At 38.4% G+C, this 144179-nt stretch overlaps 1 protein-coding gene, 1 long non-coding RNA gene and 1 other non-coding gene across 5 annotated transcripts; 2 read left to right on the top strand and 1 right to left on the bottom strand.

Annotated features, from left to right (window-relative positions):
• Positions 1 to 34227: 34227 nt before the first annotated feature.
• On the bottom strand, positions 34228 to 139211 carry GDA (guanine deaminase). 3 transcript variants are annotated; one of them, XM_077148430.1, is made up of 14 exons: positions 139008 to 139211; positions 81821 to 81909; positions 73496 to 73667; positions 63679 to 63766; positions 62175 to 62280; positions 57970 to 57997; positions 55552 to 55659; positions 51936 to 52043; positions 50143 to 50240; positions 47293 to 47360; positions 43434 to 43580; positions 40310 to 40440; positions 39181 to 39208; positions 34228 to 38154 (listed from the first exon to the last, which is right to left on the bottom strand). In XM_077148430.1, exons 1-14 carry the CDS (start codon positions 139128 to 139130, stop codon positions 38084 to 38086), a joined length of 1365 nt encoding a protein of 454 aa, XP_077004545.1. In that variant the 5' UTR covers positions 139131 to 139211; the 3' UTR covers positions 34228 to 38083. The 3 variants fall into 3 exon arrangements, with proteins under 3 accessions (XP_077004545.1, XP_077004547.1, XP_077004546.1); XM_077148432.1 differs by lacking the exon at positions 139008 to 139211 and adding an exon at positions 91377 to 91435; XM_077148431.1 differs by lacking the exons at positions 34228 to 38154; positions 39181 to 39208; positions 40310 to 40440 and adding an exon at positions 41930 to 42371.
• LOC143673640 (uncharacterized) lies at positions 38537 to 47838 on the top strand. The gene is made up of 3 exons (XR_013170496.1): positions 38537 to 38838; positions 44448 to 44493; positions 47327 to 47838. It is a non-coding gene; the product is annotated as an uncharacterized LOC143673640 (long non-coding RNA).
• Positions 131473 to 131543, top strand: TRNAG-ACC (transfer RNA glycine (anticodon ACC)). Its single transcript has one exon. It is a non-coding gene; the product is annotated as a tRNA-Gly (tRNA).
• Positions 139212 to 144179: the final 4968 nt, after the last annotated feature.

Here is a 144179-nt window from a genome sequence, read left to right as displayed (position 1 = left end):
AGTGATCATGTGTGACTTCCAAGGCTAGATCATAAAATGCATTGGTCTTGGCATTTCTCTCTTGGATCACCTGCTCTAGGGGAAGCCAGGTGCCATGCTGTGAGGACACTCAAGCAGCCCCGTGGAGCAGCTCATGTGGAGAGGACCTGAGGCCTACCAGGAGCCAGCACTAACTTGCCAGCCATATGAGTGAGTCACCTTGGAGGATCCTCCAGCCCCAGACAAGTCTTTAAATGACCTTGGCTCCAACTAGCTGCATCCTTAAGAGAGACCTCAAGCCAAGACTGCCCTGCCAAGCCACTCACATGGAAATTGTGAAAGGGATACATGATGATCATTGTTTTAAGCCTCTAAATCATGGTGTCATTTGTTCCACAGCAATAGATGAATGATACCGAGGGCCCTATAAATTTGCCCAAGGTACACGGCAAATAATTGGCACAGCTAGGATTTGAACCCAGATTTACGTGACCTCCAAAATCACATACTTAACCATTTGCTACACACTCTCTCAGTTAGCAAACATTGCTTTCCATGTGCCATATCCTATGCCAGGCAAAATAGTATGGTGGATGAGAATAACTTTATCCTAATCTGTTAGGGCAAAGTCTCATTAAGATATCATGCATTGTGGTAGACATCTGTAGGATCCTGTGTGACACACCTGGGCCTACGTCTGTTTTTCAGTGGCAGCTGTGGTAGACAGTACTCTGCAAAACCAGACTCCCTTTACCCTCGGGGTTCCATTTCAAGCACACACCTCAGTGTTTTCTTATTTCTGCCCTGAGCTTTCTCTCTGCTGCTGGGCATTCCTCAACCAGTGGAGGAAAGGAGCCGGTAGATAAATGCTTTAGCTACTTTCCTTCATATGGACAATTCTGCTTCTCAGTGTTCCTAGCGGAACTGAGCCCCCCTGCCCACAGCAGTAGCTTTAATAACACACTCTTAGAATGGGCTTTTTTTCCCTTCCCTTTCTCATTCTCCCTGCTTCCTCACTCCTATTTCCTGGGATCACCTCCCAAATAAATAACCTACACCCAAGCTCTTTTCTCAGGCTCTCCTTTGAGGAAGAACCCAAACTAACACACTTATAATGAGTTTGGCTTTTTCTTTTTTACAGATTCAGACGTTCTATAAAAGGCTTATTAAGCAAGTAGTTTAAATTTAGAGAAACATTTTCCTTTGCTCCCATAGAAGGTCTTTTTTTTTCTTCTTTTGTTTGTTAGCGATTTTCATCCCTGAGGCTTTCTCACTTACAGAGCTGACCTTGAAATCTTGATGGTGACCAAATTTCCCACAAAACTTCAAGGGCAGCTGCCCTGCCAACTAGGCTCTTGGCCAGTGTGGCCTCTCCAACCTGCCTGGAGCAAATTTTGACCAGAAACCAGAGCTAATCACACTTTTTTAAAGAAAGATTTCTAAAGAAATATTCAAGCCATTTCTTGGCTCTTTTCTTGGACCACTATAATACTTCCTTTGACTTTTAGCCAAGTCACTAACACTCTCTCAGTATGCCAGGTTCAGTGTCTGTAAAATATTATTGAATATTAAGATTTCCATTGGAAACTTTAGAAAATCATATTAAGATATCCTCCTTGCCCATACTATTTAAAAGTCACATTGCATTGAATAAGGGGAAGGCAGATACTTTCCAACAGGCTGTCTCTCAAGAATGTATTTACTAAGTTGACTTGAAATCAGTTGTTTGTAATACAGAACATATTTTCCTTTAGAAACAAGTGTTTCTAATTGTTGATGAATTCATCCCTGTGGGTCCGAGACTTTCCCAGTTTTAGCACCAAGAACTTCGCATCCCCAAACCCCTTCAATCCTGGCAAATCGAGGCAGTTGGTCACCCTAATTATTTCTAAAGATTTTGTCCCCAGATTTGTTCACAGAAGCCTGTTTAACTCTTGAGAGAGCTGAAGTTTAGTCCCAGATAATAGATGGATAAGTCTATTTCCTGGGCACATGCATCCAAATTTCTAGTCGAGGAAACCAAGAACACATTTGGCCCCTTCTGCAGCCTTGATGGTGGGAATAAGGACTTTGTACTGCAAGTAGCCTTCTTCTGCCTCTCCTCGCCCAACTCTTGTTCTTCCTTCTTCGAATTCCAGTGATGAGTGCCTCACCTGGCCTGGAGAGAGAGCGCCAACCAACGTGGAAGGAGGGTAGGTGAAGCTAGAGCTCATGGTGGCAGGGGCTTGAGCCGGAAGTACTTTGGTGGAATAATGGAAAAGACATGGGCAGGAAGAAGGAACTGAGAAGGACATTCGATGTGAGGACCAAAAATGTTCTGGGGGGTGAGAACAATTAGAATAGGACATGTAAGTCAGAACCTGCCTGCACCATAGAGATAATATTGTAAACAGATTTTAAATTTTATTCACACTGTCCCCACATCCACCACCCTCTCACCCTTTTCACTTTTATTTTTTTTACAAGTATCAGTAGAATGTGGCACCCCAGCTCTCACTTTGGAAGCTCAGGATGAACCCTCCTTCTTCAGGCCCATGGCAGGCAGGTTCAAGCTGGCCAATCAGATGCCCAGTGACCAAAGGGGAAGGATGGTTACGAATCACACACCAGTGGTGTTCTGTGTGGGTGATGGCAGCCGGTGGTACCAGTGGTGTTCAGCATTGATGTGTCTGGGTGTGGTTTCAGCAGAGCCCTGAGCAGACTGTTCCTGTAGCCTGATCAGATTGTGGTTCAGCCAGTCAGATTCCACACTGGATTGTGCTTCATTTCCAGGGTTGATTCTCTAGCCTCCATGATGATTAAAAAAAAAAAAAAACCCTTAAAGTAGCCTAGGTCTGGGTCAGTTTCTATTTTTTTTTGCAACAAACAATCCTGACGAATATAAATTTCATAGCCTATCACTGACCCAGAATTTGTAAATTTCTATGTCACCAGGCAAACCCAAATATGGCCCAGAAGTCTTAAAACATAGGCTAGACTGATGAATATTTTTTCTCCCTTTAACCCAAATTCTTTCCAAAGTTTATCAATCTTAGAAATTTAATGATCAACTTCCATTACAATAAGTAAAAATATATTTATCGAATTCTTCTCTTGATGGGCAGAAAAAGCAAACATGAATTAGCAAATGTGAAAACATTTTTATTGACCCAAAGATACAGGAATTTTAGAAAAACAAAATCATTGGCATTGGTTTCAATTATGGTCACAGCAAGATGCCTTGAAATTCATGTAACTGTATTGAGTGGCTCTGTTAATGACTTTTCAGACATGTACAGATCTAGTTGCACACTGTAAAATTTGCAGAGACAAATCAATTTAATATGCTTTATTTACTTTCTGGGCTTGCATTGTGTTATATCTCAATTGAATAAAACATTCAGATGTGCTTTAATGTGCATTTTTCCCCAGCATCCTTTCCAATTCTGCCTCATTCCCATCATTATTTAGTATTGCAATTTTATTGGTCATTTCTTAGATAGGAGGGAATTAGCTGAATGACAAGATGACTGATTTGGCTCAATGGGTGATAATAAATCACAGCCAATCTAGGCAATGAATATCAAACATTTTAACTGTCGCCTACTTAGAAAGGGCCACAATTAATCCTAAGTGCTTCTCATTTCCAGAAGAACATAATATCAAAGACATTTTGAAGTGTCACAACATTCCCTCTACTCTTAATTTGGTATGAGTGGAGTATTATGTATATGTCAATTTAGTAATAGGATTTGGATGATTTGTGTATGTTCTCTAAAATGAATAAATCATATATGCTCATGAAAACAAAGATCTACAGAAATAAAGTATCAATATCAAACCAAAGAAAGGTCTTGTGATTTGGGATTAGTTTGAGCCCCAACTCACAGGATAGTCACTGCAGCCAACTAGCAGTTCAAACAATGAAGAAATATGTACGGTGCAATTCAATAATCTCCTTGTCTGCCCCTATAGTTCCCCTTCCTTTAGGTAAGCAAATGTTAACAGCTTGTTATATACATATCCTTCCATACACTTTTATATCCTTAAAAACACATGCATATGAATGTATATGTACATTGTATAATACATGTATAAATTATACATTGTATAATACAATGTATATATGTATGATACATATATATGGAGAGAAATTGTCTGAATATTCATTTTTACAAAAAACGGGGTCACTCTAGTATCAGTCTGGGTCCATTCTGGAGACAGAAGTCACATGATAATTTAAGTAGGGAGAGTTTAACACCAAAAATCATTAAGCTATGATAGGAGAGTAACTATAAAGATGGAAAAAGGCTACCGTAAGACTGAGGAAGAGTTCCCAAGGAAGACAAACTTGGAGGGGAACACAGGCCTCACTGAAGAAGGTGTGGTAATGGTCCACTGGATGGGGCAGAAGTTTCCCCATGTGCCCCAGGCAGAGCTGGTCCACGGTTTCCAGGTGAATAGGAAGCAACCCTCCTGGGGTACCGGACAGGGCACCCAGGGAATCAGGACACCCTTGCGGTATGAGGCCTGGAGTGCATGGAGTCTGTGTTGGGAGGGTCATGGGAAGCAAACCTCCTAGGTGCAGGCCATCAAAGGTTGCTCGGTGGCCAGACAGAGGGAGTTGGGGTACTGCTCCTGGTGTTATTGGGACTTTTGGAGTGAAAAAAAAGTCCAAAATGCAGTGACTTGAACAACATTTTCTTCAACAGCAACCATTTTCTTCTCTCTCTAGGTTAATGCAGCTTGGCAGAGCACTTCTACTACATCTAATGCCAATTGGGGCCACTGTCCTCTGGAGGCTCCCCTGGCCTGGAATCTTCAAGATGGTTCACTTGCATATATGGCACCTTGCAGAGATGACCTAAAAGCTGGGCTCATTTGGGAGCCTGGAAAACCTGGGCCTCACGCTTTCTCTCTGTCCACACAATCTTAGGTCTTCTTTGTCTCCATGTGCCATCTTTATGTGATCACCCAGTGGTCTCTTTGTTCTCTCCAGCCAGGCTTCTTGAATGGTGGCTTAGGGCTCCCCAAAACACAAAAGCAGAAGTTGCTGGGTTGTCTTAAGGCTTAGGCCCAGAAACAGTACAGTCTAAGTTTTGCAGGGTTCCATTGGTTAGCGTCGGTCACAGGCCCAGCCCAGGTTCACTGTGCAAGTAGACTACACAAAAGTATGAAGACAGAGGGCATTGTTCACTGGGGGGCAGCCTTCCAGAGACTAGCACGGCCATCTGGTTTTTTTTTTTTTTTCCTCTGTAAAATGGAATTAATATTGCCTGGCTCACACTCACCACCATTTTCAAGATGTTGTTAGTGACAAGATTATTAAAAAGACTAAATGAGGCCTGGGAAAACACCTAATGACCTGCCTGCTATGGATGAAGAGGAAGCAGGCTCTTCAAACTTGAAGGTGGTTCAAACCTGGCATGCACGTGGCAGTCTGGATCCAAAGATGGCAGCAGGTTGAAGTGATGGATGACTCCAGTAACATGAATTATTGTTTTAATCAGAGAACTGGTAAGTTTACAGAAAAATCATGCAGAAAATACAGAATTCCCATATACCTTCCTTATTATTGACACCAAGGAACATGAAATTAATAGAAGTAGAGGAAATGTACAACAGCTAGGTCTAAATATCCTAATGAAAAAGTTCAAGATGATAAGAGACGTGACTTAAAATAGCATTGTGTAAAAAAAAAAATTGTGTAAAATAATGAATGGTTTCAGTAGATAATAAAGCTCAATATGAGTATTTTAATGCAACTTTGAGATATATTCACACATCATACACTCCATCCAATGTATACCATCAGTGGCTCCCAGTATCATCATATAGTTGTGCAGTCATCACCACAATCAATTTTAGAACATTTTCATTAATCCAAAAATAATAAGAAGAAAAATAAATTAAAATATAAAACAAACCCCAAAATATCCCATACCCCTTACCCCCTCTATTGCTGACCCCTAGTATTGATGTGCTACATTCGTTACTGTTGATAAGAGAATATTAATATATTACAGTTATAGTTCACAGTTTGCAATAGGTACATTTTCTCCCAAATACCCCTCTATTATTAACTCTTTGTCATAGAGTTATGCATTTGTTCTAGGTCTTAGGATAACATTTTTTATATTTAAACTGTTAATCACAGTCATCATCCACCAGAGGATTTACTGTGTTATACACGCCCATGTTTTTACCTCTGGCTTTCATTCTGGTGATATATATGACACTAACCTATCCCAATGCAACCACATTCACTCACAGTTCAGCATTATTAATTACACTCACAAAAATATGTTACCGTCATCTCTAGTCATTTCAGAACGTTCAAGTTCAGTCTATTCGAACAGTCTGCACATATTAACCAACTGTTCCCCATTCTCTAGCCTCATTCTATCCCCTGGTGTTCTAGTTTGCTAGCTGCCAGAATGAAGGCACCAGAAGCAGAGTGGCTTTTAAAAAGGGAAATTTAATAAGTTGCTAGTTTACAGTTCTAAGACCGAGAAAATGTCCCAGTTACAACAAGTCTATAGAAATGTCCAATCAAAGGCATCCAGAGAAAGATACCTTGGTTCAAGAAGATCGATGAGACTCAGGGTTTCTCTTTCAAGTGAGAAGGCACATGGCAAACACAGTCACAGTTTCTCTCTCATCTGGAAAGGCACATGGTGAACACAGGTTTCCTCTCTCATCTGGAAGGGCACATGGCAGACACGGCATTATCTGCTAGCTTCTTCTCCTGGCTTCCTGTTTCATGAAGCTCCCTGGGAGGCATTTTCCTTCTTCATTTCCAAAGGTCGCTGGTTTGTGGACTCTGCTTCATGGTGCTGCAACATTCTCTGCTCTCTCTGAATCTCCTATTCTCCAAAATGTTTCCTCTTTTATAGGACTCCAGAAACTTATCAAGACCCACCCAAATGAGTGGAGACATGTTGTCACCTAATCCAGTTTAACAACCACTCTTGATTATATCACGCCTCCAGGGAAATGATCTGATTACGTTTTCAAACACACAGTATTGACTAGGGATTATTCTACCTTTATGAAATGGGATTTTGATTAAAGCATGGCTTTTCTAGGGGGCATACATCCTTTCAAACCAGCACACCTGGTAACCTAAATTCTAGCTCCATGTCTATGAGTTCATATTAGTGAAAATGTACCATATTTGTCCTTTTGTGTCTGACTTATTTCACTCACCAGAATGTCTTCAAGGTTTATCCATTCAGGATGCTTCAGAACTTAATTCCTCTTTCCTGCTGAAGAATATTCCATCATATGTATAGACCACATTTGCTTTATCCATTCATCTGTTGATGGACACTAGGGTTGTTTCAATCTTTTGGTAATTGTGTATAATGCCATCAATGTGCATGTGTCTGTTCATGTTCCTTACCAGACTTTGGAGTGTATACCAGGTAGCAGAGTTGCCAGATCATAAGATAACTCTAAACTTAGCTTTTTGAGAAGCTGCTAGGCTGTCTTCCACAGTGACGGTACCATTCTACATTCCCATCAGCAATGAATAAGTGTTCCTAATTCTCCACATCCTCTCCAGCACTTTAGTTTCCTTTTTAATAGCAGCCATTCTAGTAAGTCTGAAAGTCATCTCTGTGGTTTTGATTTGCACTTTACCTAATAGCGAGTGAAGCTGAACATCTTTTCATGTGCTTTCACTCTTTGAAAAAATGTCTATTTATGTCTTTACCCTTTTTTTTTTTTTGGCATGGGAAGGCACTGGGAATCGAACCTGGGTCTCTGGAATGGCAGGTGAGAACTCTTTGCCTTCTGAGCCACCATGACCTGCCCTTTACCCATTTTTTAACTGGGCTATTCACCTTTTTATTGCTGAGTTGTAGGATTTCTTTATGTATTATAGATATCAAACCCTTATCAGATTTGTGGTTTCCAAATATTTTCTCTCATTGAGTCATTTGCCTTTTCACCCTTTTGGCAAAGTCCTTTGAAGCACTGAAATATTCAGTTTTAAGGAATTCCCATCTATTTTTTTCTTTTATGGCTTGTGCTTTCATTGTAAGGTCTAGGAAACTATCTCCCATCACTAGATATTGAAGATGTTTCTGTATATTTTCTTTCAGGAGTTTTGTAGTACTGGTTCTTATATTTAGGTCTTTGAACCATTTTGAATCAATTTTTAATATAGGGTGGAGAATAGGGGTCCTCTTTTATTCTTTTGGATATGGATATCCAGTTCTCCCAACACCATTTATTGAAGAGGTTGTTCTGTCCCAGTTAGGACAGATTTGGGAGCCTTGTCAAAAATCAATTGACTATATCAGTGCAGTACCCTTAAGAAACATGAGAGAATTCACACTGAGGAAAAACCATAAGTCTTCAATTGATGTGGGAGATCTTTCATTACATGTCAAAAACGTAGGTGACACAAGAAAACTCATACTGAACAGAAACCATTTCTCTGATATCTAGGTGGAAAAACTTTAGACACTATTCTGCCATTAGACAACATAATAGAACTCATTAAATATGTTGTGCATATGGGGAAGCCTTTAGCCACAATTCTCATTTTTAACCAAAATGAAAGAACTTAGAGAGGAGTGTAATTCTCTGTCAATGTAATCAATGTGTAAAGGCTTTATTTAAAATCTGTCCTTAAACAACAGGATTGTTGTCTGTAATTACCTATAATAGATTTCAGCTGAGCTCCAGCCTTCATGTGCACAAGCATACCCCATAATAGCTATGATGGTTATGTCTGGTGTCAAATTTGCCACGTGATGATGCCTGTTGTCATGTCAGTCAGGTAATGACCTGATCATTGCTGCAAGGATATTTTGTAGCTGGTTGATAAACCAGAAGGTTGCTGTAGTTCATCATCAGTCAATTGATTACATCTGTGGCTGATAACATCCGTGATCAATGTAGGTGTGCCTCCACTAACAAGATAATCTAACAAGATTAACAAGATAAACTAACAAGATCAGTTGAAGATTTTAAGGAAGAAGGGAGACTGTTTCACTGCTTCTTCATCCAGCAAGCATCTCTTCTGGAATTCATCAAGACCCTTCATGAGAGTTGCCAGCTTCACAAAATGCCCTGTGGACTTTGGACTTTTCCTTCCCATGGTTTCATGAACCCCCTCATAAATCTCATATTTGCAAATATTTCCTGCTTGTTCTGTTTCTCTAGAGAATCCTAACTAACACAGGTTGCTACCAAGAGTGAGGTGGTTCTTGAGAAACAATCTTAAAAATGGGTTTTCGCAATAGGGTTTCTACTGATTCAACTCAGAGGTTCTTATGGCTTTGTTTCCAGTAATCAAGATGACACTGATAGTCCACTGGAGATAAGCAAACTATCAGCATTAGATTCTTCAAATTGTATGTTTATATGAGGTAAGACTCTAGGTGAAAGTGTTTTTGACATCTTTACAGAGTTTTGTGGGATTAGAAGATATAATCATGTTGGCTGGTTGTTAGTTACACTGGATACAATTATGAGGGAAAGGGATGAACTGAAGGCTTCAGATTTGCAGCTTAAGCTTCATATCAATGATGTAAAAGTTTCCATGTTTGCCCTGAAAGAAAATCTTATTTCCTGTGGTTGCAGACTTGAGAGCTCTGAAAAACACAGACTCATTGTGCGTATTGCAAATTTAAAATGTTAAATAAACTCTGAATCTTGTTGTGTCTGCTGTTAAAAAAAAAATCAATTGTCTATAGATCTGAGGGTCTATTTCTGAACTCTATTTCAATTCCTTTGATCACTGTATCTATCTTTATGCTAATACCATGCTATTTTGACCACTCTGACTTTATGATATGCTTTAATAACCAGAAGCATAAGACCTCCCACTTCATTCTTCTTTTTCAAGATGTTTTTGGCTATTAGAGGCCCCTTGCTCTTCCAAATATATTTGATAATTAGCTTTTCCATTTCTGCAAAGTAGGCTGTTGGAATTTTGATTGGTATTGCATTGAATTTGTAGATCAATTTGAGTAGAATTGACATCTTAATGACATTTAGCCTGCCAATCCATGAACATGTGATATCTTTCCACTTATTTAGGTCTTCTTTGATTTCTTTTAGCAATGCTTTATAGTTGTCTGTATACAGGCCCTTTACATCTTAGTTAAGTTTATCCTAGTGTGTTGGTTTGAAAGGATATATGCCCCATAAGAAAAGCCATGTTTTAATATAAATCCCATTTCATAAAGGTAGAATAATCTCTATTCAATACTGTATGCTTGAAACTGTAATGAGATCATCTCCCTGGATGATGTGATTTAGTCAAAAGTGGTTGCTAAACTGGATTAAGGGACAACATGTCTCCACCCATTTGGGTGGGTCTTGATTTGGTTACTGGAGCTCTATAAAAGAGGAAACATTTTGGAGAAAGAGATTCAGAGAGAGCAGAGAATGCTGCAGCATCACGAAGCAGAGAGTCCACCAGCCAGGGACTTTTGGTGATAAAGAAGGAAAACACCTCCCGGGGAGCTTCATGAAACCAGAAGCCAGGAGAGAAAGCTAGCAGATGACGCCATGTTCGCCATGTGCCCTTCCAGCTGAGAGAGAAACCCTGACTGTGTTCGCCATGTGCCTTCTCACTTGAGAGAGAAACCCTGAACTTCATCAGCCTTCTTGAATCAAGTATCTTTCTCTGGATGCCTGTGACTGGACATTTCTATAGACTTGTAGTTTGATAAATTTTCTTTTTAAAAGCCATTCCGTTTCTGGTATATTGCATTCCAGCAGCTAGAAAACTAGAACACCTAGATATTTAATTATTTTAGTTGCTATTGTGAATAGAATTCAATATGAATTCTAATGCCATGTGGTCAAACACCAAAAAGGGAACAAAGCCTTCAAGGGGAGATATGCTGAACCTGAAAAAGAATTTCTGAGAACTCCAAAATATCAGTGGGATATTAATAGGTGTCTTACGGAGGGAAAAAAAGGCTAGATGATATTCTGTGGTTGAATAACTTTGGAGATAGTGGGTATTTTGAATGTACTATACTAGAATGTACTATACCAGAAATGAAATGGATTTTAAAAAGGGACTGTGTTAATTCATAAGTTTACAGTTTTAAGGCCTAAAAATTGTCCAAATTAAGGCATCCAGGGAAAGGTACCTTAACTCAAGAAAGGCCAATTGGTCCATGTTCTAGTTTAATAGCTGCTGGAATGCAATATACCAGAAACAGAATGGCTTTTAAAGGGGGAATTTATTAAATTGCAAGTTTACAATTCTAAGGCTGTGAAAAGGTTCCAATTAAAATAGGTCTATAAAGATGTCCAAATTAAGGTACCAACAAGAGGTTACCTTCCCTCATGAAAAGCCAATGAAGTTCAGGGTTTCTCTCTCAACTGGAAAGTCACATGGTAAACATGGCAACATCTGCTAGCTTTCTCTCCAAGCTTCTTGTTTCATAAAGCTCCCACAGGGGTGTTTTCCTTCTTCATTTCCAAGGTCTCTTGCTGCATGGGCTCTTGTAGTTCTCAGCTCTTGTACTCATTCCAAAATATTTCCTCTTTTAAAGGATCCAATAAACTAATCAAGACCCACCTGGAATGGGTGGAGTCACATCTCCCTCTAATGAAAGGTTAATACCCACAATTGGGTGGAGATAATTTAATCAAGTTTCCAACCTGCAGTGCAAATGGGGATTAAAAGAAACAGCTGCCTCCACAAGATGGATCAGAATTAAAGCATTGCTTTTCTAGGGCACATAATTCTTTTAAACCAGCACAGTCCAGAATATCTCTGTCAGCTGAGAAGGCATGTAGCTGGTGTCTGTGGTCTTTTGGCTTCTGGTTTCAAACAGCTTCCCTGGGGGTGTTTTCTTTCTGCATCTCCAAACGTCTGGGTCTCCTGTTGGCTCTGAGGATTTTTGCAAAATGGTTCCCTCTAAAAGGACTCCAGTAAGCAACCCTACCTTGAATGGGTGGAGATACATCTCCATGGAAATCACCTAATCAAAAGGACCCACCCACAATTGGGTGGATCACATATCCACAGAAACAATCTAATCAAAGGTTTGCACTCTACAGTATTGAAGCAGGATTAAAAGGCATGGTTCTTTGGAGTACACAACATTTTCAAACCAGCACAGTGAGTAAAACAAAACTAGACAAGTTTCTCTGCTGAAGAATTTCTCACTAACAGTAATATGCTAATATAAATAGTGAATCATCAAGAGAACGAAGGATATCTGGAAAGGATGCAATACTTCCCAAATTTATTTGGCCATGAAAACTTTCTTTTTTTCATAAAGCATCTCCCAGGGCCTGTGTTCTGGGGAACACACTTTAAGATATGGTCATGTCAAATTAAGAAGTTGATATTTGCCCCTTCTCTTCACTACCCTAAAGATTTATCTTCAATTTGCGGAACTATATTTAAAGGGGGTAAGGTACTATCTGGATAATATCCAGGAATTGAGAAAGTCTCAATGATGAAAAACAATGTGATATGAAGAAATGGAGATGTTTCATCTGGAAAAATAAATGCTTCAGTGGGACATAATAACTATTTTCAGACATATGACGACTGTCACATGCAAGACAGAGTAGACTTGATCTTGTAAGGGGTACCAATGGGGTGGGGGTGGGAGGCCACAAGGAGAACAATTTTGACTTCTAAATAGAAAGGATTTTCCACCTTGGTGGTCCAAGAATGGAAAGGCTCTTAGGACATAGCATGGAGCTCCCCGTCACTCCTGGGGCTTAAAGGAGGTTGGATATTCATTGTTGGAGATAATGAAGAAAGGATTCAAGCATCAGCCAGCTGGCTAGATGCTCTTTAAAGGGCCGATTGACACCTTTAGGCTTGTGACTCTTACTTCATGGCCCCATTACAGCACCATCTTCACAATTTTATTTCATTTGGGTATCTAATCCTGGCTGAGTGGGTGATCCGTGTAGACTGATAGCTAGTTTATGTCAGTGTTGTTGAATTTCATGTTTTGTGAGTTTGTAACTGTGTTATATTCTTACTTCTTAGGCTAATTTTAATATGCCCACAGAAATCAATCATTTTACCGTATTTCCATAAGTCAGATTCCTTCCTGATTGGTAAATCTTTGCCTTGCATTTTCTAAGAACAGAGGTGACTCAAGAAAACCATCTGAATGTCATAATTTTGTTTTTTTTTTTCCTTATGAAATTGTCTTCCCTAAGGGCAAAAAGTAAATAACAATTTGTTTTGCATTGAGAATATAATTTTCTTTATGGCTGATCTACTACAGGGTCTGGTTTACACCTAAGAAATCAAAGTCAGTTTCTTGTTGTGAATATACTTGTGCAACAGTTAGCATCCAAAGATATGGCTACCATAATTGTTCATCATCATCATCCTCATCATCCCCATCATCATGTAACCACACATTCAGAAAATGCATTTAAAGAATTTATCTGCTAGTAAAACTGCTGTAGGTATTCTGTAGTTCTTGGGGATCCATGGCCTAAGACAGCATATCCCCTTCTTGAGAAACCTTAGATCCATGAGACTAATTCCCTAGACTACAGTTTGCAAAACTCTCTATTACAAGGTAACATCATAGAAACAAAAAATAAATAAATTAAAAATAAAAATAAAAGGTAACATCACTTGGTACCAAGACACTCTTAAATACAAATGGCCAATATTTTAAAACCTCAACTTCTGAGTGAGATGTTTATTTGGTGCAAAATCTATATTTTGGGTAGTTCATTTCCTAATTTAACTTTTATAGTAAATTTAGTTGAACACCATAAGTACATGGAATCTTGAATAGGGCATGAAATTTTGTTGGCTTGCCCAGGTTAGTGTGATGCCCTAATAAATCCCAGAGTGATCTGGGCAATGAATAAAGAAGTTTGTGCAAAGTCCTCTCTGGGGAATGGGGAGAAAGGAGGAAATACTCAACCTCCCCATTTGGAGAATTTCTGATACTCTCCAAGCAGTGAGGACAACCAAATCAATAAGCCGGAGCCCTCGATCTTGGGATTCGCCCCTATGAAACTTAATCCTGCAGAGGATAGGCTGAGCCTACTTAAAATTATGCCTAAAAGTCACCCCCAGAGAACCTCTTTTGTCACTCAGATGTGGCCTCACTGTCTAAGCCAACTCAGCGTGTGAACTCACAGCCTTCCCTCCTACGTGGGACACGACACCTAGGGCTGTAAACCTCCCTGGCAACGTGGGACAGAAAGCCTGGGATAAACCAGGACCCAGCATCAAGAGACTGCAAAAGCCTTCTTGACCAAAAGGGGGAAGAGAGAAATGAGAAAAAATAAAGTTTAAAGTTTCAGTGGCTGTGAAATTTCAAACAGAGTCTAGAGGTTATCCTGGAGGTTATTCTTATGCATTATATAGATATCCCTTTTTGGTTTATGTTGTATTGGAGTGGCTGGAGGAAAGTACCTGAAACTGTTCAGCTGTGTCTAGTAGTCTGGATTCTTGAAGACGATTATATAAAGATGTAGCATTTATAATGTGACTGTGTGATTGTGAGAACTTTGTATCTGATGCTCCTTGTATCCAGGGTATGGACCGATGAGTAAAAAATAGGGATATAAATAAATAAATAACAGGGGAAAAAAGGGTAAAATAAGTTAGGTAGATTAAAATACTAGTGGTCAATGAGAGGGAGGGGTGAGGAGTATGGTATGAATGAGTTTTTCTTGTTTCTTTTTATTTCTTTTTCTGGAGTGATGCAAATGTTCTTAAAAAATGACAATGGTGATGAATGCACAACTATGATGAGATTGTGAGCCACTGGTTATACACCATGTATAGAAAGTATGTGCGTGAACATTTTTCTCAATAAGATACATTTTTTTAAAAAAGGAACTCAGTTATAGTAAAACATGGGAAACTCTAGAGGAAAATGACTGTTTTTTTCAACAAATAAACTGTAAGGGGGAAAAGGGGAAAGAAAAAAAAAGAAATTTAAAAAATATATACAAATGGCCAACTGGCCCCTGAAATTGCTTGAAAGAACTCAATTATAAAAACGCTTATCCACATGACCCAGATTATGAGTACATGAAGTTTTTTATATTATCATGTAACAAAAAGATAAAATTTTAAAATTATTATTGAAAGCTAGAAAGAAGATCCTTAAGAATACATCTAGGTGATTTGAAAAACCCTGATTTATTATAACACCACCACAAGGACATTATCTACTGAACTATACCTACAACTGATTGTTCTGTTTTGCCAGACTTTGTCAAAATAAATTGTAGACTTTGTGGGCATAAATAAAATTGATGATTTGATTAGAATCAAGTTAGTATGACCTGTCAATTCTGTCAAAGCTACTGGATGAGTTAGGCACGTTTACAGCCTTTGACCATGATGAAACACACTGGAACTGAGTATCTGACAAATCAACTGGTGCTTTCTCACTAGTAAAGTTAATGAACATACATAGATCTCAGTATCTTCATCTGTGAAATGAAAATGATAATAGCCTCTTCCCATTAGGTTTTTTAAAAATTAAATTAGTTGATTCCATAAATCTCTGGAAAGTAATTTGTCAAGTTTTCTTAAAAAGGAAAACTGGGTGCAATATTGGGGCAGCTCCTGCTTACCCCTAATATTAACCATCTCTTGCTTTCTCTCAGCTTTCCTCCTGAATTAAAAGTTCTTTTAGGCTGAAGATGCCCCCTTCTTTTTCGGAACCTTGGTATTTTCCCTGATAGGAAAAAAATAGGTCCAGTTTCCTGCTAGATATTTGGAATTTTCTTGTGGTGCTTGAGGGTTTATCAAAATCTATTCTGTTGGGTGTCAAAATAAAATTAATTTAGCCGCTTGTCTTTCTCTGCCCTTTTCACCGGAGCCTGCTGTTCAAGCATCGGCCACTAGGTGACGCACTGGTTAAACATTAGCTCCACGTCGCTGGCCTGCCTGCAATCTCACATTGTACGGGAAAAATGCCAATTTTGTATCTTGTACCCAAGGTCAATCTCATTCCCTTAGAAATAACTGCGTTTATTCTAGAAATTGATTCACATGGAGCTATATGTGTTTTCATGCTGATAAATAATTATCTAATTGTCTATGTTGTCCGATCACGAATTTGGGGGGAGTGCAAGCGAAGCTTGGACAACCACTTGTTGGCAGAGAAGAGTTGGAAACAGGATTCCACTTTATTTGTAAATACTTTTGTATGTATTGTCAGGGACATTCTCTTACATAATCAGAGCACAACTATCAATACACAAGGGATTGGCAAATAACCTTTTTGCCAAACCCTGCAAGCCCTCTGGTTATGTAGGACCTGTTATTTAAGAAGTTTTGTTTTTTTGTTTTTGCATTTTTAAATGGTTGGAAAAGTGGAAAGAAGATTATTTCATGACGTGTGAGAATTATATGAAATTCAAATAGGAGTGCCCATAATACAGTTCGTTAAGTACAAGGCCACACTCATTTGCCTACAACTGTCGGTGCTGCTTTTGTACTGCAAAGGCAGAGTTGAGTGGTTGTAAGGTGCTGTCATTGCCTGGCCCACAAAGCCTAAAATATTTACAGAGAAAGTTTGCAGACCCCTTGATCTAATCTACAATCTTTATTCAAATTGACCTACTATTGTCCTTTATTTGGCCAGATCATATGCTACACTTAGTTGTCAAGACGCTTTAGTCACCTTTAAAGTAGAGCTGTTCCTTGATCTTTCTTTGTCATTCATGACAAGTACAGACACTTTTAAAGCTTGCTGGTTAGTGATCTAGTTAAATGACTTCCTTTAGTAGAATGACTTCCCAAACCTTCAGTTTGGGTTTGTCTGATTATAACTAGATACAAGTTACGTGGTTTTGGTAGGAATACCACAGAAGTGATGCTGGGGCCTCAGGAAGCATGTGACGCTAGTTTGTCACTTGACTGGTGATAATTTCAATCACTTGATTAAGGTGGTGTGGTAGTTAGATTCAGCTGTCAACTTGGCCAGGTGAAGGTGCCTAGTTCTGTTGCTGTGAACATGAGTAGGTGGCATGTGAACCTCATCTGATGCTGATTACATCTGCAGTCAGCTAGGAGGCGTGCCTGCTGCAATGAATGATGTTTGATTTAATTGGCTGGTGCTTAAATGAGAGAGCGCAACTTAGCACAGCCCAAGCAGCTCGGCAAACCTAATCTCAGCACTCGCAGCTCAGCCCAAGCCTTTGAGATGCAGAAAGGAATCACCCTGGGGAAAGTTGTTGGAACCCAGAAACCTGGAGAGAAGGCCAGCAGAGACCACCCTGAGCCTTCCCACGTAAGAAAGAACCTCAAATGAAAGTTAGCTGCCTTTCCTCTGAAGAACTAACAAAATAAATCCCGTTTTATTAAAAGTCAATCCATCTCTGGTGTGCTGCATTCCAGCAGCTAGCAAGCTAGAACAGGTGGTGTCTGTCAGTCTTCTTCAATGTAAAGTTACTATTTTTTTTTCCTTTTTAATTAATAAGTATCTTTTGGGGAAATAAGAGCCCATAATTTTAACTGTATCATCTTCAAGAGATTTATTGTACTGTACGAGTAAACAAACCCTAAGAGGCAGTTGCATATGTTGCTCTAGTTTGATGAAATTTATGCTCAATAAAATTAACTTAGCTTTAGTTCCAGTCTCAGGGGTAGAAGCTGGATAAGAAGAAAACTTTATGCAATGATTAGAGGCAACATCTATTTACCATTATTATTATCACCTTGTAAATTTGAGGAAAAGCATTCTGGAATGGGGGTTGGTTTATGTCCCAAGACATGGAAATTTACAGTGAAATACATTTCTCTCCCACCCCTCTCCAGAGGCAACCAGTTACCTTAGAACAGTTTTCCAAACTGTGTCTTTTTTAAAAGCTATTTTTTTAATTAACAAAGTTGAATATGTACTTGGTTTTTTTTTAAAAAAAAAATCAACAAAATAGGATACACAATGAAAAATAAGTCCCTCTCTAGAAATTTCTTTTGGTAATTTCCACTCATTTATCAGTGTTTTTACACATTCATGTTGTACCTGAAAGATGCCAATTTTAAATCTTGTGCTATAAGGCAAATTTCATTCACTTTGAAGCAAGTGCCATTCTAGCATGTGATTCACTTGGAAGCTTACTCGTTTTCCCACAAAGTGAAGGGCACCTTAACCAGGCTTTGGTACCTTGCTTTTTATTTTAGCTATTTTGGAGATTGGTCCATCTCAGCACACCTCCATTTACATTGTTATGTGGACTGCGCTTCCTTTGCTGTAGTGTTTAAGGGCAGACTCTGAAGCTGACCTGCCAGGGCTTAGATTTCAGTTCTGCCATCTATTAATTGTTAGTCCTTGGCTTCGTTACTTAATTTTTTGGGCCTTCGGTTTCCTCCTCTATGAAGTTAAGATGCGAATAGCCCATTTCCATTAGGTTTGTGAGAAGATTCAATGCGTTGATTCAACAAAACACTGAGGAAAAATGTGTGGCATATAATAAGCCATCACACGCAACATAGGCTATTGTTATTTTCTCAATCTTAGTTTTACTTTTCACTTTTTTATAATAAATTTTTCTAAAAATAAGCACAGATAAACTCAGTACCAAATTCAAATGGTACAAGTTCAAAAGAGTGTATCGTGATGATTGTATCATGATATAGCTTTCACAATGCGATTGTGTGATTGTGAAAACCTTGTGTCTTATTCTCCTTTTATCTACCTTGTTGACAGACGAGTAGAACATATGGAATAAAAATAAATAATAGGGGGAACAAATGTTAAAATAAATTTAGTTTGCAATGCTAGTGATCAATGAAAGGGAGGGGTAAGGGATATGGTATGTAAAAAATTTTTTTTCTGTTTTTGTTTTATTTTTCTGTTGTCTTTTTATTTCTTTTTCTGAATTGATGCAAGTGTTCTGGGAAATGATCATGATGATGAATATGCAACTATGTGATGATATTGTGAATCGCTGAGTGTATGTGTTGGGAATGTTTGTGTTTTTTTCATGTAACTTTTTTTAATTAATAAAAAATCAAAAAAAAAAAAAGACTGTATCGTGGAATGTAAGAGTCCCTCCCACTCCCTTCCAAGGAGAGCGCGTTTGAACATTTAAGCACCTGTACAGCTCCAAGGTATTTAACATTGACGGACTTATGAGGTGGTTTCTAACAGCTACAGTTACAAAAAATATTCTTGTATTTGTGTAGAGGATGGGTTCCTAGAAGTTGAACTATTGGGTCAAAGGACATGGATAGCTTATTTTAGATAGTTGCAATCAAATTTCTCTTCTTACAGATTGCACCAATTCACAATCTCACTAGCTACAGGTCAAGATGCTTTTTTCTTTTGTATATAATATTAATATTTAAGGGGGGTGACAAACTGATGGGTAAAAATGGTAGCTCACTATAATTATATTTAAATGTCTCTCATTATTATTAAGATGAGCATTATTTCCTATAAAATATCACTTGCATTTTCCCTTCTGTGCATATTCTTTGCCCGTTTTTTCCTTTTCTTTTTCTTTTTTATTTATTAAACATAACCACATACAAACACAAACATTCTTACCATATGATCAGCTTTGCCCGTTTTTAAAGAACAACTGGTAATTCTCTTATGATTTATAGGTTGAGAGATTAAAACAATCACTCTTTATCTGTATTATGAGCTGCAAGTATTTTCTCCCATGTTGTCAATTGTCCTTTAAGCATTTTTAAAAATTGCATAGTGAAATTTATCAGTCCTTTCTTTTATGCTGATGAGTATATGTTTTGCCTTCCTCATGTGAGAGTAAAGTAATTCTTCCCTCTTTTCTTCTAATATCTTTAAGGTTTCATATTTTATACTGAAAGCTTTGAATGAACTAGATTTATTTTTATGAAAGGTATGGATTTATGAGTCTAGCTTTTTTCTTGACAGAAGTTAGTTCAATTGTCCCAAATCTATTTACCATTTCTTTTTAATGGTTAAATGGAATTGTATTATTTAGCCATACAATACTGTATTTGCCAGTCCCCTATTGTGGGACATCTAGGTTATTTCCCCTTTTAATTTTATTTTTACTTTGCTATTTGAAATATGCTTTAGTATACAGAAGCACGTTTCTAATTACAATGATGAATCTTGATCTAAAATATTCCATGAGGATTCTCCAATGATTTATTCATGCTCTCAAATCTTACAAAAATAAAAGAAAAAGTCGTCATACTTTATCTTCTGCCTTGGGACTGATAAGAATTGAGCGGTTCCACAAAGGCCACAAAATGTGGTAGACAGGGCGGGCAACGATGGCTCAGTGGCAGGGTTCTCACCTGCCATGCCGGAGACCCGGGTTCGATTCCTGGTGCCCGCCCATGCAGAAAAAATACTGTGGTAGGCAACTGCTGAATATAGGGACAACAGGGTTGTTCATTTGCTCAGGGAAATGTTAATACGTTGGAAAGTCTTTGCTTCCTAAATCATACCTTTCTTCAGGTTGGGACTTTCCATCTCCAAGAATGCTTTGTAAAAATGTTAATGTCTTTGGGTAGGTATGACACTAAGGACTCAGCAATGGAACTTCAAATGGGACACCAATGGGATCGGTGTGACATGAAATCTTCCAATGTGATTAGCTAATGGGGAGTGAAGGGGATAAAAGAATATTTGAGGAGCTAATGAGGACAAAGTGCAAAAAAAAAAAAAAAAAAAGTCTAGACTGTGGGCTCCCACTGCAGGGAGAATCTTCTCTGTTCAAATTGTCTTTGGATAATAGAACAAGAATTCCCTTTCAGGTTTTAGATCCAGACCAGAAAGGTAGGGTGTGTGGGGAACTGTGCCATACAATCAAGGACCACAGAGCCTGGGTACACAAGTCACTTGCCCCATTCTGTGCCTCCTCTTATAAACTGTAAGAGGTATTTAGCCACAATTGGTATATAGCTGAGAGGCAGGCAGGAGGTGCCAGCTATTTAGATGCAGAGGATTATTTCAAAGGTATTAGGTAAAACATAAAGAACACCAAAAGGGTAGTCAGACCAACTCTTGTCCTGTGGCAAGAGAGGCTTGTTTCACCTCAACACGGGAGAGTTTTAACTCTAACTTGTGTTTCTGCAATGAGAGAGGATACCATCCCCCACCCCCTTAGAGATCAACAGCGCTTTTTTATCATGGAATAGCTGCCCGAGAGGGAATAACAATGACTTTACTTCCATTTTAATGGCAGGTTGGTGAGGAATCACCAATGACTGGCCTGTGTGGAGGAGAGAGGGAGAAGAAGGACCGAGATGTTGGGCCTTGTAAGAGGTCTGTGTTGGGGTCTGAGTGGATTTAGGGCAGCGAGAAAATAGTAGAAAAGGGGAAATTTTAATGAGAGCTACCAAAAAAAGGAGTTCTCTATTCTGCCTTTGGCTCATGCTCCTGGACCGAATTAATGTTATCTACATAACATGAATCTCTAAGATGGTAATCACATCTGTATTTCTTACATGAAATTCTTGTGGAGTATCTCTCCCAACTGGGGCTCTACGGAACACAGTTTGGGAAACTGTAGAAGTCAGTGGCTTCACTTCTTCACATCCCAATCACTTATCAATCCGTTTCAATCTGGTTTCTGACTCGCACCTGAAAGTAAGATCATTTATCCTAAAATCAACAATTTTCATTGAGCATCCACTTTGTGCCAGGTTCTGTGCACAAAGGTGAACAAAGCAGATCATTCTCTCTTCTCAGAGATTGCATTGTGTGGGACTCACACTGGTTACCAGATGTTTCTACCCAGTGACGCCAACAGTCTCTTTGTGGTCCTAACTCTCCTTGAACCCCTGGAAGCCTTTGATATAATCAACTACTCTTTGACTGAGAGAAATCCCTTGGATTTCTTTTTTTAAAGCATTAATTTTATTTTAAAAATTACAAACATTCTATACATATCAGGCAACAACTCCCCTCATGCCCTTTCCTCCATTACTCGGTAACTTCTAATCTATATATAAATTTGCTGCTTCTAGATATTTCATAGACATGAAATCATACAGTATCTGCCCTATGTGCCTTGCTTATTTCACTGAACATAATGTTTTCAAGTTCACCAATGTTGTAGCATGTATCAGAACTTCATTTCTTCTTATGGCAGAATAGTACTCCATTGTTTATATATACCACATTTTGTTTATCCATTCTTCTGTTCATGGATATTTGGGTTGTTTCCACCTTTTGGCTATTGTGAATAATGCTGCTGTGAACATCAGTGTAAATGTATCTGTTTGAGTTCCTATTTTCAATTTCTTTGGGTATGTTCTAGTTTGCTAGCTGCTGGAAGGCAACACAGCAGAGACAGATTAGCCTTTAATAAAAGGGGATTTATTTCATTAGTTCTTCAGAGGAAAGGCAGCTAACTTTCAACTGAGTTTCTCTTACATGGGAAGGCACGAGGCAATCTCTGCTGGCCTTCTCTCCAGGCCTCTGGATTCCAACAACTTTCCCCAGGGTGATTTCTTTCTGTATCTCCAAAGGCCTGGGCTGAGCTGTGAGTGCTGAGATGAGGTATGCCGAGCTGCTTGGGCTGTGCTAGATTGAGCTCTCTCATTTAAGCACCAGCCAATTAAATCAAATATCATTCATTAGAGCAGGCACACCTCTTAGCTGACTGCAGATGTAATGAGCAACAGATGAGGTTCACGTACCATTGGCTCATGTCCACAGCAACAGAACTAGGTACCTTCATCTGGCCAAGTTGACAACTGAATCTAACTACCACAGAGTATATACCTAGAAGCAGAATTGCTGGGTCATATGGTAATTCTATATTAAGCCTTTTGAGGAATCACAGTACAGCTTTCCACAGTGGGTGCACCATTTTACATTCCCATTTCCTTGGATTTTAAACACAATGCCCCTGACTGTTCTTTCAATCTGGTTTTGGGATACCTACTTCTCTGTCCACACCAAGGTTAATTTTGGATTTGCTCCTCATGCTGTTCCTGGGTGGTGGCCTTCACTCACCTGGCTGGGACTGATTAGGCCTCTTGCTTCGACCCCATGTACTAAATAGCTTAATGACCCCTCAAATTCCCTCAATCTTGCCCTCTCTCCCCTATCCCCCACCTGCTCCCCACTCCCTCCTTCCTGGTTTCCCTATCTACATATTCTCCTGAGTTAGAAACACCAGTCCTATCAACTCCAGCCTCTCCCTGCATATATGCTAAGCCACCTGCCCACCTTGGAAATGTTCCTCCTGTATGATGCTTTCGCCCAACATCCAGTCCCTTTGTGTAATCCATTTCAGACCTTCACCTCTAGCTAGAGTGTTGGGATAATTCCCCTTTCCAATTTACCCTCCCTGCTGCCCCCATCTCACCCACCCTCCCTGCTCTTACTGTGATTTTTTTTTCAGTATATCATTTCCTTGATTAGAGTACTATCGTACCAGGATGGAATCCACATTCTTGAAGATGGAAGGAAGGATTTTCAGTCTAATCCCCTCATACACTGGGGACAATCTTCCTTCTCCACAAACCTGATATTTAGGTCACTTATGAATTTCATAATATTCCACCACAAAGGTCAAATTCTTTCTGATGACATGCAGTTATCATGCTGAATTTTCCTCTTTGAATACCTTTTTGAGAATCTTCACCTGAAAATTACATTTCCATTCTTCCATTTCCAGGAACCAAATTCAAGTGTCACTGTCTCTGTAAAACATTCACCACCACCTTTTGTCCTCTGTCCTTCCCTCCCACCCTTTACTTAACACACCCCTACATCTCCTTCTAAGAACGCTTATTTCTCTATACGTCTGTCATGACTTTAATATGCTGGCGTGTCCACAATTCTTCCTCCCTTACCACCCCAGATTGTGAGTTCCTCAAAGAGATAAAAGTTTTTAACTTCGAAAACTTGCACTTGCCTGGTGTCTAGTGTATACTTGAAATGTAGGTTAAATGGATATTATTTAAAGTTTGCCAACCTCATGACCAGTAAATTAAATATTTAATAGACCATTATTTTCTGCTTCCTGCACATATAGATTTGTATCTTGAAAACAAATGCATCTAATTTTTTTAAATTATTATTATTATTATTATTTTGGCATGGGCAGGCTCTGGGAATCGAACCTGGGTCTTCGGCATAGAAGGCAAGAGTTCTGCCACTGAGCCACCATTGCCCCACCCCACCCCCGCATCTAATTTTAATTATTGAATTTTACCAAGGCATGAAAAGCTTAAGAGAACAGGCAAGGACAATTCAGGGCAACCTGATTGGTTAATTGCAATTTCTTTTGAATTCAATTATGCCATGTTAAATGGTATACAGTGCCCCAAATGACATTAAATGAACATTTTATATACATTCACGCTGAATTTTCTTCATTAATCTGAGCGGTAACTTTATAGGGTAAAGGAAGATTTTGTTCGTCTCTACGTAATGAGTTTTCTTCTATAAATTATGTTAACTAATCCACCCACAAGTGACGGTACAATTGCCCTGAAAGACATACAAATATATATTACTGAGCTTAAAAAATAAACAACCTCAACTCCATAAGCTGCTCTTTTACACCCACACTATAGAGTAAGTACCTTGAGGTTTTAAGTGAATACACAGCACGCCACTACACTGCGCCAGGACGTGTGTGATGTGGGAGGGTTTATTGTGGTTTATGTGCATTAGTTCAAAATACACAATTTGCCAAGCCCAACTCATCCTTCATCACTTGGATGGGAAGGAAGTGTCCATGAATTGAAAGAAGTACGTGCACTGCTTTTCCTGAGCCCCTTAATTATATCCTTCAGAATAACAAAAACCTCTCAAGCTGCATCTGTTTACTTGCTTCAGTTGAGGTTTTCAAGGAGCTTTACAAGCACAAAACCATCCATGCGTTTGTTCCCAAATTCAGGCACGGATGGGACCAGCGTTGGCAGAAGGCAAAACACATCAAAACAAAAAAAACAAAGCTTTTTAAGGACTCTCAAGTGCTCCAGGAAAGAAGATTTATAAATCAAAAAATAAAAACAAAAGAAACCCCTCCTTGGGATATTTATTTTTTTATTTGTGGCTTTATTTGACAACAGTAAGAGAAAAGTCTGAGTTAGAGACTGTTCAGAATTAAAAGGGCAGAAATTCAACTTCTCTGTTTCCAAGCAAGAGTCAGAGACTCTCAGGTCATCTGACAAAATGATCATCTTTTAGGGCCTTTATTTTTTCTCATCTTAGATTTTACCGCTTAAGACTTCAGGTTCTCTTTTTACAGATGAGGGAAGTGAATGCTTGCTTACCCACTAGAGGGCAGGGCAGAATCTACGAAATTTGGAAAAGCCTAAGTGGCTTGTGAAATTCCATGTGATTTTGGTCATATTTTCTTTATCCTGTTTTACATTGGGGGGAAAAGGTTAATTTTGTTTCTAGATACCACTGAAGAATTTCCCAACAAAGTTACTGCTGTAGAAAATTCTTATAGCTCCCTTTCAAAACACTTCTCACCCCGAAATACAGATTCAACTGCTAGAGAAGCCCGCCCCACCCCAAAATCCAAGACGTAGGACAAATTCAGTATAATTTGACATTAGTGGTATAGGTTAGGGGAAGGTTTGTGGTTAAAGAATGGAATGGTCTGAATCAGAGAAAAAAATTGCACTTTTAAATTAAATGCAGTTTTATCAACTTAAAGATAGAGAATACTTCCCTTATTCTATTTTAAAACACGACTGAAAAATAACAATAATGCCACTGTCAGTGGCAGCTACTCCTGTGTCCTCTTCCTTTAATGGAATGGACTTTTCATGGAGTTTTTTCTTTTAAATGTATCTCCCTATATGTTTGTATTTCTATATCTATATATATACACACACAAACGGAGGCAGATGTGTGATATATGCATCATAGGGGATTTTGTTCACAATGTTTTTTTCTGTTTTGTTTTGTTTTGTTTGGGGGGGGGGGGAGTACATGGGCCAGGAATCAAACCCAGGTCTCCCCCATGGCAAGCAAGAAATTTACCACTGAATTACTCTTCATGCGGTTTTAAAACACATTACCACAGCCCTGTCTTGCTATTGGCAGGTATTTATGTTAAGCTCAAATCTTATTTTATTTCAATTCTGAACTGTGCACCATACAATAATTTGCACATCTATTAATTACCCATTAAGGAACACTGTGCTCACTCACAATGTGCAAGCTAGACACCCATTATTGTAAATTTATGCACATGAAATTTATTTTCTGGATATTTTGGCTAAGTTGCTATTTAGGAGAAAATAAAAGTGCTTATTAAATTTCTCTGAACATTGAAGGTGAATTTGTAGATCAAATCTATGATTCTTTCATTTTCAAGCTATAAATAAAAAACAATGAATAACATAATGTGAAAAAAGGCAGATGAAGTCCTTACAGAATGTTTTTATATACTGGGGGATCTATAACTTCACTTGATTAGACTCTAATAAATAAACTGATTTAAATACATTTTAAGCATTTGGGTATATACCTTTATACATTTTAAATATTTTTATTTCTGTTCAGTCTGTGTTCATTTTTTAAATAATAGCTACCAGACTTCTGGTAAGATGGTAAAATAGGAGAGGCTGAGTATACCCCGGGTCCAGGCAACAAGAGAAGAGACTGAAAAATGACTGCAACAGCAGTTTCAGGCTGTCAGTGATGAGAGATGGTTTTCATGTCTACCTAGGGAGACCCTGAACGAACAAGTAGAGATATTGGGATGGAGAGAATGGGCTGAGTGAGCTCCACCATGATTCCAGCCTACCCCCGCAGCTGGAGAGGGAATTTTTCTTTAGAGATCCGTAAGCCTGGGGGAGCTTGGAAGCTAACAGACTTGGAAGCTGACATACAAAGGCCAATTAGCCAGAGTACAGTGTTTGCTTTCCACCCCTGAGAGAGGCTGATGCTGGAACCTGGTTTCTTTTGGCAGAGACTATGGAGCCTACCCCTGCAGGAGGGAGAAATGCAGGGTGCTGTGGACTCAACAACCAGCCAGGGAGAGGGAATTGTTTTGGGTCCCAATATCACTCCCATCCCCTCCAGGGGGACCTCTGGAGACCTCAGGTGTAGGTGGCCAGAGAGGCGAGGCAGAGAAAGCCAGGTGAACTGTGTAGCATGATCATCCACTAGAAATTTCCGGATTGGCTGTGGGCAGGGGAAGCTGAAATACCCAGTCCCACAGCCCAAGATCATCCCAAGTGAGAGTTTGGGGGCCACCAAAACCATCGGGCACACAGGTGGTGGGCCCTGGCTGGAATTACATTGGGCTTCTAATTCATTTAGCCAGCTGCTGGAGTCAGGGACAGGTGGGTCTGAGGGAAAGCAGTGCCCTGCTGGGAAGAATCCTAAAGTGCAGTTTGGCAAATTACCTATCTGGCTAGCTCTTAACAGAGCTTTAAGGAGAATTACAGTCCCCACGTGAGACCCAGGATTTGGTTTGGGGGGGAAGGACTGACAAACCAACTCCAAACAGGGACTTTCAATGCAAACCTAAGTATAAAACCATAGATGCATGGAGGAAATTAAATTGCGAAATAACCTTATTAAGACATTTAGATGGCCCATGTGCAACAGAAAATCATAAAGCACATTAAGACCTGGCAGATATGGCCCAATCAAATGAGAAAATTAAATCACTGTAAGGGATACAGAATTTGGAACAACTAATCAAGGATGTTCATAGCAATATAAAAGATATAAAGAAGACATTGGAAGAGCATAAAGAAGAATTTGAAAGAATAAGCAGAAAAATAGCAGATCTTACAGAGATGAAAGATACTGTAGATCCAACTAAAAGTGTATTAGAGACACACAGCAGATTTGAAGAGGTGGAAGAAAGAATAAGAGAATTCTTCCCAACGCTTATTAAAGACATACATATGCAAATAAAAGAAGCCCAACAAAACCCAAATAGAATAAAACAGAATAGAATAAATTCAAATAAGCCTACTTCAAGACACATACCGATCAGAATGTCTAATATTGAAGAGAAGCAAAAAGTCATGAAAGCAGCAAGGGAAAAGTGATTCACTACATGTAAGGGAAACCACATAAAATTGAGCTCAGACCACTCAACAGCCACCACAGAGGCAAGAAGGAAGAAGGCAGTGGTATGATATATTTAAGATTCTAAATGAGAATGATTTCCAGTCAAGAATTCTTTATCCTGCCAAGCTGTCCTCCAAACTTTAGGGAGAGATTAAAATCTTCACTGACAAAGAAGGGCTAAGAGAATTTGCTAATAATAGACCTGCTCTACAAGAAATATTAAAGGGAGTTTTGTCAACTGATAAAAAAAAAAGACAGGAGAGGGGAGTCTGGAGGAGAGTACAGGACTGAGGAGTAAGAGTAAGGGTGACTTAAAGGATTATAAGAGAGAAAGGGAAAAGAATACATAGATCTGATAAATAAACACTAAAGTATAAGATGGTAGATTCAGGAAGTGCCTTTACAGTAATAACTCTGAATGTTAATGGACTAAAGTCACCAATTAAAAGACACAGATTGTCAGAATGGATTTAAAAATATGATCCATCAATATGCTGCTTCCAAAAATTTCATCTTAGACCTATGGCTATAAATAGCTTGTAAGTGAAAAGATGGAAAAAGACGTTCTATGCAAACTCGAAACAAAAGAAAGCAGGGGTAGCTATATTAATAACCGATAAAATAAACTCTAAGTGTAAAGATGTCATAAGAATCAAGGAAGGTCACTATATATTAATAAAAGGGACAATTCACCAAGAAGAAATAACAATCAAATGTTTATGCTCCCAATCAAGGAGCTCCAAAGTACATGAGACAAATGCTGGCTGAATTCAAGGGAGCAACTGATATTTCAACAACAATATTGGGAGATTTTAATACACCACTCTCCTCTATTGATAGAACAATCAGACAGAGGATCAATTAGGAAATAAGGAATTTAAACAATGTGATTATGAACTAGACCTAATTGATATCTATAGATCATTACACCCTAAAAATACCAGGATACACGTCTTCTCTAGTACTCATGAAACATTCTCCAGGATAAATTATATGCTGAGACACAAATCAGGTCTTTATAAATTTAATACTATTGAAAGTATTCAAAACACTTCCTCTGATCACAGTGGAATTAAGTTGGAAACTAACAATCACCAAAGAACCAGAACTTTCACAAATACATGGAGATTAAAAACACACTTTGAAGCAATTGGTGGGTCACAGAAGAAATTGATAGAGGAACTGGTAATATCTGGAGACAAATGAAAATAAAAATACAACATATCAGAACTTGTGGGATGTTGCAAAGGCAGTGCTGAGAGGGAAATTTATCACCCTAAATGCCTACATTAAAAAAGAACAATGAGGGCAGGCCACAGTGGCTCAGCAGGCAGAGTTCTCATCTGCCATGCTGGAGACAGGGATTCAATTTCCAGTGCCTGCCCATGCAAAAAAAAAAAGAAGAAGAAGAAGAATGAGCAAAAATAAAGGTGGGTGAACTAGAGAAAGAACAGCAAACTAACCCCCAAAGTAAATGGAAGAGGAGAAATAACATTAATATAAGCAGAAATAAATGAACTGGAGAGCAGAAAAACAATAGAAAGTGTCAACAAAAATAAAAGTTGTTTATTTGAGAGAACTAATAAAATTAATGGACACACACTCCCCCCCAGCTAGATTGTCAAGGGAAAAAAAAGAGAGGGTGCAAATAAACAAAATTAGAAATGAGAAGAGAGTTGTTACTATGGATCCTAAGAAATTTTAAAAATCATAAGAAGATACTATGAACAACTGTACACCACAAACTAGACTACTTAGATGAAACGGACAAATTTCTAGAAACATGAATTACCAACAGTGTCTTGAGAAGAAATTGAAGATCTTTAAAAACCAATTACAAGTGAAGAGATTCAATTAGCTTCAAAAATCTTCCTACAAAGAAAAGTCCAGGGGCAGACAGCTTCACAGGGAAATTTTATCAACATTCCAAAAAGAATTAACCCAATCCTGCTCAAATTTTTTCAAAAAGTTGAGGAAAAATGATCATTACCTAACTCATTTTATGAAGCTAATATCATTTTAATGCCAAAACCAGTAGAGATGTTACAAAAAAGGAAACCTACAGACCAATTTCCCTAATGAACATATGTTCTAGTTTGCTAGCTGCCAGAATGCAACACACCAGAGATGAATTGGCTTTTAATAAAAGGGGATTTATTTTGTTGGTTCTTCAGAGGAAAGGCAGCTAACTTTCCACTGAGGTTCTTTCTTACGTGGAAGGCACAGGATGGTCTCTGCTGGTCTTCTCTCCAGGCCCCTGGGTTCCAACAACTTTCCCCGGGGTGATTTCTTTCTCCATCTCCAAGGGCCTGGGCTGAGCTGCAAGTGCTGAGATGAGGAATGCCAAGTTGCTAGGCTATGCTATGTTGCGATCTCTCATTTAAGCACCAGCCAATTAAGTCAAACGTCACTCATTGCAGCAGACACGCCTCCTAGCCGACTGCAGATGTAATTGGCAACAGATGATTCACGTACCGTTGGCTTATGTCCGCAGCAACAAGATTAGGTATGCTCACCTGGCCAAGTTGACAACTGAATCTAACTAACACAACATAGATGCAAAAATTCTCAATAAAATTCTAGCAAATTGAATCCAATGATATATTAAAAGGATTATACTTCACAGCCAAGTGGGATTTATACCAGGAATGTAAGGGTGGTTCAAAACAAGAAAATAAATGAATGTAATAGAGCATATTAATAAATTCAATGGGAAAAATCATATGATCATATGGATTGATGCTGAAAAAGCATTTGATAAAATTCAACATCCTTTTCTAAAAATACTATAAAAAGTAGGAATTGTAGGAAACTCCCTCAATGTCATAAAGGGCATATGTGAAAAAACCCATAGCCAGCATCATTCTCAATGATGAGAGATTGAAAGCTTTCCCCTTAAGATCGGGAACAAGACAAGGGTGGTCACTGTCACCACTATTATTCAATTTTGTACTAGAAGTCCTGGTTAGAGTGATTAAGGCAGGAAAAATAAATAAAACGTGTCCAAATAGGCAAGGAAGAAATAAAACTTTCATTATTCATAGCTAACATGGTCTTATACTTGGAAAATCCTGAGAAATTCAAAACAATGCTACTAGAATTAATAAACAAATTTAATACAGTGACAGGATACAAGATTAATGTACAAAAATCATAAATGTTTCTAAATACAAATAATGACCTAAATATGGAGACAATTAAGGGAAAAATTCCATTCAAAATAGCCACTAAAAGAATCAAGTATCAAGGAATAAGCTTAAGCAGGGAAGTAAAGGACCTGTATACAGAAAACTACAAAATGTTGTTTAAAAAAAAGTAAACATTAAAAGATGGAAAGATATTCTGGCTCATGGATAGGAAGGATGAATGTTGTTAAAATGTCAATCCTACCTAAATTGATCTATGGATTCAATGCAATACCAATAAAAATTCCAACAACCTATTTTGAAGACTTGGAGAAGTTAGTTTTCAAATTCATTTGGATGGGGAAAAACCTTCAAATAGCTAAAGGCATTCTAAAAAAGAGCTAAGCAGGAGGATTAACACTTCCCAACTTGAAAGCTTACTACAAAGTCACAGTCATCAAAACAGCATGATATTGGCACAAAGATAGAAGTACAAATCAATGAAACTAAATCAAGAGTGTGGAGACTGACCACCAAATTTGTGGTCAATTGATCTTAGACAAGCCTCCTAAATCTACTGAATTGGGACAGAATAATCTTTTCAATAAATAGGCTTGAGAAAACTTGATATCAATAGTCAAAATAATGAAAGAGGACCTGTATCTTACACCTTATATAAAAAATTAACTCAAAATGGATCAAAGGCTTAAATATAAGAGCCAGTATTGTGAAATCCTGGAAGAAAACATACGGAAACATCTTCACGATCTAGTAATAAGAGGTCATTTCTTGAACTTTACACCCAAAGCACAAGCAATGAAAGAAAAAAAAATAAATGGAGTTCTTCAGAATCAAAAGTTTTTGTGTCTCAAAGGATTTTGTCAAAAATGTGAAGAAGTAGCCAAGTCATTGGGTAAAAATATTTGGAAACCATACATCAGAAAAAGGTTTGCTATCCTAGGTACATAAAGAAATTATACAACTCAACAACGAAAGAATAAATGACCCAATTATAAAATGGGCAAAAGATATGAATAGACATTTTTTTGAAGAGTAAATACAAATGGCTAAAAAGCACATGAAGAGTGGCTCATCTTCTTTAGCTATAAGGGAAATGCAAACTAAAACTGCAATGAGATACCACTTCATACCTGTAAGAATGGCTGCTATTAAACAAACAGGAAACTACAAATGTTGGCAACCATGTGGAGAAGTTGGAAAACTTATTCACTGCTGGTGGTATATATAATGGTACGGTCCCTGTGGAAGACATTTTGACGGTTCCTCAGAAAACTAAACATCAAGTTGCCCTATGGCCCAGCAATACCACTACTCAGTCGATACCCAGAAGAGCTGAAAGAAGTAACATGAACAGACATTTTAACACCGATGCTCATAGTGATAACTATTCACAATCGCTAAAAGATGGATGTAATTCAAGTGCCCATCAACAGACGAGTGGATAAACAAAATGTGGGATATACATATGATGGAATATTATGCAGCAACAAGATGAAGTGAGGTCCTGAGGCACATGACAACAGGGATGAACCTTGAGGAGGACATAATCCTCAGCAAAATAAGTCAGACACAAACGGAAACTGTATGATCTTGATATTATGACTCTGGTAAAGATGGCAATGTCAAGGCACAGAGAAGCCAAATGAGTTGCTCTAATAGGTGAAGAGGTGATCAGTTCCTAGACAGAAAGACAATGCAATTTCCTCTGATATTCTGTTCTAGTAGGATCTGGATGAAGATTTAGGGGACAGATGGGGAATGTGCTCTCCTGCACACATACCTTCCCTCCTCCTCCCTTCTCTCCCTCGTCCCTTCTCCTTTCCTCTGGGTTTCTATCTCTCTTTCTCTATCTTTCTTCCCTTTTTCCTTCCCCAAAAATAAAATAAAAGAATAGCTCACACAGTGAACACTCACTGTGTCTCAACTGCTATCTTAAGTATGGTCTGTGTATTATTTTACTTACTCCTCCTGCTCTTGTTACCTGCATATCACAGAAGAAGAAACTGAGGGTTGGAGATTTAAAGTAACTTGTCTGCCACCACCCAATCAATCATTGGCCAAACCTGGACCTAAATATAGCTCAAAAGACTTTGGAGCACTATTTCCAAACTGCAGGTCATGACCCACTAGAGGTGTGGTAGTTAGATTCGGTTGTCAGCTTGGCCAGGTGAAGGCACCTAGTTCTGTTGCTGTGGACATGAGCCAAGGGTATATGAACCTCATCTGTTGCTGATTTTTATCCACAGTCGGCTAGGAGGTGTGCCTGCTGCAATGAATGACGTTTGACTTAATCGGCTGGTGCTTACATGAGAGAGCGCAATGTAGCACAGCCCAAGCACTCGGCACACCTCATCTCAGCACTTGCAGCTCAGCCCAGGCCTTCGGAGATGCAGAAGGGAATCACCCCAGGGAAAGTTGTTGGAACCCAGAGGCCTGGAGAGAAGGTTAGCAGAGACCATTCTGTGCCTTCCCACGTAAGAACCTCAGTGGAAAGTTAGCTGCCTTTCCTCTGAAGAACTAACAAAATAAATCCCCTTTTATTAAAAACCAATCTGTCTCTGGTGTGTTGCATTCCAGCAGCTAGCAAACTAGAACAAGAGGTTTGTGAAATCAATCTGGGAAATCATCATCAGCATAAAACAAGAGAATAAAATAAAAATGGGATGGAATAGAATAAGATAGCACAGAAAATATCCTAGGACATTACAAGTAAGAGTATAATTTTATGAAACTTCTGTTTTAAACACATTTGCACACAGGTATGTGTAAACTGATTTATGATGTTATAAAATGCACTTCTCACTGTGAGTTATGGTTTTAGAAAATGAAATATATTGCCCTACAGCTTGAACACTTAACCATTATAGTACCTCCCACCTTTTTTCTTTTTAAAACCCCAGTTATACAAAATCCAAGTGGATTAATTTTTATTTATCCTGAATGAAACTATAGCAACCTGATTTGACAAAGCTCAGCTCTGTAGTTTGATTTTTAAAAGCTGCATACCATAGGATGGAAGATACATGTTGCTGCACAGCAACTTATTCTTTTCTGCCTTTAAAAATTCATGTTAAAAGAAGAAAAAAAATCCTTCTTGTATCAGAAGGAACTCAGGACAAAATTGAACACGTACCACTCACAACAAAATATAATGTAAACACGAAGTCTCATTTATTTTTGTCTGAAGCACAAAGGAGCTCACTTAGCACAAGAATGATAAGCAAATCAACACAAATATTGAGAAAAATTTCCCCACAAATACATACATATATATTCTTAAGAGCTGCGATCAGGAGTTTAACAACAAGGAAAGGTGGTTTTCTCTAAAGAATGCCTTCTGACAGGTTTTTGGGTGGGAAATGGACAGGCACATTGCTGCCACATAACACATGAGCTAAGAATAACATTTCTTACTCAGCTTGTTTAAACCTTGTGAACCGTAAAAGCCACCTTACTATGTACATTTAATTTCATCATTGGCTTGTGTGACTTTTGCATTTCACTAAACTTGGACTATGTCTGCAAATTAACCACACAGTTCTTGGTCTCTCACACTCAGGGCTGCGGGAAGGGAAGGGAGAGGAGGCTGGATGTGAAAATATGTCTGGTGACCAATGCTGGGGTTTTCTAATAGTGTCTATTCATTTGCATACTTCTGTGTGTTTCCTTCTGAGACATTCACGAGTGTGAGCATCCAAATTCATACCTGAAGCAGTTGGGTAAATATGAACTTGCAAACATCTCCAAAAAATAACTTTAAAATGCGGAACAATGCATTCAATTTAAAAATGAGTCCCACCATCCATGGAACATTTGTTAGTCCACATTCCATAACTCAGAACATCTTTATCATCACCTTAAAGACTGGATAACAATGAAAAAATTCCCAACAGGCTACATACAAAAACATCCAATTCTGAATGTCTTCTGGGTATAGCACAAGGTAGAATGGATGCAACATGCTTCCCAGCTTGCTTTCCATCTGCCTGGATCTGAGGTGAAAAGATTTAAAATAGGAGAAATATGGTAGGGAGAGAAGATTCAAAATACATTGCTGGATCTCATGCCCATTATGTATTTCCTTTCTAAGATCTCAGCTGCAGCCACCAGCAGGGATATTCAAAACCAGCTGAGCATAATAGGGAGTATCTTCCTTCTACTTCCTTTCCTTTCATGGGTAGAGTTCTCAAGGAAGTAAAAAAGAGATTCAATGGGATTCAACGCTCAATGCTCACAAGCATTAACTTAGAAAGCCCTCCTCCTAGGTTGAAGAGGGTTTGTTCTGAGATATGCTCTTGGATTCCAAAACCTTAGACAGCTAAACTAGAGAAGGAGCTGGGGGATAATAATGGAGCAGAGTCTTCTCAGCCTCAGTTTACAATTACTAGGACAACCTCTTATGCCCTAATCTTTTATTTCCCGTGTTTCAGTCTCATTTGAAAATAACTCACGTTAGCTGATTAGCCTGCTTTTGTGTTCTAGTTACAAAAACATTTTCCACATTTATGATAGTCAACACTCTTAAGTTTTTGCCTTTTAAAGTGTATTCCATTAAAAATACCAGGAAACATGAGGTAACTGGTGTGGAGTACACTGAGGGGGCTGACAGGAAGTTTGAATTCCTTCTTTCCTGTCAGTGAGCAAAATATTCAAGCATAAAGTGGCAAAAAGGATTGGCCTGGAATATCGCCTCTCCACAACCTACATCAGGCAAAGGCAGTATTTCAAAGTGCAGAACCACTGGCCGCAGGTATGGCTAATGCCTACAGTACTTACAAGGAGCATACGCAAGATTCAGGCACACTGCCCTTGGAGAAAGGGCGCACAAGTTATAAGGGAAGCAGGGAGATCAAAGCATATATAAACACTTTCAATGCATTCTGTTTTTACTAGGAAAGATATGCAGGTCTTAACATAATCTCAGGGCTAACTTTAATGTTTGACAGATTGGTTGGCTATGGCCATTCTTCCTGCTTCTGACATCACAGTTGTTTATATTTACTGCATGTGCATCCTAAATCTAAACGAAAACTGACTTTTAACATCAAAAACGACCACCCTTAAGGAAAGCAAAAGTTTAGATTCTGGAACCAGCTGGGAATAGCAACTGCCTATTAGTGATCTTAAATATCTCATCTAAATTCCTGAGCCTACTCACTTGGACTAGACACCACAGAAGCAAGTTCCTTTGTCAGGGACTGGACAATAAAGCAGAAAACACTTTCTGGTACTATGGAGAAGTGGGGAGATTTTTGGCAGGGCACATTGGACATAGCTCAGGAAAAAGAAATACAAAGACTGAGACTAGAAATTGAGTTACTTCATATTCCACAAACACTAACTCTGATATTTAAAAGCAAACCAAAACAATACAAAAATTTGTTCCATTTTAGGTATAGTATATATGCAATCAAATCGAGAAACGTTTCTACTGGGGAAAAAAGACTGGGCAAATTACTGCTGAATGGATATGACTATATGAAAACAAAATTTATAGTACAGGGAAGGGATCATGCCCTTAATTCTGTTAATACAGAGTTAGTAATATTACATAAATTTCTTGACTAAGGTAATGTTAAGTCATACCTAAACTTATAGTATGAGTGCCATGACAGATTAAGAAAAACTATTCTTTTCCCTCGTTGGTTTATAGTATTTGGAAGTAAATGAGAAAAACATATAGGATTTAAATTATATATTCAAATCAATACTTCTTAAGGATTTATATTACAAGGTCATAATTTGGTTTTAATTCTATTACATTGGAAGGCATACTATATTAGTTAGGAAGTATAAAACTGTTCAGTGCTACTAGATGTTTAGTACAGATGAATATAAACATGAAGTGGTACATCTATCTTTTTCTTTTTTACCCTAAAATTCGAATACCTCATCATTATAGGGAATTAAACAGACAATTGGATAAAATTAGAAAATGGAGCACTTGCAATATGCAGAGTTTAAAGATTTCAAAAAAATGTTTAACCAAGATTTTTCCTTCCCTTTAAAATTCCAGCAGCTTGATATCTGAGTTTGAGATTTCCAGCAACTATGTTATAGTGCTTGGGTAGAATCAGCCATTATAATGGAATCCTTTGTGTTAGTATTGACACCTCCACTACCTGCCCCAATTTATGAGGACTCCAGTCTATGCAACAGTGGGGTTTGGAATTTCTTTCACCTGTAACAAAACTGAAGCAATAAAAACATTGTACAGTTATAAATTAAGGTGATTTAAAAATACAACTATTTATGCAATGTACTGACGTGAATAATATTCCTAAGAGACTTTATATCTTTAAGACCCACTTCTATCAAACACTTTTGAGCACAGAGCTACATTAAGAAAGCAGGTGGCATTCAATATCTGACATTTCATCCCCAAAGAAGGCAAAGCACAATAATAACACATTTCTGAAATGTAAATCCATTAGGTGCAAATTTCCAGGACATAAATCAATCTAGAAGCGCATTTTACAATTCAACAAATTTCTCTCTTAAAAATCAATATGTTCTTTATGCAATTTTCAAACACAATTCTAAGTGATTTTCCCAAAGCTTGTTCATAGTCTCTTACTCAAAAATATTCTCACTGCTCCATTTTCATTTACAGTTTTGTAATTTTCACATTTGATAGCTCAAAAGATTTAACCTTATATGAAAACCTAATATCTTTTCTCTCCACATTTCAAAATAAGAAATAAATTTTACTTAAATCTCATAGTATGAACACCAACAGCAAAAACATTCCCTTATGTTTGAGCTTAAAGTAAATCTGAAGAGCTCAAAAGGGAGAGATCTTCATTTCACGAAATTATGAAGTCTCCCAACCAGGGAGTTAAGATCAGTGCAACTTTCTTCCAATGATTTCTCAAGTGAATACTGGAACTAGACACAGAAAGTAATAGTCAGCCCAACAACAAGGTACTATTTTTTGACTTTCTAACTCCGCCTGGGCAGAAAGAAGGGAGACGCCAGAGCCACGTTATCCCGGAAGAACTTCGCAGAAGCCGGAGGGTCTTACACTGAGCTTGAAAATGGGACCACCTGCTTCCCACCCACATAAACCTCCTCAATATTTCGATCATCTCCTGAAAGAAAAAATCAAGGCGTCATTTATGCAGTGTTTGTGTGTTAATAATTATTTTCACTGTTATTGGAAGAGATTAAAAAATTTAAAAACACACTTTTTTTGTTTGTTTCCACACTTCTTAAGATATACAAACATTGTCTGTCTTTTCTCTCAGTGCATAATCCGGACAGGGAGACGCGACCCGTGGAAGGGTCTAATTTGAGGATTAGGATGTGAATTCCGCACCTAAGGTGGAAATCACATAAAGTTGAAATGACCTTCCATCATTGTCCTTTCCGTTGATCCCCAGCAGAAGTAGCTGGTTTGCTTTTCCAGCCCCGCGTTGTAAAATGTAACCTGATCCTTGAACTCCAGAATCATACTCGGTGTGATGAGATGAACGGTCTCGGGAACCGAGCGCCACTCGAAATAACCCCCCAGCTCTCCCATCTCAAATTCCCTGGGCAGGGAGGGGGCCGCCCACTGAACAGAATGGGAGATAGGGTAGAATCGTTTGCACTGTTTACGGTTTCTTTCTCTCAGTGAGTAGAAATGGATGCACATAGAATTGAGGGTATGTGGGTAAGATTCCAACGTGCACTTACCACAAATACAACACAGTGCGGAAGACTGTGGAGTACAGACCGAGTCTAAGAGGAATGGACATGATGCCCTTTCCCCCTTTGGCCTTCCAGTCTCCTGGGTAAGATTTATGACTGCAGTGCTGGAGTATTGAGCACATTGCAAGTAGGGTCCTGCATTGTGCCTTAAACAGGCTTAACCGTGTTAGTAATAATAATTAAAAAAAAAAAAAAAAGGCTCAAAGCAAATTATCACAGATAGGCTTAACATATAGTACAATAAATATAAAGAGCAATACCCAAGAAAAAGAAAAGCAAATATTTTATTTTACATAGATTGATATCTTAGATTGGACATTTCTATAGTTTTGGACATTTTCACAGGCTTAGAACTATAAACTTGCAACATATTAAATTTCCCTATTTAAAAGCCAAAAAAAAAAAAAAGATATATATGTACCTACCTAGATAGAGGAACTTCTGGATAACAGCCTAAAATGGAAAATAAAATATTTTGCAAACTTTAGAAAAGCGAATTTATAGCCAATGATGAGTAGCAAAGCACAGAAATATCTATTTTTGATGGCAAAATCAACTTCCATTAATTCAAGGCAAATTATCTTCTGCTTAAACATTTTTTTTTACTATTATTATTATTATTACTATTGCTTGAAAGCTCTTGGAATATAACCTTGCAATCTTCAGAAGAACAGTGTTAAATGAATTTTTAAAATTAATTTAGTAAAATAATTCAAAAATTTCAAGAGGTATATGATGTATGAAAAATGATTGGATGAATGGGACTGAGCCCTTATTCCCAGAAATTCACTCTAATAAAGGATTATTTATTAAATAACAAGCAAATGGTCTAACTTCAAATAATCCAACATCTTTATTCTAAGAGCATCAATATGTTATATTTATTATCACATTTATTCTCATAAATGGATCAATTTATAAATGGCAATAGTCAAAAATTTTTAGAAAACCTAATATCTTACAAAGAATTGTTATTAAAGTAAGAGGAAATACTTTATTTTATACAAAAAAAATTTTAATAAGAGGAACAAAGTATTAAAACCCATTTTCTTATAAAATTAAGAAAATCAATGTAGCTCAGTAGTTAAGAGCCCAGTCTGTGGTAGTCACAAAGTCTTAGGCTGGTATCCAAACCCAGTCACTTAATTATTAGCCAGGAGCCCTTAGGTAAATCACTTAACCTCCCTTAAGCCTCACTATCCATGTATAATATGCAATGTATTAATATTAATAGTAACTATACCCCATAGAGTCGTTCTGGTGATTAAATAAGATGATGTATGAAAATGCTTAGCCCCATGCTCATCTAGAATACAAGCGCAAGTTATATTATGGCTGCTTATAGGAAAAAATGCATACAAAATACAAATATTTTGTCAATATTATTCTTAATGATTCTGTTCATGAGTTATAATACTAATTCAAAGGGATCAAGTTTCTTTCCTAAGATTCTCCTGCTTTCCATTAAAATGTTTCTGTGTATTTTTTCTATAGAGAAGCTCTTGTGACTACTTCATGGAATAAATGCCTTTTGATGAACTTACTTTCACTTACCTCAGAAATATCACCAACAAAATCCCCATAAAACAAGTCAATGGGAGAATCTGATGCTTTGGGGTTGATCAGAAGTGCATCAAATTCTTTGCCCACTTCAAAGTTTCCAATCTCACTATCCAGTCCCAGGGCTACAGAGTGGAAAATTAATAGGCAGTCAGTATTTGGAGCCACAAGGCCATGCAAAAGTCCCAGTTTGCAGGGACAGAGTCCACCAACATAGCACTAGAAAAAAAAATTAGTATGTTAGTAGCTAAGCAGGAACATTCTCTCATTCCAGTAGCTCCTGAGACTTTTACTTATAGGAAGCAGAGAAAAGACAGGAGAAGAATCTGAGAATAAAAACAATTTCCGTTATCACCTTGATCAGAATTCTGATGGTCTCTCTGTCTCTCAGCTCTATTGGATACTACATAGCCCAACTGGTTTGTGATTTCCCCTCACTCCTCTAAAAAACATGACCCTCTTATTCTCCCCGCAAAACTCCAACTCCTTTCCCTACCTTTTCCCCACTTTCTGTTCTGCTAAATACCTTATCAGACCTATTTTCATGAAAGCAAAATGAACCTCAAATAAATAAAAAACAATCAGGCTTTTTATATATGTGCTGCTGCAGATATATCCATCACAAATTTCTCAATTTAAATCTTTTGAGCAGGCAAAAAATTTACTTTTCAGAGTAAACAGATTTCATAATTCAAGAGTCCCCGTGCTTTTGAAAGCAATCTGATTCAACCGTGAAGATTTTCTCTTTGCCAGAGAAGTGTGGTTTTCTTAAATAGGGTATATAGGTTGATAATATCTATTTGCTCTGTCCATCTCATAGCTAGAATTCATACTCCATGAATACGGTAGGCTGGGTAAGTATATCTCTCATTTTTATGGTTTAGTTTTAGAAGATTAGATTTCCGAGTCAATAGGGGTATTGAATCCAAAGTGCCTCAGGGTCTATAATCTGAGTAGGGGTATCCTGATGTAACAACTGCAAGCATGAATACAATGAAGGTCAGCTGGAGTACAGTATTATTTATTTCAATTCTATGTGTGTTGGTTGTAGTCTATCACCTTTAGAATATAATCTGATATGAGCATTTTGAATCACATATCTCTTTTAGAAATATGCATGGATTTCCAGAAATCTTTCGGAAATTCTCAGAGCACTGACTTAGAATTCCTACTTGTTTCCAAAAGAGTATATAAAAGGAAATTCTTTTATTCTCAGAAAAAGAAGAAAAAAGATTTTTTAGCTAAAGAACTCTCATAGCAAGACAAGGATGTTAGAATAGGAATTTTTAAAGCAGTTAGGTGACTTCTACTAATTGCATCAGAGACTAAATGTAATAAAAAATTGCTGGAAAGTCTCTCCTCCTTCACAGTTTATACACTATTTCTTTTTGCCCTTGACAAAGAATTATGACAAATATGAGTTTTAGATAACTGCTTTTAACATAAAATTATTGTGTGTTTAATAGGCTAGATAGTTGTTTACCTTTGCCGGGTACAGGTAATTTTCATGATATAAACCGTTTATATATATATATATATATATATATATATATATATATATATATATATATATATATATATATATATATATATATATATATACACATTGGTTTATATTCAATAGAACATGAGCAATTAAAGTGAGAACTAACCAAAATTGACACAGTTGCTTTCAGCACCTTTGTTAATTGCTCTAAATTCAAACTGAGACAGATATGTACAGGCGTTGGTAAGCAGCTCAAATGCATTTCAGGAAGGGCAATTTTGCTGCCTTTTGGACCAGATGTTGGCTCAGAGAAGGTGAGTTATGTACATCTAGATCTCTTAAGAGTGATTGCAAAGCCTGGGAAGATGCTACACTTTAAACAGGGATCCATTATCTCGTTTCACTTAAACCATAGTAGAGACACGGCTGAGGAGAAGAAATTCTGTAACAGTAAGCCCAGGGGTCCAGAAAAGAGATTGAAAAGCCACACAGCAAGGTAGAAAGGATTTGGTAGGCACCCATGCTGGCTTTCTCAGAAACAGGGTCCTGATGAAGCAATTCACAGAGGACCTAGAATTTAAAAAAACACTATTTAAATACAATTTGTTTGCTCATGAAAATAAGATGGTAAAACAACTACTTGAATTCAAATGTGCAAACATGGGGTAATGGTGGTGGCTGTTACACTTATTAAAAAAGAAAAAAGGTGGTTTCAAACTTAAAACTTTAGAAAATGAACCCACAGATTTAGCAAAATGCGAACAGCATAATCCCTACTGGTTTTTCTTGAAATATCCTTTATAGGGTTGATTGTAGCCTAGGACACTCAAAGAAGTCTCTTTCCAAGACTCCACTTCCATTGCACTTCATCTTTAAAACCCTGAGTAATATCATATATCTATATTTGTATCTAAAACTATATCTTTAGCTTTATTTATTATTTAGAAATAAATAAATAGGTTTCATGCTATTTTCACTATCACCCTCCTAGATTACACTGTAATTCTAAAATAACTTAAAACAATACAATCAGCACTGCTATTTTTTTCCTACAAAAATATGGTTACATGTTGAGGAGTGGGAAAAGCTGGTGAACGATATTTGCCTATCAACCAACCATATCTTTATATTTTTCTCCTTTTAAAAGAGGTTCCGGCAATTAGGAAACTTAAATATATAAATAAAAAATATGGTCTAGGCAGGGATTTATTTGGGAAGATATTACAGTAGAAGGCAACAGGTAGGAACCTGCACTCTGCCATCAGATTTTCTGGATTCAAACTGTGGCATGCTGTAGCTTGACAGCTGAGTAAGCCTGAGGTTCCTTTTTTGTAAAATAGAATTAATAACAGTGGTCATGAGAATTAAGTACCAATGTACATAAAGTGTGCCTCCCACATGGTAAGTGCTCAGTAAATCTTGGCTATTATTTTTACTATCGTTATTATTATCAGTGAGGACAAAAGAGAGCATGTTACTTGACTCAGTGGGACATGTTACTTGTCTTAATGTGAAAACTGATTGTTTTAAAGAACTCACATGCCCGTGACCAATACAACGTAAAACAATTAATGAAGGAGACAAGTTGGCATGGTTATACATCGTGTGAGAGAAAAATAAAATAGTCATTACCTTGGCTCCCTCCAAGAGTAGCTAGTCTGAAGACTTCTTTGAGAGTGAGGCTTTTCTCATTTACCTTATTAATTAAAAGAATATTGGAAACCATCACTGCCCTCCTGATTGCATCAAGCATTGAAGATGAATAACCACCCGCAACATCTGCAGTAGATAAAATAAAGTCAATAGTGTTACCTTATGAGGACAGAAAGAAGATAATGTTTTGTGCTTTTGGATTTTGGGTTTTTTATTTGATTGCTCAATTTTTTTTTTAGTGACATATCTAGTCTCTAATACACTTAAAGAAAAGTTCTTATCAATAAAGACAGACTAATCACAGGTCAACATTTAAAGGAATTAAAAACCTGCAACTAGTATCAAATGTATACCCAAATGAGTCGTTAATGAAGTTGAGAAGAAATTTTTATCCCTGAATATTCCCTGGCAGAACATTCAGGGAAATTGTCCAAATAAAACTGCATACTTATAAAGATAATTTAGATAACATAAAATAAGCTTATATTTTTATACTAAAAAACCTGCCCTAACTCTATTTAATTGAGATGAGAGCTTATGGAAAATTTTAAAATCCATCCCTTTATGGTAAATTTTCAGGAAATAGCTTTTAGAATGTACTTTTCTAGTGTAATAAATAAGCATATGGATAGCTTTATGTGTTGGCTGACATCATTAGATGAGGAATGAGATTTTTAGTGATTTAAATAAAGTCTCTAATCATAATTAAATTGAAATATTACCTTTGTTAAGAACAAATGTCGAAGGATTAAATGAGTTTCTATAAATAAATGTCAAGTAAATTAGCATGTTTTATTAGAGGAAAAGTGCATCTACAGCTAATAAAATACACTTTCTTTCAAGGTATCTTTCTATCATTTTTAGGTACACATTATAATTGTTAGTGCCAAGATAAAAAAGCATCATTCTAGGTACACATATATATAATTGTTAGTGCCTATATGTATGGCCGAGATAAAAAAGTAATAGCCTATTAATAATTCTATGTTGCAGGTCAAGGGTAGTCAGGTATGCAAACACTGCTGAGAAACCCACTGAGGTAAGGACAAAATGGAGCCTTTGGATCCATCTCCAAATACACTCTCTGATCTTTAATCAATTTGGTTCACCATATCACCAACTTAATTTTCTCACAATAATTTTACTGCTCATTGCCTCCCATGTGGCTGGTTTGCTTGCCTTTTAATGATGTATAATTAAGCTATCATAAATTGTACAGATCTTACGTGTTCACTTACAATGTGGACAAATGATATATATCCATTTAACTACCTTCTAACAAACAAGACATTAAACATTTCCATCACTCCAGCAATTTCCTCATGAGGCTCTTTCCAGTCAATTCCCTTCCCCACTGGCTCCCACTCCTTGGCAACCACTTTTCTGATGTCCATCAATGTAGGTTCGTTCTGTCTCTCCCTAGGTTTCATATACATGGAATCATACAGCATGTACCATTTTGTGCCTGGTTTATTTCACTCGAAAAATGTTTTTGAAGTTTGTCTATGGTTTATATGCATCAGTGGTTTGTTCTTTCATTTGTTGTAATTGCTGAGCAGTATTGCATTATATGAATATATCACAATTGACTTATCGATTCTCCTATTGACAGACATGTGGGTTGTTTCCATATTTTGTTTATTGTGAATAAAGCCAGTATAAACATTCTTGTACAAGTCTTTGTAAGCAAGTGTTTGTATTTCTCTTGGGCAAATACCTAAAAGCAGAATTACTGGGTCCTATGTAGATGATATTTAACTTCATAAGAAACTTCCAAACAGCGTTCCAAAGTGGTTACCTGCCATCCAGCAGTATATAGAAGTTTATGTGTTTTTTATTCTGATTTTTTTAAATAGTTTCCTCCTTTCATTTTTAAAATGACCAGACTTGTTTCAGAAAGGCTAAAGAATGGCTGTTCGTCCTACTTTCTGTCCATGGTATGAGGTTAAATAATGTTCTAAAATCTACAACTGAAGAGTGAGTTGATATATAAAATTCCTGTTTAGTAAACAGTGGAGCATAGAGTGATTCCTGGAGTAGAGAATGTATAGACATGCAACAGCGTGCTCCAAGTCCACAAGCTAACACATCATATTTAATCAAACATTGGCTCAACACACCAACCTTGCTCTTTCCTTTGTAAAGCAATCTTCATGACTAGTGCTGTGTGCCAAGCACTGTGCTAACCACTGTACATGAATTTGGTTTCATTTAATTCTCACACTAAGCACACAACATAGACGTCATTGTTTTGTTGTCCTTCTTCTTCTTGTACAAATTAGGCAAAGGAGGTCTCAGAAAATTGAAGAACTTGTCTTGGAGCTAATAAGTGACAGATATTGAATTCAAAGTTGGAGCTATACTTAAACTTTTTGGGCTATAGCTTCATAACCAAAGTCAAGAACTGGAAGTTATGTGAGGAATTTACACCATGGAGATGAAAACCCTAGAAAATCTGAAAGCAATACTTACTGATTTTTGCATGCCTGCTAAAAGTTTCATTAACTAACTGAAATGTGTAACAAAAATTCTTTGCCATTTTTTTCTTATCCATTAAGGCTGTTCTGTGGAGTTAAATTAATTGGTTCTCTGTGACTTGTGATTTACACCCAGGTATTACCACAGTCTCAATAATTCAAACCTTAAATTAGAATTTTAAAAATCCCAATTCCTTTAGTTTATTTAAAATTGGAAGAAGCCTCTAGTGTATTATACCTATTTTAAAAATACTAATAAATCACATGGTAGCTTATTATGCATGTACATATGGATATTATTGTGTGTCTTACCAATTAATTGTTTGGTATAAAATGTCTTATTGTGGCAAACTGAGACTTAAGTTATTGCAGAAAACGTTGACAGCCATCACTGTCAACATGCCAATGTCCTGATGTTCTTGAACATCAGGAAGACGAATACATCAAGAATGGAGAGTAAATCCTTGTGGCCCCACAACCATTAAAAAAAGTTTTCATCCAGTCACAGGCAGTAATAAAAGAAGTCTCATAGCACATGCCTAGACATTTGGGCCTTACTCATACTTTCAAAGTGAGCAGCATGGCACACACTAAGGAAAAAAAACAATTAAAATGTACTGTGAAAAGCAGGAGGCATCATTAATTCATTGCCACCTAGAATGTCCTTCAGCCTAGTAAACATCCAGACTGCCTGTGGGAATTGAGGAGTCTCATTTTGCTAAGCACTCTTAAAAGCAAAGCAAGTCCTTAACATATCTCAGATCTCAGAGTTCTCAATTTGGCAGAGTTGCATAATTTTGATTTTGTCTTGAGATGGTATTTGTGATTACAGTTATTTAAAAATAAAAACGTACAAAACCCAACCCATTAAAATCTAGCCAGAAAGACAAAACAAAACGAAAAACAACTTAAGGATTGCTTTGTTGTTGTTTTGTTTTGTTTTGTTTTTTAAAAGAACCTCAGGCGATGCAACGGTGGCTCAGTGGCAAAATTCTCACCTGTCTTGGCAGAGACCCGGGTTCAATTCCTGGAGCCTGCCCATGCAAAAATAAAAAGAGGTAAAAAAAAAAAAAAAAAAAGAACCTCTAAAACATTTTAGAAACAATTATCCTTTATAGCTGAATCTCTGAAGGAATTCTGGCTTTCAAGAGGTTAGTGTCATCAAAACTGCTCCCTGTGCATACATTTCCTTGCTGGTTACAACCTCGCCATTTTATTAGCTCAAGGTATTACTACTAGATTTTTTTTAAGTGATTTTTTCCTTCTTAACATAGAATAAATGTTAACTTAAAGTAGTTACATTAGGAAATGATGTACTAAATCGGCCACTTTACCATAGCTCCAAATACTGAGCTACTCACCTGTACCCAGTCCTATTTTCACTTCATGTTTCAGGACTTCTTCAACATTTAGAAAGCCACTGCTGAGTCTGCAGAAAGAGAAGAGATAGTCAGACCAAGGAGATCCTTGTGATTCCAACAAAAGAAGGACACATAATAGCGATATCACTGAAAATCGTGTTCCCCATCCTATCAGCTCTAATACCGACACAAACACATCAGTCAAATTAAACCATGTGGTTCTGGAGAAAAAAGGATCCGAAACTGCTTGAATCCTTGGGCTGAGGTTAATCTTGGGAGGGTGTAGAGCAGCAAGAGCCAAAAGAGAAAGCAGGAGACCACTTGTAAGAAAAAAACAAATGGAGAAATTAGTCCAAAAGTTGTATCTGTCATCGACACATTTTTTTTTTAACCAACCCATCCTTCTAATGTTAGGAGGTAGAAACTGTAAAGCATTGCTGCTTTTCCTCTTTCTGGAATAATCTGTTATCCTGAATGAATTGTGAGCTGCAAGATCAAAAGAAGGGGGGCACAACTGGAAAAGGGGTGCAGGCTGGTAAGTCAGGGGCTGACAGTGTATTGCTGTCTCAGAGGACAGCAGCATCCTGGGGACAGTGTTTCTTGGCTGAGTTCAGACCTCCTGACCCTGAGTTTAACAGATGACCTGCCCTTCTAGAGAGACAAAGGAAAACTAAGGCTATTCTTAGAAGCCTGGGAAGATGCAAAGATAAAGTGGTCTGCTTGAAGATGCATATAACTATACTGTCCAAAGCCCAATTGTCCATGTAATAAATCTCTTAAAGTTTTTGGAGAAAGAATAGTTGGTGACCATTTAAACATAAAAAGTAGCCTTAAGAAATTTAACTTCAATCTCAGTTTGCAAAGCTGGATCATGTTTTAGTTTAGAGGATATTTTGCAACTCACTAAGGGATGTCAAATCCTTTCAAAACCTGGTCAGTAGATCATATTTACAGTCATTCAGCTGTAGGTAGGCAAGATTCCCTGTCATGTGTGGCTGCCTTGATGTCTGGAAACCAGGAGCTTCTGGAGGTTCTCAAAACACTCCAGAAATATGTCACTGAGTCTCTCAGTACCCATTCCATACAGCTACTAGCATATACCCTTTCTAGTCACAAAGTTCCTAGTCTTCTAACTCCCAGCACCTCCGACTCTGCCTAAAGGCTCTCTGGCTGCTAGAGTCTGCTCTGTTCTCATTTGGGAAGGTGAGGAGTTTCAGGGAATTAATGCCCCCACTCCTGCCCAGTGTAGGTAGAATTACTGTTATGGCTTGAATTGTGTCCACCACAAAGACATGTTCATACCCTAATGCTTTGTCCTGTCATGTGAATTTATTTGTAAGTAGGAACTTTGAAGATGTGATTAGTTAAGGTTGGGCCAAACATATGACTGGTCCGCTTATAAGGAGATGAAATTTGGACACAAGGAAATAGACAGAAAGAGAGAGAGGGCCATGTGATGGAGGCACAGGTTACGTTATGGTGTCCAAACCAAGGAAAATCATGGATTGTCGGCCACCACTAAAAGCCATGAGAGACATGGAATGGATTCTTCCCTGGAGAATTTGGAGTGCTCCTGGCCCGATCAACACCTTGATCTAGACTTCTGGTCTCCAGAACCACGAGACAATACATTTCTATTGTTTCTATTATTTCTACTGTCTATTTCTATTGTTAGACTATTTGTATTATCTATTTGGACTGTGTTAACAGCAGTGCTGGCAAATGAAGATACTACCCCAGATTCCTGTCCTTTTGCACAAATCCTGGCTCCCTGAGTTTTCCAGAAAGTTTCTTCAACTTTGGGGGTCCACAATGTAATTTGCTTCATCATGCACTCTTTACTAACTTCTTTCTCTTCTCTGCCTCACTCACCTACTCCAGCTGACATCACCTCTCAAATAAACAACTTGCTCATGGATCCTCATCTCGGGAGGGTCTGTTTCTGCAAAAACCTAAACCAAGAGTAACCCTCAAAGAAGTCTAAAGTCTAGCAGAAGCTAAATAAATGTCTTGAATGAATAAATGAATGATCCATCCCAACCTACAAGTAAGGAGAACTCTGTACTGAGTCCACTAGCACCAAAAGTGATAACCCTTTCTGTTATGTAGTCCCAGGGTATGGGTCCTTAACTTCGCACACACAGATTGGCTTCATGGGTTCCAGGAACACCCTGAAATTAGATGCAATTAAAAATCTATGGACTTTTGTTTTTTTAAGAGAGAGACCATATTTCAGGTTAAAAGCAGCTATAGCATGCATGATTTCTCTGTAAACCTGTAACTTCTCTAATAAAAATTAAAAATCAGTTAAAAATAAAGCTTTTGCATTTTGGGGAATTACCATAGGACTAGATCCCTATGGTAAGTATATATTAGGGAATACTTACGTGAGCTAGCATCCTGTCAGATTCAGCAGTGTGACATAAACCGGAGGGCGCTGGCTTCTAGTAGCACAGCATCTCTATCTGATACCAGAGCTCAGAAAGAAATGCAAGGCAGTACCTGCTCCCTGAACACCTGACTGCCATGTGCATCCTTTCAGTCCTTAGCCGTAAACTCTGAATGCTATTGTTTTTGAACTCTGTTGTATTTTCTATTGCCATGCTTTGTTCGAACTCAGAACTTTTAGAAGATGTGGTGCCCTCCAAATGCATAATCTGCCGAAAATGTCCTCTTTTAAATATTCTTTTTCTGCAGAGCCCAGGTAAGTATCAGTTTATCTAGTTCTTGTCCCAATCAAACAACCAGAGAAGAGAATGCCTCAAGGAATGACTGAGAAAACAAAGGTTTTTGGCTGCTAATTTGCAACCCAAATTTTCAAAATCTACCAAGCCATTATTGCCTACTTACGACAAGTTGGAATTGGGGCAATGTGAAATTGATGCTCCTCGCTGATTGAATACGTGAAGTTCTTCTGCAGAAAGGTAGCAGCCATGCGCCATCACTGTCTGGAGAGAAGAGTGGTCTATGTGGAGTTTACCACTTACAGGCACTGAGGTTAGTATTAACAACAAGGTACTATACACACACACAAAAGCTGTGACTCGGCCGATACCATCTTTACAAGAACATTTAGGATTACTTGTATATGCATAAAGTCATTGTTTAAAAGTTACGTCTCACAAAAGGGTTGCAAAAACACCATAATACAAAAGTTCAGCAAATTTGTGGATCTCCTTTTTCTCTATCATATGTCTGTCTATCTATCTATCTATCTATCAATCTATCTATCTATCTAATAATGAGGGTTGGGCCATGTGATCTACAGGATATAACATCCACCCAGTTTGAAATAATCTCTACATTACAAAGCGGCCAAGTTACTTTCTACATTATGAACAGCAACTGGTAGAGTGGTGTTTGTTCCTATTCTAACTGGAACTTTTTAGAAGTCTACTTTCACTTCTCAATATATGGAGGCTATGAGAGAAATCCTGCAGAGAGTTTCTCTTTATTTTTGCTTTTAACTCATCTGTATTTATATTTTCATAAAAACTAGAATATGTAATATACTATACATTTTAATTCTAATAGTAAAATTGACCCAAGAAGGCAGCCACTGCATGATGTGAAACTTTCCTTGTTTTTCAGTCTCAATAATGTTTGTGTTTTTTTTCTTGACTAAGACTTTACTCTCAGAATTCATTTTCTCTCAGTACAAAACCTGTTTCTCAATAACTTTACCCTTTGGGAGACAAGGTTTATTGGTTACAGAATTATTTTTCAAAAAAAATGTTCATGACCTGTGTGCAAATAAAATTAATATGCAAATTGAAGACTAATTTATTAATCTTTATTAATATAGAATAAGTAAAGAGGGTAAAATTACTATGTAGCATTTACATGATTTATGCAGAGTACTGACCTTTCAAATCAATCATATTCAGTTTGCCATTCACATCATCACTAAGAAATTATTTGCTGCAGTAGTTAGTTTGCCATGAGTGTGTGCATTTTATTCAAGGCCAAGGCTAGGAGTTACACTGTTGTAATGAGGTCTCTCTTTATTTGTTTGAATTTTAATTAATTTCAAATTGTTTCATTTTAAAAGTAATACATGCCATTTAAAAAAATAAAGCAATCTTAGCTATTTAAAAATAAAGAGTAGAAAGTTCCTCTGCTTTCTGTCTTCTCTAGGAAGAGCCACTTTAAACATTCAGTGTGTCTTCCAGACCCTTTTTCTAAGAAAGCACGCACACACACATAACACATACATCAAATAATATTGCACAAGAATTCTTCCTTATAAGCCAGAATACCTCCTTTTTGTGTAATCTCCCACTGATAGCTGATTTTTACTTCTACATGTAACTAACACCCCTGTAACATATTCCTTATAGGATATATTCCTAAAAATACATCTGTTGACTCAAAGGAATGCTCATTTGAATTCTAATGGATACTGTCAAATGTCCTTGGGTCAAAAGACATTTTTACCCTCAATGAAGCCTTTAGATTTATTTACTAGGATGAAAATGCAGGCTCATCTGTTTTGTTTTTTTTTTTACTAAATTCATTTGGAGCTTTACTCTAGTTTGGAAAATGCATGACTGTCACAGAAGTCTGAGGCTTACTAGTAGGATTTTAAGATTTAGCCACGTGTGCCTTGTTTTATATAAATGATGTCATCATATACAATTTACCTTATTTGTCAGAAGATTGTTTTTATCATACACATCTGTGTAGTTTTTATAACCAGGGTATAAAGTTTTCACAGCTTCAACCTCATCACAATTTTCACTTATATGGCTCTAAAAGAAAAGAAATATTTTCAATATATATATTATATAAAATACCATTAGAAAGTTTACTTCCCTGTGAAAACCTTGTGTCTGATGTTCCTTTTATCTACGGTGTGGACAGATGAGTAAAACATATGGATCAAAAATAAATATATAATAGGGGGAACAAATGTTAAAATAAATTTAGTAGAATGAAATGCTAGTGATTAATGAAAGGGAGTGGTGAGGCGTATAGGAAAAAATAGGGGAAACAAAGGCTAAAATATATTGGGTAGATGGAAATACTAGCAGTCAATGAAAGGGAGCGGTAAGTGGTATGGGATGTATGAGGTTTTTTTCTCTTTACTTCTTTTTCTGAATTGATGCAAATGTTCTAAGAAATGATCACGGTGATGAATATATAACTATGTGATGATATTGTGAGTTATTGATTATATACCAAGAATGGAATGATCGTATGGTAAGAATGTTCGTGTTTGTATGTTGTTATGTTTTAAAAAACTTTTGTTAAATTAAAAAAAAAAAAAGTATACTTCCTACCCCAAAATTATGTAGATAGGTTCCACTCTCTGTGTAAGGTACCACATAGTAACACAATGGAGATTATACATGTGATTTTATTTCAAACAATTATATACAGTCGATTTTCGTTATTCGTGGTAGTTACTCTCTGTAAAGTCCCTCGGAACTGTATATAATATATATACAGTATATAATATATTATATATTGGCAAATGCTGAACCATTGCCCCAAGAGGAAATACAGGTTCCAACATTTCATCAAGTCCTCAATAGATAACCATGTTTTATATGTGTTTCCATTTAAAAACACCTTATATCTTTTGCTTTTTTCTTAAATTTGCATATCCATATCAGGATTCCCTAGGAAGTTCTTTGTTTCCCCATCCTTTTAGAGAGTTCCACCATTTAATCCATCTAGAAACAGGATCGTCTTCGGAAGTCTTCAGAGCAACATTTAAACAAAGCCTCTGAATGTAAATTTAAGCAAACCTAATCATAAATCGCACTGGGGGCAGGTGATTGGAGTTCATTAAATAAGCTGTCAATTTCATGACCATACTTGAACAAAGCTTATCTAATACTCATATTTACTCCATAAGGCACGTTGCAGCCTTTTTGCCCACAAGAGCTTCAGACAGCTCTTCAGCATTACACTTGGGGTCCATTTCAAACAGCCAAATCACCAACAGAAAGCATAAAAATATTTTTAGGAGTGGCACAACATATACTATAAAAAAAGTGGCACTACCTGTACAGATACTTATTTACAGTGTAAGAACTCAAAGGAAGCTGAGCATCAACATGTTCAATCTCAGCTGAAAATTGCATGTTGGGTGACTCAAATTTTTCACCACTCTGTACGTGTCCAAACATAACCATGAAAGTGCCAAAAATACTGACTTTGGAGTTACAAATAAATTTTAGTGAGCAGGGCAATTTGTAAACATAGGATCAGTAAATAATAAAGATTATCTGTACATCATATCGATAAATATATGAAAAAAATTATGACTGTCATTGAATATATGTGTATCCCAAGACAAACTCTTCCTATAAAATTTTCTCAAATTCCAAAAGATAGCAAGAACAAGAAAAAAGTATCCTTTGAAGAGGGTCAAGAACCTATGCGAGGCAGCCCACCTCTTCTGGTGCTGGACATTTTAAAAAGGACTTTGGTGATCATCAAAAGGGTAGCAAGCACAGTTCACAGGTACGAACTGAAATCTGAATAAAGAGCTAAGCTTTGGCCCAAGTTCTGACCCTAGCTATTTGTCTTAAGATGAGTAGTAAGTTATCTTCTGTGGGTCTCCATTTTCTGTTCTCTCAAATAACAGGGTTGTGTGAGATAAGTAATTTTCCGAATCTTGTTAGCTTTGGATACGTTCTTCCTATGAGAATTCACAGACATCCAACCTATAAAAGGCATAAACAAGTTGCTCCTCAGAGTGAGGCAAGGTTGGGACCCTGGGGCCAAGCATTTTTGGTGACTTCCTGAACAAACTCTTTTGCAGAAAACAGCTTGAAATGAACCATTCTAGATAATTTCTGCAATCACCAGGAAAGAGCCCATGAGAATTCAGATGAAAGCAAAGCAAGTGAGGGCCGGCCTTCCTTCACCGAGCCCCCCACCCCCACTAACCTTTCTCCAGGGCACCACAACCCTGAGAGGGCATAAAATGTAACCACCCAACCACTCGCCTAAAATAAAAATCACTTCAGACCAACTGACAATGAGTATATGTTATAGGAAATAACTCACAAGCAAATGAGCACTTCCAAGGATGGCAATGCCTTTTCTCTCTCTCCACATGTGGTAGAGTGTGCAAAGCCAAATAAACAAAAGAAAATAATAGCAGTATTGCAAACTCAGGGTGTTCCACCTTGAAGACAAAAGAAAATAATAGCAATATTGCATCCTTGAGGACGCACTCTATCTTGTCCTTGGGGAAATCCCAGACCATTGAAGAAATACACAGACATTGGAGAGAAGAAAGGGCAACCAGCACGATTCACGTTATTATAATGAATTTGTGTAAACACACATAGACACATGTACCCCCCAACAGGGACATGCTTAATTTTGTTGCATGTCTTTTTGTTTTATTTTTCTATGTATTTTACTTTAACATTGTTTCTATTCAATTTTTTGAAGAACAGAAATATTGTTTCCAAAGTCGAGACATCATATGAGTTTTTAATTTCCTCTCCAGGAAAGGATTGTGTGCGATAGGATCAATAATTCAAATATCATAGACCACAAAAATGGGGAAGGATGCATATTAACGGGCTTTAAGAAAATAGATCTTTAAAAAAAAAACCTACAAAATAGTAAAGAATCACTGTGTTGCCTCCTCCCCCCCCCCACATTCCCTTTCTTATAAGATATTCAAATAATTCTTGAGAGAAATTTTAGTACAGTGTGTAATTAAGCTTGGATGGGGAAGGGGGGCTCCCAATTTTAACCAAGCTGTAAGCTTTAAAAAGTGTTTTATTTCTAAATTGCAACAACTTAATGACAAAGTAAGATATACTTTTTTGTTCCTAATTTTAAATTAAGAAACTTGGAACAAAGGGGCCTTTAAATGCATTTTTGTAAGGTAGAAATTAGGTTCTTTTTGCTTTTCAAATAATAGCTGGTTTCTGTAAAAATGAAGGAATAGAACACTGAGAAAGCACTTTTAAAAAAAGGTAGGAAAGAAGTGCATTAAGTGAATTCTATAGAGAATAGGTAAACTGTCTGTCACTGATCTTGCTTAGTTACTCATGAAGTGTCCTTGCCTCTCAAAGTTGGATCAGAGAAGACTGAGGGAAAAGTGCCTCAAGTTTCTCACCTGCAAAATTGAAGAACTGGATTAGGCAACGTCTGTCAGGACCCTTCCACCTCTGTGATACTATGGCTCTAGGAGACCTCAGGAGAGGAAATGGAGATCCCAGATTTAGGGTAGAGATGTCCTACATGCCTGGACAGAGGCACGAGCAGAAGAAAAGTACCCACCTGAATGTGCAAATCATGGGTCCTGGCGATGTTACCCAGTTCACCCATCAAAGTCTCAGAACAGGAAAGGGAAAAGCGTGGTGTCACGATGGGCTTCACTCGCAAATACTGGAAATAATAAAAAACAACCCATACTATAGGAAACTATGGACATTACGAACCTGTAGTTAACCCCCAAAGGCATACCATACAACAAGATGGCATTATGTCTTCATTTGGGGGAAGTCCCCTATTCCAGGAGTTGGTGGAAATGCTGGGTTATTTGGAAACAGCTCACAGCTGAGAATGGAGGAGAGTATATTCTTTAGCACCAGTTTCCATGGAAGAACAGTCTGTTCCAAAGAATGGACCATCCCTCCCCTCCGTCACCACATCTCCATGGAGGCTCAAGTGAAGCCTAGTCTGGGTGGCCTTCATGAAGAGAACTGGGAAACAAAGCAATGTTGAAGGAAAGTGCTGAGGAGATGAAAGGTGAGCTGGTGGCTCATTTCTGCTTTCTAGACCTTGAGGATGTGTGCTGGCCATAGCCTCCCTGAGGCCTGTTCAGTTGCAGGATTGGCTCTGATGCCATGTGAAGTGAGGGGTTGGGCAGGGGAGGACTCACAGAGAGTTGCTGATGATAAGGATCTACAAAGCTCTACCTCAATCTACCATGGTAAGATTGGAAGAAATTCTGAGGTTTCCAAGGGAAGGGTCTGGTTTACTAACCTGAGGTTACCCATTGGAGCCATGAACCAGTCTATTGGGGGTGGTGGGAGGAAATATCACTGCCTCAGTAGGATCCCCAATGCCAGGATGCCGCAAAGGGGGATGACTGGCTGAGTGCCTGCAGACCATCCGATGTGTCACATATGTAAGGACCAGGACAGTCCAGGCTGGACACCAGACTAGGGGGCACAGTCAGTATTACCATAACCACCAAACAATCCCACAACTTCCAGTTTCTACCAACCTGCCCCCAAGAAGCCTTCTCTCCACTCCCTGGAGACCAGTCCTACAAAATTAGAAGACTCCAGAAAAATGGGAGGGAAAACCACTGAGAATGGGAAAGCTGTCTTGAGATGACAACTTTAAAGTGGGCAGTGACTGAGATTTTACACACAGCTCAACTAAAAGCTTTGTTCACCATCTGACTCATTTAGTTTTCCCTCTGCATGTAGACACGGGATTTTGGAGTCAAGAAAAGTACGTGCAATTCTAAGAATAAAACAATCTTCATGGTTTCACATATTTGAGCAGTGATTGTTTAATTGAACCCACTAAAATCAGTTAATATTTCCTAACTTCAAAGCTGTGTTTAAAATAATACATGCTCCTGCCAATCCTAAATACCTAGGGCATTATATAAGAGTCTATAGAGGTTCCATGTCTAGGGTAACTTTCCAGAAACCTACAACCCCATGGGTCCCTGGACCAGATAAGTCCTGAAATCCAGAGGGCCCAGCCTCTCCAGAACATCAACTAGTTCCATTCCCCTATCCCAAATTACTGACAGCCCCTTCCAACATGAAAAAGTTAGAATGTGCATGGCCTGAATATCCCTAAAGAGTAGGAGAAAGATCAAAGGTGATACAGAGAAGGTAGAGTTTAACAAAGGAGTATAAGTTCTGAATCATTATATTGACATTTCTTTTAGTTTCTAGTAGCTTAGAGGAGCAAAAAGTAAAAACCTAAAATTGTGGAATTGTAACCCATACCAAACTCTGAAATCTGTTCTACAACTAATTGTTGTGATGTACTGTGAAATTTATTGCTTATATATATTTTTTTTCACAAAAAGAGAAAAGAGTAGTATAACAGAGAAGATAGAATTTAACAAATGAGTATAGGTGCTGAATCATTAAACTGATATTTCTTTTAGCCTCCAGTACCTTAGAGCAGCTAGAAATAAAAACCTAAAATTGTAGAACTGTAACCCATACCAAACTCTGAAATCTGTTCTACAACTAATTGCTACAATGTACTTTGAAATGTATTGCTTTTATGTATATATGTTAAAGAGAAGGACGGGTATAACAGAGAAGATAGGATTTAACAAATGAGTATGGCTGCTGAATCATTATATTAATATTTCTGTTGGTCTCCAGTGTTTTGGGGCAGCTAGAAGAAAAAGCAAAAAGTCATGGAACTGTAACCCACACCAAATTTTAAAATGTGTTCTACAACTACTTGTTAAAATGTACTTGGAAATTTATTGCTTTTGTGTATATGTGTTATATTTCACAATTTAAAAAATGTTAAAAAAAAAATACCTGACTCACTAAAGCTGAGCTGATGAGTCCAATATGAAAACAATTCAGTTTCTAGATGAATATTTCTTCAATATGTGATAAAACAAATATCTATCAAACAACTTAGTAATGAACCCGCACTAACACAAAGTCAACCCAAAAGCAAGCTGTTCACAAGTTTACTTACATTCCTTTGAAGCATTTCTGACACAAATCTGAAATCAAGCAACAAATGGGAAGTTAGAAAATCTAGGCAATTTCAAGTCAACTTTTTAAAAGATTGAAAGCATGATTCTTAGATGTTCAAATCTCCATGTAACCATTTCTAACGCTGCTCATGTTTCACTACTGCTTATTAAAGATTAATAAGTAGTGACAACTCTACTTTCTCATTGCAACCAGACAGATAGGGCCCAAAATCATGGGGAAATGTAATCTGATCAGCTAACATCAGATGGGTTGTTCACAAGCATCCTCACAACACTCAAGCCATTCTTCTAACTTAAGTTTTTGGGGGGAACATAGTGATATGTTTTACATGGACATTAGAGTACTGGAATCCTGTGCACCCACAGGTGTTTAGAAGCCACAGGGCTCTCTACTGCTAATTCCCCTAAAACAGAAAGGTACTTGCTCACACAATATCATCATTTATCTCCAAGGGCAGACTCCTAGTGGGGATGGCGTTAGAGTAAGGCAGAAAGAATAGGCCAGAGGTGGCTGTGAAGAGCATGGTGCCTGGAACGACGATTTCACCAGTTATACTTCTGTTGTGCCTGTGAAACGGCGACTTCCGCCCCAGCTGGAAAAATTTACTAATCTCAGCTTCCTATTTCTGGTATTCCTTTGTCTCTGAATAAAATGTGAATTAAGATTTATTTGGACCACAAAAATGAATTAATGGAAGAGCTGAGTATATGGATCAATGCTAAAGGACAAGTGGCCACCCCCTCCTCTCCGTGAGCATGTAGTGCCCCTCCCCAGACTCAGAAAGCTAGGGAAGAGGTACACACTTAAGGGGAGGGAGGTCTTGGAAATGGAAAAAGTTGGATTTCTATGATTTGCATTGGGACCAATAAGGTTGGGACCCAGGGAAGATTTAAGTCTAAAGAATGTTCTTCTATACCTTTTGGGTGTCAACTCTAATACAATACAATGCTTTGTCAAATCTGCAGGGTACAAAGGGAAAGACATCAAAGACATGTAAGAAAGGTGCTTGCACAATCGGTAGAATATCCAATGTTGTACATAGAAGAACAAAATGAAAACTCATGATCTTGGGCATTAGAAGACCCACAGCCAAAAGTAACTTAACGTGCAGGTCATAGACATTTAGAGCAAATCGATTCTACAGAAGAAGCCCACATCTATAATAAAGGATAGGGAGAGGATAAATAATTTAATTAATAAAGAATCCTTCATTTAACAATGGGATTTACACTAGGACTCTTCTAGAAAGTTCCCAGAGTCTTTCAAATATAATCTGATACACAAAAATAGTACTGACCGAAATGCAAGAAATTTTTTAGGAATAGACCAATTTCATAAAGTTAGGCAAGTCTTCACACTGACCTTCGCAAATGGCGAGCATGATTTAATATGCTAATTCATTTTTCACCTTTCATTCTACATCACAGAGAGACTCTGGAGTGTGTTGATAGGTCTTGAGCCTTTGAGGCCCTTTTTTGGATTTGGGGGGAATTAGGGAAGAGAAGTAAAGGAAGGAAACTCACAGCTTGAGAAAACTACTATTATAGCATATAAGAAAATCACAGATACTTGAAGCCACTGAAAATACACTCCACAGCTATTGTGGTAGTTAGATTCAGTTGTCAACTTGGCCAGGTGAAGGTGCCTAGTTCTGTTGCTGTGGACATGAGCCAATGGTAGGTGAACCTCACCTGTTGCTGATTACATCTGCAGTCCGCTAGGTGGTGTGCCTGCTGCAATGAATGATGTTTGACTTAATTGGCTGGTGCTTAAATGAGAGAGCACAAGTAGCATAGCCCAAGCAGCTCGGCATACCTCATCTCAGCACTCGCAGCTCAGCCCAGGCCTTTAGAGATGCAGAAAGAAGTCACCCCGGGGAAAGTTGTTGGAACCCAGAGGCCTGGAGAGAAGGCCAACAGAGACCATCCTGCGCCTTTCCATGTAAGAAGCTAGCTGCCTTTCCTCTGAAGAACTAACAAAATAAATCCCTTTTTATTAAAAACCAATCCACCTATGGTGTGTTACATTCCGGCAGCTAGCAAACTAGAACAGCTATTTATACCTTATAAAACCTTCTTAAGAAAAATTGTTCTTTTGTGAGTTTGAAAGACTCGTCTGCAAATATATTCACTTTTTCTTTAAGCTAATCACATTCTACTCTATTTACTCGGCTCTTCTCCAAAGGGGATAGGAACCAAAAAGCACAAATATACACTGACACATTCCATACACATCCTCCTGATTTTTTTTTTTTTTTTTTTGCATGGGCAGGCACTGGGAATTGAATCCAGGTCTCCAGCATGGCAGGCAAGAACTCTGCCACTGAACCACCATGGCCCACCCCATATTCCTAATTTTTAAACAATTTTATTGAGATATAATTTTCATAGAATTCACCTCAGTTTTAGGTGAACTAAAAACTCAATGATTTTTAGTTAAATAACCAAATTGTGCAATTATCATAATCCAATTTCAGACTATTTTTATCACTCCATTAGGATCCATTGTATCTTTTTACAGTTATTAGCTGTTCCTACCTCCAGACCCCGGAAACAACTGATTTTTCTGTCTTTATAGACTTGCCTTTTCTAGAATTTCACATAAATGAAATCATAGAATATATAACATTTTGTGTCTGACTTCTTCAGTTAGCACTATGTTTTCAAGGCTAATGCATGTTGTGTCATGTATCAGAATTTAATTCTTATCTAGGGCTGGATAACATTCCATTATACAGACACACCACAATTTATTTATTCATTCACCAGTTGATGGACATTTGGCTTGTTTCCACCTTTTGGCTTTTATGAGTAATGCTGCTGTAAACATTCACATCCAAGTCTTTATATGGACATATGGTTTCATCTCTCTTGCATATGTCTACTTTCTATGAGTCTTTGTGCATATAGCCCCTGTTTCTGTGGTGGACATCTTTGCAGAGCAGGCTGTCCACAACCTCTGAAGAACCCAGCTCTGTGCCCAGTAGCAGCCGAGCAAGGCTCGGTCCCTGCGCATGGTCTCTTTCTAGCTGCAGTGTCACCACCTGACCTTTACTGCAAGGACACTGAGGCCTCACTCTGCAAGAGCACACAGATGTGGAGTCAAGGCAGGAGAAGACGAACTCTTCAGCCATCCCTTCTGTATTTCTGGCCTTCACCTTGGAAAGATGTTCTTTAGTTTTTTTTTTTTTTTGGAGAGATGCATATGCCTCCTTGGAAAAATATCCCAATATGGATAATTTTAGGTGGTTGGATTATGGAGACTCTTTTTATTCTTTGTATACCTTTTTATGTTTCTTCAAGTTTTGTCCTGGGTAAGCATATTATATTTGTTGAACCTTTTTTTTTCGGGGGTCGGGGGAAGTGCACAGGCCGGGAATTGAACCCGGATCTCATGCACGGCAGGCGAGAATCTACCACTGAACTACCCTTGCACCCGCTAAAAGCAACCCACATTACATTTATAATAAAAAATAATCTTTTCTTAGTAAAAGATCTTTCACTGATTTGTAAATGTGGCTTATTTTTCTTAGCTCCTTATCTAGTAATTTATTCCACAAATGATTCCTCATGTCCACTAATAATTTTTTTTGCATGGACAGGCACCGGGAATCAAACCTGGGTATCCAGCATGGCAGGTGAGTACTTGACCTGCTGAGCCACCATGGCCCACCCTCCACTATCAATTTTAACCACACATGCCATAGCACATGTTCCCTCTCCTTCTGCGTGTGTCAGTCTCTCTTCATCCCTTCTGTTCTTTTACCTGGAACATGAGGTACAGATCAGATCTGTGTGATGGTAGAAGAGATCCTGAATAGATCATGGTTTTAATTCTTGGCTCTGCTGCTTAAAAGCTGTGTGACCATGGGCGTACAACTTAGCCTATATCAGATTCAGTTTCCTTATCATAAAAGACAGATGATTTTATAGAGATTTCTGAGATGATTAAGTGTGGCACAGGAGGGGAAAGTTCTTTGTAAATTTTGAAGGACTACCAGCTGTTTACGCAGATACACCGTAGACTACTGCCCCGCTGCATTTAAGGGAACATACTGAATCACTTTGTGCATACCGCACCTGGAGCACACCTGGATCTGGTTTCCTTGCTCCAGCTCTAACTCTCTTGGTGTGAGCAGAGGGACCAGCCCACAAAACCAACCAATACAAGTGGACACCTTACCTCACTGTTTCCTCAATCGATTCTTCAGTGGTTTCCTTGTATTCTGGAACTGTTTCATTCAAATCCATGCATACTTTGCCCACAAATGCCCGCTGACCAAATTTATCTGTGAAACATAAGCATATTTCTTTCCCAAAGGTACTTTTTACTGAACCTTTTTAAATCATGTTAAAATTAAAATCACTATGAAAAACACAAATAAGAATGTAAAAGATTACCCATCATCACACCACTTATTTATCAACAAAGCCCCCCATTAAATTTAGTGAGTCGGAAAAGTTCTATCCATCATTCCAACCCACCAGGCTTTCTCTGTCCCCATAATTCCTTTTACTATCTGGCCATTAGATTAATTTTCTTAAAACGCCACTTTCTTTATATAACTACCTGCCTCAAAACCAACTTATAGTCTTTGGAGCTCCATATACAAGACCCTCCACAGCCCAAACCAGCCCCATCTCCCATCCACCATGAAATGAATCCTCTCCTTTATTAATCCACTCTGCTCCCTGCTTCTGGTATCTACTAACCACTTTCCCACTCCCATGCCTTTGTCAGCATTAATTCCCCTATCTAGAATAAATTTTCATCTCTCTCCATTTTGTCTTCCCTTCAAAGCCCAGTTTAAGAGCTCCTATTCCATTAAGACTTCCCAGACGCCCCAGCCCTAGGCTCTCTCTATCTCCTCTGAAAACAGCAATATTTATTTTCCATGACATACATAGGAACTTCTGCATAAACCACATTGGTCAGCAAGCAGTAGTGTCAGTGAATCAGCCAACACGTATTTATTGAGAACCTATTATGTATCTACAATGGGTACAAAGTTGGGAGCCGTCAGTCTGAATCCATTTTCAGCTCTGCTTACTAGCTGTGTGACCTTACGTATGTTACCTAGCCTCTCTGAGCATCAGTTTATCCATCTGTATTTTGAGAACATTAATAAAGACCTCATAAATTGGTCTGCAGCTGAGCCAAGATAATCCATGTTGAGTACTTTGTATAACATCTGGCATCAAGTAAAAAAAACACTACAGGTGTTTCTGAAGTTAGCAATCAAAGTGTGCAGTATCCAGTGTGTACCTGGCTTCTCAAGGGCAGAGACTACTTTGTGTTTCATTTTCTTCCCAGCGTCTAACATACCATCCTAAGTTGAGCAGACAGCCAAGGCATGTTTTTTGACCAATTCTAGCTATAGCAATGATTGTACTATAATCAACAAAATTGCCCTAAACTTGCCCTAAAAAGCCCAAAATGAATCCACACGACTCAGATCAATATACATCATTCCAGAATGAAAAAACAAAAATAATAAAACTGCTTTAACAATAAAAAACATTCAAGGACCAATGTGAGACACAGATACCTAAATACTGGGAAGAAATGCAATGCTCCAATTCTAACATTTAAAAAGGCAGGACTGCCTACAAGTGTAAATCATTTATGGGTATGGTCTAATTCTCTTAGCCTATTGTTCCCATAAATCATGCTTTCATCTGCTCACCTGTAATTTCCGCAAGGAGCAGGGATGAGTCAGTGTGAATTGTTCCAAAGTAACAGGCAGTGGTTGTTCCATTCTTTAGCGTTCTCCTCTAAAAATAAACCACAAAAGCCATGAATCACATAGGCCCAGAAAAGTCATAAGAAACATATAGAGGAAGACAAAATTCTAATTTTTAATTTAAAAATATTCTTACTTAAAAGTATGCCCTCTTGCAATATATAAGATTCCACAGGGGTTCCGGGCACTAGAGTAACTTTGCAGAAACCTACAACCTCCAGATGGGTCCCTGGTCTAGATAAGTCCTGAAATCTAGCCCAGCCTCTCCAGAACATCAGATAGTTCCATCTCCCTACTCCATATTAGTGACAGACCCTTCCAATATCAAAAATTTAGAATTGCCATAGGCCAAACAACCCCAAAGAGAGGTATGAAAATATCAAAGGTGATGGTGGAATTGTACATGGAAGATAGGCCTTAACAAATGAATATGAATGTTAAATCATTAAGTTGATATCTCTTTTAGTCTCCAGTATTTAGAGTAGCTAGAAGTAAAAATCTAAAATTGTGGAATTGTAACCCATGTCAAAGTTAAATATATTCTACAACTAATTGTGGTGCTGTGCTTTGAAATTTATAGCTTTTTTGTATATATGTTATTGTTCACAAAAAAAAAAAAGGAAAAAAGTCGATTGTGATGATAAAAAAAGTTTTTAAGCCCTCTAGCCTCCCATATTCTGGAGCAGCTAAAAGGAAAAATATGAGAGGATCATATGGTGGTCCATGACAAACTCTGGGATCTGTCCTGTAACCACTTGTTGAAGAGTGCTTTGATAGAGGCTATTGCTTTTTTTTTCTTTGCTTTGTATATATGTTATGTCATACAATTAAAAAAAAGTTAAAAGAAAAAAAAGCATGCCCTCTTGATATGGAACATAGTTAAGGTAAATGGCTAAAGTATTTATATTCCATAAGTGTTAGATGGAGGATAAATTGATACTTTTGATTTCCTAGTTTCACACAGTTTTGTGTTTCAAGATTAATAAAATGTGATACCAGCTCATTCCTTATTTCTCAGCGTGGTGTAAGTATATCCAAACTTGACTGGATCTGGAAGTGAGGAAATGAGATTTTTCTATATATTACATAGTAAAAATATTCACTCAGAATTCCAGTTCAACCTAGGAAATAAAACAACAGTAAAGGAGTTCAAAAGTTATTAACCTGCAAGAAGAACATGAGAGGAGACAGGAGCTGAGAAGACCTCTCAACATCTTCTTGGAAGACAAAAAGCAAGGAATGAGGCAGGCACCTCGATCAAGTTGGTGGAGTGAGATGCTTCAGGGCTCCATGCTCCCACAGAAGCTTGGAACAACCAGCAGAACTGGTAGAAACATCTTTCTCAAAGCTCAAGAAAACAGTTAAAGGACTGCAGTAACAGGTGGGTGTGAAATTTTAAAAAAAACTTAAAGCAATAGGATTTCGTGATGCCCTGACTGGCCTCTCCCCCAACCCTCACCTGCTCAGCATGGAATTGGCACACTCTCATGGTGTAGATTTCTGGTCCTGGTTCCAGAGGACGCAGAGGACCCTCGTGCACATTCTGGGAGAATGTATATCTGCCCAATCTACCTGGTGGTGGTTTAAAGGAGTTGCTATCCCAGAACTGGTCCCAAGGGTATAAGGCAGCTCACAGAGCTCCTACAGAATGCGGAGGGAAAACAGCCAAGTCCTGCTTCCTTGGGCAAGGGATTGCTGGCTATAGGACATGCAATGAAGAAAACTGTTCCCCAGGGAAGAGGGGACTTTGGGAACAGTGTAAATGGGGGGATTCCTAAAGCCAAAGGCACATGCTCAAGACAAAAGGCTGTGCAGAAAGGATCAGGGTTCTTTCTATACTTTAGCCTAGAGCTATTTTGTAATAGTCTGAATAGTACAGGTCAATCTGCAAAGACTGGGCAAGTGTTTTCTTTTTTTCCTTCCTCCTCCTCTTCCTTCTACTTCCTCTTCCTTCTCCTCCTCTTCTTCCTTCTTTCCTTCTCTTTCTCCTTCCTTCTCTTCTTCCTTCCTTCCTTCTTTCCTTTCCTTTCCTTCCTTTCCCTTCCCTTCCCCTTCTCTCTCTCTCTCTCTCTCTCATCCTGACATTCAAGGAAAGCTCTGTTACAACACTATTTGGTTACAAGTTAAAGGGACAGATGCCTTAGGGTCTAAATTCTGGTGATAACACATTAAGATACTCAAAATGTTCACAATTCCACAAAAGACTCTAAAACATAGAAACAGGAAATGATGGCCCAGGCAAAGGAGAAAATTGATGTATTAGAAACTATCAATTAGGAGGACCAGACTTGGGCTATATCAGATAAAGACTTCTAAAAAAGTAGTCCTAAATATGCTCAAAGAGCTAAGGGAAAACATGGTCAAAGAACTGAAAGAAATCAGGAAAACAATAGATGATCATGAACAGGATATCAATAGAGATATGGAGATAATGAAAAAGAGCCAAGTAGAACTAATGACCACAGTAACAGAAATTTAAAATTTCCTAGAGGGATTCAATAGCAGATGGGAGCTGGCAGAAGAAAGAATAAGAGAACTTGAGGATAAAACAATTGACATCTTTCAGTTGAAGGAACAGAAAGAAGAAAGAAGGAAGAAAAATGAACAGAGCCTAAGGAACCTATGGGATACCATCAATTGTACTGATATATGCATTGTAGAAGGAGAAGACAGAGAAAAAAATGGTAGGGAGAATATTCAAATAAATAACGACTGAAAATTTCCTAAATGTAATGTATGTATGCATATACACATCCAAGATGTTCAATGAACTTAAAACAAGATAAACCCAAGTTGACATGTGGCATTTTAAAAATCAAACTGTAGAATGCCAAAGACAAAGAGAGAATTCTGGAAGCTATAAGAGGGATGCAATGTGTCATGTACAAGGGAGCCTCAATAAGATTACATGCCAATTTCTCACTGGAAACCATGGAGGCAAGAAGGCAGTGGGATGACATATTTAAAGTGCTGAAGCAAAACGTTGCCAATCAAGAATTCTATATCTGGCAAAGCTGTCTTTGAAAAATGAGGGAGAGATTAAGATATTCCCATATAAAAACTGAGGGAGTTCATCACCACTAGGCCAGACCCCCAAGAGATGATAGAGAGAGTTCTGCAGGTTGAAAGGAAAGGACAGTAGACAATTGATCAAAGCTGCATGAAAAAATAGTCTCTGGTGAAGGTAATGACATGGGTAAATCTAAATGTCAATACTATCGTATTTTGGTGGAACTCCACTTTTTACTTCCAACAGGATCTAAAAGGCAAATGCATAAAATGACACAATAAAGCAGTGAGTTTTGTCTCATAAGGTATAAACATGGTATTGGGACATTATAAAGGTCCCATGGGGATTGAAGGGTACTGTGCTGATTTGAAAGTGTTGTGTACCCCAGAAAAGCCATGTCTTTTAATCCTGATTCAATGCTGTAGGTGGAAACCTTTAATTAGACTGTTTCCATGAGATTGACACAGCCAATCGTGGGTGTGGCCTTTTGATTTGACACAGATGTGACGCCCTCCATTCAAAATTTGTCTTGATTAGTTTGCTGGAGTCCTTTAAAGGGGAAGCATTTTGGAGAAAACACAGTTGCTTCAGAGCCAACAGAGATGCAGACATCTGGAGATGCTTGGAGTGCCAACAGAGAGAGCAGACACCTAGACATGGACATTTGGACATGCAGAGCCCAGCAGACATCACTATGTGCTTTCACATGAGATGCTAAGCAAGCCAAAACCCAGAATTGTTTCCCAGGGGAGCAAAGAGAAGGCCCACAGACGCTTAGAGAGGAAACTACTGGCATCAGAAGTTGAAAGTAATAGAACCAGGAACAAGAACCGATAGATGCCAGCAATGTGACTTCCCATGAAACAGACATTGGCCTTTCTTGAGTCAAGGTATCTTTCTCTGGATGCCTTAGTTCAAACATTTTTATGACCTTAGAATTATAAACTTATAATTTAATTTTAAAAGTGGTTCCATTTCTGGTATATTGCATTCCGGCAGCATCTGGCAAACCGTAATAGAAACATAGTTTGTAAATACCATTGAAATTAAATTGGTATAAAAGAAAATGAGATTGTTAGAGATTTAGAATGTTAAATTTAAGTCCCATGTTAACTACAAAGAAATAATCAGAGAATATGCAAGCTCATAGAAACAGTAATTAGAGTACACATTGCCAAAGGTAGAGGGCAGGGAGAGTGGAGAGTTAACGCACAATGGGTGTGAGGTTTCTGTTTGGGGATATGGGAAAGTTTAGTAATAGAAGGTGGTGAGGGTACCACGATATTGTTAATGTTATTACACCCATTGAATGGTATGCTTAGGAGCAGTTGAGATGGAAAGTTTATGTTGTACAATTGTTCCAACAATTAAAAAAAGAAAGAAAGAGCAACTAAAGAGACAATGACAACTGAATGCAATCCATGATTCTGGTTGGGATCCAGCCAGGGAGGAAAAAGGGTTCAAGAGGACATTACCAGGACATATGAAAAAACTGGAATACAGACTGTAAACTTTATATCAATGTTGAATTTCTTGAACATGATAACTGCACTTAAGATGGCTACATAAGTGAATATCCTTATCCTTAGGAAATGAGCATGGCAGTATCATCCAAGGAGGATGACGTATACAACCTACACTCAGATGTTCACAAAATGGATTAATAGAGAGAGAGAGATAGAAAGAACTATCCAGAAAAAATGTGGCAAAATGTTAAAATTGATGCATCTGGGTATTGGGGGTGAAGGGGTATATTATAGTTCTCAGTATGGGGGTTGCATTATTTTTGCGACTACCTGTAAATTTGAAAGTTTTTGTTTAAACTTAGAAATGAAACAAATTTAAAAACCCAAGGGATAAGAACTTGGAGGCAGGTTGCAAAGAGAAAGAGAAGTAGACAGTTGTTAACAGAATTGCTGAAAGTCTGTGTACAGATTATTAAGCCCTGCCAGGGTATTTCTTCTCCAACCACCATTAACCTGTTCCTTGCAGGAGAGATGCATAATTTTTTTTTTGGTGGGGGGCGGGGGTAGGTGGTGCATGGTCTGGGAATCAAACCTGGGTCCCCCACAAAGAAGGCAAGCATTCTACCACTGAATCACCCACGCATTGAAGAGATGCACTCTTTGCAAAACTCAGATAGTGTTTAAATGGTACAAGCCCCAAAGAACAGAGTGAGGAAAGGTCTGAAAACAGGGAGTTTAACTGAAAATTTAGGTTGACCTCAGGGACCTTAATTGTATTCCTCAAAATGCCACATACACAACTCCCACCACTCCTGCCAGGGGGGCTGAAAGATTCTTTCCAGGGGAAAATGAATAGCTCTAGAAGAAAGATGTTCTCACAGTGATATTTGAGGCCAACAATTAAAAGAGCGCTTCACTGCCTAATCAGCCTATAATGCAGTTCACCAGCCAACAAGTGCTGCCCCCCACCCAGATTTTCCAATCAGCATTTTAGTGCATCACACTTAAAAATGAAAGTATGTCCAAGATTCAACAGACATTGGAGGAAAGCTCCATTTGAAATGGGAGTGGGGGAAAATCTGGAAAGAATCTTGAAGGAAACAGAATCTATCAGGTGAAAAGAAAGCTCAATTAAAAAAAAATCTATGATTCACACTCTCAGAGAAATAAAAGAAGATATTTTATGCACAAAAGAAAATAGAATGAAAAAAAAAAAAACTCAGCAAGAGTTCTCAGAGAGTAAAAAGATTATAAATGAAATCAAGGGAATGATTATAAGAAATTTAGAAGAGGATCTTGAAAGGTTTAGGAGGCGAAAGGGTGAGAAAGAAGGATGGTAGACCAGGAAATTTAAAGCGGGCGGATCTATTTCTGCACTCCAGAGCTCAGCTCACAGCACCCAAAAGCTGGAGGGAAGTGAGTCAGTGCCTGGGTGATAGCTTGGGCAGTTTTTATGCAAGGGGGTCAGGTGACATCTGGAAGGGGCGGTTCTCCAGAAGTCAGATGGCCGGAAGGGGCGGTTCATCAGTTCCGGAAGTCAAGTGTCCAGAAGGGGCCGCTCCAGAAGCCATGTTGGGAGGGGCGACACAGCCTCCACAGCTCCAGTTGCAGTCCCCTTCACTGTTCCCCTTACCTAACAGATCTCTCAGAAAAAAAAAAGTTAGTCGGGGGTAAAAAGATGAGAAAATAAGGCTCAATCTAGGAGGTTCAACATTTAGACTAAGAGTTTTTAAAAAATAGAGAGGAGGAAATTATCTTAGAAATAATAATAGTCTCCAGACTGAAAAGCCACACAGAATACTCAGTACAGTGCATAAAAACAGAACCCCTAAGAAAGGCATATAATTATGAAGTATTAGCTCCATAAATACAGAGAAGATCCTAAAACGATCCCAGAAAAAGAAAATCGGTCACAGACAAATGACAGGGAATCACAGTGGGATTGAATTTCTCACCAACAATGCTGGAAACAGAGCTCAGCAGTCTTCACAGTTTTGGAGCAAAGCTACATTTCATGTAGAATTTCACACCCTGGCAAATCATCAAGTATGAATGTAGACTAGAGATATCATTAAATATTAAACGACTCAAAAATTTCACCTCCCATGAACCCTTTCTTAGGAAGCTCCTAGAAGATGTGTTTTAGCAAAAATGAGGGAGCAATGCAAAGAAAAGGAAAGCCTGGATTTTAAGAATGGGGATTAAAGATAAGAGAAAGGCAAAAGGAATGCATGCTCAGATTACAGCTGTACTAGAGAGAACTGACTAGAGTGAAACAAGAGAATGGAAGGCATGCAGGGAAGCACAGTGGAAAGGACTGCCTGACCTGTCTGAACATTTGAAAAATGGACTGGTTGACCTGGTCCATTTTTGGCAGAAGCTTCTTAAATAGGTTCCATCTTTGGCAGAAGCTTCTCAAAGTGCAGAGGAAAAACCTCCAGATAGGGGTTCTTCTTTGGTTCTTGCCTCTTATTAGCAATTTGACCTTGAAAAAGTTACTTCACTTTCTCAAATTCAGTTTCCTCTTTTGTGAAATAAGAGGGTTTTCTTAACTAGAAGAGAGATCGGAAACTCAAATGCCTGCAGGAGCAAACAGTTTGTGATCAAGGTAAGAGGGAAGAACATACCCTATTTTAAGACAGTAGCTTCTAGCTTCTACTCAACTGCAGCCAAGTGTTACAAAGCGAAACAAAGTCCAGTGATGTCAGTTAGTCCCAAAAATCAAGAGAACTTGGAAATCTGGATTTTTATGCCAATCTTTCCAATTTTTAAGAAATTTTGTCCACCAAATAAAACATGCGAAACAAAGTCCAGTGATGTCAGTTAGTCCCAAAAATCAAGAGAACTTGGAAATCTGGATTTTTATGCCAATCTTTCCAATTTTTAAGAAATTTTGTCCACCAAATAAAACATGCCTATGGGCGGCCAATAGCGGATGTTCAGAATTCTTTCAGTAACAGACAAATGTGAGCTCTCTATGAGAATCACCAAATCAAGGATGAAGCTAACACCATGACAGAGGCCAAATTCAATCTCCAGCATCTAGAAAAGGGCCTGGATCCCAGCATGTGCTCAGTAAATATTTGCTGAATAAATGAATGAACACCAAAGGAAGAAGAATTGCTAAAGAAAGACATAAAAATGAAATAAAATTAACATCCTTGAATAGGATAGGACATTGCATATATTTTAGGGCTGATTTATTGGGATTTTTATTTAATACTCTGCAAAGATGTTGAATATATGCTTTAAATTATTTGCAGATTAAATGATCACAACCATAATCTATGGTGCAACACTCAGGAGTTTTGATTGTTCCTTGTTGAAGCAGATCTGGGGTTGTTTTCTGGGGGATAAAAACAAAAGGAAAATTCTCAGATCCATTCATGAATCTTCAAATAACACAGGAAGCCTTCAATCTAAGGACAGGTTCTAGTTAATAACCTCAGCTTTATTTAACAGAGGTCAACCATACCCTCAGCTCATCCAACGGTTAGTGTGCAGGTATGCACATAAATAGAAACATAAAACATTTGCACCACAAATACTTGTCAGGAGTAAAACATTTTGTATTCATTGACACCAAATACTTAAAACTCAGAGATAAGAAATACATCTATGGAGTACTTTCTGAAGGATTTATAGACTGAGATATTCTAACTCTAAACAAAAGAGACTGATAATCTGAATTTCACTGAGTTTATTGAACTACAATTTGATGATAAAGCATCTCCCTACATTAAGACATATTGGGACTAATTTTCTTAAGTTCAAGCAGGAGGAACAGATATGCTTTACCTTAACAAAGATTTTATTTCATTTTTTTATTTATATCATTTACATAGTGTAAATTTCCTAACTGAGTTCCCTGTTGCTAGAAACTTTAAGCCAAATTTGTAAAAAACACTGAAAAGTGCACAGACATCCCCCACCCCAGCACAGACTTGCCCCTCAGTTTTATCTTTTCTCTCCCTCTATTTTCCTTTGTTGTGATTTCATCACTAATTTTCTTTTGTGTGTACAAAGCCATTTTAAGCCACCTCAAACCCTTTGAAGAACAATGCATGGTATAAATAAATTTTGAGAATGAAAAGATTTGGTGTGGTTAACACAATTCATTATTATTTTTTAACATGGTTCATTATTAACAGTGCACCAGCAACTTCATACACAGACTCATCGTTCTCAGTTTTTCTGGTGTCATGCGGATGCCTGCTAAATATGTAAGATCCACAATTACACTGAATTTATAATTAAGTGAAGCAAGTGTATAAATGTTAGCACTTGCTTTTAATCTTCGAGGCATGAATGATGCAATATTAGGGAAACTGGATGTATGGGTAGGTTATTGTGTAAGGTTTGTAATATTGTCACAACTGCATAGCCAACTCCTTATAAGAAAAACAATGGGTCCAACAAAAACCCAGGGATGTCTTAACTAAGTGTGCTAAATGACAGAAGACAGTGGTCAGATGAAAAGCCATTTTGTGCTTTAACTTTGCTGCTGCAGGAGCTGTTTCTAGTTGATGAGGGGGTTGGCGGGAGGGTTAGAGGGAAATAAGGGTACTGATTTTCTTGAGAGAGTAGGAGGAAATTTTCAGAGCCTTCACTACAGCAATTGTTTAATGACTGAACTAGCCCCATAGTTCCCTCTGGTGGCATAAAAGTTCAAATCACATTTCCATGTGCCCTGCCATATGGCACCATTCTATTTTCCCTCCTCAGCAAGCTACCAAAACAATGAGATGCCCTTCTAACAGCAATTTGAAATTTTTATCTTAAATTTCCATGGGTATTTTTCTTAAAACAAACACATAGAATATTTACTAGGTGTTAAGATACCATTCTAAGAACCTTACAAATAATAACTTGCTTAGTTACCTTCATAATCCTATGAAGTAGATACTATCATTTCCTCTATTTTTACAGATGGAGAAAGTGAGTTATGGAGCTTTCCAAAAGTTATATAGCTATTCCTATGTGGTCTTCAGTGCAACACTGTGGATCCATAGAAATAATAGAACACATATGTTTTTTAGCCCATATTTGATTAAGTAATACACAAGAGGCAGAAAACAGAGAGTGAGACAGGGCCCAGCAGACTGGGGATTTGGCAACTTGGATTCAAGTTCTCTTTGCCACTCACTAGCTGTATAAATGAGGTGGTTTCAAGCTTACTGGACTTTAACTACCTGTGTTTTACTGTTTAAATTTGTCCCAAGAAATGGACATTTATATAGATGACCAAACATAATACGCCAATACTCACACACATGATACTTACAACAACTCTGGTATATACTTCTTCTGCAAAGTCAATGCTTTGAAATTTTTGTTCTGTAGGAAAGGTGTACTCGGTTAGCCACTCCAAAAGTGGTAGGTCCACATTACTTCCAGCAAATGAATACTGAGGTGCATGGATGTGTGTATCAACCAGCCCAGGCATGAAGAATTCACTGGAAATGAAGATGAGAGAAAAATAATTTAATAACATCTTTAGTCATTTTTTTGATCTTTAAATGATAGTTCTCTTAATGATTTAATTGTTCACACAACACAGGCTTATAGCTGATAACAATCAGACGACTGAAAGTTTTCCCATTACTTAGACATCAATAAATGAAAATGAAAGTCTGCTAGGAGAGATGTGGCTCCTAAAGGTGGCATGGCTGGTGTGTGGTTAACCAATGATGATGAAAGGAGGAAAAAGCACACCATTGGGCAGTAGAAAGCAAAGAAGTCATTATAGGAGAAAGGAGTGAAGTTACAATTAAACCCAATGACTGTGTTCTCACACCTGGAGATTGTGTAGTAAAAAGCAAAGATGAAAGAGGAGGCTTCAAAATTTCCAGAGTTGTGCTGAGGAATGCATCCACAAGTCATAAGAATGACTGAAGATGAGAAATGCAGGGGCCACAATTTTAGATCCAATGGTCATCTTGATCTTAGCTAACTGCAAGAAATCTGCTCTATTCCTGTGTGAGGTCGAGAGTCAATTCTGACACAGAAGCAGGAAGAATAAACATGCTGGTTAATGGCAGGCAATCTTAGAAGACAAGAGTCTGAATGGGTGAGTGGTACAAATGGTTTAAGTAAAGAGGTAGTTAAGCTTGTGACAATTGTTCCTTACCTGCTTCTAATCACTCCTGCTATTACCCTGACTTATTAATTCTTATAACAGCAAGTCCTGCAAAGATCATTTTTAGTTTTGGAGGTACTACCCACAGAATTGGGCAGCCCTGTACTGACAGATACTTGAAGAACTTAACCAGTTCATTAGTTTCTATTAAGATTCCTAGTCTCATTCAAACAGATATTTGACAAACATGGTATGCACTACCACTCCAAGTAAATGTAAATTATGTTTTTATGTACATAAGAAAGTAGAAATTGAACTTGACGATACAAAAAAATTCCTTATACTATCATTTCAAATGTATATCACCTCAATGAAATAAAGCTATGGGTAGATATAAATGCTCTATTGAAAAAAGCAAGAGTTGGCGGGCCGCGGTGGCTCAGCGGGCAAGAGTGCTTGCCTGCTGTGCCGGAGGACCCCGGTTCGATTCCCGGCCCCAGCCCATGTAAAAAACAAACAAACAAACAAAATATAATAAAACAAGAAAATGTTTAAAAATGTTTCCCTTCCTTCCTTCCATCCTTCCTTCCTTCTCTGTCTTTCCTTCCTTTAAAAAAAAAAAAAAAAAAAAAAAAAAAAAAGCAAGAGTTAAGAATGGTGGTGTACTGGTCTGAAACTGTTGTGCATCCCAGAAGAGCCATGTTCTTTAATGCTGATTCAGTATTGCTGGGTGGGATATTTTGACTAAGTTGTTTCCATGGAAATGTGACCTACCCAATTGTGGATGGGACCTTTTGATTAAGTGGTGTTCTAGTCTTCAAGCTGTCTGAATGTGATATACCAGAAATGGAACAGTTTTTAAAAAGGGAATTTACTAAGTTGCTAGTTTACAGTTCTAAGGTCATGAAAATGTCCAAATTAAGGCATCAAGGGAAAGATACCTTAACTCCAAAGAAAGAGCTGATGAAGTTCAGGGTTTCTCTCTCAGCTGGAAGGGCCCATGGCAATGTCTGCTAGCTTTCTTGTCTCATTTCACAAGGCTTCCCTGGGGGTGTTTTCCTTCTGTTCCAAAGGTCTCTGGCTTCACAGGCTCTGTTGGTTCTGGTGGCTCTAAAGCTTTTTTCCAAAATGGTTCCCTCTTAAAGGGCTCCACTAAGCAACCCCACCTTGAATGGGTAGAGATACATCTCCATGGAAACCATCTAATCAAAAGTTACCACCCACAATTAGTCACATCTCCATGGAAATAATTAGAAAGATTCTACCCAGCAATACTGAATGAGGATTAAAGCAATATTGAATGAGGATTCAATCAATATTGAATGGCTTTTCTGGGGTACATAATAGCTTCAAACCAGTACAGGTGGTTTCCATGGAGATGTGTCTCCACCCATTCAAGGTGGGGTTGCTTACTGGAGTCTTTCAAGAGGGAACCATTTTGGAAAAAGCAGACAGAGCCCACACAGCGAGAGACCTTTGAAGATGCAGAAAGAAAGCACTCCTGAGGAAGCTATTAGACTGGGAGAAAAAACTAGCAGACATCACCATGTGGCTTCCCAGCTGACAGATGTGTCCAGAAGCCAAAGACTCCAGCAGATGCCAGCCACGTGCCTTCCCAGCTTACAGAGGTGTTCCGGACGGCATCAGCCTTTCTTGAGTGAAGGTAACCTCTTATTAGTGCCTTAATTTGGACATTTTCCCAGTCTTAGAACTGTAAACTTGCAACTTAATAAATTCTCTCTTTAAAAGCTGTTCCATCTGTAAAGCTGCATTCCAGCAGCTTTAACAAACTAAAACAGGTGGTTCTGATGATAAGGATGATAGTGACAGCAGATAATGCTTACTGGGAATGTACATGTACTAGATTCTGTGCACAGCATTTTATGTACCTTGTATAATTTCTGGGAGGAAAGTTATTATAGGGGTGATGCATATACATTCAAACCCAGATGCCTGGATTTGAATTCAGGTCCCACCCTAAACCAGCAGTGTGATACTCAGCACATTATTTAATCTTTGTATGACTAAGTTTCTTCTTTTATAAAATGGAGATAGTGGGAACATCATAGAGGATTGAGTTAACACGTACAGGAAGAGTGTCTAGGTAATGGAAAGCACTCAATAAATATCGATGATGATGATGATGACAATGACAATTTGATGCTTACAACAAACATATGAAATAGTATTATTACCCTCATTTACATAAAAGTCAATTGAAGTTGAGGAAATGTAAGTAATTTGTAAATTGCAAATTAAAAAAAAAAGTCATCTAAGTAGTCAACTTTAGAGCTGAGATTCAAACCCAGGCAGTTTGTTTGTAGGCTCAGCAGTTATGGTCACCACACCTCACGTGACTGAACTGTTAATTCACTAACTATGGAAGTGAAGAACAGTGACAAATGATAGCACAGCAAGAAGACAGGGTTAGTGGGTTTATGACATCAGGGACAAACAGAGGGGGAGACTGGAATGCGGATTCCTCTCAGGTGTTAGTCACTGATCTTTCACGGACTTCTCAGTTCTTGGGGTTGTTCTTTTTTTTTTTTTTCTGCCAAAATAAGATGGAATGGCAATGCGTTTTCTTCATGGAGTTGAATCATTCAACCAAATATTATTTCCTAGGTAAGTACCTTGTTTAAGAAACTCAGCTGCTGAGCCGTTTGTGTGTGTGTGTGTGTGGCGGGGGGCAAGTGAAGAGAGAGAAAGAGAGAGGAAAGAGAAAGAAAGTAGAGAGCTGGAGAGAAAGACAGAGGAACATAGAGGTACATTTGGTCAAAACAGAGTCTTAGTGAGCATTTCCACTCTTGGATATTTACCCATAGGAAAGGAAACATGTTTATGAAAAGACATATACAAGAACACTTATAGCAGCTTTTTAAACTGGAAACAACCCAAGTGTCCACCACAGGAACAAAGATAAACAAACTCTGATATTTTGATACATTGGAATACTATCCAACAATTTTTTAAAAAGCATGATTTACTGTGCCAATTTGAAGCTATTATATACCCCCGAAAAGCCATGTCCTTTAATCCTCATTCAATATTGCTGGGTGGAATCCTTCTGATTGTTTTCATGGAGATGTGAACCACCCAATCACAGGTGGTAACTTTTGATTAGATGGTTTCCATGGAGATGTGTCTCTACCCACTCAAGGTGAGGTTCCTTACCAGAGTACTTAAAGAGGGAACCATTTTGGAAAAAGCTTTAGAACCAACAGAGCCAACAGAACCCACACAAACAGAGACCTTTGGAGATGTATAAAGAAAATGCCCCCAGTGACACTGTTGAAGAAGCTTAGAGAGGAAGCCAACAGAATTGTGTCTTCCCAGCTGAGTGAGAAATGCTGAACATCATCAACCTTCTTGAGTCAAGGTATTTTTTCCTGGATGCCTTAATTTGGACATTTTCATGGCCTTAGAACTGTAAACTTGCAACTTAATAAAATCTCCTTTTAAAAGCCATTCTGTTTGTGATATATTGCATTTGAGTAGCTTTTACAAACTAAAACAATTACTGATAAACACACAACAATATGAATGAATCTCAAAAACATTATGTTGAATGAAATAATCCAGATGCAAAAGGATGCATGCTGAATCATTCCATTTATGTGATAGAAATCAAATCAGTAGCTGCCTGAGAGGGACTAGTGAGTGGGACTGGGATGAGGCTTGAGGGAATTTTCCAGGATTATAGAAATGTTTTATATCTTGATTGGAGTATGTACATGTTGTGTGTACATGTTGGTCAAAAGTCATCAAATTGTATTCTAAGACCAATATATTTCTCTCTATAAAATTTCTTTTCTGAACAACAGCATAAAGAAAAACAAAGTAAAGGGACTTGAATACTCAATTTAGTGAATTATCATATGTTGATTCTGTAGCCAAGGGCTCATGAGGACATTTTTTTCTTTAATTTTTGCTTTTTTTGGCAAAATTGTGACACACTGAAGCTCAGGCTAAAGAAGATGAACTCGGTGGTGATGGGCCACGTGTTGAGAGCCTCCTGTGATCTCCCATACCTGAGGAGAGATTGCAGTGAAGGGGAAAGGGAGGAGACAGATGAATATAAGAGAAAGAACTCAATCTCCTATTAGCTCTAGGGAACATGGAGAGGAGTCAAAGATAATAACTTTTTGAGCATGTGAGGTACCAAAAATTCAGAATAAAAGTCAGTGTTGAGGAGGAGGTGATGCCACACTAAGCCCAGAGCCCAAGTGTGAACTCCAAGTGTTCAAGAAGCAATTGAAAACAGAAGCTAATATGGGATTCAGATTAGCTTGAAATTCCTCTATTTAGGTAGCAACCCAAGAAGTTAACAGTGTCAGCTGTTACTGTGGAAGAAAGAACAAAACTACACCTTCAGAAGCAATCGCCACTTAAGGAGGACTTAAGAGATGCTCAAGAAGTGGTTTGGGACAGTGACCAGTGTCAAAAACTAAAACACTCAAGGATGAATGCTTCAGGAAAGACCCTGAGAGCTCTCATTTCTATATAATGACTGGAGGAGACATCAGATTTCAGAGGGATTTAGTCATTCATTATTAAACTACTTAAGGAGTCTGCAGAATGTTTTAGAGGAAGTGATGAACATGAAAGACAAGTTTGAGAAAGCACTAGGCAAATGTAAATCGCCTTCCTCCAAAAAAAAATATTTGGTAGTAAGTTAGGAGTTGAAATAAATTGATAATTTGGAGGAAGAGTGAAAGTCACTTTTTTTTCATATAAGGAAAAAATTGAGCATGTTCATAAAGTAGCAAAAATGAAAGAACAAAGGAGATAATTCAAGGTACAAAGTTTTTTGAGGAAATGGAAGAGCAGGAATTTATTGCATCTGAAGAGTGACTCATCCAGAAAAGCTAGAGTGACTCATCCAGAAAAGCTAGCATTCCTTTTAGAAAATAGGAAGCATTGTGAAATGCTTATTAATCAAAACATTCACATAATAAAGCTTATAGCCTAGGATTTGCTACTGAAATCAGCACATTCAGAAATATGGTGTGTGAGAATTGTGCATGCGATTAGAGAGGGCAAGAGGAAGTTTCAAGATGGCAAGCACATTTTCAGGCTTGCAATTCCTTAGGAGTTCAGCCAGAATGAGAAACCAGTTCTTCACTCAAGAAGTCATTTAAATTGTACCCATTCCAAAGCCAAGCTGTAGCCAAAGCAGAAACGGAGTTTCCAGGCTAATGCAAAAAAAGGTGAAAAAACTCACCTTTCTCCCTTCTGCTTTTCATATTTCCTCTTTCACTTTCTTTAATGACTATCATAATTCCCTCAGAAAACTTCTTCCCCTAGATAAAAGCCATCAACTTCTTATAACAAACTGTAGTACCAACCAAGCCACAGAGGAGCTTGAGGAAAAAGGAACGGTATGCTCCTCTATAAACACATATCAAAGCATTCTCCTATGTTTTAATCAAGTGGAAAAAGTTAACAAATGCTCATAGGAAAAAAAATTCACTATATACAAAGCCCCACATTGCCCAATCTGTTTTTTGTACACCATTGTCAACCCTCATCAACCCAGCTGCAGGGGACAAAATGGCCCCGTGGGCCTGGGAGCTCTGGGCTGATCGTAAACAACTCCAAGGCACCAAGCACAAAGGTGTAAAGAATGCAACCAGTAAAACTCTGTCTTTAAGTTTCAATATTTTGTTCATTGGAATAGTGGATTTTTTACGTTGAGTTTGACTTTTTAAAAAATATTGCATTAAAATATTTTTTTGATTACTACGTTATCATACCCGACTCCTTACACTGTGTGCCCCAGTTGAGTGTCTCACTTGCCTCCCCCTAGCAATGATCCTATAAACTTGTATATGATCCATGGCCACAGTCTGATCCATGCTTACCAAGCATTACCCCATAGCGTGCCAGTTTTCATACTCGTTTTTTTTATTTTTTTTAATCCATACTCGTTTTTGTTTTTGTTTTTTTTTAACTGTGCTGAGATAGACCTATGAATACACTGAGTCTTGGGCCAAAAAGACTGTCAGAGACACCATCTTCTATAGTTTTTTAATCATAAGACATAAAGAAATTCAACTGCCTATATTTTGTGTATTTGATGTAAGAATTACTTTGCGTTTGAAATATGATTTTTCTTTCATGATCTGTCTTCCACAAAGTTAAAGTTCTTCTGACCTTACCATTTCTCAGTGTATAGTGCTTGGAGGACCTCTGGAATACAGATTTTGATGGATTTTACTGCTAAGCAGCCTCATAAAGAAGGACAAATGGATTTGAATAATGAAAAGAACGTGACCCGGCTCTCCACAGCCCATCTACTCCACCCACTTCTCTCATCCACTCCCAAGCTCTTCTAATCCTCCTACAACAAAGACGTGAAAACAGGTGACTGTAAATGTCAGTTCTTCCTCAACATAAATTCACAGGAAAAACTAGCAAGAGGAAGCAGGTGGTACCAACAGAAGTTACTTTATTAGTTTCCAGGCGTATTGCCCTCATGCTTTCAAAACTATAGTGAGACAGTGGGGAGACGGGAGAAGTAGGAGATGGGAGTATAACTGGGAGTGTAACAAAATTTTATGGACAGTCACCTTGTTCTTCTCGACTATGAACAGACCCTCTGCCTCAAAACTGTAAAGGTAACCCAATTCGCAGATCTTCAGCAGTGGGGGAGGCCTCTGGAATCACCTAGGATAATCCTTTCGCTTAATAGGAGATAAGCTCAAAGAAAGGAAGTGACTTGCTTGACATCTAACAGCTACAAAGCTGTAGTAAGAAGATTCAGACCAGATGTTTGAATTCCTAGTTCATTGTCCATCTTATTACGTCAGTCTGAAGTCATATCCCAAGTTAAAAAAGAAAAGTGTTTTAAGAATGACAAGGGTATCGCTTTTATTAACTCTGGAGATATATTTGACCTGAAACAAGATAAAATATTTGAGTAAAAATTTATACTCATTTCCTTAAAGCATATCAACCTGGCTATAAAGAAAATGGGCCAATAACAGGAAACACATCTTATGAAAGTGTTAAAAACCACAAAAAGTCATGGGAACATAAAATCTCAGCTGGAATATACTTCTGGAGATAGGTCTTCCCTAATAAGTTGTCAAGGTAATTGCTTCCTGAATTCAACCCCCTGTCCCCATTAATAATTTATCTGGACTGTACCCCATTTACTTCCCTTATAGAAGGTACCACCACTGTCACTACAGGCTCACAAATCTGTTTACTTGTTTACTGACTATGCCCCATGGGCTATAAGCTGCATGAGGACAAGGACCTTGTAGGCCTTTTCCTCCTCCAGATCCTAACACTTCATATAGCAGGCTCAATAAATGTTTGTTAAAGAAATAGACAAGTGGTGGGCTCTTTCAGTTCTCAGAGTTTTCAACTTTCAGCTTCTTGTTCTCTATTTACCTTCTCCTTCCTAGCTCATCCCTCAAAAAAATAAAAAAGCTTCTCTGGGTTTCAAGACAGATTTTCAATAATTTGAGATGAGTACATGGCACACAGCAGAAGGAAAGAAGTCAATGGGCCAAGACTTACTGGTGGCTCAGTTCCCTGATTTCACATGGTTTGAAGCACCATTCCTTGGCCAGTCTTTCCTGTTGAGTTGCTTCTTCTAAAAACACTATCTTTAAGAGAAAGAAAAAAAGAAAAGAATCACAAATTAATGAACCACAGTCATTTACTGTTATTAAATCTCTTAATCTTTTTAAAAAGAGACTATACTGCAGCCGAGTTAATTTAATACCAGATATTTGATACCAAGCAGGATTGAGCTTAGAAGCAAAAGGACAGAGGTTTACCTTTTGCTACTCAAAGAAACTGCATGAATTTTCTCCTTTTCTGTTGTATTACACAAATACGTAAGGCTTCAAACATTCTTATTTGAGATATAGGGTATTTAAAATGGCTAATTAATATCTATTTAAAGGAAACAATCATTTACAGAAATAGTATCTTACAGCAGATTAATAGATTTTTGTTAGGCTGTGGAACATGTTCTACCATGATTATCACGATGCAATTTATTAACACTAAATATTATTGCACATAATAATTGTGTAAATTGACCCATAGCTTGAAATATCTGGATGTTCTGATGTCAGACATCTGCCATAAAGAGATTGATTATACTTCTCGGGTACTCTATGCGAAAGATGTTACAGTGAGGGAGAGAAGAGAATGACCTTTAGGGAGGTTTTGAGGTCTGAAACTCATTTCCAATAGTTGGTCAGTCTTGGATGCCCTTAACCTTCTCAGTTGGTTTAGTTATCTGAAGCCTGGCGGGAGCATTAGTACATACTTTATAAGGCTATTGTGAGGACTAAATATGATCATTCTGGTAAAGGCATTAACACATTCCTGGAGCATGTTAAATGTTAGCTAAATTCTATCTATATGGATTCTTTTGTAAATAGAGTCGGAAAGCTTTCTCTATATAAATGGGTTGCTAAGTAAGGAAGGACAAGAACGAATGCAATATATATGCAGGAAATATCCTGTTTTACTTTCTAATTTAATATTATGAGAATAAACGCTTCATTAAATTGGAGAAAACTGATAGATCAAACATATCTAATTAATTGGAAACAAAGTAAACACTTTAGGAAAGATAATCTGTTTATGGAAGTGAAGAAAAAAATAAGGTAAATATTGATTTCTTTATTCACTGAGATATCCCTTTTTAAAATTTAGGATATTAATTTCAGAGAAGATGAAGAACATACATTATCAATTAAGGAAAAGCAATCTGATGATTCTTAAACTATTTGTTGGAAAAGAGGACTCAAAGCAGACCTGTAATTAATCAAAAAGCACACAAACAGAATTTACAAATACCTCTTTCAACTGATTTGCTACAAAAGCAATAAATAAGAATATTTGTGAATTATATTCACACATTTGAAAACATATTTGAAATAGTTTTTGAGGAAAATATAAATGATAAAAATTTATTCTTAAGAAGCAGAAAAAATGAATTAATCCCTAACTGTAGAAGAAACTAAGGAAGTTTTCCTGTTTCTTAAGGAAAGCTCATGGTTCAGAGCTGCACTATCCAGCAAAATATGTGATTCACAAATGCAAGCCACATGAAATTTACAATTTTCTAGCAGCCACATTAACACAAATAAAAAGGAACAGATAAAATGAATCTTAATGTTTTATTTAACACAACATATAGAAAAGATTATCGTTTCAATATAAAATCAATATAAGAGTTATTAATTTTGCATTCTTTTTTATACTAAGTCTCTGAAATCCAGGGTGTACTTTACATATAAAGTACATTTCAATTCAGTCACTAAATTTTCATCAGAAATACCTCACCTATATTTAGATTTCATGAAATTAAAAAAAAAACATAATTTACATACCCAGGTTATTCCAAACACATTGAAAAGTTTTCTAAAACTGAACTGAGTATCATTTTTCAAATGCAAATTCAAATTAATTTAAAATAAATTAAATGTTCCATTCCTCAGTTGCTCTAGTGGCTGCCATATATAAGAACACAAGTTCAGAGAATTTCACGGCAAAATTCTTTGAAACTTACAAAGAATAGATAATGTCTGTGATATGGAAAGGCTCCCGAGGATGGAAAGTGAGTGGAAACTTCTCTATTTCCACAAAACTAGCATACTCTTCATACCAAAGTCTGACAAAGTACATAAAGATACACAAACACAAACATGAATATTGAGAGAAAATTTTATAATGCCACTTCTTATTTAATAATATAAAAGCAAAAGTCATCCCAAATGAGATATTGCTGATAAAAGAACAAAAATATATTAAAATTATGATTCAGCATATTCTGCAGCATGTAAACCTCCATTATTCTGACCAAGGGACACACATCTCCTGTCAATTTATAGCAGAAGAATTAGGCAAAGGTCCAACTCCTCAAAGACTGCTGGAATAAATCCACCTACCCTTTATTTCTGTTTTCTTCAGTCCACACCCAAACTAGAATTCACCTGCCCCTCAAAAACACATCAGGGCTCTTGATCTGCGCCATTATCTTCATAAAGCTCTGTACTTCCTTTCCCCTGACTAAGCTCCCACCATTCCCCACCTACCAAAACACTTCACTGCAATCTGTTACTATTCCCCTGGAAGCAACACATTCCTCTATGTCTTTAATATCTGCTCTGAGCTTCTCCCTCTTCAGAGCTGGGGCTGTCCCCCAAGGACATGGCTTCCCTTCTGCTTCTCATGTGGTAGGTATTCAGGAACCAGGGCCAGGCAATGAGATTTTTACCTCCGGATTCCCCACAGCCAATTTCAAGCCATACTTTCTCCAGCTTCTTGTAAAGAAAAGGTTCTGCTCCTTAAGCTATACCACCTTTCCCCTGTCTTTGGTGCTCCCATTTACCAACCATCTTCTCAGTCTTTAAATTTGTTGATACCTGGCTCACCAGCTTTCTCTTCACTCATCAGTCTTTATGACTTCAACATGGACAGCCCTTCTGACACCTTAGCCACCATTTCTGTGAACTTCATCTTCAGCGATGTGCTTCACTTCAGCCATCAAATCCATGGTCACACCTTGGATGGGTTCATGACTGGTAGCTGCCCCACCTCCAAAACAACTGAGTCACACACCTTATGCTCTGACAACACTCTCTTCTCCTTCCTATTTGCCAGCCTTCAACTACTCCAACCAATCTTCCACCTCGCCGAGTCCCCCCTTTACGTTCTCCCCTCAAGATCTGTCCAATCCATTGGCCCTCTCTTTTTACCACTTTCCTTGTCTAGCTTAGATTCCACCCTCATTATGTCTTACTTCCTTTGTCTTCCAGTTAACACACATCCTGTAAAATTCCAGCCCTGTTAAAACCAACTCTCCTTTTCTTTGGACTGCACCTGAGTACCCAAAGAGCATTGGAGCAAGGCGCAAAATCTGGCAGATCAAATATCTACAATCACCACACTCAAATGCGCGTCAAACAATACTTATGCCTTGCACCTTATTACATTTCTCTAGCACTGGAGTCTTAACTGTCAATAACATTGATGGAAGATCTATTGCTCATCAATTGATAGATCCTCAAAAACATTTTTTGTGATAGATCAATATGCAACTTTTAGCAAATAACTCAAAAGGAGTTCAAAGAATTGAGAGATATTTCTATAACAAAACTCCTTCCACTCTCATTTACTTAATTTATGTGAAAATGTCCCTCAGTAGTTACACAACATGAAAATTAAAAATAGGAAAAAATTAATGCTGCCACCTATTTCATTCCACCAATAAGAACCATCAATAGATGTATTTACTAACTGGAGGATAAAACAGTCTCTTCACTTTTACATATAACAAATTGCCTGTCAGAATTTGTAATATGTATTTGTAAGTTTCCTTGTGGACCCAGGAAATTTAAAATGTTCACATTTATGCATACAAATTACATTGCAGAAAATATAATAGGTTGATCAGTAAAAGACTTTCAAGTGTAAAAATACATTACATTAGTACAAACTCTGTAGGGAAAGTAGAATGCAATTATGAATTCAAGAAGAAATTCATAACTTTAGATCATTAAAATCAAGCTAGTTCATAGTTTTTAAAAAATGGATAAAGATGAATATCAAATCACTATTTTGAATCCATTGGATAAATCTTTTAAAAGAAAGCCCCTGCTCAATGTCATCAGGTACATATTTACCATTTTCCAGAAATTATGGGCTTTAGAAATATTTGAATTTAAGAAAAATTATATATATCAACTTTTTAAAGTGCAAGATTGTACAAAGTTTTTCAAAATTCTTTTCGGGAGCACCTTAGCAAAAAAAAAAAAAAAATGTGAAGAGGACTTCTCTAGTCAACTCAAGTTCCAGCCCTTCATAATGACAATTTTAAGTCTACCTTTTTTTAAATCATCCCCTCTGCTTCCCCAAAAGTGTACATAACATATGTGCAAGTGCAAAAAATTGCACATGATCTCAAAATCTGTCAATAAGAGACTGGTTAAGTACAACCAAAGACTCCAAAAGTGATTAAAAGTGGCAATGAAGACTTATATTTATAGAATGGAAAAGTATTCTTGATATACTGTTAAGGCTTTTAAAAAATTTTTTAAGTTACTTGATAGCACATTATAGTATAACCACATTTTGTTAAGAGGATGGTGTGTGTGTGTGTAAAGGTGATGTATCTAAATGCTGACAGTGGTTATCTCTTTATGGTAGAATTTAGAGGTGATTTTCACTTTCATCTTTATACCTTTAGATTCAAAATTGTTAGTAACAATGTTTTATTTTCATTAAAACAAACTTAATTCCCTTTAAAATGTACATAAAAATGTAAAATATGAAAAATAGAATTACATAGGTATAATCTCTCCCTGTGAAGCTTATGGCTGGAGAGACAAAATGCCCAGAGCTAGATAATGAATCAAACTGAGGAGGGAGTGCAACAGCTCTGCACAGGTCAGATGGAGAGACAGCAGGTGTGGTCCTGAAGGAGTCAAGGAAAAGGCAGACAGACTTGGGGCTTCATTGTAGTGCGAAAACCAGGACTGAGGCCGCAGGCCTCCAGGAATGTTCCACGAAATGAGAGCAGGCTGAGACTAAGGGACCACAGTTTTGGGAAGCAAGTGATTTATTAGCTCATGCACACGGGGCTCAGCCGAGTCACCTCAAAAGTATGAGCCCCAAACAAAAGGCAACCTTAGCTTTTATAGACTCTTTGACATGTTAAAGACAAGGTAAATAACTGGCTGATTTAAGTTGAGAATGGCCCAGAGTGAACCGTTGAGGAGCCCCCACCCCAGGAATGTCTTCTCTTGCCTACATGCAACTTCACTAGTTCCTGAAGGCTAGGGGAGGGGGTTTCTATCCCAGGAATGTGCCTTATCTCGCTTGCCTGCAAGGAGAGGGGGTTTGGGGATTTTCCACAGAGAGCACAGCTGAACCACAAAGAGAGGGAGGCCTGCCTTCTACATCATAAGCATCCGGTATTAGTGGTAAATGGACAGAAGAGGTGGCTAGTGATAGGAGCAGAGGCAGAGGCAAGAAGCTAAAAGATGTATTATAGATAATAGTGTTCTTTAAATAACGCTGGAGCACTGTGTTGGGAGAACTTTAATTCACAAATCAAGTTCTTAACTTTTTTCCTTGATCTTATTCATGTATTTACTCAACATGAGTGTCTGCTTTGAGAGGAGCTCTGCTCTGGGGACAACTGATAGATGAATGTAAGTAGAATGTGCTATGTGGAAAAATGAAGTGAGGTAAATGAATGAACTAGAATACAGGGTGCAATCATGTCTCTGACAGCTGGTGTCTGAACAAAGACTTGCATAAAGAGAGGGGGAGAATCCTAGGATAGTCTGGAAAGAGCCAGATCCCAAAAATGGGCAAGGACTTGGAAGGAAATCCCCACAGGCAGGCCAGTGGGGTACAGTACAAGGACTATGCAAAAGAGTGATAAGAAATCAGATGGGAAAAGTAGCCACAGCCTTGTAGGTTTTAGATTTTATTTTTTTGGAAATTGCTGAATTTATTTTGGGGGAAAAAATGAATGTGGTAAAATCACAAAATAAAACTGGCTTTTCCTTCTTGGGGCAATGGCTCTTTCCTCATGATGTACCCCAGGCATGTGCAGCCATTCATTCACCTCTTTAATCATCACCCATCTAGTGAATGCCTACCATGTTTGATGGGCCTTCCTCGGCACAGGGTGCCATTGAGGTGGGCTATCAAGCACATACACACATCATTAAAAACAAGATTCATAAAATCATAGATGGCTCCAGCCCCCTTCTCGTCCAACCCCCTTGTTTTCCAGATGAGGAAATTGAGTTCTTTCTGTTAGGCAAACAACTCCATGTGTGCTCTTACTTGAAACTAGGACTATTTAGGATGAGCAAATAACAAGAATGCCAGAATGCCAAAGCCAAAAGCACATGAGTAACGTTTGTCAGCTAATGAAGAAAAATCTCTGCAAGATAAAGGCTTCAAACACCAGATGGCAGATTGGGGCAAGACACTTGTTGCTATGAAACAGAGAAAATTCTCTTCGGGCCACCCTGAAATAGTTCAGCCATCTAACAAAATAAAGGAATATATATCACAACCCATTACACAAAAATCCACTCTTGAATGATTGTATAAAAACATAACTTTATATATAATGTGACCGTGAGATTGTGAAGACCTTGTGTCTATCGCTCCTTTTATCCAGAGTATGGACAGATGAGTAAAAAAAGTATGGATAAAGAATAAATAAATAATGGGGGGGAGCAAAGTGTAAAATAAATTGGGTAAATGGAAATACTAGTGGTCAATGAAAGGGAGTAGTAAGGGGTATGGTACGTATGAGGGTTTTTTTTATTATTTCTTTTTCCGGAGTGATGCAAATATTCTAAAAAATGATCTTCGTGATGAATACACAATCATGTGATGATACTGTGAGCCATTAATTGTACACCATGTATGGAATGAATGTGTGAAGATTTATCAATAGAAATATTTTATTTTAAAATCCACTCTTGAGGTGACTTCATCAACATGACAACATAAGACAGCCACTGAAAAACTGCCCCCATAAGATTCAGTAAGAAACAGAACAAATCTCACTTGTTCAGAACTCTGGAGAAAGGTAAAAACTGGAAAAGGCTCCCACAGATGCTGAATTGAGGAAAGAGAAAAATATCAGGTAGGAAACTTCTGTCAAGAATCTCCCCTCCCCTCACTCAGACCCTTGTAGCTTGGGAAGTGCCCAGAGGCAGCGGCTGGGATCCCTCCCACCTTCCACTTGGGACACAGAGTATAAAATCTCTCACAGCAGTGGGACAGAGCCCTATCTGTATCCAGACTTAGAGACGCAAACCCTCAGGGACTGAAAGCAAGACTTAAACTGTGGGGGAGGGTGGAATACAATAGGGCACCAAGGAAGGGCTTCCAAAATGGGGAATTAGGGAGGGAACAGCAGAATCTTTCCCCAAAGCAGAAATGGACAGACAGAAACTCCAAATCAACAGTTTGGGGACCCAGGGACTAGGAAAGGGCATTTCAAGGCCCAGGTCAGTAAGGGACAAAGAGTCTGAGAAAACGTGGAAAGAGATTGTAACTCTCAGTGCCCACTCCCCACACTTGAAGGAAACAGCAAAGGGTAGCCTGTCCTTGCCTGGGAACTGCTGAAGACTGGGACAGCTGTGAGAGTCCTCTGCCCCAAGTATAGAGGGAGACACAACCCCACACTGAGACAGATTTTTGTCAGCAAAGTTAGGGCGGGGGAACCTTGCAGGTTCAGCCCCACCCAGTTGGATGCTGATGGGCTGTAGAAGATAAACAGCTTCTGAGGATGATTAAGACACTGAAGAGTGCCATCTGCGGCAGAGGCCACAGGAAGATAGCAGGACTTTTCACAGCCTATCCAGACCCTATCTCAGCCCGGCACAGCTGGTCTACACCCCATGCATTGGTATTGGCCCTGTTTGGGCTGAGAAATACTGACAACCCAACTGTCAAAGCAGTGCCCTAATACAAACTCAGGCAACAACTAAATCCTAGCCAATAGAGAGAAACCAGCCTTCGGGGTAGACGCATCAAGATAATCAGAAGACCAGATTTCAGCAAAAAAACACAAGCACACTAAAACACAAGAAGAAATGGCCCCGTAAAGGAATAAATCAAAAAGTTGGAGGAGACACAGAATCTGAAACAATTAATCAAAGATGTTCAAACTCTACAGAATCAATTCAAAAGAGATGAAGGGAAAAGTGTATAAAACAATAAAGGATATTAAAAAGACACTAGAAGAGCATAAAGAAGAATTTGAAAGCATACATAAAAAAATAAAGGACATTATGGAAATAAAAGACACCGTAAATGAAATTAAAAAAACACTACAGACACACAAGAGCAGATGTGAAGAGGCAGAAGAAAGATCAGCAAGCTAAAAAACAAAACAACCAAATTCATCCAGATTAGAGAAAAGATGGAGAAAAAAATGAAAAAATTTGAACAGTGCTCAGGGAAATGATTGACAATATAAAGGGGACAAATATAGGCATCATGGATGTCCTGAAAGCATGTCCCAAAAGCAGAAGAGAAGGGAAAAGGGTCAGAAAGAATATTTGAAGAAAAAATGGCTGAAAATTCCCCAACCCTTATAAAAGACATAAATATGCAAATCCAAGTAGCACAATGTACTCTAAACAGAATAAATTCAAATAGACCCACTCCAAGACACATACTAATCAGACTGTCAAATTCCCAAGAGAAGGAGAAAATTCTGAAAGCAGCAAGAGAAAAGTGATCCACCACATGCAAAGAAAGACAAATAAGACTAAATGCTGACTTCTCTTTAGACACCATGGAGGTAAGAAGGCAGCGGTATGATATATATTAAGATATTGAAAGAGAAAACTTGCAGCCATGAATTATTTGTCCAGCAAAGCTGTCCTTCAAAAATGAGAGAGCTTAAAATATTCACAGATAAACAGAAGCTGAGAGAGTTTGTTAATAAGACGTCAGACTTTTAAGAACTACTAAAGGAGATCTGCCAGCTGAAAAGAAAAGGCAGGACAGAGAGGCCTGGAGGATGGTACAGAATTGAAGAGTATTAGCAAGTGTAACTAAAAGGATAAAAAGAGAAAAAAAATAGATGACAGGGCAGTGCGACAGTGGCTCAGTGGCAGAATTCTCGCCTACCATGCTGGAGACCTGGGTTCGATTCCCAGTGCCTGCCCATGCAAGAAAAAAAAATAGATGACAGAAGGATAAGATGTTTGAAATAAGTACTGCCCTTACAGTAACACTTTGAATGTTAATGTATTAAACTCCTCAATTAAAAGACAGTTTGTTAGAATGGATTTTAAAATGTGATCTATCTATATGCTATTTTCAAGAGACTCACATTAGACCCAAAGATACAAATAGGTTGGAAGTGAAAGCATGAAAAAGATATTCCATGCAAGTAGTAACCAAAAAAATGTGGGGGTAGCTATGCTAATATCATACAAAATAGACTTTAAATGAAAAAAATGTTATATAAAGTATATTAATATAATTACAATTATATGACGTATTTTAATAAAAGGGGCAATTCGCCAAAAAGAAATAATAATCATAAATATTTATGTACCTTGTCAAAGTGCCCCAAAGTCCATGAGGCAATAGACAGAATATCTAAACAGAAAATGTTCCAGTCTGAACCTGTTATGTATTCCAGAAAAGCCATGCTTTAATCCTGACTCAGTAGCAGTTTCTTTTAATCTGGATTCAATGCTGCAGGGGGGAAACATTATTAGATGATCTCCACAGAGATGTGGCATGCCCAGTTGTGGGTGTGACCTTTTAGTTAGATGGAGACGTGACTCCCCCCATTCAAGGTGGGTCTTGATTAGCTTAGTGGCGTCCTTTAGAAGAGGAAACATTTTATAGAAAGCAGAACCAATGTGGACATTTGGAGATCAACGCAGAAATAGCCTGGGTGCTAAGCAAGGTATCACAGAAATAGCCAAAACCTGAAAAGAAGAAATCTCCTGCCCCAAAAGAAGCTAAGCTAAGAGATGAAATCCAGAGTTTTGTCCAGGAGCAGCTAAGTGACTGTCCACAGACCCTTAGAGAGGAAACAGGGAAGAAAGACCAGCAGATGTCAACCACGTGCCTTCCCAGGTCACCCTTCCTTGAGCTAAGGGATCTTTTTCTGGATGCCTCAGTTAGGATATATTTATGGCCTTAGAACTGTAAACCTGTAATTTATTTAATTTCCTTTTTAAAGGGCATTCCATTTCTGGTATATTGCATTCCGACAGTTTAACAAACTAATACAGCAGATCAATAAAGAAGCAGAGGATCTAAAAAATATGATAAATGAACTATACCTAACAGATATATATGGAATACTGCACTCCAAAATAGCATGCTATACATTCCTTTCAAGGGCTCAGAGAACATTCTCTAAGATAGACCATATGCGGGGGCCCAAAACAAGTCTTAATAAATGTAAAAAGACTGGAATTATACGAATTATTTTCTCTGATCATAATGGAATGAAAATGGAAATCAATAACAAATGGAGAACTGGGAAATATGCAAATATAAAGAGGCTAAACAACACACTCTTCTTTCTAACGTTTTTATTGTAAAATATAACATATACACAAAGCAAAGAAAGAAAAAAGCAGTAATTTTCAAAGCACAGTAGTTACAGAACATGTTATGTTCTACTATTCCACCATCTCAGATTTTTTCTTCTAGCTGCTCCTAAACACTGGAGACTAAATGGAATATTAATATTAATAAATATTAATACAGTGATTAAGCAAATCATACTCACTTGTTAAATCTTATTCTCTCTGTTATACCTCCTCCTTCTCCTCTGACCCCTCTCCCAATCCATAGGGATCCCTGGGCAATATCCATTCTGCCTTTTTCATGTTGAAAAGGGGTGTCCAAACTAAAGGATAGAGGGATATAATTAATTGACAATCTTGGAGAGGCTGGTCCCTCTGGGTTTCAGGATTTATCTGACCTAGGAACTTCCAGGAATTATAGATTCCAGGAAAGCAAACTTGGACTTTATAAAGTCTCAGTTTGAGCCCTAGGTGTTCTCAAGAGTCAACAGGGATAATGCTGGTTGGGGTTTAGCAAAACATGGCAATTAGTGCTATCTAATTAAAGCTTGCATGAGAGTTGCCTACAGAATAGCTTCTCGACTTCACTTGATCTTTCTTGGCCACTGATGCCTTATTTTACTAGGCATTTTTTAATGTCTCTTTTCCTCCCCTTGGTCTGGAAGGCACTGCCAATCCCATGAATCATTCCCGGGAACCATGCCCCATGCCACCAGGGAGACATTCACCCCTGAATCATGTCCCATGCAGAGGGAGAGGGCAATGACTTTCCTTGCAAATTTGGGGCTAGAGAGAGAGGCCACATCTGGGCAACAAAGAGCCTATTGGGAAAGAACTTCAAGACCTTGCCATGGGCAGTCTTAATTTCTCCAAAACAGAAACAAGTTTCATAAAGGCAAGCCTCAAAATCAAGGGCCTGACCCATTACCCTGGGAGTCCCTGGTGGTTAAGAGGGTATCCACGGCTTCCCAGATGGGAAAGTTCAATAGTTCTCTCTCTATATAAATATATTCTCCCCCCTCTTCAGACCCTCATGGAACTCCACCAACACCTCCCAATTATCAGCCCACCACAATCTGAGATGTGTCCCGGCATTATAACCAAGATACATGGAACTATAATAAGGCCTCATTCCCTCTCTGGACTCCAGCAGTCTGGGTCATTCAAATGAGCTATCCAGACAAATTGATTTAGATTATGTGTTACAGAAAATCTAGGTTCTAGACATAATACACCTTTCTGCCTTTGGTCCCATAGAGTAGGTGAAAGTCTAGAGAACATACTATCATTTTTGACCCTGTATTTTGATTTACCTTAGACCACTTGGACTGGAAAGAAATAACAAAGATTAGAGCAGAAATAAATGAAATTGAGAACATGAAAACAATAGAGAAAATCAATAAGACCAGAAGTTGGTTCTATGAGAAAATCAATAAGATTGATGGGCCCTTAGCAAGATTGACAAAAAGAAGAAGAGAGAGGACACAAATAAATAAGATCAGAAATGCAAGAGGAGACATAACCACTGACCTCACAGAAATAAAGTAGGTAATAACAGGATACTATGAACAACTTTATGCTAATAAATACAACAATGTAGATGAAATAGACAAGTTCCTAGAAAGGCATGAACAACCAACTTTGACTCAAGAAGAAATTGACGACCTCAACAAACCAATCACAAGTAAAGAAATTGAATCAGTCATTCAAAAGCTTCCCAAAAAGAAAAGTCCAGGACCAGATGGCTTCACATGTGAATTCTACCAAACATTCCAGAAAGAATTAGTACCAACTCTGCTCAAACTCTTCAAAAAAATCGAAGTGGAGGGAAAGCTACCTAATTCATTCTATGAAGCCAACATCACCCTCATACCAAAACCAGGCAAAGATATTACAAAAAAAGAAAACTACAGACCAATCTCTCTAATGAATATAGATGCAAAAATCCTCAACAAAATTCTAGCAAATCGAATCCAGCAACACAGTAAAAGAATTATACATCATGACCAAGTAGGATTCATCCCAGGTATGCAAGGATGGTTCAACATAAGAAAATCAATTAATGTAATACACCTTATCAACAAATCAAAGCAGAAAAATCACATGATCATCTCAATTGATGCAGAGAAGGCATTTGACAAGATTCAACATCCTTTCCTGTTGAAAACACTTCAAAGGATAGGAATACAAGGGAACTTCCTTAAAATGATAGAGGGAATATATGAAAAACCCACAGCTAATATCATCCTCAATGGGGAAAAATTGAAAACTTTCCCCCTAAGATCAGGAACAAGACAGGACTGGTTTTATTTTGAACTCTAATTGAGGCCTGATCTCCCTTTTGGTTACTTTAACTGTAATTATACATAGCTATGCTAACTTCAGGGCTGTGGCACTCCATCTTAGGGTCCCAAGTGTCACAGAGTTACTCAAAGTCCCTGGGAAATACCAGCTGATACACATATACCTCAGCATCTCAACATCCAGAAACACATTTACAACTCCAGGATGTGTGGCTGCTATACGGGCTTACAATCTAGGCTCCAATTTTCTTATAGATATTTCCTGAAAGTAGACCTTAGCATATTTGTTCTTTTGTTTCTCGGTTATTTTGTACAACTCATTGTCCCCAAGGTTTACTCAGTTCATTGCATGCCTCTTGACATCCTTCCTTTCTGTGCTGTACCATATTCCATCATATAAATGTATCACAGTTCACCATTCTGTTTCTTAGTCATTGTACCCTTCAGCTCTGTCCATTAGGCATCACAGATACTGTGCAAAATAAACAAGCCATGTCTTACAGTATCCTCACTTGGTTGTACAATCAGTAGCACTCTCAATTTTAGACAATTTTTATTGAGCTTTTCCAGAGTCATAATAGCAGAATCATGCAGTATTTATCTTTTTGAGTTTAACTTATTTCACCCAGTATTTTGTTCTCAAGGTTCAACCACATTGTCATATGCTTTGGGATCTCATTCTATCCTACTGCTGCATAGTATTCCATTATATGTATATACCACATTTTGTTTATCTATTCATCTGTTGATGGGCATTTCAACTGTTTCCATCTTTTGGTAATTGTGAATAGTGCTGTTATGAACATCAGTGGGAAAATGTGTGTTCTTATCACCACTCTCAGCTCTTTTGGGTATATATCGAGTATGGTTATCACCAGGCCATAGAGCAACTCAATATTTAGTTTTCTGAGAAACTGTCCAACTGTCTTCCATAGCAGCTGCACCATTTTACATTCCCAATAACAGTGAATAAATGTTCCAATTTCTCCAACATTTGTTGTCTTCTGTTTGTTTAATAGTAACTATTCTTATAGGTGTGAAGTAATATCTCATTGTTATCTTGATTCGTATTTCCCTTATGGCTAATGAAAATGGGCATCTCTTCATGTGCTTTTTAGCCATCCATATTTGCTCTTCAAAAGAGTGTCTATTATATCCTCTGCCCATTTTATAATTGAGTTGTTTGTCCTTTTGTTGTTGAGCTGTATAATTTCTTTACGTATACAGGATATCAAGCCTTTATCTGACATATGGTTTCCAACTATTTTCTCCCTTTGAGTTGACTGGCTCTTCACCTTTTTGACAAAGTCCTTTGAGGCACAGAAGCTCTTGATCTTAAGGAGTTCCCATTTCTCTATTTTTTCTTTTGCTGCTTTTGCTTTAGATGCAAAATTTTAAAAGCTACCTCCTATACTAGATCTTGAAGATGTTTGCCTGCATTTTATTCTATAAGTTTTATGGTACTGGCTCTTACATTTAGGTCTTTAATCAATTTTGAATTAACTTTTGTATAGGGTATGAGATAGGGGTCCTCTTTCATTGTTTTGGCTATTGATATCCAATTCTCCCATGCCCATTTACTGAAGACCATTCTGTCCCAATTCAATGGATTTGGGGGACTTATCAAAGATCAATTGTCCATAGATTTGGTGTTCTCTGTCTGCACTCTCGATTCAATCCCATTGGTTGATACTTCTATATTTGTACCACTGCCATGATGTTTTGAGCACTGTGGCTTTATAGTAAGCTTTAAAGTCAGGAAGTGATAGTCCTTCTACTTTTTTCTTCTCTTTTAGGATATCTTTAACTATTCAGGGTCCCTTTCCCTTCCAAATAAATTTGATAACTAGTTTCTTCAAAGTGATTGTTGGGATTTTGGTTGGTATTGCATTGAATCTGTAGGTAAACCTGGGTAAAATTGACATCTTAACATTCAACTTTTCCATCCATGAGCATGGAATATTTTTCCATCTATTTAAGTCATCTTTTACAACAAGAAAAGAAAAATTCAAAGCAATCTCTCTAATGAACATAGATACAAAAATATTCAACAAAATACTTGCAAGTAGAATGCAATAGTATATTAAAAATATTATACACCATGACCAAGTGAGTTTTACCCAAGTACGTGGATTGTTCAATTCAAGAAAATCAACTAATGTATATACCACATTAAAAAATCAAAAGGGAAAACCACATGATCAACTTGATTGATGCAGAAAAAGCATTTGACAAAATTCAGCATCCTCTCATGATAAAGATATTTCAAAAGGTAGGAATCAAAGGAAACTTACTCAACATGATAAAGGGCAAATATGAAAAACTCACAGCTAACATCATACCAATAGTGGGATACTGAAAGATTCCCTCTAACATCTGGATGAAGACAAGGATGTCCAATGTCACCTCTGTATTAAACATTGTGCTAGAAGTTCTAGTTAGAGCAGTTAGGCAAGAAAACAAAATAAAAAGCATTCAGGTTGGAAAGGAAGAAGTAAAATGGTCACTATTTGCAAATGACATGATCCTATATGTAGAAATTTCTGGAAAAAATGACAACAAAGCTACTTGAGCTAATAAACAAGTTTAGTAATGTGGCGGGATATAAGATCCATACACAAAAAACAAGGGTGTTTCTAAACAGAAGTAATGCACTATCCAAGGAGGCAAAAAAGAAAAAAAAAATCCATTTACAATACCAACTAAAAGAATCAGATACCCAGAAATTAACTTAACCAAGGAGGTAAAGTACTTGTACACAGAAAATTACAAAACACTGCTAAAAGAAATCAAAACTTCAATAAATGGAAGGACATTCTGTGTTCATGGATAGGAAGGTTAAATGTCACAAGATGTCAATTCTACCCAAATTGATCTGCAGATTCAATGAAATACCAATCAGAAACACAACAGCCTACATTGCAGAAATTGAAAAGCTAATTATCTAGTTTATTTGGAAGGATAAGGAGCATCAAATAGTCAAAAATTCTTGAAAAAGAAGAATGAAGTGGGAGGTCTCACACTTTTGGAATTTAAGGCATATTATAGAGCCACAGTGGTCAAAATAGCATGGTACTGGCATAAAGATAGACATATCAACCAAGGGAATCAAACCGAGAGTTCAGAAATAAGACTCTCAGATCTGTAGGCAATAGATTTTTTTAAACTTTTTTATTGTATAATATAACATATATACAAAGCAAAGAAAGGAAAAAGCAATAGTTTTCAAAGCACTCTTCAACAAACAGTTACAGGACAGATCCCAGGGTTTGTCATGGGCTACCATACCATCCTCTCAGATTTTTCCTTCTAGCTGCTCCAGAATATAGGAGGCTGGAAAGAATAAATATTTTATCACAATCAATTTTCTTTCTTTTTGTGAAAAATAACATATATACAAAAAAGCAATCAATTTCAAAGCACAACACAACAATTAATTGGAGAACAGATTTCAGAGTTTGGTATGGGTTGCAATTTCACAATTTTAGGTTTTTACTACTAGCTGCTCTAAGATACTAGAGACTAAAAGAAATACCAATTTAATGATTCAGCAATCATATTTGTTTGTTAAACCTTAACCTCCTCTGTATAACTCCACCATTACTTTTGATCCTCCTATCACACTCTTTAGAGGCATTTGGGTTATGGCTATTCTAACTATTTCAAGTTGGAAGGACATTCAGTCATATGGGGTAGGGAGATGGAACTAGCTTATGTTCTGGAGAGATTGGGCCCTCTAGGTTTCAGGAGTTATCTGGACCAGAGACCCATCTGGAGGTTGTAGGTTTCTGGAAAGTTACCCTAGTGCATGGAACCTTTGCGGAATTTTATATATTACCCTAGATGTTCTTTAGGATTAGGGCAATAGATTTTTGACAAGGCTCCCAAATCCTTTCAACTGGGATAAACAAGGCTCCCAAATCCTTTCAATACCACTTCAATAAATGGTGTTGGGAGAACTGACATCAATAACTAAAAAAAAATGAAAGAGGACCTCTATCTTCCACCCTATACAAAAATTAGCTCAAAATGTATCAAAGCCCTAATATAAGAACCAGTACCACAAAACACCTAGAAGAAAATATAGGGAAACATATTCAAGATCTAGTGATTGGCAATATTTTTTTAGACTTTACACCCACAATACAAGCAACAAAAGGAAAAATAGAAAGAGGAGCTCCTCAAAATCAAATACTTCAGTGCTTCACAGGACTTTGTCAAAAGAATGAAAAGGCAACTGACTCAATGGGAAAAGATATTTGGAAACCACATATCTGATAAGTGTATGATATCCAGAATATATAAGGAAATCCTAAAATTCAATAATAATAAGACAAATGACTCAATTTTTTTAATGGGTAAAAGATATGAATAGACAGTTTCCCAAAGAGGAAATACAGATGGCTAAAAAGTACATAAAAAGATGCTCAGTTTCACTCACTATTAGGGAAATGCAAATCAAAACCATAATGAGGTATCATTTCACATCTACTATAAGAGATACTATTAAACAGGAAACCACAAATGTTGGAGAGGACATGGAGTAAAGGGAACACTTATTCACCGCTGGTGGGAACATAAAATGGTAAAGCTACTGTGGGGGACAGTCTGGCAGTTCCTCAGAAAGCTAAGTATAGAGCTGCCTTAAGATCTGACAATTCCACTACTTGGTATATACCCAGAAGGTCTGAAAGCAGGGAAACAAACAGACATTTGCATACTACTGTTCATAGTGGCATTATTCACAATTGTCAAAAGATAGAAACAATCCAAGTGTCCATCAACAGATGAATGGATAAGCAAAATGTGGTATATATATATATATGCTGGTTTGAAAATACTATGTACCCCAGAAAAGTGATGTATTAATCTTGATTCAATCTTGTAGGACAGCTGTTTTTTTTTAATCCTGGATCAAATTGTAGGGTGGAAACTTTTGATTAGATTATTTCCACAGAGATGTGGTGTGCACAATTGTAGGTGTAGCCTTTTAATTAGATGGAGAAGTGACCCCACCCATTTCAGGTGGGTCTTGATTAGTTTACTGAAGTCCTTTAAAAGAGGAAACATTTTGGAGAAACCTCAGAAACAACAGAGCTGACAGAAATTTCAGAGCAGAGCTGACACAGATGCTGATACTTGGGGAACAGAGACACAGATATTTAGAGATGCCTGGAGCCCAGCAGATGTCACCATGAAATGTTAAGCAAGCTAGAACCTGGAGAGAACCAAGGGAAGCCAAGAGATGAGAGCTAGCCCCAGAGAAGCAAAGTGAGGAACCCCGACAGGAACAGAGGTTGAAAGCATGAAGCCCAGGAGCAAGGGGTCAGTAGATATCAGTCACATGATTACCCAGCTGATAGAGCTGAGAGAGGTGTTCCTAACCATAGACCTTCCTGGAATTAAGGAATCTTTATCCAGATGCCTTAGTTTGGACGTTTTCCTAGGTTTAGTACTATAAATGTGTAGCTTGTTAAATTTCCCTTTTTAAAAGCCATTCCAGTTCTGGTATATCGCATTCCAGCAGCTTACAAACCAAAGCAACATACAATGAAATATTATTCATCTGTAAAAAAGAAATGAAGGCCTGAAGTATATGACAACATGGATGAACTTTGAGGACATTCTGTTGTGTGAAAAAAGTCAGACACAAAAGGACACATATTGTATGATTTCACTGGTATGAACTAATTATAATTTTTAAGTTCATAGACATAAAATCTAGAATAGAGGTTATCAGGTGTGGTGAGTTGAAGCTGTTATGTTCCCCAGAAAAGACGTTGTTCTTGTAATCTATTCCTGTAGGTGTAGACCTATTGCGGGTGGGACCTTTTGATTGGGTTATTTCAATCGAGATATAACCTACCTCATTTAAGGTGGGTCTTAATTCTCTGTCTGGAGTTCTTTTAAGATGACAAAACACATGCAGAATCTAAGAGATGAAACCAAGAGACACTCACAGAGAAAAGGTAAGAAAGAACCAAAGACTCTCAGAAAGGAAGTCACTGAAGCCCAAAGCTGAAAACAACGAAACCCAGAGAAAAGGAACAGCAGACACTGGCTGTGTGCCTTCCCATTGGACAGAGGTGACCTGGATGCCAGCAGTCTATTTTCAAAGTCCAGGTATCAACCCGTTGATGCTTCAGTTGGACATTTTCATGGTCTAAGAATTGTAAATTGTACTTTAATCAATCCCCGTTGTAAAATCCAACACATTTCTGGTATATTACATCCTGGCAGCTTTAGCAAACCAAAACACCAGCATATAGAATGAGGCTAAAGAACGAGAAGCAGTTGCTTCATATGTGCAGAATGTTTAACTAAACATTTGGAAATGGATACAGGTGAAGGTAGCATGTTATTGAGAGAATCGTTACCAGTGCTGAACAGCTTGTGAGTGTGATGGAAAGAGGATGTTTAGAGTCATTTACATCACCAGAAGGAAATTTGGAGGTTAAAACACAGGAATGTATAACACAGTGAATCTTGTGGCGGACAATGGCTGTGATTAACTGTACAAATATTACAAAGTTCTTTCATGAACTACAACAAATGCACAACACTATTACAAGGATCTAATAATAGAGGTGTATATGGGGAAAAGTGTACCTATTGCAAACTAAAGACTATAGTTAACCGTAATGTTTTAAAATTCTTTCAACAACAGTAAAAAATGCACCACACCAATACTGTGGTTCAATAATAGGCTAAGTGGTGTGGGAGGATTTGGATTTTCTTTTTTATTTTTCTTTCTTTTCTGGAGTATTGAAAATGTTCTGAATTTGATCACGGAGATGTATGCACAACTATGTGATGATACTGTGAACCAGTGGTCATATATTTAGTATGGTTTGTATGGTATGTGAATATATCTTAATAAAACTGCATTTTAAAAAAATCCACTTTTAGTTACTATAATGAGAAATCAAAATCAGATAAAAATATGAGGTCTCAAAGATTTCTGAAGCTTTTGGATAGTGATGAAAATTGCCACATTAGCTCAATTCACATCAAACAAATTAATGGAGTCCTAGCTGGGCTAGTCTCAAGTAAAACTCCTCCAAGAGATTGTTCTTGAGCTCAGTGGTTGCCTCTTTCATAGTAAAAACCGAGGGTCAGCAAACTTTCTGTAAACAGCCAAACAGAAAATATTTGGGGCTTTGTGGGTCACTTGGCTTCTGTCCCAGCTACTCAACTGTGCCACTGTAGCAAGAAAACAGCTATGGACAACACACAAACAAATGGGGTAACAGTGCTCTAATAAAATTTTATTTATAGAAAATAAATTTGCATTTTATATAATTTCCACCTGTCAAATATATAGCTTTTTTTTTGGTTTGTTTTATGTGCTTTTCAACCACTTAAAAATGTTTTGTACCAGTTTTAGCTTGCAGGCCACATGAAATCAGGTGTTGGACTGGATTTGGCCCATAGGTCATAGTTTGCCAACCCCTTATATTGATATAGATTCCTAAAAAAAGATGCATATAAATTAAAGTGGTAAAATTTTAAAACAATCCCAGAGGTTTATACTAGTATTTCCAGGAAGTTTCATCTTTATTTATTATTAATTTTCAACTAATAAAAACTTTTAACAAATTTACCCTTCATCATTGAGCCTGATCATATACTTTTGGAAGAATATAAATTCTAGTTGTCTCACTGTGCCTGTTTGAAAGGATTATATGCCCTAGAAAAGCCATGTTTTATTCCCTGTTCAGCACTGTAGGTTGGAAATTTGATTAGATTATCTCCATGGAGATGTGACACAACCAATTGTGGATATTAACCTTTGATTAGAGGGGGAGATGTGACTCCACCCATTCTGGTGGGTCTTGATTACTTTACTGGAATCCTTTAGAAGAGGAAATATTTTGAAAAAGCTTCAGAGCCACGCAAGCGACAAGAACCTTTAGAGCTCACACAGCCAGAGACCTTAGGAAATGAAGAAGGAAAATGCCCCCGGGGAAACTCAAGAAACAAAGAGCCTGGAGAGAAAGCTAGCAGACATCACCTGTTTGCCATGTGCCTTTCCAGTCGAGAGAGAAACCCTGAACCTCATCAGCCTTTCTTGATTGAAGATAACCTCTTGTTGGTGCCTTTATTTGGACATTTTTATAAACTCACTTTAATTGGGACATTTGCATGACATTAGAACTTTGAACTTGCAACTTAATAAATTCCCCCTTTTAAAAGCTGTTCTATTTCTGATATGTTCCAGCAGCAAGCAAACTAGAACACGCACAAAGCCCCATTTTGCCATGGAAAGCAAACACTTCTTGATAGTGAAAAAAGTACGTTAGTATTTTGTCTAATCTCTAGAGAAGACATCACTAACAATTTGTTGGTATTTAACAATTTTTTTATTGGAAAATAAAACATATTCCTAAATGATAGGATGGCACATAATAAAAATATCTAACTGTGCTTACTGTATGTCAGACACTATCCAATGCACTTTGCACATATTAACTTGTTTAAGCCTTTCTAGAACCTTGGAAGCAGGAACAATTACTAGCCCTGTTTCAGTGAAGACAACTGAAGCATACAGACTTATGTACCTGGCCCAAGATTACACAGCTGATACATGGTGAAGACAGAATCTGAACCATAGCCTGGCTCCAGGCCAAGAGCTATTAAATACTATGCTATACTAATTCCTTTTTAAAATTCTTTCATACAAAAATAAATAAAACAACGCTTCCCTTTCCTTTCTTTTTTCTTCATAAAATATTTCTTGGTGATTTTCCTCTTCCTTTCCTTCCCTTGATATAGCCTAGGCTGAGGGCCAGGTAAAGCTAGGAAAGAGGAGGCAACTGGATGTAAGGGGGTGACTAAACCTGAGAAAACTAATAGGGCTGGTGGAACTGGGCTGAACAGACAGGAAAGTCAAGGAGGCAGGTTCAGTGGGCAGGTCCGGGACCTGCTAAAGAGGCAGCCCCAGGGTCAGGAGACTGATTGCATTCAAGGGAAATAGCAGACGGGCAAATATTTTGTGGACAATGAGAGCCACGTTTCTCCAGAAGGGAACTGTAGATATGAAACTGGGATGGCTGTAATAAACCCTGTGAACCTGTACAACTGTTTTCTTTTCTCTACTCAATGAGTTAATTAAAAAGAGTCGCTTTTTAAAAAATAAAATAAATAAAATGCACATAGATCACAAGAAAAATATATGAGTAAAAATAAATTCCTTGTTTGCAATAAATGTCATTTTTTAAAACATCAAAATCCATATTAACCAAAATGCTCATATTCAGTAATGTGTAGAAAAGACCAAAAAGAAAAACTACAGGAGGGGTGAAAGACAATGAGAAAATGGAATGACACAGATCTAACATTTGTAATAAACATTTATAGCTCTAAAACCAGCAATCTAAAATATGGTTGTGTTTGCCTTTTTTTTTTTTTTCTGGTTGCTGAATTTGTGTTTTGGTTTTCTAGCTGCTAAAACAAATTCTATATAATGGGTTAGCTCAACAATAGGAATTTATTGGTTTATGGTTTCAGAGGCTAGAAGACTTGCTTCCTCTCAAGGTCGTACCTTCTAGCGGGCCGGCAGTCTTCAGGGTTCCTTGACTTTTCTGTCACATGGAAATGTACACAGCAGTGTCTTCTCCTTTCTCTTCCTGGTTCTGTTGACTTCCAGCTATTTATTTTTTTTGTATGTTGCATGGTGGGGGTCACATTTCATTCTTTTTCCATGTGACTGTCCAGTTATTGCAGCACCATTTGTTGAATTTTTTTTTGGTGGGGAGGGGTGAAATGCATGGGCCGGAATCGAACCTGGGTCTCCCACATGGCAGGAGAGAATTCTACCACTGAACTACCCTCGCAACCCCCCGACTTCCAGTTCCTTGCTTCTCCCCAGTGACTTCGCTTTGTGGCCTTCTCTATAAAGCCTCTGGTGATAGGATTAAGACATCCTGATCCAGTCAACCATATAACTAAAAATAATCTCATCAAAAGGTCCTATTTACAATGGGTTTATATCCCCAGGAATGGATTAAGATTAAGAACATATTTTTCTGGAGTAGATAACCTCAAAACAACTCGTTAGTTTGGGAACCCCTTTGGGATACAAATTATTACCCCCTAATTTACTTGTTTCCTAAATTCATAATCCCTTAACCAACTTGTAGAATAGGGATGGGTACATAATTAGCACCAAACCCTGAGTCAAATCAGTCTTCCAAACAAATCTCAGAGCTAAAGTCAAATGGCACATTTGAATCAGAAATCATTGAACAAGCTAAAACTTTCAACGGCTGTTTAATAAAAGACATCTTCAAAGACAAAATTCAATAAATGGACAACTGAGAATGAATTCAGGAAAACACTCACTCTCTCTCTTGAAATGTGGAAAGTGATAACAACTGAACACAACAACAGATTTTATCAGATAATAGATACAGATAAGAAAGTACACACATCCCAAAAGTACTGGCTACACAAGCCTACACCTTTGGTCATTTTTTAAAAACATGAAATCTGCCTTAGAGACCCTATAGAAGGGGGTTTATTGGCTGGTCTATTCTAATAAATTGTCAACGGGAAAACATTACAGCAACCATTTTGTTTTTCTATAGACAACTCATCTGAGAGTTTGGAATAGTACTGGATTTATTGAGGAATCAAGATTTTGCCATTTCCTAGCACTGTGAACAAGGGCAAATTCCTTAACCTCTCTGACCCACAATTTTTGAAAATATGGTAATGATACCTGCCTTATCTCCCTTGAACAGCATAAAGACAAAATATTTTTAAGAAGAGATATGTCAAATACCCTGTGAAGAAGGGTATAGAAAAGCTCTCTATAAATGTAAGGTATTGTCAACAGTAATAATTTTTGATAAGGTAACCAGAATGGTGTTTCAGGAGTCAATTACTGACATCATAGGCCCTGATTTCAGAAAAGCATCTTATGACACCAGACAACTTTGTTGGACAAGCTCAAAAAACATAGGCTGGAGGACAGTAAAGTTGGACAGATTTGTATCTGATTGTATATTCCCACTCAAAAGGTATTGATTAAGAGGATGAGGATGCATGATTGGGAAGCTCTAGAGACAGACAGATCGCAGAACTCTTACAGCCATGTTCTTGTTAAAACTTAGAAGTGAAAAGGATAACGATTTGGAAGGGCAGTTTTTCCGTAGACATAACAACGCAGTTGTAAAATGATAGTCATATGCCCAAACTAACAAGATTTAGCATGATAGTAAGGTAAGTAAAAACCTTCATTTACATTTAAAAAATCAAGCACACAGGTAAAGGTGTATGAGGCTTGGCAAGAGCAAGGACTATGTGCTCTAAATAAGCCAGCACTGTCGCACAATAAAAGCCCACTTTTATTTATTAGACATGAAGTCAGTCCTTGTTTTGCATGGTTCTGAAATACATGAATTTCCATTACCAAGGCTTAGTTAAATAACATCAGTCTCCCAACAACATAATTCAAATATCAATTACCATGGGATATTAACTGTGAGTAATTACATAAAGTACAAACTTGGCTGCTAGCTCTACAACCCACAAATCACTTTGTAAACAACAGATGCACATCATGATCAGCAACTAATCTTGAACAAGGCCACGTCTGTTGATGATGGGTCATCTGTTATTGAGTTTATGTACAGATAGCAGAGCACATGGTTGTGTTATCTTCTTATCTCCCATGATGAACCCACAGGCATTTTACAAAACCAGATCATTGAAAGAGGAAACTGGTCAGCAAAGACAAAAGTGCAGCAAAGAAATGGAAAGTGATAATGCAGAAAATAAAATTGGAATAGAACAAAAACGGAGTTAGAGAGGAAGGAGCTGATGGCAGGAATGTTGACACTGTTGCCCACTCAAGACCCTAGATATGGTACCAAAAGCCATGGATTTTTTGCCCGACATGCTCCATGACCAATTCCTGAGATACCGGGGTTTCAAAGAGAGAAAGCGTTCATTACTAGTTGAAGAGCAGATGGCCCAAAATGTGTCTCCCAGAGTTTAGGAGGTTCAAGGTTTTTAAGAATTTTAGCAAAGAGAGATGGGTCATTACAATTTCAAATAGCAAGTTCTAAGCAGAAAAGAAAGCAGTGTTATCATTATCATTTCAATAAGAGAACTAATGGGAAAGGAGGGGAGACAAAATTATCATTTCAATACTAAAGGTGAGAGCTAGAAGGAAGAGAGACAAGTGATCTTTCAATAGAGTCTAGTTGATGTGATTTACAAATGCAGGGGGTTGAAACTAGTTAATGGCTGACTTCAAATTCTTCATTAGTCTTAGGGCCTCTGTCCTACAAGAAAATGACCAGGTGCGCCGGTTTGAAAGGATTATGTACCCTAGAAAAGCCATGCTTTTATCCTAACCAATCTTGTGGGAGCAACCATTTCTTTTTTATTTATTTATGAAACAACCACATACAAACACAAACATTCTTACCATATGGTCATTCCATTCTTTTTTTAATTTTTATTAATAAAACCAATCAACATACAATATGAACATTCTTTTTTTCATCCATAGTTGTATATTCATCATCATGATCATTTCTTAGAACATGTGCATCAATTCAGAAAAAGAAATAAAAAGAAAACAGAAAAAAAAACCCTTGCACGGTCAGGTTCATTTGTCAACTTGACCAAGTGGTGGTACCTGTTTGTCTGGTTGGGCAAGTGCTGGCCTGTCTGTTGCAATGAGGACATTTCATAGAATTAAATCATGATCACGACAGCTGCATCCACAGCTGATACCATTTATAATCAGCCAAAGGGGAGAGTCTTCTGCTGTGAGTGATTTTCAGTCTAATCACTGGAAGCCTTTTAAGGAGGATTTAGAAAAGACAGGCTCTCTTCTTGCTTTGGCTGGCGAGCCTCTCCTGTGGAGTTCGTCCAGACCTTCTATCAGAATCATCAGCTTCACAGCTGCCCTGTGGATTTTGGACTCTGCATTCCCAAGGTCACGTGAGACACTTTTATAAATTTTATATTTGCGAGTGTTCCCTGTTGATTCTGTTTCTCTAGAGAACCCTAACTAATACACCCTTTACCCCTCCCTTTCATTGATCACTAGCATTTCAATCTACTAAATTTATTTTAACATTTGTTCCCCCTATTATATATTTATTTTTAATCCATATATTTTACTCATCTGTTGATAAGGTAGATAAAAGGAGCATCAGACACAAGGTTTTCACAACCACACAGTCACATTGTGAAAGCTGTATCAATAGACAATCATCTTCAGGAAACATCACTACTGGAATACAGCTCTACATTTTCAGGCAGTTCCCTCCAGCCTCTCCATTACATCTTAACTATATGATGCATAAGAATAACCTCCAGGATAACCTCATGACTGTTTGGACTCTCTCAGCCATTGACACTTTATTTTGTCTCATTTCACTCTTCCACCTTTCGGTCGAGAAGTTTTTCTCAGTCCCTTGATGCTGAGTCCCAATTCATTCTAGGATTTTGTCCCACATTTCCAGGAAGGTCCACACCCCTGGGAGTCATGTCTCATGTACAGAGGGGGCGGGCAGTGACTTTGCTTGTCGTGTTGGCTGAGAGAGAGAGAGGCCACATCTGAACAACAGAAGAGGTTCTCTGGGAGTGGCTTTTAGGCCTAATTTTAACTAGACTTAGCCTGTCCTTTGCGAGGTTAAGTTTCTTGTGAACAAACCCCAAGATTGGGGGCTCAGCCTATTGCTTTGATTGTCCCCACTGCTTGTGAGAATATCAAGAATTCTTCACTTGGGGAAGTTGAATCTTCTGCTTTCTCACCATTCCCCCAAGAGGACTTTGCAAATACTTTTTTATTCATTGTTCAAATCACTCTGGGATTTACTGGGCACTGGGGCATTACTCTGGACAAACCTACAAAATCTCATGCCTTACTCAAGGTTCCAAGTATTATGGTGTTCAATTAAGCTGTCCACATAAGTTATATTAGGAAATGCACTAGTCAAAATGTAAATTTTGTACCAAATGAACATTTTTGCTTTAGTCTCACACATAAGTCAAAGTTTTAAAATATTAATTACCATCTATTTTCAATACCCTGCAGTATTAACATTCCTTTGTTCTTCCTCATGCAAAATCATTTTTTAATTTGTACATTTAGTCACTATCATATACACTCTAGGCATTCCTAGATTATACCATCTTAGTTTCTACCATCTATCTTTCCTTCTGATTTCATTTGTGCCCTCAGGCCTCCTCCCTCTATCATTCTCACATCCAGCTTCATTCAGTGTTCTAATGTTATTGTATTACAGTCAGGTAGTATTGTGCTATTCGTTTCTGAATTTTTACAATCAGTCCTGTTGCACAATCTGTATCCCTTCCACTCCAATTATCCAAATCTACTCTATTTCTATCTCCTGATGGTCTCTGTTACCAACTGAAATTCCCTAAGTTCATTCACTAATGTCAGTTTATATCAGTGAGACCATACAGTATTTGTCCTTTTGTTCTGGCTAATCTCACTCAGCATAATGTCCTTAAGGTTCATCCATGTTGTTACATATTTCATAACTTTATTCTGTCTTACAGCTGCATAATATTACATTGTATGTATATATCACAGTTTGTTTAGCCACTCTCTGTTGATGGACATTTTGGCCATTTACATCTTTTGGGAATTATGAACAATGCTGCTACAAACATTGGTGTGCAAATGTCCATTTGCATCTTTGCCCTCATGTCCTCTGAGTAGATACCTAGCAATGGTATTGCTGGGTCATATGGCAATTCTATACTTAGCTTCCTGAGGAACTGCCACACTGCCTTCCACAGCACTTGTACCATTTGATATTCCCACCGACAGTGGATAAGTGTGCCTCTTTCTCCATATCCTCTCCAGCACTTGTTGTTTTCTGTTTTATTGATAATGGCCATTCTGGTCAGTGTGAAATGATGTCTCATTGTGGTTTTGATTTGCATTTCCCTAATAGCCAGGGAAGTTGAGCATCTTTTTCATGTGCCTTTTGGCCATTTGTATTTCCTTTTTTGAGAAGTGTCTGTTCATGTCTTTTGCCCATTTTTTAATTGGGTTGTCTGTCTTTCTGGTGTTGAGTTGAACAATCTCTATATATTCTGGATACTAGACCTTTATCTGATACATCATTTCCAAGTATTTTCTCCCATTTTATGGGCTGTCTTTTTACTTTCTTGATGAAGTTCTTTGATGCACAAAAGTGTTTAATTTTGAGGAGTTCCCATTTTCTTTCTTCAGTGCTCATGCTTTGGGTGTAAGGTCTAGGAAACCACCTCCTATTAAAATATTTATAAGATATTTCCCTACATTTTCTTCTAAAATTTTTATGGTCTTAGATCTAATGTTTAGGTCTTTGATCCATTTCGAGTTAATTTTTGAATAGGGTGTGAGATCTGGCTCCCCTTTCATTCTTTTGCATGTAGATATCCAGTTCTCTAGGCACCATTTATTGAAGACACTATTCTGTCTCAGGTGAGTTGGCTTGACTGCCTTATCAAAGATCAATTGTCCATAGATGAGAGGGTCTATATCTGACTCTATTCGATTCCATTGGTTAGTATATCTATCTTTAGCTACTATTCCTTTTATCCCTATTCAATAATGCAGGTTGGAAACTTGATTTAGGTTATCTCCATGGAGATGTAACTCACTCAGTTGTATATATTAACTTTTGAATATATGGAGATGTGACTCCACCCATTCCAGTGGGTCTTGGTTAGTTTACTGGAATCCTTTAAAAGAGGAAGCATTTTGGAGAATGCTTCAGAATGGCAGTGCATCAGAGCCACAACAGTGCCCACACAGCCTGAGAACTTTGGAGATGAAGAAAGAAAATGCTCCCGGGGGAGTTTCATGAAACAAGAAGCCTGGAGAGAAAGTCAGCAGATATCACCATGCTCACCATGTGCCTTTCCAGTTGAGAGAGAAACCCTGAACTTCATTGGGCATTCTTGAGTGAAGGTAACCTCTAGTTGGTGCCTTATTTTGGACGTTTTTATAGATTTGCTTTAATTTGGACTTTTCCATGGCCTTAGAACTTTGTCTTGCAACATATTAAACTCCCCTTTTTAAAAGCCATTCTATTTCTTTATATTGCACTCCAGCAGCTAGCAGACTGGAACACCAGGTAAAGGGAGTAAGGGTTCTTACAGTCACAAAGACACAAGATAAGAGCTTTTACAATCATTTCAGATATCAGGGCAACTAAATTACAGTTAGGGAATTTTAGGTAATTCCCTCTGTCTACTCCAATATACCAGAAACAAAAAAGGAATATGATTCAGTATCACAATCATCCCTTAAATTCTAATTTCTTGATTACAGACACAAAACCAGGGGAACTTAGCAAAAGTGAACTTATCAGCACAAATAGGCAAAGTGGTTAAAGGTGTACAGAGGCAGTGACATTGACAAAAATTTCACATTAAAGTAAAATAACTCAGAAATATTTCACAACATTGAAACCATAAAAGATAGAAAGCTAGAAGCTGAGCCAACTGAGAAATGAGCATGACAATTCATCAAGGCATAGAAAAGATACACCCATCATATTGTAAGTTACATGAGGAAAAGAAAAAAACTAGTGCTGTTCAAAGTAGTCTTGATAAGTTTAAAAATATCAAACATTGGACTCCCCAATTTTGCTAATGTTTTAGATCATGACATACCAAATAAATATTAGTTTTACTATTATTGCATTTCCCTTATCATTTAAAACCAACAGTAAGAGCACTTTTAAAGTTTTAAAAAAAGTTTTTCAAGGTCACAGAACAATCATAATTTTTCCATTGACAATTAAGATTATTTGGCATGATTTCAGCTTGCATGGTCATCTGTCAGGCCTGTACTATCATGCAAAATGAGGACTGCCTTATCATGTGTACTTTTAAACTTTGCTTAGGGTATCAACCCAACAGTCTGTGCCCAGTTTGTGGGGTGGGGGGAGGGGAAATGAACTGAGCTGGAATGTTTTTAAAGGAAGGAGAACACATTGTAGAAAACTGTGACACCAAAATATGACAGGAAATTCAGAATGGAACCAACATTTGTTCTTCTTGAGAAGAGAAAAGTCAGGAAAATTGTCAAGGCCACATATTCTGGAAAAACCATCACATAAAAATACCATTCCTGAGCAGTAGAACTGCTCCAATAATGGAAAATCCTGCAATAAGGCTCTCAATATCATGAATAGAAGAAGCTTCTAACAATTAAAACTGTATATAAATAGAATCCACTGACTCACAGTGTAGGGAACTCCTCGTGGCTGGAAGTGTCAGTGCAGAGGCTGGATGACCATCTGTCAGGTATATTTTAGAAGAAATTAATTTCAATACAGGGTGAGAGGAGAAGCTCCATCCACCACTCAGATCCCCAATATCCATGTGACAGTTCTAAAATATGCCCAAAATTCTCTGACCCTTCTGCCTTCAAAGGATGGAGCAGAATTCCCTCCCCACCCCTCCCTTGATATGGGTTAGACTTACTGACAGGCTAGGAATGACAAACTTATGATGCTCTGTGACTTCCAAGGCTGGCTCATAAAAAGGATGGCTTCCACCTGACACTCTCACTTTTATACTGCATGCTCTGTGGGAAGCTCCCAGTCATGTCATCAAGATACTCAAACAACCCTGGGAGAGGGTCTCATGGGGAGGAACCAAGGGTTCCTGACAACAGCCAGGGTCTGAGATGGTACACTATCTCACTGGGGCTCCTCCAGCCCCACTTAAGCCTTCAGATGACAGCAGTTCTTAGAAAAATCTTGCCCCTACCTTAGTAAAGATCCCTGAGTCTGCACTGCCCAGCGAAGCTGCTCTCAAATTCCTAATCCACAGAAACTGTGAGAACAATACACTTCTATTATTGTTTCAAGCACCTAAATTTTGGAGTAGTCTGTTATGCAGAAATAGATAACTACAATACATCTGACGCGAACACTGAGGATCCATTGTAGTCTCAAGGTTCAGAGTTTGGAAAAAGCCTGCCCATACTGTGTTGCTGTTGTTTTTTTTTAAATCAGTTTCCTTTTAATAGACTCAAATTACAATTTCCAAAACCTTGTTCCTATCATTGGAGGATAAAATATTACTTAACGATATTCTGTTGTAAAAAGTAGAAAAGGGAGAAAGAAACTAAAATTAATTCCTCCCACTCTTCCTGATTATCACCCCACATTAAAATCTGCTACAACAGATGAACACAGACTTCACAAATAGGTCTTCAAATTTCTTTTTAGCAGGAGAGAAGTCCTTCAATAAGTTCATTTCTCAGTTGTAAAAAAAGGCCATGAAATAAGGGAGATGGGCCCTTCTACTCTCCATATTAAAGGAACCATTTATTTCAATATGGCACCACCTGCTCCCCCAAACTTAAAGGTAGGGCCCAGAATTCCTCTATGAGCTCCAGATCCATACATCTGATATTTTTCTTGATATATGGTTTGGCTGTCTCAAAAGATACCTCAAAGTTACTTTGTCCAAAATCGACTCTATGGTTTTATTCTTATCTAGTTCCTTTCCAGGGTTCCCCATTCTAGACAATGAGACCACATGAGCGCAAGGCACAGTCAGAAACCTTTGACTCATCTCTCCCTCTTACCCACTGCTTAAAACCTCAATGCATTCCTATTGATTTTAGGATAAAGAAAAATGTTTGTAACATGACCTGCCAGGGTCCTGGATGATTTGACACCCAGGACCAGCCTCACCTCATCTGACCCTACTCCCAGGTCTTGCTCCTCCCTATACCTTGCTTTCTCTGCTCCATCATAATGGTCTCCTTTCAGACCCCATAAGTATCCTGTTCCTCCTACCACAGGGCTTTTACACATGACCTTCCCTCTGGATGGGATACTTTTTCCTGTCCTCTTGTTTAACTAACCCCAACTCATCCTTTCTCTCTCAGTTTATCTCTCCCTTCTTTAGGAAGGCTTCTAAAGTCAGTGGTGGTCAGATTTGCCACCAACACTCCAGTCAGCAATTCTCAAAGCATCACACACCTTTTCTCTATAGAAATAGAATACAGCAATAAAGTGCATAAAATCTACAACAAGTCTGCCTGGCTAAATCCTTTCCAGGTGGGTGAATTTGTAACCAAGAAATCAGGATTTAAGGACTGCTTTTGATTACTGTATCATTATACAGATATTCCTTTTTGCTCTCTGCTATATTGGAGTAGACAGAGGGAAATACCTGAAATCTCTAAATTGTAAACCAGCTGCCTTGATCTCTGATGAGTTACAGCCCTTATCTTCTGCCCCTATGATTATAAAAACCTTGTGACTAACCTTTATTTGTACCCAATTATCCAGTTTTTCAACTTTGGAGTTTTTAATCACTAAAGTTAGCCCTAATGTTTGTTAGTGAAGGGCCTTTGGTGTGCCGAGAATTAACCCACCCCAAGTCCAAAATTCTTTATCTTGATTACCAAGACTGGATCTAACCACAGTGAGCCCACCTGACATGCACTGTAGCTTAGACTTTAACCTATAAGTCACCTATACCTCATGCTGCCATTTTTTTACACACATTCTGTGCCTAAGCATGTAACCAATCTGCACATGCTCAATAATTAGATCATCTCTGATTATATTATCTGGGACCACTGTGCTCATTGTCTTAAACCCTGCCCATCTTTTTCTTTAATAAAATTATCAGAATTCAGGGAGACAGATTTTAGGCCTCTAGGCCATCTGCTCTCCTACTATGTTCCCACTAATAACTCTCTCTCTTTGAAACCCAGGTGTTTCAGGAATTGGTATTGAATGTGTCAGGCAAAAGAATCCACGACCTTTGTCCGGTAACACACTTAGGCCAGTCACTTAAACTCTCTGTGCCTATTTTTTCATCTGTAAAGTAGGGATAAGACTAGTTACACGCATGTTGTGGAAATTAAATGGGATAATACACATGAAATCTTTAGGATGGTGCTGGGCACGTGGCAAGCATTACATAATTTGAGCTATTGAATCATTTATTCATAATTATTGATTATTTTGTTTATGTCTGTCTTTCCCATTAGATAGCAAATTCCACAAAGGTGAATATGGCTATTTTTACCCACTACCATACTCCCAGTGCCTGGCACAGTGCCTTGCACATGAGAGATGCTTCATGAACATTTGCTGAATGAATGAATGAATGAATGAGACGCGGGGCATGGATGCAGGAGAAGTTTGAAGAGTCAGACCAAGGAATCTGGAACATACTCTCTAGAAGTTTTTAAACAAGAGTCATGTAATGAAAATTAAAGGTACAGTGGCACTGAAGTTGGGGGGAGAACTTAGAGAGAAAGAGAACCCCTTAGTGGAGCATTTGAACAGTTCATCTGGGTGGAGGCAATGGCCAGAATAGAGAGGAACAGAAAGAGAAGGAAATTATAGCACAGGGTCTGGAGGGCACAGTTGAGGATGTGTGTGTGTGTGTATATATATATATATATATATATAGGTCATTACAATTTCAAATAGCAAGTTCTAAGCAGAAAAGGAAAACAGGGTTATCATTATCATTTTAACAGGAGAATATAATCGGAAAGGAAAGAGAGGCACAGCTATCATTTCAATACTAAAGGTGTAAGCCAAAAGGAAGGGAGACAAGTTATCGTCTTTCAATAGCAGAATCTAGCCAACATAATTTACAAATGTAAGGGGCTGAAATTGGTTAATAGCTGACTTCAAACTTTTTATTAGACTTAGGGCCTTTGCCCTACAAGAAAATGACAAAATAAAGTGAGTAAAAGCTCTTAGAGTCACAAAGGTACAAGATAAGGGCTTTTTACAATCATTTCAGATATCAGGGCAGCTGAATTATAGTTTAGGGATTTCAACTATTCCCCTCTGTCTGTTCCAAAAACCAGAAAGCAAAAAAGAATATCTATATAATGATTCATTAATCAAAATCATCCCTTATATCCTAATTTCTCAGTCACAGAGTAGAGGACAAAAGGGTAGAATTATGGAATTCCAAAGGAGCTTCTGGTTTGGGTGTGAAGGAAAGGTGATGTGGGAACAGGATTCCCAGGGAGCGCTGTCCAACAGCAGATGTGACCAGGTTTGAAGGCAGAGATTGAAAGCCATTTTTTGGAAGGGTCCATTTAACCCCCATGGAGAGTCTGAGATACCTGGGGAAGAGAAGGTGGCCTAAGAACGGCGAGCCAGAGAAGGCTGGGACTCGGGGCTAATTTAAAAAGCCTGGAGAGGTCAAAGGAGCCGGGAAAGGAATTATAAAAGGTATCGCCAGAGAGACAGGACTAAGGAATAATGACAGGGAGGCTTCCCTCTACTCTATAAGGTTTCTCTTCCTCTGGGAGGTCTTCTGACCTGCTGCCTCAGGCTAAATAAGGTACCTCTTTGCCAGTATTTACATGGACTTGCCAATAGCACTGTGATAGGCTGCATAATGATATACAGGTCCTAATCTCGAGATCCTGTGAAAAGAGACTTCCCAGATATGGCTAAATGAAGATTCTTGATGGTGGTTAGGGGTGGGGGTCTTATCTTGGATTATCCAGATGGGTCCTAAATTCAGTCACAATCACAGAGCAAGAAGGGAATACGACCACCTTAGCAAGATGCTACACTGCCAACTTTGTTACAGCAGCTATAGAAAATTAATACAGGCACTTAACTCACTGCGTTATAACTTGGAGTTAGCTTATCTGTCTCCACACTAAGGTATAACTATAATCAGGATTTAAGGGATGGTTTTGACTTCCGAATCATTATACAGATATTCCTTTCTGCTTTCTGATACATTGGAGTAGACAGAGAAGTTCCCGAAATCTCTAAGTTGTAGCCCAGCTGCCTCGATCTCTTATAATGAGTGTATAGCCCTTATCTTCTGCCCCAGTGATTGTAAAAACCTGGGACTAAGCTTCCTTTGAACCCAATTATCCAGTTGTTCAATTTTAGTGTCTTGAAATCACCAAAGATAGCTTCTAATGTTTATTAATGAAGGGTCTCGGGTCAGTCCAGAACTAACCCACCCCAAATCTAAAGTTATCTTGATGACCAAGACTGGATCCTAGCAAAGTGAACCCTCCACAAATGCACAGTAGCTTAGACTTTAACCTACAAGTCACCTACATCTCATTCTGCCATTGTCTTTCATACATTCTGTGACTAAGTGTGTGATCAATCTGCACATGCTTAATAATCAGATCACCTCTAATTGCATCATCTGGGGCCACTGTGCTCATTATCCTAAGCCCTGCCCATCTTTTTCGCTAAAAAAAACATCAGAATTACTGCAGTTCGGGGAGACAGATTCTGGGCCACTAGGCCACCTCTTCTACTACATGCTAGTAATAACTCTTTCTCTCTTTGAAACCCAGGTGTTTCAGGAATTGGTTAATGAATGCATCTGGCAAAAGAATCCACGGCCTTTATTCAGTAACACAACCCCCTTACAAGACAGTGGCACAATTGTATCTTGGTATCTCTAGCACTTCTAGACACACAAAGGCACTCAAGTGTGTGCAGAAAGATTGGAAGGAAGGAAGAATTGAAGAAGGAAGAGAAGAAAGAAAAGAGAGAGGGAATTTCAAAAAAGAGGTAGTGTACTACATCTAGTGCAAGTTAGCAACCTAGAGCAAATATATTAAAGAAAAATTTTTAAATATTAGGATTGGGGAAAAAAAAGAGGATAAGCAAAGGCCAATAATATGGATGCAGAAAATGTAGGCCGACTGAGTTCTTTACCATCCACCCCAGTCTCCAGACGCCAGCAATCCCAAAGCAAATTTGGGCAGGCCTCATCACAGCAGGGAATTAGTGATAGAGGAGAGGTTCTAAGAGGAACCCTAACTCCAGCCTTAACTTTAACCCTCACCTTAATGCAATGTAGAGAACCTAAGGTTATCAACCCTAAGTCAGCCTCCTAAACTCAAAGGTAGCATCACATGATAGTTGAGAGTGCTGGCTCAGGAATCAGAAAGACCTGGGATTGCTTCCTATCTCTGCTTTTTATTAGCTGCTTATCCTTGAACAGTTATTTAACTTTTTTAAGGATCACCTTTCCACCTGTAAAACAAGATGGATAATTCTTTGGAAGATTAAACAAGGTCATGAATGAAAAGTGTCAAGCATGGAGCAAGTATTCAAGAAATGCTACTTTCTATTTTTGCTATTTCTATCTCTATATAAAAACCAGACAGAGGAGAACAGGGTACGACTCAATCCCAGTGAAAATTGGAGGCTGGAAAACAAGGCAAGGGACAGGCCCTACTCATGCTGTGAAGAGTCCAGGTGAGTCCAGTCTGCATTGGAGTGGAAAGGAGATGGGGTCCCTGGAGTTAGACAGGTTGAATAATTATGAGATCAGATTGGGTGAACAAGGAAGTGGGAACTGAGTTTTCATTATCAAATAGACTTTCCTTGCTTCCCAGTTCACTCCCGTCTAAACTCTTCTGTCTGCATAGCCAGTTATCTTATACCACTGATATCCTATCATACCTCTACCTGAGAAGTTTCCATCTACTCTTCATTTCCAGAATACAGTGAAAACTCTTTAGCAGAAAGCAATATAAAAGGGGGCAAAGAAGTGGGAATCAGGAGTCAAATTACCTGGGTTCAAATCTCAGTATCATGTTGTTTGCAATAAAAAAAAAAAAAAAAGTGAGGTTTGGGGGGTGCAAAGGTAGTTCAGTGGTAGAATTCTCACCTGCCATATGGGAGACTCGAGTTTAATTCCCAAACCATGCACTTCCCAAAAAACAAACAAGCAAAGCAAACAAACAAAAAAAATGCAACAAATGGTGCTATAATAACAGGATATTCACATGGAAAAATAATGAAATGTGACCCCACCATACAGCATACAAAAAAAAAAAGATACAATTTAAATGCTTATTATAGAAGACTGGTTAAATACATTCTGACCCATTTCTACAAAGGAATTTAAGGAATAACAAAAAACTGAAGCAAATCTTTGTGTACTGAGATGAAAGGAAGTATAAGATATATTATTCGATATTTTTGAGAAAAAGCAAGATTTTGAACAGTGCATTTCATGCCCTATCATTTGTAGAAAAAAGTATATATGTATATACATACACACACAGAGACACATGCATATATATACATCCACATATTTGTTTATGTATTTCATATACTATCTCTGAAAGAATACATAAGAAACAGGTTACCATAGTCGTGTCTTAGGATGGGCAATATTATGTCTAGGGAACAGAAATGGGAATAGAAATTACTATCCACTACTCTTACACACTTTGAATTTCACATCACGTGTATGGATGTTTTTTCTTTTAAGTATACACTTTTAAAATCTCGGTTCCCATACCTATCAACTGTATCACAACAGTGACACACAATTTAATCTTACAGGACCTGGATTTACACACTCACAAAATGAGGATAAAAGAGCTGCCTTCCTTATAACGTTGTTTTGAACATTAAATGAGATCCTAAAATAAAATGTTCAAAAGAATGCCTAGGGCGGGCCACGGTGGCTCAGCAGGCAAGGATGCTTGCCTGCCATGCCAGAGGACCCGGGTTCGATTCCCGGTGCCTGCCCATGTGAAAAAAAAAAAAATGCCTAGCACAGAGTAAGCACTTAATGTCAGCAACTTCTGCCTCTGGAAATATGATGGGCAAAATACTCTGAAGGGCTCTTCAGCTACAAAATGATTGCATGCTGCTGAAGACTTTTTTGGTAGGGCTTAAGGGAAAGCATTAAGGTTTGAAAAGGACAATGAAGAAAAAGGGACAGCATCAAGATTTAAAAAGGACAATGATGAAAAAAATAGCTAAACTGTAAGAGGGACCGCGAGCAGTAAACTCACACAAAAGTCAAAGTAACCTGAATAGGCTCTACTTCCAAACAGCAGAAAATTAAAATCCTTTGAGGCCTCAGATTTCTCATAGATTAAAATTTACCAAAATTCAACCCATAGTCATATCATTGAGCCCAGGATTATAATAAAAGCATAAACTGTAAAATCAATGAGGGCAGGAATTATGTCTTGCTCACATCATATCTTCAGTGCTGAACACATCTCTTGGTATATAGAATGTTCTCAGCAAATAATACCAGTATGATGAACTTGTATGGAATCCTGAAAAAGCATGTTCTTAAAGTTAATCCATCCCTATATGGGTGTGGATCCATTGTAAGTAGGATCTTTCAGTGAGTAGGCTCTTACGATGCAACACACCTCATTCAGGGTGGGGTCTTAATCCTCTTACTAGAGTCCTTTATAAGAGACTGAAATTCATACAAAGAGAGAGAAAGCCACAGAAACCAGAAGTTGAAAGCAGCAAAACCTGGAAGAGAAGGGAGAGACCAGCAGACACCCATGCCAAGTGAGAGAGGAGTCAAGAATCACCAGTAGCTGGTCTTCAAGGAGAATGCATTGCCTAATGATGCCTCGACTTGGACATTTTTCTTAGCCTTAAAAGTATAAGCTTAAGGCAGTGCGACAATGGCTCAGGGGCAGAATTCTTGTCTGCCATGCTGGAGACCTGGGTTCGAGTCCCTGTGCCTGCCCATGCAAAAAAAAAAAAAGAAAGAAAAAAATATAAGCTTATAAGCTAATAAATTCCCATAGCCAAATATGGGAACAGGAGCCTAGCCAACTAGAATAACGAGAAATGGAAAAACAAGAAAACGATTATTTCTAATAAATGGAAGCAATTGTAGAGTACTTATGATGTGCCAGGTACTAGTCTAAGTCCTTTACATATTTTTATTCATTTAAGTGGTGCAGCAACTATTTTACTTTCCCAGGCTGCTTCAAGCAGATAGCATGAAATGGATTGGCTTAAACAATGGGAATTTTTTGAGGGGGTACATGGTCTGGGAATCAAACCCAGGTCTCCCGCATGCCATGCAAGCATTCTACCACTGAACCACCCATGCACCCAACAATGGGAATTTATTAGCATACAGTTTGAGGCTGTGAAAATGTCCAAAGCAAGTCATCATCAAGGGGTTGCTTTCTTCCCAAAGACCAGTACTGGCAATCCCTGGCTCCTCTGCCACATGGCAAGGTACATGGTAGTGTCTTCTGGTCTTTCCCTTCTCTTCTGGCATTCATTGCTTTCAACTTCTTGCTTCCATGGCTTTCATTCTCTTTATTAATTCTGTTTATAAAGGACTCTAGTAATAGGATTAAGTCCCATCCTGAAAGAGGTCAGTCACACCTTAACTACAGTAGCCTCCACTAAAGATCCTACTTACAATGGGTTCACGCACCCAGGAATGGGTTAGATTCAAGAACACATTTTCCTGGGGTACATACAGCTTCAAACCACCACACCAACTTTATCAGTTATGTACCATTTATCCCCATTTTGCAGATGAAGAAACAGATTAAGAAACTGAGACATGGACAGGTTGAGTGCCTTGTTCAAAATCAGATAGCTAGCAACTGGTGGAGGTAGAATTTAAATCCACTCAGTCTAGTTCTAAAGTCTGTACTTTAAGCAGCTGGGATACGGGAGAAATTAAAATGTTATACTCAAATATTTGGAATACATGAAAGCCTTATGTTATAGTCACCAGTGTCTATTACAAGTTTTTCATTCGCTTTTGTCTTCTTGTCTTGCCAAAGCAAACTCCTAAAGTATTCTGGCAATTTGTTAAAGCAGTTTGAATCCCCTCTAAGATCACCTATTTGGTAATTCTTAATCCATTTTCAGTGACACTGTTATGTTGTTACAGTCAGAGCTTTAGAATCAGAAAATGCAGGCATTGGCTTTTTTGAGGGGGGGGAGGATGTGAAAAGCCCCAAGTCCTTTGCTTTTACGTCTCCATCGTACTCTGCATTTCTCCTCCCTAGAAATTATATACTTATTCATAGTCATTCGACTATTGACTCTGAGTGTGCAAGTGTGACTGGCTTCTTCACACAGGAGATGGTGTTACAAGGCCAATAGCTGGATTTGTTCTGGGTTCCTCTTATCAGTTCCAGGAATAGAGTTTGTGGAGCTACACAGGTAATTCAATAAAGCTCCCAAACACGTCAGTTGTGTGAATTCTAATATCAGATCTATTTTAGAGCCACAGTGAAGAAAACCTAGACAAAGAGGAAGGGACTATCAAGTCATATGAAATATTTCTTGCTGGACTCACATTTCAGTTTTTTAAATCTACAGTTTTAGAAATAGAACCACAATTTGACTGTTCTGAAAGCATGCTTTCTGGGTGACCACCATGATTTCCTTACATGTGCATATCGACTGTGTAAAATAGGTTTTGTAAATCAGACCTCGGAAGAACTATCCACTGTTAATTATATAAATATCTCCCCTGAAATCATAGGTATAATAAGTCTTGGGTGTTCTGTTTGGCAGAAACAAACAAGACCAAAATTTGGCCTTTCTGCTCTCATCCAACTCCCGGCAGGCAGTCAGACTGATAGAAAAATAGGCTACTGAGCTCATACTAGAATTAGAAACTGCAAAACGTTTGTTTTTTCTGGAAGAAACTAGGAATGGTTTTGTAGTTAATGTAATGTAATTTAATGGCAGAGAAAAACAAAGTGTTTTCATTTCACCATATATTTTAGAAAAAATAATTTGAAGAATGCATCGTCCAGCCCTGAGAACAGACATGGTCCCTGCATTCTGAACCCCCAGAGGAGGTGCTCTCTGCTATTTCATACAACTATGTCCCAATGTCAAGTGCAACAAAAAGAGACAAATTGTAAATCAAACAGAATGGGAAAAACAGGTTTTTTGTGTGTGTGCCTTGTAAAATGAGGGAATATGATATCAAATGCCACTTTTGGTTGCTATAAAAATACAATAGGATAGTTGGATTAGACCCATAAGTTTGACTAATGAATGCTGTGATCATGAAAATGCATTAATTATCCCTGAGTTCTTAGAATGAACCAAGTTCAGTAGCTTCCGGGGACATTTGCACTTATTAAAGATAGATTCCTGGTTGGCAAAAATTACATTCTTGGTACTATATTAAAAATACAGCCAGAAGCAATGAATGTACATAAAGACACCAAAAAATAAAGCTCATTGCTATTTTCACACCAGTATGATCTCTTAATACATAAAAACATAATTTGTGGAGCTGTGTGTAAAAGAGATTTTATAAATTAAATAACATGGAAAACATATTTGGCCAGAAGCTGAGATACCTGAATTTTAAAAGGGCCTGTATTTCTCAAAGTCACTTCTTTGGGGATGTATTCCTTGGCTCTTCTCCTCAAACTAAGCCAAGTCCTTTGTTTTTGTTGTTTTTTTTAATTTATTTGCATGGGCAGGCTCCAGGAATTGAACCCAGGTGTCCGGCACGGCAGGCGAGAACTCTGCCTGCTGAGCCACCGTAGCCCCAAGTCCTTTCCTTTTACAGCTCCATCATACTCTGCATTTCTCCTCCCTAGAAATTATATACTTATTCATAGTCATTTGACTACTGACTGAGTGTATATAAGGCAGAAACTGCATCTCTTTTGCTCACCCTTTATCCCTAACACTTTGAAATTTTATCTTCATAACTTTTATCAGCTGTAATGAGCTCCAAGCCTACTAACTCTACGAGTTAGTATTTGAGCCCACACAATGCTGGACTTTGAGGAGCTTTGTGCTCTTACTAGCTAAGAATCTGCAATGGCTTCTGTCTGTGGTATACTTCAAAAATGATCAAGGTTTACATGAGACCACCTTGGACTTTGAGAGGGAGAAAACAACTTCCAGATTAAGTTGTACAGGAAAAGAATCTTTCCCGGAGGGTGGAAAGCACTAGCAATGTTACTTCTTAGGCTGTGCTTTCAGAATTAATAGCTACAAATAGCAGAGCATGTTGATTATGTCTTGTTTACTCTTCCAGAACTGTGCATCAAAAGGAACAGTTTATAGAGTATACTATTCCATGCTATCCATTCTTCCATTCAAATGCATTTTTTCAATGCCTATTTTGTGTAGAAGCACCATGCAAAGTACTGTGAAAGATTTAAGGTAGTTAATGAGAGCTCTTGTTTATTGAGGGTCTACCATGTTCCAGGGCTGTAAATTGCAAGTGGCAATTTACAAGAAACATTTCAAGTAAATTACCATCTTATGAAGAAGCAAACACTTAACAAACCATAATATAAAACCAAAAGGAGCAATCAGACCTTAATAATCTACATTATTCCAGGTCCATAAAATAGTCTGAATTAAAGGCATTTGAGAACTCCAAAGGTCTCAGAGTTCTAATTAAAAACTACTCTTCCAGGGTTCTTAATTATTCACCAGGACATAAAGTTAATCACAGCTCCCCAGTGGCCAAATATGTTGTATCGAACATCTATATTAGAAAAACCAAGAGTTCTTACTCAAACAATTGGTTATTTGGAAGACATTTTTAGCTGGCTGTACATTTTGCTAACTCCTAAAGTGAACATTTCCAATCTATGTTGAAAATAAACCAGGCACCATTTATCCACCATATATTCTGAGTGTCAGCCACGTGTTGGGAGTTGTGGATGCAAAGCTGAGAGTCACGGCCCTTCCCTTAAGCTTAGCTGATGGAGGAGACTGATGAGGTCAGGAAGGAGACAAAAAGAGGTGCCTAGTAGAAAGCGGGCACAGAAGGGCCAGGGGTCAGCCTGGAAGGGTGGGAGCCATGTCAGCAGTGACCTCGCCCAGTAGGTGACACTAGACTTGAGTCTTATGTGTATTCTTGAGTAAGTGGGTCTTCATGCAGCAGATTGAGGTAAAGGAATAAAGATCAGCAGGAGAAACAAACAATATGGAAGGATGGGCAAAGAATTGGTATGACCAGCACTGGATTTATCCCATAGTTAGGACACAGGGAGCCACAAAAGTCAGCAATTAAAAAGGATTTTACAAGATAAATTTGTTTAAATTATCATAAAAGGAAAACAAGGACAAAAATATCAACATGGAGCATTACAAAGTAAAAATTTTCCTCCATACCCAGGACAACCCAATTTGATTCTTCAAAAGGATTTTTGTTATACTTTTTTTTTAATATTGCCTTCCAGAAATGTGTTTTGTATATGTGATATAAGAGCGTGGGCTCATTGTATATAAGAGTGTAGAATAGCTGGGACCATGCATATGGTCAAACAATATACTTTTTTTTTCTTTCCACTTAAACTGCTGGGGAAACTTGGAATCTTAAAATTCCTATACCACTATATATAAGCCTAACAGAAATTTAAATTAGAATTACTTTGTAACTGCTTTCAGTTTCACAGATTTTTTTAAAACTCATAAATCAACATCTTATTAGATTAAATTAAGAACAACACAGTCGGGTTTTAAGGTGGGGTTTGCTTAGGAAGATTCATTTGTGAAAATAAGCTTTAAAATCCTGATAACAGGCTGAGAAAAGAAAGACCATTGGAATCAAACCAACAGGGCCCATCATGTGCCCAGCCTGAGGCAGGGCCCTAGCAGTAAAAGAAGACATGCAGAGCAGTTATCATGAAATGGATTCAGGTAATAGTTCATGCATAACCAATTTATGAAAAATTAACATTTCACCAGCAGAGATGCCAACTGCCAAAGTCAAAAAGGATTCCTCAAACATATCTCAATCAGAAGTCAAATTTAAATGCAATTTGCCCTTTGAAATTTTAGTAAGTTAGTGTAATAAAGTCAACTAAATAATGTCTTCAAAAAGAAAGAGGGTGAGGCTCTTTAGATAGATAGTAGGAAATAAGGTCAAAGATATTCAGGAAGCAAGATCTTTAGGGAGACAATCAGGATTTATTGTTCAATCTTAGAGGATATATCAGAGGAGATGAGTCTGTATTAACAATTTAAATGAGAGAAGCTACTGCCAATTTGCTGTTTGACTATCTCAAAACAAAGAGCTATGATGGCATTAGGAGAAAGAAAAGTCATCCAGTTTATAGCCATCGGATATTTATGTTAGATGTAGGGGTAACATTCTAAGCCTCAGTTTCCTTATCTATGAAATAATAGTAAGAGTTTTACCTCCTAAAATTCATAAGGATTCCTGAGATAATGCATGCAAAGCATTCAGCACAGGGCTTACCTCATAACACATATTCAATAAATATCCGTTGTTATTGCTGTTGTTAATATGTTCAGCACAGCCGTCAACAATCCTGTGCCTATGAGTTTATAATATATAGTGCCAGAGACAAGAAGCAAAATGTAATGTAAAAAGATGACTCACACACAAAATTTACTTCCTTTTTAATCCTGTTTTAGAATTTTAATGCACAAATATAAGAGGTGATACTAATATTTTTATTGATCACATTTTTATAAAATCATATTTTAAATTTGCCATGGAACTCTCAAAAGTTACCCTTGTAGCTGGGTGACCAACTGAGGATTTATCATTATTTTGTTTTTTAGTGCCCTAGATACTCTAGGAAGGAAGGAAAGCTATGTTTCCTTCCTTCCTAGAAGGTAAACTAAGTACTAAGACAGGTGTAATCCCAGCTGCCTGTGCCAGGAATTCTAGGAGGAGCAAAGCACGGCGGGGGGGGAGAAGTTGCCACTGAGCTGCCCTTAGGGAAGGCCCTGTTCAGTCCTGCCAAGGCAGCAGGGTGGTGGCAGGGGAAGGCTTGCGACCGGCACCCAAATGTATCATGTGGCTCCAGGAGCAAGGCCAGCAGAGGCCACCATGGACGTGGAAATAGATTTATTTTTTTATTTGTTTTTAATATTTCTATTGAGAATCTTCGTACACATACAGTCCATACATGATAAAAGATCAGTGGCTCACAATATCACCACATAGTTGTATGATCATTTTTATGACCATGATCATTTTTAGAACATTTGCATCACTCCAGACAAAGAAATAAAAAGAAAAAATTCAAACATCCCAAACCCCTTGCCCCTCCCTTTCATTGACCACTAGCATTTCCACCTACCTAAACTTTTGCCTTTTATCCTTCCCTATTATTTATTTTTTTAATCCTTATTTTTCTTACTCATCTGTCCTTACCCTGCCTAAAAGGAGCATCAGAAACAAGGTTTTCACAATCACAGTCACATTGTAAAAGCTGTATCGTTATACAATCGTCTTCAAGAATCAAGGCTACAGGAACACAGCTCAACAGTTTCAGGTATTTCCCTCCAGCCACTCCAATACACCATAAACCAAAAAGGAATATCTATAGAATGCGTGAGAATAACCTCCAGGATAACTTCTCAACTCTATTTGAAATTTCTCAGCCACCGAATCTTTATTTTGTTTCTTTTCTCTTTCCCCTTTTGGTCAAGATGGCTTTTTCAATCCCATGATGCCAGGTCTCAGCTCATCCCAGGAGTGTTGTCCCACGTTACCAGCGAGATTTACATCCCTGGGAGTCATGTCTCACGTAGGAGGACAGTAAAGTCACGTGCCAAGTCGGAGGCCACATTTGAGCAACAACAGAGGTTCTCTGGGTGTGACTCTTAGGCGTAATTATAAGTAGGCTAAGCTTCTTCTTTCCAGGAATAAACTTCATAAGGGCAAACCCCAAGATCGAGGGAGTCTGTTGATTTGTTTGTTCCCACTGCTTGCAAAAACATCAGAAATTCCCCAGATGGGGAAGTTGAATATTTCCTCCTATCTCCCTGGGACTTTGCAAGTACTATTTTATTCTCTGCCCAGATTACTCTGGGATTTATTGAGGCATCATACTAACCTGGAAAAACCAACAGGATCTCATGCCCTGTCAAGATTTCATGAAATTACAATGTTCAACTAAATTGACCATATAAGTTAAATTAGATAATGCACTACCTAAAATATAAATTTTGCACCAAATAAACATCCCTTCCTTTGATCTCACACAGACATTGAAGTTTTAAAATATGGACTATATCATCCTTTACACTGTATTCTGAGTCACCTTAGTCAATGGAGTTTGTTTAATTTACAAGATGGACATCTAGAAGACACCTTTTCAAAATGAAAGGGGAGCTCCATGAGGGCAGTGGCTTACTCTTGTTCACAGCTGTAGCCACAGAACAAGGACAGCACATGCAAGGCAGGAGACACTAAATATTTGGGAATATATGACTGCTTGGACTTTCCATCAATCCTTGTAGGATAGAAGTGAAAGAGAGGCCCCAAAATGATCGCTATCGGACTTTTTCATGATTATGGTGCCTGGGGCTCAAATGGTTCTCTGGCAATTTGAGAAATGAAAAAAAGGAATATGATTAGCCTCAATTTGAGTGGATCAATGCATTCCTGGTATATTCATCACTGAGAGCATTTAAATAAAGGCTAGATGCGGGATGCTGTTCAAAAGAAATATATTTGAAGTATAAGATTAGAGATTTATAACTCTTTTTTTGCAAAAACACTTTTTAATTTGTACATTTACTCACCATCATTGTACACTCTAGGCATTCCTAAATTATATCATTTTAGTTTTTATCCTCTATCTTTCCTTCTGGTTTCAAATGTGCCCCCAGCCCTTCACCCTCTAACATACTCACATTCGGCTTCATTCAGTGTACTTACATTATTGTCCTACAGTCAGGTAGTAGCGTACCATCCATTTTTTTAATTTTTATAATCAACCCTGTTGCACAATCAGTATTCCTTCAGCACCAATTATCCAATCTCTACCCTATTTCTATCTCTTGATGACCTGTGTTCTTAACTTCAATTCTCCAAGTTCACTTATTAATGTCAGTTCACATCAGGGAGACCATACAGTATTTGTCCTTTTGTTTCTGGCTAATCTCACTCAGCATAATTTCCTAAGGTCCATCCACATTATTCTATGCTCCCTAACTTTATTCTGTCTCATAGCTGCGTAACATTCTATCACGGTTCATAATATTCTGGAGTTATCTATCCTTTTGAAATTAGATGAAAGCTATTAACTCCCTTGATAAAAATCTATCTGCAGAGATTGCAACAAATGTGGTAGGTGGATGGGGGGGGGGCAGGAAGGAGATCAATGAATGACAGGTTAAAAATATAGGATTAGAAATTTTGAAATCCTTCTGAATCTATCTTTATCAGTCTTATCAACAACTCTTTTGTAAAGCATAGGTGTGTTCCTTTTCAACCAGTTCTACAAATTAAGATTTGTGAATAATGATTCAATTAGTTGCAAAGTCCCCTTTCTTGCGTTGGGGTTGTAAGAAGGCTGTGGATTTGGGGGCTATTCCTAGACTTTGCTTGAGTTTTGTGAGTGCTGAAAACTAAGGTATAGAAATGGCTTAATTGATAAGAGAGCAGCAAACAAGGTTGAAGGAAAAGACTAAGGAAGAGATAGCAACTTCAGTGGGGTAGGAACCAGGAGGAGAATATAAGGACATGGTAGGAGAAACAGACCAGAATTCAAAAGCACAAGAAGGGGTCAGGGCTGAGAGTTAAGAACTCAAGTGACTGATTTGATAACCAGGGTCTTTAAATTAAATCCAGAAAGATAAATACTAAAGAGAAAATAGATCTGGGTTCAAATCCCAAATCTTATACTTCTTAGCTGCATTACTTAATTTTTATGAACTTTGCATTCCTTATCATTTTATCCACTGGGGGAGTTATTTTTGAAGCATAACCCTTTATCCTGTGATATGAATGTTTGGCTTTAAATGATAAATACATGTTCACTATCAGGGAGTGTGTTGCTTGTAACTGACTCACTAGCCATAGAGTCTTACTCTTTAGTATATTGAACACATAGCATATAGTAGGTACTCTATTTTATATTTGTAGAATGAATGGCTAAAGACATAAAACATTTATAGGTGGCAGAGGGTAAAAAAAATAAAAATTAAAAAAAATAATCTCTAGCTACTGTGTTTTGACATAAAAGAAAACATCCTCCACCATGTAGGAGATCCAGGTTCGATTCCCAGACCATACACCCCCCCAAAAAAAATCTTAATTTTTTTTTTAAATCCATGGAACTGCACAACACAAACAATGAACCCTAACTTAAACACTGGACTATAGTTAACAGTACAGGTATAAAAACATGCTTTCATCAAGCGTAACAAATGTTTCACACCAATGCAAGGTATTAATATAGGGTAGTATATGGGAATCCTGTAATATATTCGTGATTGTTCTTTAAACCCACAACTTCATTAATAAAGAAAAAAAATAACATCATTTTCAAACCAGAATGGATTTCATCAATAGAGCAAACAATTTCTGAACATTTATACGTTCAGGGTAATAACAATCACTCTTGAGATGAGATTAAATTACATTTAATACTGTACTGGCTGAGATTAAATTACATTCAATACTGTACTGGCTAAGCTATACCAACTATATTTCAGAAAGATTTTCAACAAAGATTAAGACACAGTGTACAATAGTAGCTATATTTCAGAGCATTCACTCATTTAACAAACATTTACTAAGAAACTATTCTACTTGCAAGATCCTGCTTGCCAGGAAGTACATAGTATTTTCTGTCATGAGCATATGAATAGAAACTTACAATCAATTTGAATATATACAAATAAGGAGCATGGTCAGCAAATATATAAGTACCCTATAAAAAGAACAGACAGTAAAAAAGCAGTTAATAGGAGGGAGAGGTCACTTTGAGATAGGGAAGCTAGTGAAAAGATTTGAGACGATACCTGAATTGAGACTTAAAAAATGGCTTGAGCACAGGAAAAACTGAAAGAACGAGCTAAGCAGGCTGTGAATTGGCATACCTTCTAAAAAAAGAAAAGATCAGTCTCACAAATGTAAATTAGTTTGGAAATGTTTGCGGAGTCTCCCGTTAGGTTCCTTAACATCCGCAAAGCTGGATTACCTGTGAAGACATATGGTTCTGCATCTAACTGGTGACACAAAACCTTTACCTTCAAGGTCTTTGAATTGCTAAAACCCCTGCCTCTTGGGGAAAGGTCCCCTCCCAGGAGGACTGTCTAGAGAACAGCCACCCTTCCGACTATCCTGAAATCTATCTCCAGGTCATTTCAGATCACTAAGACCTGGGTACCTGGCTTACTGGCCACCGGCCACCTCTATTACTTTAGCACGGCTGAATAGCTTTAGGGAAGCCTGCTTTTTATCAAGTCTTCAGCTCATGTTAAGGGCGTGCATTAGGCCATTCTATGAAACTCTACCGTATGTAGGAAGTTTGCTGACAATAATTATGAGACATAGTGTCCTGCCAGGAGAAAACTCCCATCTGAAGTCAGTACCAAGAATAGATGTGCTGCTCTTGAGCAATTGCTTTTAGTAGTTAATGACAACTAGGTAAAAGCTGGCACCTAGTCAAGTTAAAGGCCATTAACAGTGTAGGTCATTTCCCCATGCATTTTCAATCTAATTCCCAGCTTTGTCTTATGTCATTATCTGACTTTCTTCCCTCTTTAAAATTTATACGGCCATCACTAGATGCCTCTGTCTTTAAGGGCTGTCTTAAATCCTTTCTATGGAAATATGAGGTTAAGCATGTGACTAATCGATCTTGGCCTCCTGCAGCTGAGGGAAGTCTACCTATTCTGCACCGCCAGATGACAGCATGAACGCCTACTGGGCAAACGAGCACGCCACAGACCTGCAAGAGATACTGTTCACTGTCTCAGCATCTGTCAGAATCTGCTGGGCTGACACCCAGTGCCAGGTACACCAACACCTGCCCTGCTTCACAGCCACAGAACCAAATCAATTCACACTGCTGAGACATTACTAGAATTAGTAGATCACCTTTACATAATTGGTGGGGGCAAAATCTAGTCACGCCTGGCAGTACTCTTTCAGAGTCTCAAAGAAAAAGTTCAATTACGCTTTTAAACATTTCCTCTGAAGTTATAAGTCTTTAAAAAAATTTTTTTTTCACATCACGCAGGAACACATCCCATTCACTGCATTTCACTGACCACTTACTATGTGTTAAAACAACATGCCGGGGGCATGGGTGGTTCAGTGGTAGAATGCTTGCCTACCATGTGGGAGCCCAGGGTTCGATTCCCGGACCATGCACCTCACCCGAAAACAAAAAACAATAGGCCAATGTTGAAAGGGCCTGAGGACAATAGAGTATTTGTCTTTCTCACCCTCTTCCTTGATACGAGACATCAAGGGCTCCTGGAAAGAGTAACAGATCTTGGAAATTAGACTGGCAGAGCTCTGAATCTCAGCTTCATCACTTACTAGCTGTGTGGCTGTGACCAAGTTAGTAATTCTCTGGGTCTCTATTTCCTAATTTGTAAAGCAGGGATGATGAAGGAGGAGATGATGATGATGATGATGATGATGCAGCTATCATATCTCAAGACTACTGATGTGCAAAGGATACAGCAGAATATTGGCCATATTGCCTGGCTACTCTCCAATTCATCTCCCTTTTACTAAAGAATTTCAAATCAATTCATTGCCTAAGAACAGTTAGTGAGGTTAAGTATACCAAAGGCAAAAATGAAATAATTACTATAGCAAAATATTATAATGGATAATATTTATTGAGAATTACTATATCCCAGTCACTCAGCATACACTATCTCACTATCTCACTGGCCTGACAACTTAACAGGGTGCAATTATTGTCCACATTTTATAATTAAGGGTGCAGAGGTTCAGGTATTTTGGAGAACTTGCCCAAGCAAGCGGCAGAGTTGGGATTTGAATTCAGGTAGTCTAACTCTAGAAACCATGCTCTCAATCAACAGGAAAATATTGATTTCAATGTATATGTAAAATCTTATGGGAGAACAGAAGAAGGGGCAGTTTATTCCAACTGGGCAATGATGGCCAGGGAAGCCTTTGGATAGAAGAGGATATATGAGGAGGAACTTAAAGGAAGAGCAAGATTTCATTTTAATAGAGGTGGAGTGGAAAGGGAACTTAAAAAAAAAAAGGAGGGTGTGGTAGTTAGATTCAGTTGTCAACTTGGCCAGGTGAAGGCATCTAGTTCTGTTGCTGTGGACATGAGCCAATGGTACGTGAACCTCATCTGCTGATGATTACATCTGCAGTCGGCTAAGAGGCGTACTTGCTGCAATGAATGACCTTTGACTTAATTGGCTGGTGCTTAAATGAAAGATCGCAACGTAGCACAGCTAGCAGCTCAGCATTCCTCATCTCAGCACTTGCAGCTCAGCCCAGGCCTTTGGAGATGCAGAAAGAAGTCACCCTGGGGAAAGTTGTTGGAACCCAGGGGCCTGGAGAGAAGGCCAGCAGAGACCATCCTGTGCCTTCCCACATAAGAAAGAACCTCAGTGGAAAGTTAACTGCCTTTCCTCTGAAGAACTAACTAAATAAATCCCCTTTTATTAAAAGCCAATCCATTTCTGGTGTGTTGCATTCTGACAGCTGGCAAACTAGAACAGAGGGGAACTCCAGGCTTAGAGATTGACACCAACAAACTGGAGGCAAAAAAGGATACATTGTGCTAGAAAACAGTGAGAAATTCATATGGATAAAGTAGAGGGATGGAGCAGGAGGAAAGATTAGAAAAGCAGGTTGGGCCAAATAACTGCATGCCTTTCCAGGGGCATTTGGACCTTCGAAGCAATAGTGAGCCATAGATTGTTACAGAAGAGGAGTTACATGATATCACCCATGCTCTAAGAAAATAAATGTGGGTACGATAGAGGTAATAGCCAGGCAGAGGCAATGGCAGTGGAAAGGAGTATGCACAAAGACATCCCAGAGGAAAACTGTCTATACTTGGCTGTTGATTAGGTATGTACGACTGACTACCAACCTTCAACATTTGTGGTCTGCATGTCTGAAAAGACTGATATTCTTGACCAACAAGGAAATTAGGGGAAGGGAAGAAGAGAAAGCAGCTGGCAATCCTTTGAAAACTAATACGATTATTTGAAAAACAGTACAATGTTAGGGGTGCCTTGGGCTGTAAGTAACAGATGCTTAGGCAATAAAGACGCATCATTATCTCATAAAAGTAGTTTGGAGACAGGCAGATATCAGGGGCAGTTAAACTGCTCAATGATATCAAAGTCTGGGTTGGTGTCTCTGAAATCCTCTTAACCTTTTCCTCAGTTTCAAATAATGGCAGAGGCAGCTCCTTCCAAGAAGGCATCCAAGGAAGAAAGGGCCTCTCTTCCCACATCTGTATCTTTTCATTAAGGAATGAAATCTTTCCCAGAAGCTACTATGCAGACTTTCTGTGTGACAGATGTTATCAGTGGCCACCCTTAGCTACCAGAGAGCTGGGAAAAATAAGTATCCAGTAAAGGAAAAAGGATTATTATGACTGGCTTGCACCAAAATTTATCTATATGCTGAGTATGTTACAGGCTGATCAAATTTAGGATGCATTAATAAGGAAGGAGGGGGCATGGCTATTGAGTGGATAACCAACAGTGTCTGCCACAAGCATTTTGAACAAAGCAGTCTGCCTTCCAGAAAATGGGAATTTACAAGATAATAGTATAATATTTAGGCATTTACAAGATGATAGTATAATACTTAGGCATGAAAGCATCTGTCTGATGAAAGCCAAGCTTCATTTTAGCAGCCTGACAAGGAATGGCTTATCCCAAATTTCCTTTCAGGATCCAGAGAATATTCTGGAGTCCTGAGATGGGTGAAAAGATGGGTCTTCACCCTTCCAAATGGGAGGGAAGGATGATATAAAAACCATTAAGATCTGTGATTCAGACAGTGAGAATTACTGGCAAGGCAAGACGATGAAGCAGTCCCAGGTAAAATAAAACTCTGTCTCCTCCCAACAGTCTTGAAATTGGAGAACAATGGCTCATTCCCATCACCAGGGCTTTTAACCCTTTTCTAAATGTTCAAGACATCTATTCTTTAAGGTACAGCTCATTCACCACCTCCTTCAAGAAGCCTTTCCTATCACCAACCAATTCATATTCCACTGTACTATTTACCATTTGCATACACCTGGGAAGCACTTCTGATGCTCTAGTGTTCTAATCCCACATACACAAACTGGCATCAAATCCAGCTGATCTGACCCCCCTCCATCTCCATAATTGTTGATAATGCTGATATTTATTGGTCATGTCCTACATGGCAGGCATTATTCTAAACACTTTACTATTAGTAATTCATTTATTCCTTTCAATAACGCTATGAAGTAGAATATATTAGTTATTTTATACATGAAGTAACTTGGAAACAGAAATGTTAAGTTGATCAAATTCACAAAGGCAGTAAGTATTAGAGGTCATCTTAGGAATTCTTGTCTTAACTGCTACACTACCCTGTCTCTTTCATCTAAAACACCACCCTATTTCACCTTAACTATTGCAACAGGATCATAAATGATTTCCTTGCCTGTACTCGACTCCTCTCCAGTACATTCTTTATCTTGAAGCTAGAACGATTTTTAACAAATGCAAACTCTGATCATGGAACAAACTCCTTCATCCCACTCCACCATGCCTTCATGATTTCCTCTGCCTAACTGTGCTGGGTCACCTTGAGTTACCCTTCTCCTTGTACTCTGGACTCTACCCACACTGGCACTTTCATTCCTTCACACCTCAGGGACTTTGCACAGGCTGTTCCTTCTGCCTAGAAGGTTTTTTCCTACCTTCAATTTTGTCTGCCTTGTCTGTCCAAGCTCTACTCATTCTTCAGATCATAATCTAAATGTCATTTCCTTGACTAGTTCAAGTTCTGACAGACCATAGTAATTTCTACTCATGTGTCACTAGATTGTCAACCTCATGCAGGTAAGGCAGGGGTTATGTATTTTATTTGTCAATGCATCTTCCGTGATGAGTTCAGTGTTTGGCTCAGAAATCAATCCACTTTCACTACAGGTACAAGTTTTAGCATACTTGCAAGTTCTTTGAGGCCAGGAATCATGCCACAGGGAGGCTGCCTGCTATAGTGAAGAGAATATGGACTTTGGTCATCAGACAGACCTTAATTCAAAGACAAGCTCCTGCATCATCTTTGGCTACATGATTTCTCAAGGGTCAACGTACTCATCTATAACTGGGAACAATATGGTAAACTTTATAGGGTTATTGCGAGGACTAAAGAAATAGCAAAGATAGCATGCTAGGGAACCTGACAGCATGTGCCTCATAGCTCTTTCTTCCCAGATGCATCTTTGTGTCCCAGTGGATTAATTATACAAGCAGTGAGGCTGCACAGCTGAGGCCTGGCTACTCTCGTCTCTCCCCACACAGTTCATCCCAGGCCATGACTTTTCTCTGCAATGCTTGGCCTACCATGGGTGCCACCATGTGGAAATATGCAAAAATGCTGCAGTGGGCAAAAGTTTAAGGATTTTCTTGGCCCACACGGAAGGAAGGGGACAAAATGGAACTGGTATATGTTGCCTGTCCTGTAAGTACCAGGCATTTTAATACATGATCTCACTTAATACTTACTGTGGTAGATTGAGTTATGTACACCAGGAAAAAAAGAATTCTCTTAATTCATTTTTGTGGGATTGAATCTATTGCAAATAGGATCTCTTGAAGATGTTAAGGTGTGGCCAACTGAATTAGGTTGGTGCTTAATTCCATTACCAGAGGCCTCATAAAGAGAAAGCCACAGGGAGGAGCTGGAAGTTAGAAGTCAGCAGAACTAGGAGGAGAAAGGGGACGACACAGCCATGTGATGGGAAAGCCAAGGACAACAAGGATATTCAGCAGCCAGAATCTGCAGAGCCAGGGGGGCCACAAGCCTTCTAGCCCCTGAAACTGTGGACCTATAAATTCCCATTGTTTAAGCCAACCCGTTGTGCAATATTTATCAGGGCAGCCTAGAAACCCAGGATACGTAGCAAAAGGAAATTCTGAATCTACAAATAAAGAAATTGAGGCTCAGAAAGGTTATGTGTCTCACACATGGTCACACAGCTAGTCAGTGGTAGAGATTTTGACTTGGACCCAGGTCTCTTTTTCTCCACAGGACTTACCCTACCACTCTAGGATACTAGCTTCTAAATGATTCTCTTCCTCCCTTTTGCTTGGGTAAATGAGCGTTAAAAGCCCCCAGGCATCTTTATGTGTTTTAAAGTTTACCTGGACCCTTTATATGTGGGAAGAATCAGATAATTAATTAGCATTTGAGCACAAGTATCTCGAGATTAATTAGATATTTGCACATAAATTACATATGCTGGAGCTCTTATTTTATAAAGCTATAAAGTTGAACAGAGAATATAATTCTGAATTGAAAATGTGCAACACCAAAACTGCCGACAGAATTGTTAAAAATTCGCCTAATTTTGAATGAGCTTTATTTTAGTGAATTAAAGGTTAGCCACTCTCATTCTCTGGACTTAAATGAAGTTATATGGAATGAGGGATAAGGTCCAGAGGGGAAGGGGGAAAGGAAGAGGTAGTGGGGTCCCTTTTCTCTGAGAGGCTGCCCCAGACTTGGGCTTGAAATGGAGAACTGAGCTCCCTAGGGCCACAAAATTCGTCTCATCCCACAACCTACATACAACGATGACTCAAACCATAATCCATTCACAACCTGCGTCCTAATCTCCTGGGCAGTTTATTAGAATGCCGCTTCCTGGGGCTCACTCCAGGCCCACAGACTTAGATTCTCTGAGGATGAGGCCCAGGAATAACTTCCCTTTAACAAGCACCCCAAGGTATTTCTGATTCACACCAGAATTTGAGAAGAGCTTATGAGCTCGATAAAAATGTAAAGATCACGGTGATTTGACACATTTATCTATTTATTACATGGATATACTATTTTCTTGTTAGAACCTTGAAGTTTTTTAAACAAATAAAATATTTATCCTAGCAAGTCTAAAGGCAAAGCATTCCCCATTTCAAAAATGAGGAGCTCAAATCTTGAAATATATATGACAGCACCCCCCCCCCCTTTACACAGTCAAGAATACACTGCCTTGCACCTGAGAAAAAAGCATTAAATAGTGCCAGTTCACTGATTAGGAAGTTTAATACCCTAAATCTAAACCACTTGGTTAAATTCACCTTTGTATTCAATTCCTAGTTAATTTTATCTTGTGGGGGAATGATATGTTTTCTAAATTTATACCCTCAGTACGCTCCATATTTAGGAATAAAAGACTCCTTGACTCAACTAATTGCATGTTCAGGGCACTCCTTTATTATTCTTCTGTACTACCCCCAGAAAAGGTAATTTTTTTTTAGATAGATTACTTCCTTTTCTGGTTCCTCGCCACTAGTTAAAGCCAGTCCCCACACCTACTTTCTTGCCTGCCACCCTCGTAATTAAAATTCTGGATATGGGGAGTTAACATAAAAACTGAAATCCAAGAGTTGAACATTTCCATGTGGTTAAGCTAACACCTCTAATCTTTCACCCATTCAGAAGTCTCTGTTCTTTGCTTCCTGGAACTTGACCCAAGCCTGAGAGTTCCCTGAAACTTGAGGATCAAGCACACATCAATTTCAGGGTTTATTAGCATCTCTCCATTTGGGGGAGCTCTGAGAGTTTGATCACCTAGGAAACACAACTGCAGGTTTGCTGCACAGATAGAATAAGAAAACATAGCTTAGTTCCGCCCCCCCACCTCCGCCACATGTCACCATTCAAAACCATCACTGACTCAGTAGCATCTTTACTGAATAATATTTCCAACCTGCAAAACCACAAACATGTGTCCTTTTGCCAACCAAACTGGCATCCAGAAGCACCTCAAAAATATCCCATCCCCACATTTATTTTTTCTTCTAAAAATGAAATGGCTTCACTGTCCTATTGGTCAGGTACTTGCTGATACAGCCACCATTATGGAACAGTAAACATTAGACATCAAGTTACCTGTGTCGCCTGTAGAAATCCTGATTCGGGAAGGAGGTGTAAAAGATACACTCAGAGAAGACATTTTGGACCTTAAAATGGAACTGCTTGTTTTGATGTGTGTGCATGTGTTTGTGTGTGTGTGTCAGAGAGAGAGAGGAATTTCTCTTGGATTATCCTTTCTAGTATTACCAGCTATTTAGCCTGAATTATTAGTTCATTGTCCGGTTGAATGATGAGGTGGGTGAAATCCAGTACTCCACTGATTCTATGTACTGAAAGGGCTAAGTGACATTAACCAAATGACCCCCTCCTGTGTTGTTTCTTTCGCAATAAAGTCAACCAAATTTACCGAACGCCTACACTGTGCCATGCACCGGAGTCACAAAGATGAATGAAGCAAGGTTCTGGTTTAACCATCTCTTACGATTTGGGGGATCATAAGCCTCCCTCCCCCCCCCCCCCTTTCACTGCACCCCGAACGGCTGTCGAACCAATCGTGGGTGTAAGTACTCCATTGCTCCCAGCTTCTGGGGTCACGTTACTCCTGAGCCAGCTCAGGAGCCTGGCGCCAGGGCTTCTCCTCGAGTTCCCCAAAAGCCACTCAAGTTCAACTCTGGGGCCGCGGCGCTTGCTCCCAACTGCGCGAAATCCCGGCGCCTGAGCGCACTGCGCCTGGTCACTGCCACCTGCCCGCCCGCCCGTCGGGGTGCGAGGGACCCCGCCACGCCTGCCCTCGCTTACTCTGCCGCTGTCGCTCACGCCGAGGAGGTGATCCCTCAGCACCTCCATGGGGCAGATCCAGGTGGAGTGGACGAATGTCCCTCGGAAGATGTGCGCCAGGGGCGGCATCCCGGCTGCGCACATGTCAGCGCACAGCGCAGCGCAGCGCGGAGTCTGCGGGCTGTGGAGGGCGCGCGGACAGAGGCGAGGTGAGGGTTCCGGGAGACTGCGGGCTGCGGGCTGCCACCGGGAGGGCACCGAGTCTGGCCTCAGTCCTGCCCTCCCGCTTCCCCGGGAGATTGCCTGCCCCCTGCAGGCCGCGCCTAGGGGCTGGGTCCCTGCCTCCTCAATGCCAATAGGATTTTTCTTCCTTGAGTTGGCTCCGCACTCCCGTGGGGTGTGGTCTTTCTCTCCTCTGCGTGAGTTTTGATGTTAACCCTTTGCATTTCCAAACTTACTGCTCTGGCTGAGTCACCCACCCAGGGAACGGGAGATGAAAGAAGGATCTGGAAAAGCCAATGGTTCTGCCACTTTACCTTTAATTGTTCAAGAAATTTGCTTTTGCCCCGGTTCCCCAGTCTTTCTCTAGTTCTCTGCTTCCTCTGCCCTTTAAACTCTGGACCGTTTATGGCCAAATCCTGGACTTTTTCGACCTGTTGCACCTGCAAAGTCTGTACTTGTAAAAGTTCAGGGACTGGTGAAAGGTCAATTAGGACTACCTAACTGGCCGATCCTAGCTTCATTTTCAAATTCTCTGGGTTGCAGAATATATATGTCTTCTTAGCCTGTGTTCTGAAAGCATGTCTTGCAGACTTTCGGGGGTCCCCATTGGCTGTGAGTCTGTCCACAAACAATTCCATTACTATTTGTTTTTTCATGCCCAAGATAAATTCATCTCTGATTTGCTTCCACTTGTAACATGGGAGAAGGCGAGTCCTCAAACCAAGTGGCTAGGAAAGGTTGGTGGAAAGAGTGCTGGATTAGGAATCAAGAGATTATGGGCAAGGTAAGTGGGTTCCAGGATCCTTATCATCGTCATTGGTGAATATGGAGTTTGCACTGGGTTTTGCTGAGGCTGCTTCTAGGTCAGCCACAGAGTCCGTATTACATTCCTCCATTAAGGCCAGCTGGTGTCCCACTCAGGACCTTTGCATCTGCCTTCTGCCCAGTGACTCTCCTGGGGAATTTCATGTGCCAGCTCTTCTCATCACTGGCTTGACTCAAATGTCAGCTCGTCAGAGTAATTGTCCCTGACTATCAAGCTAGTGGCAACCCCTCCTCAAATTTCTATTCTATTACCCATCTTATTTCCACCATAGCATTTATCCGTCTTATTTCCACCATAGCATTTATCAGCATCTGAAGTTTCCTCATTTATTTCTTGAATGTCATCTACCTTCCTCCCCCAGGACACACACTGAGCAATGGAAGCACAGCCAAAGCAGGAGACTTGTCTTATGCCTCGATGTTCCATACACAATTATTAAATAAATGAATGAATGGTTTTTCTGTGAGTAGAGGAGTAATCTGGGATAAATATCTATTCTTGGTTCTTGTATTAATGGGGAGGGTCTCATTGCAGTATGTGAGAAGACTTTCTCCAAACTGTTGCTTCTATAACACAGGGCTGGCTCATAAAAAGTATTCATTCCCTTCTCAGTTCCTACACCTCCCCCATGCCAAGGTCTAGGGTGATCAACTCATTCCCACCTGGCTGGGACTTTCCTAGTCTTAGCACGGAAAGTCCTGCATTCTAGGCAACCTCTCAGTCCCAGGCAAACCTAATCGGTTGATCACCCTATCAAGACTTCAGAATTAGGAATCCCTGAAGCTCACGTCCCTACATTTGCCTTTTAGGGCATTGGCCTTCTCGCCTTGTCACTTTCTTCTGACTGCAGATCACAGTCCCTACTTGCAGTACCAACATCTGGGCACTGGAAAATATTTCAACTTAGGCTTATATGAATACAACCCTTATGAAAGAAAGAAATGTCTGGCCTTTGTTTTGAAAAAAAGGATTTGGTTAATAGTTTCCAAAAGATTTATTGTCTTCCTTTAAATAAATACAGCTAATAATTTTTTTAAATAAAAGTAGCCTAAATGTCCAACAATTGAGGACTAGTTTAGTGAATTAGAATATGTCTACTCAGAAGAATATTGTGCAGTTATTAAAAACAATAGGGGAACTATGTAGACACATGGGAAATATACATAATATAATGTTACTTATTTAAAACCATGAAAAGCCTATAGACATATCAGCTAGAACTAAAAATATACACCAAATAATGTGCATCATTCTGTTGAAGTAATAGATTGCTAGGGAATTTTCTTTAGTAATGTTATTATGGTGTGATTTAAAGAATGAGTCATCTTTAGGTAGCTTTAAATACATTTAATTGGGCAAGCCATGGTGGCTTAGCAGGCTGAGTTCGCACCTGCCAGGTCAGAGACCTGGGTTCGATTCCCAGTGCCTGCCCATGCAAAAAAATACAACAACAAAACAAAAAAAAAAATGAGGATTAAATACAGTTAATCTTCTTAAACAGGAGGAATGGCCATGGCCCTCCAGGTAGCATGGGACTGGCATTTTTCAGGTAAGGGCTGGCTCTTTCGTGCAGGGCACAGTCCCACTCCCAGTGAGAAGTAGGCAACTCAGCTCAGGATCCAGAAGCCTCGGGTGTCATATTACCAAGCAGCCCAGCTCAGCAGCATGTGAGGATGCCGTGGCTTCCCCGTTACGCCCATAGCTTCCCCAATTCGCCCTGCCATCTCATCGGTGCTCCACCCTCAGACTTGGTGACTCTCAAATTGCTGATCCTCCTGCAATCTTGGGTCCCATTTTGCTAATCCCTAGGGAGTGTTCTCACAGCTACTGAGGATTAGAAGAAGAAAATAACACAGGGCTTTTATATTCACCTTTAAGACACAGCCCAAGCCCATTGCAAGCTAATTCCTGGTTAATAAACTGGAGTATGAACAGGGTGGGGAACGTGACAAGTTGTATTCATTGTACCTCGCAAGTCTTAGAGATATAGCAGCTTATCTTCTACTCTTTTTATAGCCCATATTTAAATTGATATGATATTAGAAGTGAGAAGAGTGTTAGAGATTATTGTTCAAAGGGCATTGCACTGCTATTCTCAAGTATATTCCCTGTAAGTAATGGCTCATCGCAGTCTTCACCAGCACACCTTCTCAAAAGGAAATCTAAGGACCGCTGGCACCTTCCAGGTCACCCATCACTTCTTTCAGAGAGAGAGACTCTGCATGGACTCTTCATGAGGTAGTCCTGACTGCTCTTCAGGGACTTCAATCTCCAGTCTCCCACACATGCTAAGGATTTGCTTTACTCCTGCTTTTCCTCTCTACCCTTATACTATACCCTGCCTCCCTCGTTTCACCACCCACTCCCCACCGCCAAGCTAAATCCTTCAGTGTGATTGCACCTCCTCCAGCTTCCAGGAAATCTTTAAGCCTCCTGCCCCTGTGAGGTGTTATTTGATCCTCCTCGGAGAGCCTGCTGTAATTGTTCCTTTACTAGTCTATCCTCCGTAGAAGATTGTGTGCCCCTAAAGGGTAAACTCTGCATCCTCTTCCATCCTTACCACAGTAGGTGACCAGAAGGAGGCATACTTTAAACATATCACATGAATTTTGAATTTCAAGAGAAGTCCAAATTGCTATGTCTAGTGATTTACTATAGGAGGCTGTGGTGGATGGTGTGTGGTGATGATGAGCAATTCATTGGAACTAGAACTGAAGAGAGAACTTTATTTCATTTATTTATTTATTTTCCCAGCACTCTATTATGAATTTTTTAAAACACCCCAAAAAGTTGAAGAGCTTCATTTCTCAAGATCACATATCTCCCTAATTCCTGAGGGAGCCAAATGGTCTCAAAATTCCCTAACTACTGGGTGGGACTAGTGAATTTGAAACTCCTAATTGCTCGAGACAAAGGACTGGATGATAGCATGATCCATTTTGACATTTTGGTCACCTTATTAGTATAATTATACCTGCTGCTACACAATCCTTCCTGCTACATAGAATTTGATTCTTTAAAAAGGCTTTCCCAAGGGCTACCTCATTTTGAGCCTCACAATATGTCATAAAATAAGAAGAGAATGTATTCTAACCATTTTAAAAATGGAGAAATTGAGGTTCAGGGAGGTTGACTTGCCAACCCAGTTAGTGTGGGACTTGACTCTAGTTGTCCTCATACAATGTCTCATCACAGTACACCGAGAAGAATTATACATTCAATTTTGCCAGGATTCACCTGGTCAGTGTGTTGTGAATTATGGTCTACAACATTGAACATAGTTTCCAAAAGTTGCTGGTGACACACAGACATAACCCAGAGCGAGCAAAGCGGGAACAGCAGACCTTGAGGAGAATAACAGTCCAATCAGTAAAATACGGTAGAATGAGCCCGCGAGAATTATTCATGTTTTCGTGAGACCCAGGGAGTAAGAGCAGGTAAGTTAAGTGAAGAGCCACTTTTCCTCTCTTATTTAGGAGAGAAGTTGTCATTGCACAGTGAAATAAATGCTTGCCTATTTTATTTATTCTTTTCATGTAGCTAAATCTATCAGTTTCCATGGTGCCCCGTGTTCACCATGGAAACTCTGACAAGCTAGTTATGCTTTAGAGGGGAAAACGCACACCAAAAATCCCTGATAGAATAAATGCATTCCTTTTAAAACTGTGTTCTTCTGAGTGGGAAGCCTTGATGGATAGCAAATCATAATGATCTCAAATTTCCAACTCTTAAGTAAGAGCACAGATTTGCATAACCATCAAAGGAACACCCTTAGCCCCCCACCCTCACCCCAAATTACTTTATCTGTGCAATCATAGTTATGCCTGTGAGTGTCTCACTTCTGCATTTACTGGCTGTTTTGGTTTCCTGGCTGCTAAAACATATACCATGCAAAGGGTCAGCTTAAACAGTGGGAATTTATGGACTCAGTTTGGAGAATAGAAGTCCAAAATGAAGTCCTCCGAAATGTCATCAAGTCAGTGCTCTCTCCCAAAAGACTGGCCTTCGGGGGCTGGCTGCTGGAGATCCTTGGTCCTTGACTTTTTTGTCACAATGCAATGCACATGGCAGCCTCTATGGGCTTTGGGTTCTTTTGACTTCCAGCTTCTTCCTGTAGCTTTCTCTCTGTGTCTGAATTTCATTCT

This window comes from Tamandua tetradactyla, chromosome 2 (genome assembly GCF_023851605.1).
Source record: "Tamandua tetradactyla isolate mTamTet1 chromosome 2, mTamTet1.pri, whole genome shotgun sequence".
Taxonomy (NCBI): Eukaryota; Metazoa; Chordata; class Mammalia; order Pilosa; family Myrmecophagidae; genus Tamandua; species Tamandua tetradactyla.
Note: the sequence above shows the minus strand (reverse complement) of the source record. Positions and strands in the feature narration are given on the sequence as shown.

Excerpts from the sequence above, each read along its gene's own strand:
- GDA (XM_077148430.1), bottom strand. The coding sequence starts at position 139,130 with ATGTGCGCAGCCGGGATGCCGCCCCTGGCGCACATCTTCCGAGGGACA. Across the intron at positions 55,660-57,969 it reads CAGAAATGCTTCAAAGGAAT|TATTTGCGAGTGAAGCCCAT; the intron begins GTAAGTAAACTT and ends TATTATTTCCAG. Across the intron at positions 47,361-50,142 it reads TGCCCCAATTCCAACTTGTC|ACTCAGCAGTGGCTTTCTAA; the intron begins GTAAGTAGGCAA and ends CTCTTTCTGCAG.